The sequence below is a fragment of the Heteronotia binoei genome, chromosome 3 (genome assembly GCF_032191835.1).
Source record: "Heteronotia binoei isolate CCM8104 ecotype False Entrance Well chromosome 3, APGP_CSIRO_Hbin_v1, whole genome shotgun sequence".
NCBI lineage: Eukaryota > Metazoa > Chordata > Lepidosauria > Squamata > Gekkonidae > Heteronotia > Heteronotia binoei.
In genome coordinates, this window is record NC_083225.1 from 177832232 (window position 1) to 177976410 (window position 144179).

The window sequence follows — 144179 nt, forward strand, 5'->3', positions numbered from 1 at the left end:
TGCCGCGGCTTTTGCGTAGCAAACATAAACCGCTAAAACCCAGTTTACGTTTGCTACGCAAAAACCGTGGCACTTCCTGTAACTCTGGTGCAGATGGTGGGAAATCCGACCGGACGCTGCGGAGGGAACAGGATTGTGACTGCGAGTTAAGCTGCATGCGAAAACGGTCAATGTCTGGCTATCTGAGTAATTTGTTCAAGGACTTTTCCCCAGCAGGCCTCTGTATGAGGATGTTGCCACCAACAGTGTACAAAAGAGCTGATATTATCACACCCTTTCCAACAATTGGGGGAATAAAATGATGAGATTAACGCTAGTTTTTTGGGATTGAGGTACCACATCATTAAGATCTTAAAAGCTCTGTAATTTTTTGTGCCTTGAAGCTGAGGTAGCCAAAGTGGAGTTCCAGATCATGGACTAGTTTCATCATTAAAGTCTTTGTTACAGTCTCTGTTCCGAACAATTTGATAATATAAAGGGGCGAGGGCAAGGATGGGAAGAGGAAAACTCAGTTGGGATGTGTAAAAATGTGCATGCATGAAAAGCCAATTGCCCTATATTGTACTGTCAGGCAGCATGACTGGAAAAAGAAGATGTGAGCTCAACTATTGGGTATTTGAGCATCCCTAGACATAATGTGGTTGGGGTACAGGTTAGGGAATGAACAAATTTTGCATTCATTCATTGGAGGCAATAAATGCAATATTGAATTTATTGCATTTCTGAATTTATTGCATTCAATATTCAATTTCAATTTGCACTGCATTTCAGTTTCAGTTTGCAATGCATTTCCCTAATGAGAAATGTGTCTCAAATTAACTCTGGAATTGGTGCAAGCGCAGTTTGCCACAGTGCTCAAGCCCATCAAGACGTTTACACTCAGGGCTTTTTTGTAGCAGGAGCTCCTTTGTATATTAGGCCACACCCTCCTGATGTAGCCAAGCTTCCTGGAGCTTACAGTAGGCCCTGTAATAAGAGCTCTTGGTGCAGAGTGGTAAAGCTGCAGTACTGCAGTCAGAGCCCTTTGCTCACAACCTGAGTTCGATCCTAGCGGAAGCTGGTTTAAGTAGCCAGCTCCAGGTTGACTCAGCCTTCCATCCTTCCGAGGTTGGTAAAATGAGTACCCAGCTTGCTGGGGGGAAAGTGTAGATGACTGGGGAAGGCAATGGAAAACCACCCCATAAAAAGTCTGCCATGAAAACGTGAACGCAGCGTCACCCCAGAGTCGAAAACAACTGGTGCTTGCACAGGGGACTACCTTTACCTTTTTAAAAAGTTCCTGTAGGATTGGCTATATCAGTGGTGTATGGCCTAATATGCAAAGGAGTTCCTGCTACAAAAAAAGCCCCGTTTACACTGCTTCACCAGTGGACATGTGGAGAGGCTGTGGCTCTTTGGAATGCAAAAGGCCCCAAGTTCAACCCCCAGCATCTCCACTCGAAAGGTCCAGGCAGTTGGTAATGTGAAAGACTTCAGCCTGAGACCCCAGAGAGCTGCTGCCAGTTTGAGTAGACAGTACTGACCTCGATGGAGCAACAGTCTGATTCAGTATAAGCAGGGCTCTTTTTTTGAGCAGGAGCACAGTTCCGGCTGGCTTGGGGCCAGGGGGCGTGGCCTAATATGCAAATGAGTTCCTGCTGGGCTTTTTCCTACAAAAACCCCCGTGTGAAACAATGGTGATATTGGGGCGTGGCCTAATACGCAGATGAGTTCCACCTGGGCTTTTCCACAAAAAAAGCCCTGAATGTAAGGCAGGTTCATATGTGTTTATGTGTGCATGGATACAACACTGCAAAAGAAGCAACCTTGTAAACCTATCAGTTTAATACAGCCTACACTTTCTTTTTTAGAGCAAAGGATTGCATTATTCACAATCTGAGGTCCTTGGACTGAAATGAACAGATGCCCCACTTCTACAGTGACAGCCTTTGTAATAGATCATGTTATAGTTTTTGGTGGTTGGATTTATAGGGATGTTAAAGTCCCCACCTTCTTCATGTTACCACTTGTTTGACACTCGAGCTGCTGCTGTCAGAAGAAAGCGGCACCAATTTCTGCTAACAACTGCCTCTTCTCTCTTTTGCCTGCAACGGAAAACAATTAATCTCTCCATTTCTACTAATAAATGCTCATTTTGACATATGTGTGATTCCAGGGCGGAGAGAAAGAAGGAAACTTTCCAGTTTATTGGACCTGAAAAGTTTGATGGCAAGAACTTTCATTCAGTTTCCCCCACATTTTGTTCTCCTGTGGCTATTGAGTTGCAAAGAAATGATAAATTGTAGATTTCAACATCAAAAGAGTACTGCTTCAACGAGATCAATAGTTCAGCTAATTCACCATCCTATTCCCCACAATGGGCAGCCAGTTGCTTTGGCTAGGGCTTTTTTTTGTAGCAGGAATCCTTTGCATATTAGGCCGCACCCCCCCTGATGTAGTCAATCTTCCTGGAGCTTACAGAAGGCCCTGTACTAAGAGCCCTGTCAGCTCTTGGAGGATTGGCTACATCAGGGGTGTGTGGCCTAATATGAAAAGGAGTTCCTGCTACAATCATAATAATAAAAAGCCCTGGAGGAGGCAGAAATCAAAAGCAAAAGGACTTGGCTTTTGGCACCATTTCTGCTAGGTAAGATAAGGAGTTCAGGGACAAAATTTAACCACAAAAGAGGAGGAAAGACTGGATGGCTTGGCAGAGGGCACAGATTGTAAGTGCTGGTGTTGTGAGGTGTTGGAATAAACAATTATTAAATGGAATGGAGTAACAGAAAAAATCTGTGGCAGAGCTGATGAATTAGAAAATGAGATAAGGGAGAAAAAACACAACCTCAAGAGGTGTCCCTGAGGATAGATAGCTGGCAAGCTTCTTGGGGGAAAAAAGCATAGTGAATCCGGAAAAAGAACAAGCAGAAATTGAGAGTGCTTTCAGATTGCTATCTATGTATGTAAGCAAAGATAAAAGACATAGAACTATTTTAATTGAGTTATATGATAACGGGTTCAAGAGGTTTTAGTGAGCCTTATGACACAAACCTGAAATTTGTTTCAAGTGAGCCAAGGTTGAAGTGCTTTTGGATGTCATTAGAAGCATTAATGCTTTTGAGATGTGGTGCTGGAGAAGAATCTTGAGAGTCCCTTGGACTGCAAGAAGATCAAATCAGTCAGTCCTAAGGGAAATCAACCATGGCTGTTCCCTGGAAGGTCAGATGCTGAAGCTGAAGCTGAAATACTTTGCCCACCAAATGAGAAGGGAGCATTCACTGGAGAAGACCCTGATGCTGGGAAAGACAAGCCAAAAGAAGAAGGGGACGGCAAAAGATGAGATGGCTGGACAGCATTACTGACGTAACAAACACAAATTTGAGCAGACTTCGGAGGATGATGGAAGACAGGAGGGCCTGGCATGACTTTGTCCATGGGGTCGCAAAGAGTTGGACTCGGCTGTGCGACTGAACAACAACGAAGGAGCATTAATTATCAGAGAACTTTATTAAAGTATGTGAATATAGTTTTGTCATGCAATTAATTTATTATGGGGGGGCTTCCTCCAATATGATTAGCATAATCCATAGCTATCACAAACCAGGGATCTGCAAACCGATTTTGCTTCCCATGGAAATAAGTTGGAAGATTCTTTGCTCCAGTTTTCCTTATACATGGGAGAGGCAAAAGGCCACACTGCAACTCAGAATTAGGTTATAAAAATCTGCACTGCACTTTGATCCAAATTTGTTGCTTCACAGCTAGACTTCCCCACTACCCAAACAATCCTGCTTTGCTATCTCTGTCATTTGTAGCCATCCCAGAAAGAAAGTCAAGTATCAGAAAGTTGAAGCAAGTTGAACTCGGAACAAATTGCAACTATCTACTATCTCTTGCTAGTTCGATACAAGCATTTGGATTCCGCAGATGGAGAACAACAGAAAAAAAAAGTTGTTTATTTCTAAGTATAATTTAATTGGCTCTATAACAGGAGACGATAGAAGATCGACGTCATAGATGTACAAATAAAATTTAATTTAGCATACGTGTAATAACCAATATGCGAGAATATCTAAAATCACATCAAAACATTAATGGAGCATAAAAAGATAATTACGACTGGAGCAGAAATAGCACCACAGGACAATAAACCAATATGTTAGTCACTCTCAAACTTGTTATTCAAGATAAACAAGAAGACAGAGCATATGGATTAAATAATAAACAGCATTGCGATAAAAACCCAAAACAAAGCAGGGACTCATACGGCTTTCTCATAGCACTTTTCCAGCCCGAATAACATGAGCACTGGAAATTATCTTAGAATCACAGAGTTGGAATGGGCCATACAGGCCATCTAGTCCAACCTCCTGCTCAGTGCAGGATCAGCCTACAGCACCTCTGACAAGTGTTTGTCCAGCTGATGCATAAAGACTGCCAGTGAAGGAGAGCCAACCAGTCGGTCTTCTAGGTCAATATTGCCCATACCAGGGGTCCCCAACCTTTTTAAGCCTTCAGGCTCCTTTGGAATTCTGACACAGCCGCATAATGGCTGCCAAAAATGGCTGCTGCAGGAGGTGGAGCCAGCTACAAAGTGGGTGCTCCAGCTTTCCTTCAGTCACACAATGAAGATCCTTGTGCCATGGTGGCAGCTGCTGCCAAACTAATTAAAGAAATAACTCTGCACAGCTAATCAAATCCCCAGTGGCCAATCAGAAGCCTTTCTGGGAAACAGACACACTGGGCCCCACCCACTTTCTAAAACACTTGGTCAGTTTCAGAAAAGATACTGGCAGACACCATGGCTTCCATGGATACCACGCTGGGGAATCCTGGCCTACACAAACATGATGTCTTCATGCTGGGCACTCAGTGCTTCTTCTTCCCAGCGTTCTCCAAGTTTGGAGGGCACTGAGGACGGTAAGTGCTGTTTTTTCTGGGTGCTGAGGGGCTGGGGAGCTCCTCTGACCCCTCAGAGCCCAGTTGGAGGCTCAGGGACAGTGCAAGCAGGGAGGAGGACATGAACATGCAGCGCTTCCCCTCCCAGGCGCTTTCCGAGTTTGGAGGTCACCGAGGATGGGAAGTGCTGTTCTTTCTGGGCGCGTAGGGGTCTGGGTGTCAGGTGATGGAGACTCAAGGTTGTATTCATTTGAGACAATGTAATACTTTATTGGAAACTCATAGCTTGAAACAGAAATTGAGGCTAATACCTTGGCAAGCGTGTTTCTGGGTCTAAGAACATAAGAACATAAGAGAAGCCATGTTGGATCAGGCCAATGGCCCATCCAGTCCAACACCCTGTGTGACACAGTGGCAAAAATTTTTATACATGCACTCTCTCTCTCTCTCTCGGCTTGGCTTCGCGAACGAAGATTTAAGAAGGGTGCAATAGTCCACGTTTGCTGCAGGCTCGCTGGTGGCTGACAAGACCAATGTGGGACAGGCAGGTCCGGCCACAGCGGCTGCAGGGAAAAGTCTGATTTAGGGTTGGTCCTGTAGCAGTGCGATTCTTCCTCAATCTCCTTTTGTCCTCAAGACCAGCTATGCGTGTGTTCTCAAAGGAAGAGACAGCCTGGTGGATGGTGTGCCTCCATGCCTTGCGATCTGAGGCTAGGTCAGACCACTGGTGATGGTTGATGTGACAGGTGCTCTCCGGGTTAGCATCAGGCGACCAATATCCTGAACCGCCTACATGCAGGATCGGGACTGCGGCTTCCAGTGGCACCTTCCACCTGCCGTTTCGCCCCTTGCCTATCGCTGCAGGACTTGATGCGTTGTGGGTTGTGTGTGTGGATATGCCCTTCAGGCCTGCGCAGAGGAATTTTTTAGGTGAAGCGCAGTGTGCGCGGTACTGGCTCCACCCTTTCACCTGGGGTTCATCTGCCATGGCCCAGTAAGCCGGGACGCCGGCAGTGAGTCCTCCAGGTGGTAGGTGTTACATTAACGAGCTCACTGTGGCTAATAGCCACTGATGGGTCTTATGGAATCTGCATCAAAGCAATATCTGAACAAAGACATTATTCTCAAAGCAGCAGGGAGTGAAGGTGCAAACTTTCACACGAGAGCCTCTGCTTATCTCCTAGCCTCTGGGAAGATGCTGGCCAGCGGCGGTATCTATTAACGGTCACATTCCTTTGCTCTCTTTACAACCTAAACAAAGTTAACACTTCAAACGTCCCCTTTGATATGCATGGTGACTACAATATCACAAAGGCTAGGGGTTAGTACAGAAAAGTCCATTTGGTTAGTATTTTATAATTTCAGTAAGATAGAGTTACAGAGCCTGACACTGGGGAGCTACTCCGACCCCTCAGTGCCCAGAAAGAACACTTGGTGCTTCCCCTCCCCGGTGGTCTGGAGGGCACCGAGGATGGAAAGCACCGTGCTTTCTGGGTGCTGAGGGGCCAGGGGAGCTCCTCCGACCCCTCAGAGTCCAGTCAGAGGCTCAGGGACAGTACAAGCAGGGAGGGGGTGTCCACCCCCTGCCTCTGCTAGGAGCTGGTGCCCTAGGCAATCACTTAGGTCACTGACTCCCACGCGCCGGCCCTGGTCTTCGTCTTGCTTTATCTTGCAGACTGTTATACTTGTGTGTTAGGAATGCAGGGGATCTTTGGCACCATCTGGCTTTCATTTCTTAGGCTGAGAGCTCTGTGACCTGGGTTGTAAATAGCTGTAAATAGGTTGGGGGTGGGGGAGGAAGGGAAAAAGCCCACACTTTTTTGGAATTACAAGCCTCCTAAGGGAGAAGTATGATCTTGTCACAAATCAATAAAGCTTTCCTAGGCAATGTACCCTGTAAAAGTCTGCCGTGAAAACGTTGTGAAAGCAACGTCACCCCAGAGTCAGAAACGACTGGTGCTTGCACAGGGGACTACCTTTTTTATGCATTCGTAGTTGAAGTCTATCTACTTATGAAGAAACATAACCTACAAACAGTGTTCAGACCCACCAGAAAAATACATCAGATGCTACTATCTGCAAAGACAGAAGAGACCCCCTCATATCTGCAGGAGTATATCACATACCCTGCAGTTGTGGACAAGTTTACGTCGGGACCACACAATGTAGCATCCAGGCAAGAATAAAAGAACATGAAAGACACTGCAGATTTAGCCAACCTGAAAAATCAGCAGTTGCTGAACATAGCCTAATTCAAACAGGACACAGTATCTTATTCCAAGACACTGTAATGCTGGACAACACATCCAATTACCGTGTTAGATTACACAGAGAAGCCATTGAAATCCATAAACATAAACACAATTTCAACAGGAAGGAAGAACGTTTAAAAATGAATAGGGCATGGCTTCCACTCCTGAAAAACACAAAATGCCCTAGCTTACAACAGCACTACAGATAAGATTAGAATTTCAACAGCCAATCCATATACAAAAGAATCCCCTCAGGTAAGTTCCTCCATTAGCATGTCACAGCCCAGGAAGCTCCCACAAGATAATGACTCAGCCCTACCCCACCTGCCTGAGTAGATATAAATTACTTGCCTACCAACTTCTCAATTTGACCCAGAGAGAACTTCAGTTTTCTGGGTTACACCTCTGAGGATGCCAGTCACAGTTGCTGGTGAAACGTCAGGTCTCACAATGCCAAGACTGCGGCCATGCAACCTGGAAAATCCACAACAACTAATCTATCTGAGTGTTACTTGGCAAAACCTTACAAGTAGCCCCATTAGTATCTTACAGGAAACATGTATATCTTACCTGTATGTGTATACATCTCTTTGTAAGAGCCAAAGTGAGCTCAATTGACAAATGAAACTGGGGACCAGTTCCTAGATAAATGTGGAGTTTGAATGACATGCTCAGCTATTCATGCCTTGACTGTAAAAGAGAATTAATGGGTGCGTTTATAAAAAAAAATCAAGTATACACTGTGCATAGATTGAACACACATTTACTGTAACTTTGCGAACAGAGCTGGTAGCTCTTCAGAGTCTCGGGCAGATATACTATAAGTCTTTCCCAACATCTGCTTGAGTGTATGGATGTCATGAAGTTGGAGCTGAATGTGTGCAACAGTTGAACTTGCCATGTTCAGCTGTGAGGATCAGACATGAGCCAGTCATCAGGATAGTTCAGTTTGGCATCAAATTAATTAAATGCTTGCTGAGCCAATTTGCCTTCCTCTCCTAAACCTGTGCATTAATGTAGCTAAGGACTTCTTGGATGAATACTGAATGATAGTTTTTTGGTTTTTTTAAGCATTTATTTAGGACTGATTTGTGCAGGGCTTTTTTTGTAGAAAAATTTGCATATCAAGCCACATCCCCAAGGTCACCATTGTTTCACAAAGGGATTTATTGTAGAAAAAAGCCCAGCAGGAACTTATTTGCGTATCAAGCCACAGCCCTGATGCCAAACCAATCAGAACTAAGTTCCTGTGCGTTCCTGCTAAAAAACAAAACAAAAAACCCTGGATATATATGATCTGATTTAACTCTTTAAATCATTGCCTCCCAAAGGGATCTGTTGAGGCTGGGTGAGTGGGCATCAACGTGGCAGATGCGGTTCAATGTGTCCAAGTGCAAAGTAATGCACATTGGGGCCAAGAATCCCAGCTACAAATACAAGTTGATGGGGTGTGAACTGGCAGAGACTGACCAAGAGAGATATCTTGGGGTCGTGGTAGATAACTCAAGTACTTCTTCACCCAAAGGGTGATTAACATGTGGAATTCACTGCCACAAGAGGTGGTGGCGGCTACAAGCATAGCCACCTTCAAGAGGGGGTTAGATAAAGATATGGAGCAGAGGTCCATCAGTGGCTAATAGCCACAGTGTGTATATGTGTGTGTGTGTATATATATATATATAATTTTTTTTGGCCACTGTGTGACACAGAGTGTTGGACTGGATGGGCCATTGGCCTGATCTAACATGGCTTCTCTTATGTTCTTATGTTCCCAAGAGGAACAGCGGTGCAATAAAAAGGGGTGGGAAGTCATATTCCATTGGACTGCATGACAGAGTACAGGCATGAAAAGCTATTTGTGTAGCACTGTACTGTTAGGAAGGAATATGCAGTAACAACCTGCTCAATAGTCACGAACCAGTCAATGGACAGACAAAAAGTATGTCAAAAAATTGGCTCCCGCTAGCGAACAGGTTGTAAGCTGAATGAGTGGGTATTCAAGTCTCCTGACCTGAAGTTGTGATCCCCCACCAAATGTCTCTCTGACCTGGATGGCCCGGGCTAAATCTCAGAACCTAAGCTGGATTGGCCCTGATTAATACTGGGATGGAAGACCACCCGGCCCGTAGCCAGAAGAGGGGCCAACGGGCTCACCCCCTTTTGATTTTACAGCAGCCCCACCCCAGCAGTGATCTGCCTGTTCTTAAGGCTCAATTAATTAATTAATGCCCCCTGTCTACAACCCTTGAGACCACCAAAGAAGTCCAGGGGTCACTACGCTCAGGTAGGCAATGGCAAACCACCTCTGAATGTCTCTTGCTTTGAAAACCCTTTGTGGTCTCCATACGTTGGCAGCAACTAGATAGCACTTTCTAGGACTACCATCGCCATATGTCTACAAGCTCTAATTTATCAATAAAGTATCTCAACCAGCATTTACAATCAGGGCTTTTTTTTGTAGAAAAAAGCCCAGCAGGAACTCATTTGCATATTAGGCCACACATCCTGACACCAAGCAAGCCAGAACTGCGTTCCTGCTAAAAAAAAATAAATCCCTGTTTACAATACAGAATTGTCTTTTCACAGTTGTGGCTGATAGTTGACAAAGAGGAGGGGAGAGAAAATTAGTCATGGATTTCCCCCCTTCCTTTTTCTGTAGCAAAGCCATTGTGGGCTTATGTTTGAAAACCTTGCCTGTGCTCACAGAAACTGGTTCCTGAATTAAACACAAGTAAGAGACTGATGTTAAGTCATCTGTGAAAAGGATATTTCCATGACTTTCAGGATGCAAAACAAACTCCAGGGGAAAGTCCTAATGAGGTCTTGGCACAAATTAAGGAATTAATTTCAAAGACGAATTCCAGAGGAGTTGCCATGTTGGACTGTTGCAGCAAAGTGAAAAAGGAACATTGTGTCATCTTGAAGGCTGATCAATGCACTGTTGCGTTAGCTTCAAGGCTAGAACCAATTTTATCCAAAGGAATGAAGTGAATCTTCTGTCAACAAATCTAGCTGTGTAAAGGGGGGGGGGGGGGAAACCTTAGAACAGGGGTGTCAAACATTCAATTCAGGGGCCAAATCAGGCCCCCGAGCAACTGGCTGTCATCTGCTTCCTTCTCCCTCTCTCTTGCTCCCTTCAGCATCACAGCTTGCTTTGCAAGGCTTGCTCAATTGCACAGAAGTTACAGAGCAAAACCTCTATTTTCTCCATTGGCTGAGGTTCCTCCCTTGGGGAGGAATAGCTTGCTTTGCCAGGCTTTCTCTATTGCGCAGCAGAGCTACTGAGCCAAGCCTCTCTTCCTTCTGTTGGCTGAAGCTCCTCCCCCTCCTGGTCCCCTGGGGAAGGAAGGAAAGAGCCAGAGCTTCCTTTGCCCAGTTCCCTGGATCCCATTGGAGAAATACAAAGAAAGCACCTTTAAGAACAGCAAATGCTAATGTTTTAAGCATGTTTTAAGTTTTTTAAAATATATATTTGTGTTTGCCTGTGTCCTTTATAAAATTTATATCTCTGCTACCTAATATTAAATAGGTACACACGTGGCCCGGCCCGACATGGCAGGCCCAACTCGACATGGCTCGGCCCAACAAGGTCTCATTAATGTCTGATTCGGCCCTCATAACAAATGAGTCCAACACTCCTGCCTTAGAAGGTTTTGGAAACAGGCAGTGTAGGCTTGGATCCTGCCTAAACTTTCTGCAGACAGAAGGATTTCCATTCACAGAAGCACAACTTGATTGGTTTTTTGTCCCACTGTAACCCCAGATATCCCCTCAAATGCTGCTGCTGATGGGCTAGAGACCGCAGGAGTAGCTATGGGTGGGGGTAGTAGAATGACAAAGATCGCCCTCTGTTTGTGCGGGGGATATCTGTGGTGGGAACTAATCCCCAGACTGTAATATATCTGAGTAAAATTCCACCGTTTAAGATAAGCATACTGATTATTCAGTGCAGCTGTAACAGTGCCTATCTAAGCCCTAGTTAATAATTAAATCTATTGGTCTCTCGAATACATCTCTTAGGGTGCGGTCACACCTCACATTAAAAACGTGTGTGTAGCGCTCAAATTTGAACAGCTGAATATTGATTCGATGCAGGGCCATTTAGACGAGCATCCAAGAATGCGACTCATTTTGTTGTTGAGCGTTCAGACATCCAATACTATCACACTCTTTTCTTGGAGCATGCGTGATCAGGTGGTGATTTCTGGGAGGCGGGGGGGGGGGGGGTCCACTGAACATGCGCCCAACTGTTTGGAGGTGGGAAATCAAATGTTACTTCAGAGGGGGGGGGGAAGTTTCCAGAAATCCTCCACATTGAAAAAAAAGAGACTTTTTCCTGTTCTAAATAGTGGGATAACGTTTCTCCCCCCCTCCGATCCTGTGTTGATTGGAGAAGCAGAAGCGTCACCTCAGATTCCCGGATGATCTGGCAATGCGCATGTCTGCTGGGGCTTTTTTTTTTAAAAAAAGGTGAGAGGCAGTATCGTGCGTGAGCTGTCCAAACAGGAAAAAGCCGATCTTGTGCAGCTTTTTTGAAAAAGGACCGGACTTTATGTGCTGTCAAATTAATACGCCATAGATGCGTAGCAAGCCGGGATGACACTGGAATACACTCGATTGCCAGATGTGGATTGTAGTGTATCGAGATAACGATACAACGCAATAACACAATAACATAAAACCAGCCAGCGCGACCCTGCGCGGAGCGACCGGGCTGTCCCCGGGCTGCTCAGCGCAGGACCCGAACTCCCAGCCAATCACCAGCTGTGGCGGGAAGTTCAACAGGCCTTCCTTCCTTCCTTCCTTCCTTCCTTCCTTCCTTCCTTCCTTCCTTCCTTCCTTCCTTCCTTCCTTCCTTCCTTCCTTCCTTCCTTCCTTCCTTCCTTCCTTCCCTCCTTCCCTGCTGGGAACTCTGTTATTCCCTATGGAGATTTATTCCCATAGAAAATCATGGAGAATTGATCTGCGGGTATCTGGGGCTCTGGGGGGCCCTGTTTTTTGGGGTAAAGGCACCAAAATTTCAATATAGCATCTAGTGCCTCTCCCCAAAATAGCCCCCATGTTTCGAAAAGATTGGACCAGGGGGTTCGATTCTATGAGCCCCAAAAGAAGGTGCCCCTATCCTTCATTATTTCCTATGGAAGGAAGGAATTGAAAAGGTGTGCCGTTAGGGTTGCCAAGTCCAATTAAAGAAAAACCTGGGGACTTTGGGGGTGGGGCCAGGAGACATTGGGGGTGGAGCCAAGAACAAGGATGTGACAAGCATAATTGAACTCCAAGGGAGTTCTTGCCATCACATTTAAAGAGACAGCACACCTTTTAAAATGCCTTTCTTCCATAGGAAATAATTAAGGATAGGGGCACCATATTCTGGGGCTCATAGAATTGGACCCTCTGGTCCAATCGTTTTGAAACTTGGGGGGTATTTTGGGGAGAGGCACTAGATGCTATACTAAAAATTTGGTGCCTCTACCTCAAAAAATAGCCCCCCAGAGCCCCCAATACCCACGGATCAATTTCCTATTATTCCCTATGGGAATCGTTCTCCATAGGGAATAATAGAGTGCCTAGTAGACATTTCCCTCCCCCCCACGCTTTCTAAAGGGGGGGAGGGCCTCCAAACTAGGGAATCCCCTGCCCCCTCCCTCTCTCTCACACACACACACTTACCAGCTCTTCCTCTGGACAACTCTACTTCCTGTGAAAATGAAAGCAAAAGAAAGGGAGGGGCCGTTCTCAGAAGCCCTTTCTGCTTCCTGCCCAGCCTTAAAGGGGCAGACATTTTGCAAACGGCTCAGGAGCTCTACAACATGAAGCCTAAAGGTATGTTCTCCCCCCCCTCCACCCCCCACCCCCGCTTCCAGAGTTTTGAAGAGCGGAAGATGAGGCTGCGAACCCAGAAATCTCCCACCAGAGCGGGAGGTTTGGGAAGCCTATGTGCCGTCCCTTTAAATGTGATGCCCAGCACTCCCTTTGGAGTTCAATTATGCTTTTCACAGCCTTGATCTTGGCTCCACCCTTAATGTCTCCTGGCTCCACCCCCAAAGTCCCCAGATATTTCTTGAATTGGACCTGGCAACTCTAGTTTGATCCAAGTGGGCAGCAGTGTTGGTCTGAAGCACTAGAACAAAGTAGGAGTCAAGTGGCACCTTTATGACCAACAAAGTTTTATTCAGAATGCAAACTTTTGTATGCATGCGTGTATACTTCTTCAGACGAGGGGATAGGGTACAGTGGGCTGAAATACATGTAGTTGGTGGGTTAAGAGTGTAGACTGATACAAAGGATCAAATGGCAAAATAGTGTAATAAATTGGAAGACCATTTGGTCTGGATAGTATAAAAAGTAATAAAAGTTGCCTGTTAATTGCTGTTGCTGAAAGTCTAGGTAAAACAAAAGGACATGTATTTGGATCGCTGGAAGCCACATACAATTGTTTGGCAGGCCCAATTCATAGAACTGACCATTGCTGGAAGAGGCAATCCTACCTCTATCCTTTGGGGAGTCTTTCAGTTCTATGTTTTTAGAAAGCCCAGCCAGTTGGTAAAGTAGATATCATCTTTCATTCTTGGACTCAGCTGATAAGGCTGTTCAGGTGAGAGTTTTGGCATCTGGGCCTCATTTCCTTTTATTTTCTTGCTGCAGAGAATTGAAATATGACTCTTTCCTAATCCCCTGACGTCAGGAGCAACTTTCTTTCTTCCAGGTGAAAATTGGAGGTGCACTTCACTCATTGCACTTCTGAGTTTTCCACAGAAGTGACACCAACTTGACTGGCACCTCATGTTCTTTTAACCTGCTATATGCTGCACTATGAAGGGACCCCACTCTGAAGGGGCATAAAGGGGTGAAGGCATCCAGCATAGTAACTTAATTCTTCAACCCAGGGCGCTTTTTTGGGTAGAAAAAGCCCAGCAGGCTAATTTGCGTATTAGGCCACACACCCTGATGCCAAGTCAGCTGGAACTGCATTCCTGCTCAAAAAAAGCCCTGATTCAACCACACTTCAGCACTTCAGCCAATTTGGTGTAGTGGTTAAGTGTGTGGAACTCTTATCTGAGAGAACCAGGGTTGATTCCCCACTCCTCCACTTGCAGCTGCTGGAATGGCCTTGGGTCAGCCATAGCTCTTGCAGAGCTGTCCTTGAAAGGGCAGCTTCTTGGAGAGCTCTCTCAGCCCCACCCACCTCACAGATATCCTGACAAACGAGAAGGCTGTGTAACAGACACAGACAAACCAAAAGCCCAAAGGGCACACAACCTATATTGCTGCAAACACTTATTTACACAGACTTATAGTAAAGACTTATATGACTTCATGAATGCATTTAATCCTGCATGCTGACTCGTAAAAATACGTGAAGCAAACGCTCTGTTTCACAACCACCCTTAAGGACCCATACAAATTAGTAAACAATTTATAATGGGTCCATAGAGCTCCCAATATTGTTCCGCAGTCCAAAAGAGTCCAAAGTCCCTTTGTGCAAAGGTCTTGTGCAGCAGGACACCGGTAAGACCCTGTTTCTCAGAATCACTTCCTCAGGCGCATGCGTGCTCCCAGCTACATATTTCAGGGGGCACTGCTGCTTTTACAACACTCTCATTGATCCCAGCGCAGTGCGAAGGTCTTGCGCAGCAGGACACCGGTAAGACCCTGTTTCTCAGAATCACTTCCTCAGGCGCATGCGTGCTCCCAGCTACATATTTCAGGGGGCACTGCTGCTTTTACAACACTCTCATTGATCCCAGCGCAGACCACTGGCATCTCCAGCTCGCACGTTTGCCTTAGCTCAGGAAGGATGACCCCAGAGCACACAAATTTATGCAGTAGCTCACAACTTTAATGCCAGTACCTCACAACGTTTATGGCAGTAGCTCACAAAGTAGAATTTTTGCTCACAAGACTCTGCAGCTTAGAGGGAGCACTGTTCACAGGGTGTCTTTTGTGGGGGAAGGAGATTGTAAGCCGCTCTGAGACTCTGATTCAGAGGGAAGGGCAGGGTATAAATCTGCATTCTTCTTCTTCTTGTGACTCCATGAGGACTTTGTAATCGGACACATGATGTGAGTTTTGTGTCTCCCAAATCTACACAGGCCCAGTTCTGGTTTTGACCATGATACTTGGGTAGAAACAACTTCAGCTGTCACTCAGGTTGTCAGCCAATGGGGTGAGATGGGAGTGAATGGGGACATGGAGGGCCTGGAGGGCCTGGCAGCAAATGCAACATGTCCTCATTTCTGGGGAAAAGCAAAATGTCACAGTACTGAAGGGCTCACTGGAAATGCTATGGTTTTAACCACAAAAATTCTGGAGATTCCTAGAGCCACATTCAGGGCTTTTTTTGAGCAGGAACCCACAGGAATGCAGTTCCAGCTGGCTTGGTGTCAGGAGATGTGGCCTAATATGCAAATAAGTTCCTGCTGGGCTTTTTCTGCAAAAAAAGCCCTGCATGACACAACGGTGATGTCAGGGGGTGTGGCCTAATATACAAATGAGTTTCTGCTGGGTTTTTTTGCTACATGTTATTGCTTCTGGGCTTTTTTGAGCTACATGTTATCACTTCTGGATTTCCCCCCAGAAATGAAATTGCATTGCATATGATTGTGGATTTCATCTCTAGGAATCCTTTTTAATTTGTCACTGAAGAACCGAGTTTGGAGAGCAACATCAGCTGAACAAGCATCTTGGATGCTGAAAGGTGAGTATGAGAGAGGATACCTGACAATCCCAATGCTTGCACAGGTGAACTATTTAGATGTTTTTTAAGAACGTAAGAGAAGCCATGTTGAATCAGGCTAATGGCTCATCCAATCCAACATTCTATGTCACACAGAGGCTAAAAAAACCCAAGTGCCATCAGTGGGGCCAGGACACTAGAAGCCCTTACACTGTTGCCCCTCCTAAGCACCAAGAATACAGAGCATCACTCCCCAGACAGAGAGTGCCAACAATATTCTGTGGTGAGAGCCAGTTTGGTGTAGTGGATAAGTGCGCTGACTCTTATCTGGGAGAACCGGGTTTGATTCTTCACTCCTTCACTTGCACTTGCTGAGATGGCCTTGGGTCAGCCATAGCTTTCATAGAAGCTGTCCTTGAAAGGGCAGCTGCTATAAAAGCACTCTCAGCCCCATCTACCTCACAGGGTGTTTGTTGTGTGTGTGGGGGGGAAGGTAGAGGAGATTGTGACCGCTCTGAGATTCTGAGATTCAGAGTATAGGGCGGGATATAAATCCAAATGTGTTTATCCAATCTCCTTTTGAAGCTTGCTATGCTTGTAGCCACCACCACCTTCTGGGCAGTGAATTCCATGAGTTACTCACCCTTTGCGTGAAGAAGCACTTCCTTTTATCCGTTCTAATCCGACTGCTCAGCAATTTCATTGAGTGCCCACGAGTTCTTGTATTGTGAGAAAGTACTTCTTTCGCTACCTTCTCTATCCCATGCATAATCTTGTAAACCTCTATCATGTCACCCCTTAGTTGACGTTTCTCCAAGCTAAAGAGCCCCACTCTGTAAAATAGAGTGCACGCATGGTTTTTCTCTTGACTGCATTCCAGATTTTTTAGGTGACCCCGAAAATTCAGCGAATCTCCCATGGCCAAGGTGAAAACATGGCCAAGTCATCTTGTGATGCAGTCCACTTGGGGAAAAAGCTACAGGGCCACAAATCTAAATTTGAACTATCACATGGAACCCATGTGTTGAACTATCACTAGGCAAATTCCTCCCTCCCCCCCACTTTGGGGAAAGCTAATGGCTACACACAGACCTTGAATTTAGCAGGAACTCACAGGAGTGCAGCTCCTGAACCTTTCTGATGGTTCCCCCTCCTCCTCCCCACCTACCTATCTTGTCCATTGAATAGTAGGTGCAGCTGCATAACAATCCCTGGATGAGTTCCACTACCTATTTTTCTAAAAAACCACCCCTGGCTGCACAATAAAAAATGTAGGAAAAGGAGTAACATTTCAATTAGGTGAGAGCAGAGTCAGCCTGCCAGATGATTATTGAACTAAGTTGTCAAACCTCTTTTTTCTCCTTTTGGAAATAAAAAACCCCCTGTTTAATTCATTAACTTCAGGCCTCCAATTAGGAACAAATCTCTGAAGAAGAGAGCTTTTTAGTGCCCAGCTTAGCTCTTTTCTGCTCATTTCATACATCCAGTAATAAAACTGTTAAGGCAGCCTTTGAAATGCAAGTGACGACGAAGAGACGAAGAGACGTTTGTTACAGTACATTAGACCACCAAACTCCCAAGAACTAAGACGCAGTCAAGTGAAAACAGAAAAACGATTCTAAAGTTTTATTTCTCTGCGGAGAGCTTTGATAATCAATTGTCATCTTTTAAAAAGAGGGTTACTTATAAAGGGCTAGTAATCAAAATGTCACTTTTTTTTTTTTTACAATTGAACAGGTAGAAGAGCTGGGCTGTATTTGGATTGTCAGTTTTAGGTTTGAAAATTTTTGGAGATTTGTGAGTAGAACCTAGTAAGGGTGGGTTTGGGATAGGGAAGAAACCTCAGCAAGGTATAATGCCATAGAGTCTACCCTCCAAAGTGGCCCATTTTTTTCCCAGGGGACCTGAAACTTGTAGCCTGGAGATCACTTGTAATTTTGGGAGATTTCCAGGCCCCTCCTGGAGGTTCAACTTAGATAAACAACCAAAAACGTGACCAGAAGAATGCCAAAATAAACAACTTATACAAAACCATAAAGAGCCCAAGTGGTTCTTAATAGCTATAACAATATAAATGTCAAATAATAGTCGAGCAGCAAAAGGAGGATCCTTCAAGTACAGTTCGGTACAGTGGCTAAGTGTGCGGACTCTTATCTGGGAGAACTGGGTTTGATTCCCCACTCCTTCACTTGCAGCTGCTGGAATGGCCTTAGGTCAGCCATAGCCTTATAGGAATTGTCCTTGAAAGGGCAGCTGCTGTAAGAGCTCTCTTAGCCCCACCTACCTCACAGGGTTTCTGGTGTGGGGAGGGGAAGGGAAAAGAGATTTGTAAGCCACTCTGAGACATCTTTGGGTAGTGGGGTATAAATCTAATGTTTGCTATGATGTCTGCAGCTTCCCTATTCACAAGAGCTCTGTGAGGTAAGTTAGGGTGAGGGTGAGAGAGAGAGAGAGAGAGAGAGATTGGCCCAGGACCATATTGTGAGCTTCATGGCAGCGTAGGGTTTTGACAAGGTTTTTTTTTTTTAGAAAAAGCCCAGCAGAAACTCATTTGCACATTAGGCCACACCTCCTGACACCAAGCCAGCTGGAACTGCATTCCTGTTTTTTAAAGAAAGCCCTGGGTTTTGGACTTGGGTCTCCTAGATCTTCATCTGATACTCTCAACAATTTGGTGATTGATTGGCAGTTTATAAGGCTACAGAACCCCAGTTACTGATTTGTATCTCACCTGTTCCAGATGTCAAACTTGCCGTGGGAGAGCTGCGCACCAACTCCTAGCTCCACAGCAGCTTGTGCAAAAATGAAGAGAAGCACCTGGAGCAAACGGGCTCTCCACCTGGAACAAGCCCTGGTGCGAAATTGGTCTGGCTCTCAACAAAGTTTAGTTCTGGGTATAAGCTTTCATGTGCATGCACAGTTAAACTAGGTCAGTTAAAAACACATGGGAAGGTGAAAGGTCCCAGGTTCAGTCTCTGCCATTTTACATTTAAATAGATGTCAGTAGTAGGAATGCTGGGAAAAATCTCTGCTTTGGAGTGGATTTTGCCAGAGCAGACCACAGGGAGTCAGATCAGTGTGTGAATCCTTATAGCAAGAACACATTTGCATATTAGGCCACAACTCCTGATGCAGCCAATCCTCCTGGAGATTACAGTAGGCCCTGTACTAAGAGCCCTGTAAGTTCTTGGAGGATTGGCTACATAAGAGGGGTGTGACCTAATATGCAAAGGAGTTCTTGCTACAAAACAAGCCCTGCATGCCAGTGTTCTTTGCCATGAGCCGTTCAAGGCTGCAGAGCAGAGAAAGATGGTATTGTCCTGCCAGATCCAACCAGTAGCTCATTAGTTCCTCTTGACCTAGCCTGGCTATACACACTTTCAAGCCAGGCCTGGATTTTCGCCTGAGCGACTCTCTGCCTGGCCTTGAGTTCTAGTGCCTGCTTTGCATTTGTCCTTCCCAGTTTTTTTTCTCTCTCTCTTTTTTAAAAAAAACAGAGTATCTGGCTCCTGATTCTGGCTCTCCTCGACTACGGCTTTTGTTCTCCCCGACTCTTGTTGCTGCAGACAGCTCGTCTGCTCAGCTGCTCCTGTGCTTGGCTTCCACTCTTCCTAGATCTTATTGCTTTGATTGGACTGATTACCCAGTTCCAGATTTTGGCTTGCAGTGGTCTTTGCCTCTGTCTTGGCTTTCCTGCGGATCTGACCTAGTGATCCTCCTGGCTCTAGTCCCTGCTGGAACTCGTGCTTTGGCTCCCAACGTGTGCTTGGCTGCCTACAGTCGAGTGCTGACGAGTTCCGTTCGCAGGCCGGAATGGTAGCTGCTGAGTTTACATGGTTTCAGGTGCTTGCAGGTCTTAGAGGGCTTGGCTGAAAAGCAAATCATCTTTATTAAGCAGCTTCGACGTAGGTCCTGCAGACACAGCAGTAAGGTCTTGGAGATGGAAGGGAAGCAGTTTTGTGTTTGGGTTAAAACAATTTTTATTGGTAACATATGGTAATAAATCTATTTCTTACATCTTTAATAACTTCTTTTATCTATCCCATATATTACTTTCTACCCACCCCTCCCCCCGTTACTTGACCCCCGCCGGTGTTATTTACTTAAAATTCTAATATTTAAAGGTACTCTTAACTATTAAAACAAAAAATTATATTCTTCTTCTTTCTAAAACTTAATCATTATCAAAAATTGTCCAATGTCCTTTTATTTTCCACTCTTTTTCTACATATCTTCTAAACTTTTCCACTCCGTCTTAAAAACTTCTAAATCATAGTCTCTTAATATTCTTGTTAATTTGTCCATTTCACTCCATGTCATAACTTTTATAATCCAATCCCATTTATCTGGTATTTTTTCTTGCTTCCACAACTGTGCATATAATGTCCTAGCAGCTGAAAGCAAGTATCAAATTACAATTCTATCTTCTTTTGGAAATTTTTCCATTTGTAATCCCAACAGAAAAGTCTCTGCAACTTTCTTTAATTTATATCCCAAGATCATAGAAATTTGTTGCTGAATCATCTGCCAATACTTTTTTTCTCTTTCACAAGTCCACCACATATGGTAGAAAGAACCTTCATGTTTTTTACATTTCCAACATCTCCCTGGCATCTTATTGTTCATCTTTGCCAATTTTTTAGGAGACATATACCATCTATTCATCATTTTAAAACAGTTCTCTTTAATACTATGACACGTCGAAAGCGTCATAGAATTCTTCCACAAGTATTCCCAAGTTTCCATCTGTATTTCTTTATTTACATTAATTGCCCATTTAATCATTTGAGATTTCACTACATCCTCTGTAGACCATTTTAAAAGTAATTTATATATTTTTGAAATTAATTTTTCATTGTCTCCAAGCAGAACTTTTCCCATTTCTGTTTGCTCTTTTCTTATTCCTTCAGTTTTAATATCATTTTCTACCAAGCTCTTTATTTGTTGCATTTGGAACCAATCATATTTATTATTTAGCTTTTCAGCAGTTTTCAATTCTATTTTGCCACTTTGTATTTTTAATAATTGATTATATGACAACCACTTTTCTTCACCTATCTCAGCAGTTATTTTTATTACTTTAGTTGGCACTATCCATAACGGTCTTCTCTCATCTCCATATTTCTTATATTTCATCCATGTATTTAGCAAATTATTTTTTATATAATGGTGAGAGAAAAAAAGTCCATCTTTTTTTTCCATAATACAAATACGCGTGCCAGCCAAATTTATTTCCGTGACCTTCCAGCACTAAGAGTTTTTTGTTTAACAGCGTTATCCATTCTTTTATTCACACTAAACAAACTGCTTCCTGATACAATTTTAAATTCGGTAGTTGAAATCCACTTCTCTCTTTTGCATCTGTCAAAATTTTCACTTTGATCCTTGGTTTCTTCCCAGCCCACACAAATTCTGAAATTTTTCTTCGCCATTTATCAAATTGTTTACTATCTTTCACAATGGGAATAGTTTGAAACAAATACATTATTCTTGGTAGAATATTCATTTTAATTTCAGCTATTCTACCCAGCAATGACAAATTAAGTTTATTCCATTTTAACATATCTTCATCCATTTTACGCCATAGCTTCTCATAATTATTTTTAAACAGATCAATATTCTTCATTGTTATCTCCACACCCAGATACTTTACCTTGGAGGTAATTTCACAGCCCGTTAGTCTCTGCAATTCTTGTTGCTTATTTATTTGCATATTTTTACATAGAATTTTGATTTTTCTTTATTAATACAAAGTCCTACCAACTCCCCATATTCTTGTAACAACAAAGGTGTGACTTGTATGGGGTTTTCATTTATAAACATTATATCATCTGCAAATGCTCTGTATTTGTAAGTAAATCCTTTTATTTTTAATCCTTCTATTTCTTTATCTATTACTTTATCTTCTTGGATCTGCACCAGCAATATTTCAAGAGTCATTATAAACAACAATGAAAGCGGACAACCTTTGCTAATTATCATATCTTCTGTAAGATCTGCATTTATACATAGCCTTACACGTTGTTCAGTGTATATTGCTTTCTCCCAGCTCCATTTTCTCCATTACTGCAAACATAAAGTCCCAATTTAAATTGTCAAATGCTTTCTCTGCATCCGCAAAGAATAATGCTACTTCCTTTTCTGGATGTCTTTCATAATATTCTACAATATTTACAACAGTTCTAATATTGTCTCTTATTTGCCTTTTGGGAAGAAACCTCGCTTGATCTTCCTTTAAAAAATTATCAGATGTTGTTTAAGCCGTTCTGCCAAGATTTTTGTATATATTTTATAATCATTGTTTAATAGCGAAATTGGTCTGTAATTTTTGACATTCATGACATCTCTGTCTTCCTTTGGTATCAACGAAATAACAGCTTCCTTCCATGTGTTTGGTATTTTCCCTTTCATTCTTATCATGTTTATCAACTTCTGCAATTTCGGTATTAACTCATCTTTAAAGGTTTTAAAATATATAGCTATATATCCATCTGGCCCAGGTGCCTTTCCATTTTCCATTGCATTAATTGCTGCTTCAATTTCTATTTTTTCAACTGGATCATTCAAAACTTTTCGCATATTTTCTGTTAAGGGTTCTATTTTAATCTTTTGTAGATACTCATCCATCTTTTCTTTATTTATTTTAACACCTTTAAACAACTTGGCATAATACTTAAAAATTCTCTTTTTATTCCCTCTTGGCTAACCACCTCTCTTCCATCTACCACAATTTTATTCATAATTTTATTTTCTTTCTTTTTCTTCAGTTGCCAAGCCAAATACTTTCCAGGTTTATTTGCTCCCTCAAAAGATTTCTGCTGCAGTCTTTTCAAATTCCATTCCAATCACTCCCCTTTTCTTCTGTTCAGGCAATGAAAAAAATTCTAACCCCAATTGTTTATTCCATAAAAATTTGTAATCCTTTTGTTTAATATGCATTTCTTGTAAACAAACTATATTACAATTTTGCTTTTTAATCCAATGAAACGTTGGCCTTTTTTTGTGGTGAATTTAGTCCATTTACATTCCAAGACAATAATTTGTAATCCATCATGGTGCAAATTCTTTATGTTCTTCATAAAATCTACGCAGTTCCTGTGCATTTGTAATTGTGATTCTTTTCCCCTGAAGTTCAAAGCTCAGACATTCAGGTATTATCCATCTAAACCTCATTTCATTGTCCTGTAATTTTTCTGTCAGTTTTTTATATGTTCTTCTATCATTTATCACTTGCCTTGGCAACTCCTTCATAATTCTTACTCTGCTGCCTCCCACTATCAATGTCTTTTCAAAGTTTTTGTTCATGATCTTTCCCACCATTTCTTTTGTCATATATCTTATGACAACATCTCTTGGTAAATTATTTTTCTTGGCATAGAGTGAGTTCACTCTATACATATAATCATACATATTTTTAGTCTCTTCAGGATCTTCCTCCAAAAAATCTGCAATTATTTTTATTATATATTCTTTCAGGTCACCATCTTCCTTTTCAGGTACTCCTCTCAGACGTATCTGAGTCTCCATCAGTTTGCAGTCATGGATTGTCACTTTTTCTTGTATTTTCAACAAGGTGGAGTCATGTACTTTCATTCTCCCTTCTACCTCCTGCACTTTTTTAGATGTTTCCTCTGTCTCATTTCTGAGATCTTCCATATCTTTTTTAATCTCTTCTATAATTTCTTTTTTTGATGCAGTTATCATCTCTCTCATGCCTTTCATCATTCTGGCCTCTATTGCCTCTAATTGATCCTGCATTTTCTCCAATGAAGTAGCCCTTGTACATGGAAAATTTTGATCTCACCAATTTGAAATTTGACTATCAAATTCAAAAGATTAGAGCTTGCTTTTTACAACAAGCCTAATTTTGCCGTCCTCAGAGCTTCCCAGACCGAGATATTAATTTTTAAAGTTTTTAAATCCTTCAAAATGGCGGTCGCAACTTTTTGCTTCTCTCTAAAAAAAAATTTCTTTTAAAGGCTTCTAAAGTCCGTTATAAACAATATGTCCAATAGTATTCATCCTCTTATCATCATCTCAATTATTTCCAACAATTTTTAATGGCCCGAACACTTTAAAAATATTATTTTAATTTTGACCTCCTTGCAATGGCCGCCGATGTTCCTCAATGGTGTTATAATCCCAGAGTAGGCTTTTTGTCAGCTACTTCCTGCTTTGCTTGCCACCAAATCTCGTTTTCACTGGTAAAGAGATCTCGCGATACTTGACGTACTTCCTGTGTTGATTGTATATGCTGCAGGTCTGTGACGATGGTGCTCTTTTTTCAAAACCGCAAGTAGACCAAACAATAAATTCCTTTCCACTTTTTAGCTCTGTCCTTTAAATTACAAAGTCCAAATTTCACCTCTTCCTCCCTTCTTCTTCCAAGATTTCCATTTCCCACCTTCTGAATTTATTCTGCTTAACTGTAAATAGTCCCGGAATGAGAGATAGTAATCTGTACCTTTTCTGCCAATTACCCAGATCCACACTGGTCTTCTGTAGCTTTAGATGTTTAGCAATGTCCAAGAAGGTTAGGATTCTGTCGAGCTTATGTCAAATAAATGACTCTGAGAACTTCTACAGATGATGAAAATGCAACTCTTCTCCAAAGACCCCTGAAAGCCTCAAAGGAGCACCCCCCAGGACTCCCTTTTAGCCAAGGTAAATCTCCTCAAAGTTTTCTGTGCATATCTTGGACTAATTTCTAACTGAGAAAAGTAGGCAGTAGGCATTAATTTGCCTTCCACTACCCCGAACAGAAGTTCCAGCCTGCTTCCGTTATGAGAAGCAGCTCAGCTCGGTATTTTCCTCCCCTGGAAGTCCGGAAGCAGTTTTGTGTTTAAGTAACCAGAAGGGATCTCCATTGTCTCAGGATGGATAAGCTCCCATGTTTGGAAAGCAAAGGCAGTGTTTCCTCTACAAGAAGAAGAAGAAGATATTGGATTTATATCCAGACCTCCACTCCGAAGAGTCTCAGAGCGGCTCACAATCTCCTTTACCTTCCTCCCCCACAACAGACACCCTGTGAGGTGGGTGGGGCTGGAGAGGGCTCTCACAGCAGCTGCCCTTTCAAGGACAACCTCTGCCAGAGCTATGGCTGACCCAAGGCCATGCTAGCAGGTGCAAGTGGAGGAGTGGGGAATCAAACCTGGTTCTCCCAGAGAAGAGTCCGCACATTTAACCACTACACCAAACTGGCTCTCCATCTCTAGGCATCTTGAGTGTAATGCACAAATGTATGTGCATGAACTACCAAATTTTGCAGCCCCCAGGGTTTTTTTGTAGCAGGGACTCCTTTGCATATTAGGCCACATTCCCCTGATGTAGCCAATCCACCTGGAGCTGTAGGCCCTGTACTAAGAGCCCTGTAAGCTCATGGAGGATTGGCTACATCGGGGTGTGTGGCCTAGTGCGCAAAGGAGTTCCTGCTACAAAAAAAGTCCTGGTTGCCCCACAAAAATTCACATTCTTATTTTGCTTCTCCTCTGTGTGAATCAAACCCATGAACCTTTACTATGGCACTTCCTGTTTCCTTGTGCCATTTCCCCCCATGATTTCGTGGAGAAGCACCTGCATTGCAGGCAGAAGGTTCCAGATTCAACTTCCAATGTCTCCAGTGAAAAGGATAGGTTGTAGCATGAGAACTGGGCAAGAAGGTAGCATAGTAGAGCCCATGAGAGCCAGTTTGGTGTAGTGGTTAAATGCACGGACTCTTATCTGGGAGAACTGGGTTCGATTCCCCACTCCTCCACTTACAGCTGCTGGAATGGCCTTGGGTCAGCCATAGCTCTTGTAAGAGTTGTCCTTGAAAGGGCAGCTGCTGTAAGAGCTCTCTCAGCCCCACCCACCTCAAGGGTGTTTGTCGTGTGTGTGGGGAAGGTAAAAAGGAGACTGTGACAGCTTTGAGACTCTGAGATTCAGAGTATAGGGTGGCCCTGTTTCTGCTAACAAAAAAAAAAAAGGAAAGATCTCAGAAAGAGGTGCTGGAGAACTTCTGCCTATGAGAGTTCTCATCTGGATAGATCTATAGTCTGTCTATAGTATATATGTGTTCAGGCTGTAGTGTGCCTGGTGATTTAGTGTTCATGCACATGTCCTTACAAGCTTGCAGTCTCTCTGATGAAACTTTTAGATACCTTGGGGGAAGGGTTGACATCTGAAGAATGCTAACTATGCATGGATACCAATGGCATTTTCAAAAGGCATAACCCTCCCCCCCTCAATGATACAGGAACAGTGTTTTACAAGGGACAGATATGAGAAACAGTGGCTGTCCCTATTAACGGGACCACTGTAGCGTATGATTTTTTTTTTTTTTAATAACAACAATAGCAAGGAAAAAGTCCCATGCATATGTAAAATAGGTGATTATGTGTTTTTGGCTTTTGTATCTTGGCTGTCTTTGTATTTCTGTTGAATCTTTTTCACTGATGCAAATATGCTGACTCTGTGCTTTCTAGCGCCGTTATGAAGTGTTGCGGGAGCTCGAACGAACTTGTGCGCGAAAGATGCAAGGTTTGTTTTTGTCATCCGTGGAAAGGCAGACAGGTTGAGCAGACAGCCAGTGGGAATAGCTCGTTCCAAACTGCATTTAAAAAAAAACACCCAACAACACCCAGAAATTTAATGAGAGAGCTGTTATAAACTCAACTGTTTACTTAGTCTTTTTCAGGTATATTATGCTAAGCGCCTTATCTCCTATTGAGTCATCCAGTTGCTAATCAAAATTGTCTGGTTACAGAAGCCAACTCTGTTTTTAAGCCCTTGGAACTGACAGCTAAATCTGGCAGTTGGCTTTGTGGAGGAAACACGAGCGGATGGAGTAAAGAGGGGGAAGGAATATGATGTTGCATTATTCATCTAGTTCTGCTACCAGACTCCCTCGAATGTCATTAACTTCCTTGCATGCACAATCTCGGCTGAAGATACGATCACCAGCAATGTGGGCATAATTATGGAGGCGCAGGGGGTAAAACAGCCTCCCCAGTTTTATAAAGCGGATGCGTGATGAAGGGTTCCCCTTGCCCTTTGGGATGAGTGTGAAGTCACCCAAAGACCAGGTGAACACCTCTTTTATCAGGCAAGCGGGGAACAAGTGAGCTCGGTAAAAAAGCCAATGGGAAAATGACAACTTCCCAGTGGGAGCAAGTGATCCATATGTCCTGCTATAAAAACAATCCTAATTAGAATAAGAGGAATGGGTGAGTATATAAGGAAGTCATTCTGCTTCAGCGTAGCAACAACTGGAGGTGGGAAATGGCCCTGATGGTTCAGGGACCATGCAGCACTGGCAGGCGGTGCCCGGCAGCTCGTGGGAGGGTTCCGGGTGGACCATGGAGGAAACTGCAGCATCATATGCAATGTTATGACTTTTCAGTAAAACTGCAAGTGGCAAAGAGGAGCTCTAGGAATTTTCTAGAAATCCTATGGTAGAAATAGCAGCTTCAGGATCTTCCCAGAAGCTCTTGCCAGAAGTGACAAAGGGTAGCTGTAAGATTTACTGGAAATCCTATGGTAAAACAGAAGAAGAAGAAGAAGGCTGCAGATTTATACCCCGTCCTTCTCTCTGATTCAGGGACTCAGAGTGGCTTACAATCTCCTTTATCTTCTTCCCCCACAGCAGACACGCTGTGAGGTGGGTGGGGCTGAGAGGGCTCTCACAGCAGCTACCCTTTCAAGGACAACTCCTGCAATAGCTATGGCTGACCCAAGGCCATTCCAGCAGCAGTAAGTGGAGGAATGGGGAACCCAATCCCACATAAGAGTCCACACACTTAACCACTACACCAAACTGTAAGATTTACTGGAAATAGAATTTCCAGTAAATCTTACAGCTACCCTTTGTCACTTCCAGCAAAAGCTTCTGGGAAGAACCTGAGGCTGCTGCTTGAAGCAGTGGTGGGCAAAAGGACCAGGGGGATCCCCCGCTCCCACTGGCTAAAACTCCCTTGAATATTAGGCTGCACCCCCCTGATGTAGCCAATCCTCCTGGAGCTTACAGTAGGTCCTGTACTAAGAGATCTGTAAGCTCTTGGAGGATTGGCTGCATCAGGGGTGTGTAGCCTAATATGCAAAGGAGTTCCTGCTACAAAACAAAACAAAACAAAAAAACAACAAAACCTGCACATGCCCGACCATCTTTGTTCCAAGTATCCAAGCTTAGTTACAAAGTTACAGAGAGCTGCTCTTCAATTTGAAGACTACCAATAATTTCTCTGTTTAGGGACTACGTTCTATATGGGAAATCTTAGAGACAGAGATTCTAGTTTAACTTACTAAGGATGGATGCAGCTGGTGAGATGGCCATCTTCGTCACTGTGCTAAGATGGAGTCAGCGTTTCCTCCCTATTGGCGTGTGCAAGGAGAAGTGTGTTGTGAGACAGGATGAACGGAAGGGAGGAGAAGCAGTTTCCCTGAGAGTAGCATTCTACATTTCAAAGGGACAGCGGAAGGGGAGTAAATACAGGAAGAAAGCTTAGTCTGACTATCTGGCTAGCTGACTCTCTTGCCACGCGGTTGGGAGGCTGAGACAGGGGACAGCAACCAGTCCTTCATGTCCAACATCTGGCAACTGTAGTCATAGAATCATAGAGTTGGAAGGGACCTCCAGGGTAATCTAGTCCAACCCCCTGAACAATGCACTGACAAATCCCTACTCCTAAATTCACAGGATCTTCATTGCTGTCAGATGGCCATCTAGCCTCTGTTTAAAAACCTCCAAGAAAGGAGAGCCCACCACCTCTTGAGGAACTCCTTTGCATACACCCCTGATGTAGCCAATCCTCCAAGAGCTTACAGTAGGCCCTGTACTAAGAGCCCTGTAAGCTCTTGGAGGATTGGCTAGATCAGGGGTGTGTGGCCTAATATGCAAAGGAGTTCCTGCTACAAGTTCCTGATATCAGTCCCTTAAACTGACTCTGCTAGACCCTGAAGATAGTGTCAGGTGGATAGCTAATGTTGGTCTTCAGGAGAAGAGCAAGATCTGGGTTGCCAGCCTCCAGGTGGGGCCTAATTTTCAGCTGGCAGAGATCAGCTCCCCTCCCCAGGGGTTTTTTTGTAGCAGGAACTGCTTTGCATATTAGGCCACACCCCCTGATGTAGCCAATCCTCCTGGAGCTTACAGTAGGCCCTGTAAGAAGAGCCCTATAACTCTTAGAAGATTGGCTACATCAGGGGTGTGTGGCCTAATATGCAAAGAAGTTCCTGCTACAAAAAAGCCCAAACCCCACACTCTTCCAGATTCACTCCCAAAGTCTCCAGGTATTTTCCAACCCAGACCTGGCAACACTAGTCTATCAGCATCTTAAAAACTAATAAGATCTTCCAGGGGATAAGCTTTGGAGAATCAAAGCATCTGATAAAGGCAGCTGTCGAAAGCTTCTCCCCTAGAAAATGTTGTTGGTCTTGAAGGTGCTCCTGGGTGCGAATCATACTAGGGCCTGGGATGCTTCTGGATCCACAGAAAAGACCACCAGAATAAGGAATTCCTTAAAGCAGGTTTAAATAGGCTCTGTAATAAGAATCCTGTAAGCTCTTGGAGGATTGGCTACTTCGGGGTGGGGGTGTAGCCTAATATGCAAAGGAGTTCCTGCTACAAAAAAACCAAAAACCCCTGAGCATCTTTGTTCCAAGTATCCAAGCTTAGTTAGTTAGGGGAGGGATGGTGGCTCAGTGGTAGACCATCTGCTTGGTCAGCAGAAGGTCCCAGGTTCAATCCCTGGCATCTCCAATTAAAAAGGGTCCAGGCAAACAGGCATGATAAACCTCAGCTTGAGACCCTGGAGAGCCGCTGCCAGTCTGAGTAGACAATACTGACTTTGATGGACTGAGGGTCTGATTCAGTATAAGGCAGCTTCATATGTTCATATGGACAAAAAGTCAAACATCACCAGTCTCTAAATCTTGTTCTAGAACAAACCGGTCATGTGGTGTCAGGGCAAGTCTTCAAACTACCCGTTCACTAACCCTGCTAAATATAAGGAACTGTCTCTAAATTATAAATTCTGTCACTGCAGATCCATCCCTTTTGGTTACAATGTCACCCCTTGTTGATTTTAAATTATCCGTCATTTCTGTTATCTGTGTTTTCACAATATGATTAATAAATTCTAGATTATCAGTCATGTTTACGGGGAAAGTGCTTTAAAACTCTTGCTTCATTTATCATCGCAACACCTCTGTGGGACAGGGCATTAATATTCCTCGGGCAGCTGTCAGGCAGTGATGGAGCAGGAATTTGAAGTCTGCTTGAAACTCTTATCAACCTGACTGTAGTTGTGAAAATAGCCGAGATCTGATATATATATATTCAAATACAGCAGATCAGATTCAAGCGGCAGGCCGGAGCCTCCTGTGAGACTGCATGAAATACCTTGCCTCAGGTAACAGATTTAGGAAAGGTAGCTTTTTGACAGGGAATGTATTTTTTTTTAAAATGGCATTAGATCACAAACTCTCAGGCGCAATGTTATTTTAAAACTGGGAGCCAGTTTGGTGTAGTGGTTAAGTGTGCAGACTCTTATCTGGGAGAACTGGGTTTGATTCCCCACTCCTCCATTTGCAGCTGCTGGAATGGCCTTGGGTCAGCCATAGCTCTTGCAGGAGTTGTCCTTGAAAGGGCAGCTGCTGTGAGAGCCCTCTCAGCCCTACCCACCTCACAGGTGTCTGTTGTGGGGGGAGAAGATATAGGAGATTGTAAGCCGCTCCGAGTCTCTAATTCAGTGAGAATGGCGGGGTATAAATCTGCAGTCTTCTTTTTCTTCTAAAAACATTGCGCGCCTGCCCGTGTGTGTGAAAGACTCAAGCCGGCTTGTTGCTAGACTTATACACAAATTCTGGGGTTGGAAATACCTGGAGATTTGAAGGTGGAGCCTGGGAGAGTGGGGTTTTTTGGGGGGGATTTATACCCCACCCTTCACTTGGAGTCATAGAACAGCTTACAATCACCTTCTCTTCCCTTCCTCACAACAGTCACCCTGTGAGGCAGGTGGGACTGAGAGAGCTCTTTTGAAAACTGCCATTGAGAGAACAGCTCCGAGAGAACTGTGCCTGACCTAAGGTTACCCAGCAGCCACATGTGGAGGAGTGAGGGAGGGACCTCAGTAGGATATAATGCCCTGCAGTCCACGTTCCAAAGCAGCCATTTTCTCCAGGAGCAGTGGACTTAATGTTTTAAATATATAAACAATACATAAGTGATATATGTATTCTGTAGATCAGTTGATATTCTGGGAGAGCTCCACACCCCACCTGGAGGTTGGCAGCCTTGTTACACAATCATAGGTTTACCAGCCTCCAGGCTGGGCTTGCAGTTCTCCCAACTCAACTTTAAAAAAGGTTGAGGAAATGATAGCTTTGCAGGGTGGCCACTATGACACGGCATCCCTCCAATAGCTGCCATTCACTTTTCCAAACTCATTTCCCAAGCCTTCAGTTTAGGCGACTCGACTTCCTCCTTTTGCATAACACACAGAGGCTGCATCGATCAGTTATTGGAGAGCTCTCTCAGCCCCACCTATCTCACAAGGTATCTTTTATGGGGAGGGGACGCCAAAGGAGATTGTAAACTGCTCTGAGATTCCTAGAGAAGGGTGGGGCATAAATCCAATCTCCTCCTCCTCTTCCTCCTCTTCTTCCTCTTCCTCCTCCTCTTCTTCTTCTTCTTCTTGACCAACAGTCTAGTTCAACATGATTGCTGAAGTGCTGAAGTTACCCAAGTTCGTAAGAATGCAACTTCTATTCTGTTAGGTTCACTGATGTCTGAGGAGTCCAGATTCTCCCTGCCTAAACTGGCTTTCCCATACCTTTTTCATATCTTTTAATTTGTTTGCTTCTTCCAACTAACCATCATGTCTCCTCATGCGCAAAAATTAACTGTTGCATAATTTTGCAGAAATGGAATTACTTACATAAAAAAGGTAAAGGTAGTCCCCTGTGCAAGCACTGAGTCTTTACTGACCTATGGGGTGACATCACTTCAGGATGTTTTCACGGCAAACTTTTTACAGGGTGGTTTATACATGACTGGGGAAGGCAATGGCAAACCACCCCTCAAAAAGTCTGCGGTGAAAACGTTGTGAAAGCAATGTCACCCCAGAGTCAGAAACTACTGGTGCTTGCACAGGGGACCTTTCCTTTCCTTTCATTTCCTTTCCTTTCCTTTCCTTTCCTTTCCTTTCCTTTCCTTTCCTTTCCTTTCCTTTCCTTTCCTTTCCTTTCCTTTCCTTTCCTTTCCTTTCCTTTCCTTTCCTTTCCTTTCCTTTCCTTGCCTTGCCTTTCCTTGCCTTTCCTTGCCTTGCCTTGCCATTGCCTTCCCCAGTCAGTTACACTTTACCCCCAGCAAACTGGATACTCATTTTACCCACCTCAGAAGGATGGAAGGCTGAGTCAATCTTGAGCTGAATACCTGACCCCAGCTTCCCCTGAGATCGAACTGAGGTGTGTTCTGTGTTGAAAAAAAGAGATTGAGTTTCTTGATGCTCTCAATGACTGTGCTATGGAGCAGATGGTCTCAGAACCTACCAGAGGTGGGGCGATCCTGGATTTGGTCCTAAGTAATGCCCAAGACTTGGTGAGAGATGTAAAACTGATCGCACAGCTTGGGAGCAGTGACCATAACGTTATTGATTTCACCATTTGTATAAATAGAGAGTTGCCTCAAAAGACCATCACGACCACATTTAACTTTAAAAGGGGTAAATTCTCTGAGATGAGAGTGAGTATAAATGGGCAGTCTTTGCAGTGGAGGACGGTAAGCAGTGGGGTGCCGCAGGGCTCGGTACTGGGTCCCGTGCTCTTTAACTTGTTCATAAATTATTTGGAGTTGGGAGTGCGCAGTGAAGTGGCCAAGTTTGCAGATGACACTAAATTGTTGAGGGTGGTGAGAACCAGAGAGGATTGTGAGGCACTCCAAAGGGATCTGTTGAGGCTGGGTGAGTGGGCGTCAATGTGGCAGATGAGGTTCAATGTGGCCAAGTGGAAAGTAATGCACAGTGGGGCCAAGAATCCCAGCTACAAATATAAGTTGATGGAGTGTGAACTGGCAGAGACTGACCAAGAGAGAGATCTTGGGGTCGTGGTAGATAACTCACTGAAAATGTCAAGACAATGTGCGATTGCAATAAAAAAGGCCAACACCATGCTGGGAATTATTAGGAAGTGAATTGAAAACAAATCAGCCAGTATCATAATGCCCCTGTGTAAATCGATGGTGCGGTCTCATTTGGAATACTGTGTGCAATTCTGGTCACCGCACCTCAAAAAGGATATTATAGCATTGGAGAAAGTCCAGAAAAGGGCAACTAGAATGATTAAAGGGTTGGAACACTTTCCCTATGAAGAAAGGTTAAAACTGTCAAGCATTAGTAAAATTCCATTGTTAATTGATTGTTTCAAGGTCCTGCTGAAGCCTGGTCTGGGAAGTGTCATGGAGGTCTCAACCGTGTTGCCTTATTATTCTTTCCCTTCGCCCCCTGTCTCGCTTTATGGCTAGCAATTAGAAGTAGTGAGAACTGAAACCAAGTAATCAGCACCTTCTCATACATCCCGTGAAGGGAGTATAGGCCATCTGGAGAAAGCAAGGATGAAGTCCTGATAACGCAATGGGAACCTAGACAATTATGATAGTTTATGTGTGAATGCTACCCCGCAACCCCATCCCTTGGAATCCCTTTGAAGTAAGCCTCAAAAGTATTGTATCAATGTATCAGTTTCATTCTTCTCAAGAACTGTCTATGCCAAAGTATCGGTCTATCAATAAACGTAGTCTTGATCCAACATGGCTTCTCTTATGTTCTTATGTTCTTATGAGGTTGTGAGCAGAGCTTGGACCTCATTACTGCAGCTTACCACCCTGTGCCATGGGGCTGTCTATTTACATAGCTACACACCTTATTTTGCAGCATTGCCATTAGCAGCTCCATAGGGCTGTCTGAAGATGCAAAATAATAATAATAATAATAATAATAATAATAATAATAATAATAATAATAATAATAATAATAATAATAATAATAATAATAGGCATGGGGAAACAAGGCTGAAACTGCTTTTGTCTGCACTGTGGTTGCAAGAACAAAAGAGCCAGCATAGGAGGAACAAATTTCCCATTGCAAGCCTGAAACATTCTCCAAAAGACACAAAGATTTTCTGACATGTAGAAAGGCCTTCCCCTGAAAATACCTGGAGCCCTGCTGGAACAGACCAGTGGTCCATCTAGTCCAGCATCCTGTCTCATACAGTGGCCAGCCAGTTCTTTCCCTGATGTTGCCTCCTGTCCCTGGTATTAAGAGATTTACTGCCTCTGAATGTGGCTAGTAGCCACTGATGGGCCTATCTGCCATGAATCTGTCTAATCCCCTTTTAAAGCTGGTTGAGCCTGTGGCCATCACTACATCCTCTGGCAGCAGATTCTGCATTTTGAACATTCGCTGGGTAAAGAATAAATGTCAGCGATTGAACCTTGGACCTTTTGCAATGCAAGTATCTGATTTAACATGCGGCCCCTTGCGGGAGGGGGGCGGGATAAGATCCTCCCTGGAAAGGTAGAAGCAGTGCATCCTCCTTCCTTTCCAGGTGGCCTGCATGAAATGAGACGATCTCTTCTGCACATCACTTTGATGAGCTGGCCAGCTTTAGACCCACCAGTATCAACTACCACCCTTGGGTATATCTTCAGAAGCACTGTAGGTTCTCTGCTCTCCAAGCACTGAGAAATATGTGCTTGTAGGGTCATCATCAGTGTTCCCTGTAAGCTGAGTTAGTGTGAGCTAGCTCACAGGTTTTTTTAGCCTCTGGAGCACACATTTTTGTCTTAGCTCCCGAAAAATGGCCCCAGAGCAAACTAATTGATGCAGTAGCTCACAACTTTAATGCTAGTAGCTCACAGTTTTAATGCTAATAGCTCACAAAGTAGAATTGGTCATCATGGCTGTGGAAGAGCATCAAGGTCTCAGGTGTTGGGTCTGGTCTAGGATGGCTAGACTGGTCAGGCTGCCGTCCTTACCTTCACTTAGCAGAGTGCTCCTTCTGAGCTTCAGTGCTGCAGCGTGGCCTAGTCTGATGGGTACCACACCATCTTTGTTTAAACCAATTTTATTATAATGTAATATATTGTGATAACATATCATTTATCATTAAATGTTAATACACACATATAGCATTTTCTCCACCGCACCTCCCTCTTTTGTGACCCCCAGCAGTGCATGCCCCCTTAGCAAACATCCCCATCTTACCATTTAATCTAATTTGTTATAAGGTAATAGATTCTATCTATTAAAGAATCTTTCTCCAAACCCCCCAAAAGTTACAATTATAATCCTCTTCATGTTGTTTCTTCTTAGTCCTTGGGAGAAAAAGAAAAAGTTATGATTCAATAATCATATTTTTTAAACTGTAATCCATATATTGTTTCTTTAAAAATTAATCATTGTCAAAGATCACCAAATGTCCTTTGATGTTCCATTATTTTTCAATGTATTTTTGAAATTTTCCCCGGTCATTTTAGTACCACACCATCTAAAAGAGAAATGATTGGTTGCTCCATATAGAAGAGTATATTGCAACAATGGGTGAGTCCTATGAGTATATATTCCCTGTAATAGTTAAATAATTTGGGAATAAAGGTTTGAATTCATCCCAGGGTCCTTAAAATGCACCATATTAGTGTAATAACAAATGTTACCAGAGCATTGTTATCTATATTTTTTAGGTAGTTCCTTCATGGAGAGTGTTTTGGCGAGCAATGAGATGGAAGACTTTGCACATTTTTTTTTAAAAAGATACTGGCTTACTTCTTCACTGCATACAGCTCAACAAGAAGATATTAACAATACTGATGAAGTGGCAACACGAAAGGTGCCTATTATTTTAACTTGTTAATTGGCTGCTGTATGACTTGCAGCAATGATCTCTGTTGAAAATTGAAAATTGTTTCTTACTGTCTTTTTTTATGAAATTCATAAGTAAAAGTATGGTAGCCTATACATATCACAGTTATGTTTTGTATTTCTTGTAGTGTATTTCAATTGTGATCCCACACCAATACTGGTGGCTTTATTTAATATAACATATAAGTGGAGAGAAAGAATGACTATCTATTCTAGCTATCTACAGATGGCTTTAAATTGATAGTTGGCCATCTGCTTAGTTCAGGTCATACCGTTCCTCCTGTTGCATGCAGGAAAGAAGAAGGAAGAGGAGGAGAACAAAGAGGAAGGAAGTTCCCTGAGATTACATTCTATTGCTTAGGGCGAGTGAAAGCAGAGCAGGCAGGAAGGTGACTGATATTGTCCTAGCTATCCAGCTTGCTCTATGGTGTTCATAGTCTTGGAGGACTGAGCAAGAGACATTGCCAGTCCATTCTTCTAACATCAGGTTCATGGCAGGCCCATCTGAAAGGGTGTAGGTAATATGAAAGACCTCTGCCTGAGTCCTCAGAGAGCATCTGTCAGTCCAAATGGACAAGACTGACTGTGACAGACTTTGTAGAAGAGATTCCCACATGTGTGCAGGGGTGGAATTCTAGCAGGAACTCCTTTGCATATTAGGCCACACACCCCTGATGTAGCCAATCCCTCAAGATCTTACAAGGCTCTTTTTTTTCTTTTTTGTAAGCTCTTGGAGGATTGGCTACATCAGGGGTGTGTGGCCTGATATGCAAAGGAGCTCCTGCTAGAATTCCACCCGTTATGCACGTGTATATAACTTCACAGCTATTGCTCCACTAAGCTTAACGGAACTTGCAGCCCAGCACATGTTTCGAGGATTGTCATGTTTGCTTGCCAAAGAAAGATCTCTCAGCAGAGGGAATAGATTATACTATACAATTAACACCGCAGAGAGACTTCCGGTTCAAAACCATGCTGTGTGATCCATTACCTTGTTTTAATTATGACATTTATCACAATGCAGACGCTTCATGGAGACGAGCCCAGCGACTAAGACAATGTACTTTGAAGGCAACCCATCCTGGTTTTGTTAAAAGACAATGTTCTCTAACTACCTCGAAGCCAGCGGGGTTCTGGAGATGTCAGTTTCATTAAGAAAGCTCTTCTCAGAGCAGAACAGCAGAAGGATCACGCGGTGGCACACGGCGACATTGGTAGGTAATCATCTCTTCCACAGACTGGCTGACGAGAAGCTAAATAAAGAGATTCACTCGCAACGTCTCAAATGAACAGGTAAGTTTCCAAGCGTAGGTGCGCCCAGTACATCAGCTCCTTGACAATTTGCTTTGTTCATTGTGTATGCGTGTTCCCCGCCCCAGACATTTTTAAAAACAATCTGCCCAGGGTTTTTTTTTTTTTTGCTCTGCGGCATATCCATCTTAGCTTGGATTCTGCGTCAGCCGTGCCATAGGCTGCAAACGGAAACGTTCATGTTTTCTCAGCCACTTGCGGATTGTTGACGGCCTGTTTCTCGTCATCGTTTCTTCCCGTGGTTTTAGCTGAAGATGGTTTTATGGCTTCGACATTGTGGAAATTACTAGGCAATTGTGATTTTTTAAAAAACACTTAGCGACAGCGGGAGGAAGCAGACGATCCACAGTTATGTTTCACCTAACACCCTGCAGGGTTGGAGACAGCTGAACTAGGTATATGCCTGTGTTTTCCCTAGGATCTTCTGCTGGATTAGTAGATAAGCGAGCATTCTGGGTAAAACAAGGAGACAGTGTTTTGGGGAGCAGAAGGTCCTAGGTTCAATCCTTGGCATCTCCAAAAAAGGGTCCAGGCAAATAGGTGTGAAAAACCTCAGCTTGAGGCCCTGGAGAGCCGCTGCCAGTCTGAGAAGACAATACTGACTTTGTTGGATTAAAGGTTTGATTCAGTATAAGGCAGCTTTATATGTTCATATGTAGCATGGCTAACGGGTGGAGCATCCACTTTGCATGTAGAAAGCTGAGTGATCTGAAAGGCAGCTTCACACCTTCAGAGGGCCTCAGTGTACTAAGACCCAATTTGCGACTTTAAGGATGCGATCACACAGTCTGGCTGCAATCACACACACTAAATAATGCACTTTCAATCCACTTTCCAACTGGATTTTACTGTGTGAACTGGCAAAATCCGGTTGAAAAGTGCATTGGAAGTGGAGTGAGAGTGCATTATTCAGTGTGTGCGATCACAGCCACTAAGTTATGCACTGTCAATCCACTTTCAATGCACTTTCCAACTGGATTTTACCGTGTGAACTGGCAAAATCAAGTTGGAAAGTGCACTGAAAGTGGATTGAAAGTGCCTTATTTAGCATGTGTGATCGCAGCCTTAAGTGTCAGGGCATCCCTCAATGAATCCTGGGAACAGTAGTTCAGGGAGGGTGATAGGGACGCCAGCCTCCAGGTAGGACCTGGGGATCTGGAATTGCAGCTCATTTCCAGACTACAGGGATCAGTTCACCTGGAGAAAAGGGATGCTTTGGATGGTGGACTCTAGGGCAGTAGTGTCAGACATGCAACCCAGGGGCTGAATCAGGCCCCCGGAGGGCTCCTATCAGGCCCCCGAGCAATTGGCTCTTGTCTGCTTCCGTCTCCGTCTCCCTCTCTCTTGCTCCCTTCTGCATCTCAGCTTGCTTTGCAAGGCTTGCTCGACCTCACAGGAGCTACAGAGCAAAACCTCTATTTTCTCCATTGGTTGAGGCTCCACCCCCTCCTGGTCCCCTGGGGAGGGAGGGGAAGAGCCAGAGCTTCCTTTGCCCAGTTCCCTGGTTCCTATGGGAGAAACAGAAAGAAAGCACCTTTAAGACCAACAAGTGCTGTTTTAAGCATGTTTTATTTTAAGGTTTTTTAAAGATCTTCAATCTTGTTCGTCTGTGTCCTTTAAAAAGGTTATATCTTTGCTACCTAATCTTATATAGGTGCACACATGGTCCAGCCAAACATGGCCTGGCCCAACAAGGTCTCATTTATGTCAGATCTGGCCCTCATAACAAATGAGTTTGACACCCCGGCTCTATGGCATTGTACCCCACTGAGGTCCCTGTCTTCCCCAGGCTCCATCCCTAGATCTCCAGGAATTTCCCACCCTGTGTCTGGCAACCCTGGAAAGGAAAGGTCCCCTGTGCCAGCACAAGTCATTTCCGACTTTGGGGTGATGTCACATCATGGCAGACTTTTTTATGGGGTGGTTTGCCATTGCCTTCCCCAATCATCTACACTTCCCCCAGCAAGCTGGGTACTCATTTTACCGACCTCGGAAGGATGGAAGGCAGAGTCAACCTGGAGTCGGCTACCTGAACCCAGCTTCCGCTGGGATCAAACTCAGGTCATGAGCAGAGGGCTCCGACTGCAGTACTGCAGCTTTACCACTCTGCCCCATCTTTAATTTAATTAGCGACTAGCCCTTAAGTTTCCTAAATGTTCCCTTGCCAAAAAAATCTTGGCTATGGGGCTGGATGGGGGTGGGGGGGGTGGGCAGCATATTTCAGTGCTGTTAACCCCCCTCCCCCCTGCCTGCACATAGGAAACTAGAAAAACAGGCAAATTTCTACTGTAGCCTTTCCCATGATTTGTTAGTTCTGAAATATTTGGAGTTCTTGTTTTTGTTCATTAAACCCACCAAACCCTGCAGAAGTCTACTGCAGGAAAAGCTGTGCCATGAGATTCTATGAGGTGCGCAGAGATCTCCAGGCCCCACCTGGTGGTTGGCAACCCTGCGTGTAGACCAGCTTTCCGATATCTTTAACAGCAGTTTCAAAGCCTTCTTTGACAGGCGCTCCAGTGGAACATGATATTGACTTCTCTGTCAACTACTAGAGAGTCTCCAGCCCTGCCTTGATTTCTCCCAATAAAGCCATGCTGGATTTCTCATCCCATTGTGTTCTCCTTCCTAGTGTCACGGATATTTCCCCTCCGTTGCTGTATCAGATCCTCGCCAAAGGAGACTGATTCTCTCCCCCGACAAGCTTGCCACAATCTTTCCTTTTTCGTTCCTTTTATTTATAGATCAAAGGCGCAGCTCTATCAAACCTCAAAGGCACATTGTTGAGTCTTATTGACCCTGAATGTAACCTAGCCCAAGTTTATCGCTTCCCTTTCGAGCTGAAAATAGGGCGCTTGCTCTGAGTCGCTATAGATCTTCCAGGTTCAATAGTTTCCCCTTCTGAGTAATTAAAAGAGAAAAACAGAAGCAGAGGATGTGTGGCTAGCCGAAATGAATCGATATGTTGGCTGCCAATTCACAATAATTAGGCAAGTGATTAGTGATTTTGGATGCTCCCCATTAAAGACTTGTCTCTGTTAAAGTGACCAGCCTGATTTAAATCCTCTTAACGCCTCCGAGAAGCTAGCATTCTGGCACAATTTTGCTTTGTGCCATATTTCTATTCTGGCAATGCTTTCATCCCAGCCTCGTTAATACCTGTGAGTTAGCTTCAGGTTATAAAGTTTTCGGCGAGGGAGAAGGTTCTTTGAAAGGACAAAAGTCCTGCTCTTGTATAAATTCAGAGCTGAATTGTCAAAAGCAGAGTTCTAGTTTTTCCCTCACTTTCCCTCCCCTAAACTCAGGGTGAAGTACGTGGTTTTCCCTCCGTCCTTTCATCCAGTTTGGTGCAGTGGTTAGGAGAGGTGCACTTTAATCTGGAGAATGCTTGATTCCCCAGCCCTCCACATGCACCTATTCAGTGACTTTGTGTCAGTCACAGATCTTGAAGGAGCTTTTCTCTCAAGAGCAGTTCTCTCAGAGCTCTCTCAGTCAGCCCCATCTACCTCACAGAATGTCTGTTGTGGGGGGAGGGGAGGATGGGAAAGGAGATTGTAAGCTGCTCTGAGACTCCTTTGGCTAGTGAAGGGTGAGATATAAATCCAATCGTCATCGTCTTCTTCTTCTGGAGAGGAGGTGGCTGAGAGGTGATATGATCACCATCGTCAAGTACTTGAAGGCCTGTCATATAGAGGATGGTGTGGAATTGTTTTCTGTGGCCCCAGAAGATAGGACCAGAACCAATGCGTTGAAATTAATGGAGGTTTTTAAACAGATGCTAGATTTGACAGCAATGAAGATCCTCTGAATTTAGGGGGAGGTGTTTGAGTTTCCTGCATCGTGCAGGGGGTTGGACTAGAGGAACCTAGAGGTCCCTTCCAACTCTATGATTCCTTCTTCCTCTTCTTCTTCCTCCTCCCCCCTCCCTCTTCACTGCAGCAGTTTAGAGAAAGTGACTGGCTAAAGTTCACCCAGTAAGTGTCCTGGCTAGGATTGCCAGCTTTTGGTAGGGAAATTCCTCAGCAGGGTATAATGTCATAGGCCGTTTTCGCACTAGCGTTTACTCCGGCGTAGCACCCCATTTACCTCCGGATCTTTTCCTGGTTTTCCCACCTGTTGCTCCGGCGCTGCGGTTTGCTCCGGCGCTGCAGGGGTTTCACGCCGGAGTATCTAGATCCACCTCCTTCCGGAGTTTTTGAAAACCTCCGGATCCACACCGGATCCACTCCTCGGAGTTTGCTGTGGGAAATCCATCCACGCTGGATCGACTGCTTTGTGGGCGTCACCCTCTCCCTTTCCGTCCTCCCACCCCATCCACCCCCTTGGCCAATCATCAGCCTTTCGCGGCGCTTCCCCAAAGTGCCGGCACGGCCATTTTTTTTTTAAACTTCACAGTTTTGCGTAATAGCGATATTTCGAAATTAACAAATAGAAAAAAAAAAACCCTCCTGGAATAGCCTCAATTGCCACTTCAATTGGTTTCGTTAGAATTTTTTTTATTATTATTGACTTTAGTTGCATTATTTCGCTGTTGCGTTATCTCGATAATGCGAAAACGACCATTGTTGGGGGGGGAATCTAGTGCCGGTGCGGGCCAAAGCGTTCATGTGTGTGTGTTTTAAAAAGGGAATGCCTCCCTCAGCTGTGCCACCAGGATTTCTGGACCTGCACAAAATCGCCATGTATAAAATGGGAAGTTGGAGTCCTGCATTCTTCTCCCTGCCTACATTCCGCTCGGTTAGAAAATAGACGCGAGCTCGCTCTTCACACGCGCCACAGAAGGGGAAGGAGAGAATGGGGCAGGGGGGGGGAGCTCTGGCAGCAGGAATCAGTCAGGTCCCCGTTGCAAGCGCCAGCCGGGGAGGGGAAAGAGAGCGGAGGAAATCCCAGCTTCGCCACCCGGGAGGGAGCGAGGCTGGGAAAGGAAGAAGTTGCCACACACACACACACACAAACCCCTCGATTTCTCTCTCTTCGTTATTGCGATATTTCGCAACTTCAGAATTTGGGGGGGGGGGGAATCTAGTGCTAGGATTCTCCACTGTGAATGCTTCTGTTAATACATAAAGGGCTGTGGAGGATTCTACAGCTGCAGCCAATCCATAAGCAGCAGCAGCACACGTGATGCGGTTTGTCCACGAAAAGAAGGGGAGGGAACAGCTGTGCCTGCTCCGATGTTACGTTAGTACGTTAGTACGTCCTTACGCAACCAGACTTGTGCTTAAAAAAAAATGATTGACAGGGCATCGAACTCAAGTCGATGCAGTGGGAAAACAATTTGAGCCGGGGCTTCAGGGAAGGCGACTCCGCAAAGAGTCACTAGTGCGAAAACGACAAAAATGATCCGGACATAATTGCGCCGCGGAATAAGGGGAGCAAACGCTAAGTGCGAAAACGACCATAGAGTTCACTTTCCAAAGCAGCCATTTTGGGGGGGGAGGGGCTGGGGAGGGCAGGGTTTGGGGAGTGGAGAGACCTCAGCAGGGTATAATGTCACAGAGTTCACCTTCCAAAGCAGCCATTTGTGTGGGGGGGACCTGGGGAGGGCAGGGCTTGGGGAGTGGAGAGACCTCAGCAGGGGATAATGTAATAGAGTTCACTTTCTAAAGCAGCCATTTGGGGGGGGCGGACCTGGGGAGGGCAGAGTTTGGGGAGTGGAGAGACCTCAGCAGGACCTTCCAAAGCAGCCATTTGGGGGGGCGACCTGGGGAGGGCAGAGTTTGGGAAATGGAGAGACCTCAGCAGGGGATAATGTCATAGAGTTCACCTTCCAAAACAACCATTTGTGGGGCAGGGGGGGGGCAGACCTGGAGAGGTCAGAGTTTGGGAATGGGAGAGATCTTAGCAGGGGATAATGTCATAGAGTTCACCTTCCAAAGCAAGCATTTGTGTATGTGTGTGTGTGGGGGGACCTGGGGAGGGCAGGGTTTGGGGAGAGGAGAGACCTCAGCAGGGTATAATGTCACAGAGTTCACCTTCCAAAGCAGCCATTTGTGTGGGGGGGACCTGGGGAGGGCAGAGTTTGGGAAATGGAGAGACCTCAGCAGGGGATAATGTCATAGAGTTCACCTTCCAAAACAACCATTTGTGGGGCGGGGGGGGGGGCAGACCTGGAGAGGTCAGAGTTTGGGGAATGGAGAGATCTTAGCAGGGGATAATGTCATAGAGTTCACCTTCCAAAGCAAGCATTTGTGTGTGTGTGTGTGGGGGGGGGACCTGGGGAGGGCAGGGTTTGGGGAGTGGAGAGACCTCAGCAGGGTATAATGTCACAGAGTTCACCTTCCAAAGCAGCCATTTGTGGGGGGGGGGGGGCTGAGGAGGGCAGGGTTTGGGGAGTGGAGAGACCTCAGCAGGGTATAATGTCACAGAGTTCACCTTCCAAAGCAGCCATTTGTGGGGGGGGGGGGGGCTGGGGAGGGCAGAGTTTGGGAAATGGAGAGACCTCAGCAGGGGATAATGTCATAGAGTTCACCTTCCAAAACAACCATTTGTGGGGCGGGGGGGGGGGCAGACCTGGAGAGGTCAGAGTTTGGGGAATGGAGAGATCTTAGCAGGGGATAATGTCATAGAGTTCACCTTCCAAAGCAAGCATTTGTGTGTGTGTGTGTGGGGGGGGACCTGGGGAGGGCAGGGTTTGGGGAGTGGAGAGACCTCAGCAGGGGATAATGGCATAGAGTTCACCTTCCAAAGCAGCCATTTGTGGGGGGGGGGGGCTGGGGAGGGCAGAGTTTGGGAAATGGAGAGACCTCAGCAGGGGATAATGGCATAGAGTTCACCTTCCAAAGCAGCCATTTGTGGGGCGGGGGGCGGGGACCTGGAGAGGTCAGAGTTTGGGGAATGGAGAGATCTTAGCAGGGGATAATGTCACAGAGTTCACCTTCCAAAGCAAGCATTTGTGTTTGTGTGTGTGTGTGGGGGGGACCTGGGGAGGGCAGGGTTTGGGGAGTGGAGAGACCTCAGCAGGGTATAATGTCATAGAGTTCACCTTCCAAAGCAGCCGTTTTCTCCAGGAGAACTGATCTCTGTAGCCTGGAGAAGACTTGTGATTCTGGGAGATCTCCAGCTACTCCCTGTGGCTGGCAACCTGTCAGGCTGCTTCCAAACAAGAGCCATTCAACTAACAAAGGCATTTTCTTCTAATAGTAAGAATCTGTCTCCTGGTTCCTTGGAAGAACCTTTTGCATCAGGGAAAGGGTCTTTTCCCCTGAGAAATAGGCTTCTGTTAGCAAAACCGCATCTGCGGGATCTTCAGGCACCAGCCCATTGTTAATAGCTACTGCTAACAGCGGTCCCACATCAAAATATACGGTATAAAAATGTCAGTTCATCAGATATATCAAGCAAAACCTGACACCTGAAAAAGAAGAGTTTTAAAATCTTGATGACAAGAATGGAGAGTCATCCCCCCGCCCTTACTTCTTCCAGAAGCTAGTTTTAAAGAACAGGAGCCTGAATGGAGAAAGTTGTGGATCTGGCTACCTTTTATCACACATGGAGGATGAAGTTCTACCACTAATGATGCTCAGGCATGAGGACTGAATAGATGAAGACATATGAAACTGCCTCAAATAGCGTCAGAGCACTGGTTTATCAAGGGCAGAACTGTCTACTCAGACTGGCAGCGGGTCTCCAAGGTCTCTAGCAGAGGTCTCTCTCATTATCTGCTACCTTAGTCTTTTAACTGGAGATGCTGGAGAATAAACATAGCATTGCTGTGTGCAAAACATAGGGTTGCCAAGTCCAATTCAAGAAATATCTGGGGGCTTTGGAGGTGGAGCCAGGAGGCTTTGGAGGTGGAGCCAGGAGCAAGGGTGTGACAAGCATCATTGAACTCCAAAGGGAGTTCTGGCCATCACTTTTAAAGGGACAGCACACCTTATTAAATGCCTTCCTTCCACAGGAAATAAAGGATAGGGGCACCATCTTTTGGAGCTCACAGAAATCGACCCCCCAGTCCAATCATTTTGAAACTTGGGGGGTATTTTGGGGAGAGACACTGGACGCTATGCTGAAAATTTGGTGCCTCTACCTCAAAAAACAGCTCCCCAGAAACTGGCAGATCAATTCTCCATTATTTCCTATGGAAATAAGTCTCCACAGGGAATAATAGAGTCCCTATAGTCATTTCCCTCCCCCGCGCCCCACTTTCTGATGACCCTGAAGCGGGGGGAGGGCCTCCAAACCGGGGAATCCCCTGCTCCCACCTGGGGATTGGCAACCCTAGCAAAACATAATGTTAGAGATGCCTACTTTATCTTACCGCTTTGCTGAGCAAAGATTATTAATTTTAAAATGTTATGCATTAAAATATTTAGACCCCCACCTTTTTTTTTGGCTCAAGTTTGAAGCCTTCCTGCAATCCAGGAAAACTTCCTGCAACTTAACTGTCTTTTCTGTTAGAGGAAGAGCCGCTTGAGGCTGGTTGATGGGTTTAGCAGGAACTGATAAGCAGGGCTTTCCCTCAGCCTGGTAGTAAATTTTGCAGAAAGGCCTAGCTAGCAGAATCTAAGCTACCGTGTTTTGAAGGGTTTACTGTGCTTTGCATTGCCTGCGCCCCTAATGGCTGCAGTGCAGAACTGCATTAGTTGTTGTTTTTTTTTAAGTAAATGCATTTCCTGACTGCAACATGAGGCTGTCTTCAGGGTCCCTCCAGCTGACTTGGGCCCCAAGAATTTTGTCCTCCTCCCAGTCTGCCCCTCTTAGCAGCCTAGCTCTTTAGGCTGGAGGTAGAAGGCTACTTGGAGGAGAGTTGGATCCATCCCAATTAGGGTTGCCAGGTTTGTGTCGAAAAATATCTGGAGTTTTTGGGGGTGGATCTGGGAGAGGGTGAGGTTTGGGGAGGGGAGAGGCCTCAGCATGGTACAATGCCATAGAGTCCTCCCCTTCAAAGCAGCCATTTTCTCCAGGGGAGCTATCTCTGTGAGCTGGAGATCAGTTGTAATAGTGGGAGATCTCCAGGCCCCACCTGGAGGCTGGCAACCCTATTCTCTACCAACTAAGCCACATCTTGTTCATTTCTTCAAAGCTGCTTTATATCCAGTGAGATCGTTAGTCGAGCTTAGGCTTCCCAACCCTCCCGCCCTGGCGGGGGCCCCCAGGATTTCCAGCCTCTTCCCCTGCTCCCCAAAAAAATGGAAGCGGTGGGGAGAGGGGGGGGGGGAACGGCGCCAAGGAGCGCGGCGAGCCGCCCCATCTCGGAGCAGACGACGCCTCTGCGCGGCTGCCGCCTCTTCTCGGCTTCATCTTAGCTGCTCCTCCGAGATGGGCTCAGCCTGAGCCCATCCTGGAGGAGCAGCTACGGTGAGCAGAGAAGAGGTGGCAGCAGCGCAGCGGCCGCCTGCTCCTAGATGGGGCGGCTCGCCACGCTCCTTGGCGCCGTTCCCCCCCTTTCTCCCCCCCGCTTCCATTTTTTTGGGGAGCGGGGGAAGAGTCCAATGGTGCCATTTCCCCCGCTCCCCCCTGGCTCCACCCCAGTGTCTCCTGGCTCCACCCCCATAGTCCCCAGAGGCCATGGAGTTGCCAACCCCAAGCTGCCGCAGCCGGATCAGGGCCGCATGCACTATTGCAGTTGCATCCAAGTTTCCCCTCCTTGGCAAAGCCCATACTTTGCGATCGCCACGTAGTCCTAGCAGCACCCGAGCAAGTTCTCGTGGGAAAGACGACGACGGAGCGAATAAATAGTGAGATTAGAATAAGCGAATAAATAGTGAGAGCGAATAAATAGTGAGATTAGAATAAGGGGGACTCTTATTATGATAGAGACGCGCAGCACGGCGCCTCCTGAGCATGCTCACTGGCAGTCACCGAAGGTTTGGCTTTGCTCTCAATTCTGCCACACTAGCTCCTCCCCCAGTTCCCCCTTTCAAAAAGATTTTGCTGACGCAGACCCACCCCCCTCCGGATGAGGTGTTGTCAACAGGCCAGGTGAAAAATATCCTCCCCCTTTAATAGACACATGGACAGCTGAAGCTTTTCATGGCATGGAAGCCCCCTGGGGTGAGGAGTTGGAGGTCGCCTCCAGGTGGGACCTGGGGATCCCAGTCCAGACTACAGAAATCAGTTCCCCAGGAGAACATGGATGCTTTGGAAGGTGGGCTCTATATAGCATTGCACCCCTATACTGTGGAGATTTTGACAGGGTTGCTAACCTCCAGAGAGTCAGGCTGGAGAAAATGGCATATTTTGAGTCTTGAGATTGGACTCTGTAGAAATATATTCTGTTGAAGTCTCCTGCCCATTACATGGCAATAATTCTAATCTTGCTGCTTTTAAAAAGTTTGCTGCTAAAGTGGGTTGAGCCTTGTCATTTCTTTTTCCTTTTGTTATTTTTGTATGTTGTTATTTAAATGTTCTTGATTTTTCTGCTTATTGCAAACTTACCTAAGTGCTTTTTAAGTAGAAGGGCAGGATACAAATCTTATAAATAATCCTTTAAATAAATCGAGAAATTTGTTGGAGTTTAATAAAAACAATTTATATTAACATCAGAACTGTTTTAGTTTCCTGTTATAGCAGGGGTAGCCAAACTGTGACTTGGGAGCCGAATGTGGCTCTTTCACACATAATGTGTGGCTCTTGAAGCCTCCACCCCACCCCACCAGCTGGCTTGGAGAAGGCATTTCTCTCTTTAAATCACTTCTCCAAGCAAAGCCAGCTGGTTGCTTGGAGAACGCATTTCTTTCCACCTCTCCCCCTCTTAGGGTTGCCAATCTCCAGGTGGGGGCAGGGGATCCCCCGGTTTGGAGACCCTCCCTCCATTTCAGGGTCGTCAGAAAGCGGGGGGAAGGAAGGGGAGGGAAATGTCTGCTGGGAACTCTATTATTCCCTATGGATATTTATTCCCATAGAGAATAATGGAGAATTGATCCACGGGTATCTGGGGCTCTGGGGAGGGCTGGTTTTGGGGTAGAGGCACCAAAGTTTCAGTATAGCATCTAGAGCCTCTCCCCCAAATACCCCCCAAGTTTCAAAAAGATTGGACCAGGGGGTCCAATTCTATGAGCTCCAAAAGAAGGTGCCCCTATCCTTCATTATTTCCTATGGAAGGAAGGCATTGAAAAGGTGCTCCGTCCCTTTAAATGTGATGGCCAGAACTCCCTTTGGAGTTCAGTTATGCTTGTCACAGCCTTGATCTTGGCCCACCCCTAATGTCTCCTGGCTCCACCCCCAAAGTCCCCAGATATTTCTTGACTTGGACTTGGCAACCCTAGTTGAGCTAAGTCAGAAGAAGAGGAGGAAGGGGAGGTGATGGTTTTTACTGTTGGGGAATTTTGTGAGGGAAATTGTTTAAAATTTCCCAGGAAGTTCAATGGACCACTGGATTGCAAAAGCAATTGAGAGATCTTTAATACTGAAAAATATATATTTTATTTCTAAAGGGACAGGGACACTGGGATGAAAATAATAACGCTATAGACTACATCCTTACTCTATTGCAAATAAGCTTGGTACTCTGTCAGCTCCCCTCATATCCGGAGCTGCCAACCACTCTTTTTTAACCACTGTTTCTAACCCTCTCCTTAACATTCCATCAGCTCTCATCTCATTGGCAGTGAGCCAGATATCCCTTCCTGAGTCAGCTAAACAATACAAATTGGTAAACATATTTAACTCTCGACATTTAACCCTAGACATTGCCTAGACATGCGATATAAATCCTCAGAATTCCAACATTTACACCCTGCTTTTCTCTATTTTAAGGAGTCCTAGAGTGGCTTACAATTGCCTTCCCTTCCTCTCCCCACTACAGGCACCTATTGAGAAATAGGTGAGGCTGAGAGAACTCTGAGAGAACTGTGACGGGCCTGACGTTACCCAGCAAGCCTCATGTGGAGGAGTGGGGAATAAAACCTGGCTCTCCAGATTAGAGTCCACTGCTCTTAACTACTATAATCACGTTGGCTCTCATACCAATGGCTATTCAGGGTCTCTTAGACAGAGGACTTTCACATCATGCACTAACTGATTATTTTCAATAGAGACCAAACATGGGACGTTCTGTGTACAAAGCATGTGAACTACCATTGAGTCCCTAACCACCACCCCAAGCCCATACGACTGTTTACTGTGGTATGTGATAACTGAACAGTTGTTAGCTGAGATATGGCTCCCCCTGAAGGAGCTTCCTTGTATTTTCAAACAATATGGGATGACCGTTGGTTTAATTTTTTTATTCCAAGGAGACGACAATATTCATTTTTGGGACATCATTCATGTTTCCTGGCAGTATGCTGAAAAAAAAAATGGACTCTGAGACAGAACTCTTTGGATTTCCCTGCTATTTTAAGGAATTCCTGTTTCCTCCTTTCTTTGCTTGGGGTGTTAGGCCTGGGTTGTATTTTATCTTACCCTAACAGCTGCCCTGGAAGTATTGGATATCAACAGTTGTGGTCACGGCCAGTTGTGCTCTCAAAAGCCCACGGTGGGTGGTATGTATCAATGGAGAGGTGGAATGACTGTTTTCCTTCTCTTCAAATTAAGAAGTAAAGATCCTTGTCTCCTCAGCAAAAAGCAATACCGAAAAAAGGGAGGCAAGTACTGAAGAATATTGTTTGTCTAGAAAAAAAGTGTTGTTCTTGAAAGAAGGCAAGAGGAAACAGGGGCGGGGGGGAATGGCAGGCACCTGTTTCTCTACATCTTTATGACAGCAGAGCCCTGGAGAATAAGGGGTTTTTGCGAAGGCTGGCTTCCTTGTAGCACTTTTGAGGGGCCGAGACCTTTGCTGAAGAAATAAATAAGCCTACAGCCAGCTGTTCAGCAGGGAAGGGAATGTGTTTGCTCTGGAGGATTGGGGTGGAATTTACCTTGAAATTGCCACAAGACAGGCAAGAATTTGCATTTTGGGCTAAATGAAAACTTAAGTCACCCCATAAAACTGAAAAGCAGTAGGCCAGGCTGTGCTTGGAGTGTACTAATGTGATTGAAGTGAATTGAAGTGTACTAATGTGATTTATCTAGCTTTACACCACATTTAAGGCCTGTCCTGAACTATCTGGCACCCTATGCAAAGCTAACTTCTGGCACCCCACCCCCACTGATAACATCACCAAGTCACATGTGGGGTGCTTAATTTGGTACCCCCAGAAGGCTGACACCCTAGGCAATTGCCTAGTTTACCTAGTAGCAGAGCCAGTCCTGACCACATTGTTCTGCCCATCCTCCAGCAAGCATATAAGGCTGCCAAGCCTGCAGGCCGGGCGGGGGCTCTCCCGCCCTGGAGGTTCCCAACCCTCCAGCCCACATTGCGCCGGTGAGGGAAACCTCTCCCGACGTTGCCAGCGTGATGACGTCACCCGGAAGTGACATCATCGTGCCGACGATGTTGCTTGCCAGCAGCTCTAGGCATTTCCGGGGGGGGGGGAATCTATGGTTTTCCCAGACGCTCTAGCAATTTGGGAGGGAAAACTTTATGGTACAATAGGTACCATAGAGTTTTCCCCTCCCAAATTGCTAGAGCGTCTGGGAAAATCATAGAGTTCCCCTGGAAACACCTAGAGTGGCCAGCAAGCAACATCGCAGGCGCGATGACATCACTTCTAGGTGATGTCATTGTGCCACACGTGCATTGTGCACGCAAAAAAAGTCCCCCGCCAGAGGCAGCGGGGGACTTGGGAATACTACAAGCTTGGGAGAACAAACATGGCTCTCACACATTTTAAGTTTATACTGACCTTTGAGGAAGTTGAGGCTGAGGGAGACTGAGTGCCCCAGCAAAGTGATCTCAGACATGAGTCTTTTTAGTCCTTGCCCAGGTGGTATACTTCTCTCACTGATTAACTGGTGTTCATTTCCTGAAAGGTCCTTTGCTGAATGCTCACTGAATGGACGATAGTTATAGTAAGGAAAAGTAATTCATTTAATTATCTAGTACACTGGTATCCCAGCCTCTAAGGAGCTCCTTCCTCTAAGGAGCTCAGAGAAGCATCCTTTGTTCTCTCCTCCATTTTACCTTCACAATAACCAGGGATTTTTTTGTAGCAGGAACTCATTTGCATATTAGTCCACACACCCCTGATGTAGCCAATCCTCCAAGAACTTACAGGGCTCTTAGTACAGGGTCTACTCTAAGCTCCAGGAGGATTGGCTACATCAGGGGTGTGTGGCCTAATATGCGAATGAGTTCCTGCTACAAAAAAAGCCCTGCAATAACTTTTTGAGGGGGGCTAGGCTAAGAGGCCAGTGCCCAAGTTGAACATAGAATACATAAACTTCTTATCTTTTTCTGTTTTGTTAATATTTTGGAAAACAAAGAGATAATAGCGAAACTACAGAATGGAAACAAATGCTTACATTCTTAATTATATTTATCAAGAGGTGACTATATATAATAAAAATAAGAAATAAGAAGTATCTCTCCCCAACATCCCCTTCATTACATTGAATTCCCCTTCATTTTTGACACTGACGCTGTCTTTAAAATACAATAAGGCTTACTTTCATTCATTCATCATTTTATTTATATCCCGCCCTCCCCGCCGAAGCAGGCTCTGTTGTGTGGTACATTTTTATTCCACTTTTTACATTTCAGAATTTGTAACTAATCTTTTCAACTGAATTTTTGGTTGCACCATTGCTGCATGCTCAGTTCTGCATATTTTCACCATTTCTGCATGCTCGCTGTTACTTTTGGCAGAAAGATAATATAATCAAAATACAGAGGGGAAGTCTATTATATATCTTATAATAGAGAATAAAAATATTTCTCCCCAAAATCCACTTCTTTACACATAGGCTGTGATCAAACACATGAAATAATGCACTTTCAATGTGTCAAGCGTGCATATTTCTATGTAGCAGGAAGGCATACCAGCCATATAACAGAACACCACTCTGGCCTGTTCCTCCCCCCCCCACCTTTACAACAAAAGGGGTGCATAATAAATCCATCTTGACTCAGGATGTTTAGGTTAGCCTTGCAGTAACTTTGTAAAGTGCCTCTCCCCCAGATTCACACAGCCGTGTCTTATCTGTTCTCAGAGAAAGTGTGAGAAAGGGAGATGTTTTTATTAGCTTGCATACCTTAGCCATAAAAGAGATACTAGCTAGTAGCCTTTGAACCCGTGACTCAAATTGCATCTGTATGTTATCTTTTTGAAGTTTTCCTGTAAGCAACTATTCGATGCTGTATATGTCATTACTTCCAAGGATTCTGTCCTTGACGAAGCTATGGAGTTTTTACAATAAAGCAACTTTTGATTTAAAGAACAAAAGCTTGATTATTGAGAAATATCGATGCTTGACACAATGCACTTTCTAAATGGATTTTGCCAGTTCACACAGTAAAATCCAGTTGGAAAGTGCATTGAAAGTGCATCATTTAGTGTATGTGATTGTACCCAGAGTGGGGATTTGAGCTTTGAATCATAGAATCACAGAGTTGGAAGGGACCTCCTGGGTCACCTCGTCCAACTCCTTGCACAATGCAGGAAACTCACATATACCTCCCTTTAAATTCACAGGATCTTTATTGCTATCACATGGCTATCTAGCCTCTGTTTAAAAACCTCCAAGGAAGGAGAGCCCACCACCTCCTGAGGAAGCCCATTCCACTGAGGAACCGCTCTAACGGTCAGGAAGTTCTTCCTAACGTTGAGCGGGAAACTCTTTTGATTTAATTTCAACCCATTGGTTCTGGTCCTACCTTCTGGGGCCACAGAACACAATTCCACACCATCCTCCATATGACAGCCCTTCAAGTACTTGAAGATGGTGATCATATCACCTCTCAGCCGCCTCCTCTCCAGGCTAAACATGCCCAGCTTGGGACATGCGTTCACACTACACTAAATAATACATTTTGCAATTGGATTTTTATTGTGTAAGAATAGCAGAAATCCAATTTCAAAAAACATTATGTAGTGTAGTGCGAACACACCCTAAGTCCAACACTCTAACCATTATCTGATGCTCGCTTTTGCTCACTCCCCATTAGTTTCAATGGTGATTGCACAAGGCAACTTCTGTTGGACTGCGACTCATAGTTCTCGTTGGTCTGTCTGTCTGAGTCATGCTCAATAGATCTCAGAATTGGCCAGTTGGTTTGGGATTGTGGCAGACAAAAAAACATGCCCTTGCTCAAACGATGCACAGGGAATTCACCCCCACAAACTGTGGTGATTGCTACCAGCAGGGGTGGAATTCTAGCAGGAGCTCCTTTGCATATTAGGCCACACACCCCTGATGTAGCCAGTCCTCCAAGAGCTTACAAAAAAGAGCCTTGTAAGCTCTTGGAGGATTGGCTACATCAGGGGTGTGTGGCCTAATATGCAAAAGAGCTCCTGCTAGAATTCCACCTCTGACTACCAGTGAACTTTTTTGTAACAGACACAGGCATGGAACATATGCGTATAAATGCCACAGAGGTTACACAGAGAGCAGCCTAAAACAACTGCACCGTATCCTGTCTGTGTCGTTCTATTATTGCTCCAATAGGGCTTATTTTAGTATCTGTTTCCTGGTGATTTGTTTGGTAGTTGGCAGCTTGACCCCAGGATGAGAACATCTAAAATTCTGCTTCCATCCCCTCTTCAAATCTCTCTCTGTGTCCCAAAAACAAATGAGGAACATATGGAAGTCGTCACCCTGGCATTCTCCACAAATGTGAAACTTTTTAATGCAGCTCCCCACGCCATTCTGCCATATGCTTCAGGCTGTCAGGAATCATCATCTTTTAGGTACATCATATTTTAAAGACAATATGATGAATGTTAAAATATGCAGTCTCCCCCCACCTCCTTTGGCAGAGAAAGAGGGTGCCATTTAAGAACCTGAACTGATTGTTTGACTTTGACTGGAGAGATAGTTCTCGGCTTCAACCATATTTGAAATCAATGTCTGGAAAAGTGACCCCCGCCCTCCAATTTGGGAGAATTTCGACCCAGAGACAAATCCATTTGTACATTTGTTTTTACCATTTATGTAAGTCATGGTCAATGCTCCCTCTAAACTACAGAGTCATGTGAGCAAAAACTCTGCTTTGTGAGCAACTGACATTAAAGTCGTGAGCTACTGCATACATTAGTTTGCTCTGGGGCCATTTTTCCTGAGCTAAGACAAAAATGCGTGAGCCAGAGGTTTGAAAACTGTGAGCTAGCTCACACTAATTCAGCTTAGAGGGTACACTAGTCATGGTACATATTATCTTGTTTTTCTTCTGGACCCTCGCCTCACATTTTTGTCTGCCTTCATTTCCAGATGGTGAAATTTCATCATATTATTTTGTCTTGGGAGACCAGCCTCAAATGACACCTAAAGCAACTTTTGTGACACGCATTCCTGTTTGACACTTGAGGTTTCTTCTTCTTTACCATAAAGATTATGCAGTGGTGGAAAGAGCCATCAGGTTGCAAGCAGTGGTGGAAAGAGCCATCAAGTTGCAAGCAGTGGTGGAAAGAGCCATCAAGTTGCAAGAAGTGGTGGAAAGACCCATCAAGTTGCAAGCAAAGAGCCATCTAGTTGCAAGCAGTGGTGGAAAGACCCATCAAGTTGCAAAAAGTGGTGGAAAGAGCCATCAAGTTGCAAGCAGTGGTGGAAAGAGCCATCAAGTTGCAAGAAGTGGTGGAAAGAGCCATCAAGTTGCAATTGACTTATGGCAACCATGTAGGATTTTTAAGGCAAGAGACAAACAGAAATGGTTTTCCATTGGGTGTGATCACATGAGAGATTTGGCCTGACCTAGCCATGCCTCCCCTCCGGATTTAATGTGTGTGATCACACATACATATCTGCCTCCTGAGTTCTGCCCAGACTTACCTCATCTTAGGACAGGCTGGGACTGGATTAAATAGCTACTGGGAACTTCCCAGTAGCAAATCTCTAAAGCACATGCAGGGCACATTTCCTTGCTGTCTTAATGGTTTGAGTGCACAATGCATGTTTCTCAAATGCTCAGGAACAGTCTGAATGCTCCTCTTGTGCATGTGCAGCCATGTGCAGTCAGTCACCTCTCCTGGCAACAGGGCAGAAGCTGTGTGATTGCCTCAGAATGCATCAAAGAGCACCTGCTTTTCCAAAGCTGGGATACTGCTGTGTCAAATTCCCAGTGTGATTGCACCCATTGTCTCCCTCTGTGTAGCATCCCTGGACTTCCTTGATGACCTCCCATCCAAGTACTAACTAGGACTGGCCCAGCTAGATTTTGAGACTGTGGGACTGGAGCTGCTTGAGTCATCCTGGTCAGGTATCCTCAAGTACCCCTGGATCAACATTAACATGGTGGTGGAAAGTGACATCAAGTCACAGCCAGTTTATGGTGACCCTGCAAGGTTTTCATGGCAAGAGATGTTCAGAAGTGCTTTGCCTTTGCGTGCCTCTGTGAAGCAACCCTTGGTGGTCTCCCATCCGAGAACTAACCAGGGCTGACCCTGCTTAGCTTCTGAGATCTGATGAGATCAGGCAAGCCTGGGCCATCTAGGTCAGGTCAGGTGTCAGCCAATAGGACTGCAGGGTTGATTCTTTCCAAGCAGTGGTGGAAAGAGCCATCAAGTTGCAAGAAGTGGTTGCAAGAAGAAACCTCAAGTGTCAAACAGGAACGGGTGTCACAAAAGTTGCTCTGGGTGTCATTTGAGGCTGATCTCCCAAGACAAAATACTATGATGAAATTTCGCCATCTGGAAATGAAGGCAGACAAAAATGTGAGGCGAGGGTCCAGAAGAAAAACAAGATAATATGTACCATGACTAGTGTTCAGGAAGTATATTAAACAAAGAAAAATAACAGGAGACAAAGAAATCACTGACTCTACTGTCTGCGCATAAATCCTGCTGTCTTTGTATCAACCTCATAAAAGTGTTCTGGATTTCTCCCTGAACCAAATTTTTCCATGGCAATTTTCACACAGGGATGGGAAACTCTCAGGGTTTCCAGCCTCCAGATGAGGTCTGGAGGTCTCGTATTTTTACACCTGATCTCCAGCTGTCAGAGATGAGCACCCCTGGAGAAAATGGCTGCTTTGGAGGGTGGACTCTAGGGCACTGAGGTCCCTCCCCTTCCCAAACCCTGCTCTCTCCCAGATACATCCCAAAAGTCTCCAGGTATTTTCCAACACAGAACTGGCAACCATAGAAACCCTCTCCTTCTACTATGTAGCAGTGGGATTGAGACATTCTGGGACAGCATTCACATCATCCCTCCCCAGCCTATCTATCTATCTATCTATCTATCTATCTATCTATCTATCTATCTATCTATCTATCTATCTATCTATCTATCATCCATCTATCCATCCATCCATCCATCCATCCATCCATCCATCCATCCATCTATCTATCTATCTATCTATCTATCTATCTATCTATCTATCTATCTATCTATCTATCTATCTATCTATCTATCATCTATCTATCATCTATCTATCTATCTATCTATCCATCCATCTATCTATCCATCCATCCATCTATCCATCCATCCATCTATCCATCTATCTATCCATCTATCTATCCATCTATCCATCCATCTATCCATCCATCCATCTATCTATCCATCTATCCATCTATCTATCCATCCATCCATCCGCTTTTGGTACAAAAAGAGGCTAGTTTTAAAAGAGTTTCTTTCTGCTATCCTGTGTTTTTTGTTTTGTTTTACCTTGTAATAGGTGGATGTGCTGTTCTGTGATTCCTGAATTTCAGAGTCACAGATGTGCAATCTAAATGTAACTTTAAAGACCTTGATGCCTTTGGTGTTTGTGGTATGTGCAGGAAAAACACTGGCAAAAAAAAAAAACCTTTAAAAAAAATGTCCCCACGAGTGAAACTATGCTTAACAATTAATCCAATCTCACGTTGTTTCTACTTAAAGCAATACTTTTTTTTATCTGCATTTCATTTTAGGCTATTTTGCAATGAATTTTTCCTGAAAGAAGTACACATTTCCCCACAGGATTTTGTTGTGCACATTAATCTAAATTATACATTGTACATATGTTAAGCATATACATTATGTAGATTGTTGACATTTGAAACAGAAACGATACAATATGTGTACGCAATGTGAGCAAAATAACAAAAGCTGACAAACAAAGCTATTGAGAAGCACAAAAGAATATAAAAGAAAAGGAAGTGAGAAACATCCCCTCTTCTCTAGTCACCTCTCCTGCACGTGTAGCCAAAATGTGCCAAAGATCAGTATCACGGTATCAAACCGGTATCACAATTTCACACTAACTCTGCATAATGGTGAGGAGACACTGGGTAAAATAAGGTGCGAGGAGCTTTTCACGATACATTTTCCCCTGTATGTACCTATTGTCACAATGGTGGAGAAGGGGGGAAAAAATTATGTGGGAAATTGTAAAAAGCTGAGAAAAAGGTGAGCCTCAAACAAGTAACACTGAGGAGTGTTTGTCGGTATTAGACCTGCTCGTGCGTGTAGGTGTTGGAATGCTCCCTCTATGTATGATGCCCCCTTCTAGACAGGGAGGCCTAGCTTTTCTTTCACTGGTGACACAAGCAAACTTTCTCCTGTCATGGGCTGCAAACCCTCCAGGGAAATTACTCTGTGCCAGTTGCAGCTGGGAAACTAATAAAAAAGGTAATTTCATGGCAACAAAGCCCTAATTAATACCATCCTCTGCTAAAAAGGTTTACGCAATTGTGATACATGTTCATTTCTCCTTAGTTTTTCTTCCCATTAGCTGGATGAATAGGCCAAAGCGTTTGGACTATGGGTTCATTTTTGGGCCCCTTGGAGCTCAGGAGGTATCCTTCAGTTCTGGCTATTCATGAGAAATAATTAAATGTATGATGGCCATCCAATGATCAATCAGCCTTAGTGATATGAGCAAGTCCCAGAGGCGGAATTCTAGCAGGAGCTCGTTTGCATATTAGGCCACACCCCCTGATATAACCAATTCTCCAAGAGCTTACAAGGCTCTTTTTTTGTAAGCTCTTGGAGGATTGGCTACATTGGGTGTGTGTGGCCTAATATGCAAAAGAGCTCCTGCTAGAATTCTACCCCTGGCAAGTCCTAAACATAAGATGAGTCCGCATGTCTTTTCCTAAACATTGAGGCATGCTGGAGGAGAGGCTGCATTTATTCCTTCATTGTACAGTCTCCTCTGCATTTCCCTCCAAGTATTTGATTGGTGCTAGGAAACTGCATAATGCTTCCTTACCCTTATAATTAGCAACTTGAATGGATGAGCAGTGGCAAAAACTCCAAGAAAATGAAAGCTTAAGCAGGAAGCAGTATTTTGAGGAGAATGTTGCTCTTCCTAATTTTTTTGAGGGGTAGAGTGAGAAGTTTCCCATGAATTCAATAAGATAGTCTAGGAATAGGGGTCCCAAATCCCCTGCTAGGCCTGGAGACCCCCGATTTGGAGCCTCCTTTTCCCGCTGGCCATAAAAGGGAAAGCGGGGGGGAGGGGGAGGGGGAGAACGGCAGCCCTTCCTACCCAGCCCCGATCGCAGCAGCCGGAGCTCTTCCGTTTTCTCAGGCTGCTTCCCGCCCCCAGTCAGCTGGCCGGTGAAGGGAGGGGAGCCCAGCCACGCCCCCAAAGGACCATGTGCCTTTGCACCTCCGGAGGTGAGTGAGTTCTGTCTCCTGCATCAGATTTCCCAGAAAGGGGGGGTGGAGGGGGGTGGAGAGGGAAACGTCTTCTCATAGGGTATAATGGGGAATTGATCTGGAGGTTTCGGGGGCTCTGGGGGAGCTGTTTTTTGAGGTAGAGGCACCAAATTTTCAATATAGTATCTAGTGCCTCTCCCCAAAGTATCCCCCAAATTTCAAAACGATTGGACCAGGGGGTCCAATTCTATGAGCCCCAAAAGAAGGTGCCCTTATCCTTCATTATTTCCTATGGAAGGAAGACATTTAAAAAGGTGTGCTGTCCCTTTAAATGTGATGGCCAGAACTCTCTTGGAGTTCAATTATGCTTGTCACACTCTTGTCCCTGGCTCCGCCCCAATGTCTCCTGGCTCCACCCCCAAAGTCTCCTGGCTCCACCCCCAAAGTCCCCAGATATTTCTTGAATTGGACTTGGCAACCCTATCTAGGAATATGCATCATATTATCTGTCTCTCTGTCACATTTTTGGCCTGCTCTTCCTTTGAGGAATTCAAGCAGCACATATCCTCCCTCCTTCCATTTTATTCTCACAAAAAGCCTGTGAGGTAGGTTAGGCTGAGACAGAATGGCTGACCTAGGGTTGCCAATCCCCAGTTTGGGGGCAGGGGATCCCCCAGTTTGGAGGCCCTCCACTCACTTCAGGGTCTTCAGAAGGTGGGGGGGGGGAGGGAAATGTCTTCTGAGCACTCCATTATACCGTATGGCGACTGATTCCCATAGGGTATAGTCAGGGGTGGAATTCTAGCAGGAACTCCTTTGCATATTAGGCCACACGCCCCTGATGTAGCCAATCCTCCAAGACCATACAAAAAAGAGCCTTATAAGCTCTTGGGGGATTGGCTACATCAGAGGTGTGTGGCCTAATATGCAAAGGAGCTCCTGCTAGACTTCCACCCTTGGGTATAGTGGAGAATTGATCCATGGGTATCTGGGGCTCCAGGGGAGCTGTTTTTTTTCAGCATAGCATCTGTTGCCTCTCCTCAAAACACCCCCCAAGTTTCAAAAAGATTGGACCAGGGGGTCCATTCTATGAGCTCCAAAAAAAAGTACCCCTGTCTTTCATTATTCCAAATGGAGGGAAGGCACTTAAAAGGCATGTGGTGCCTTTGCATGTGATGGCCAGAACTTCCTTTGGAGTTCAACCGTGCTTGTCACACTCTTGCTCCTGGCTCCACCTCCAAAGTCTCCTGGCTCCATCTCCAAAGTCCCCAGATATTTCTTGAGTCAGACCTAGCAACCCCAGACTGACCAAAGGTCACCCAGTAAGCTTCCAAGGCATTGTGTGGATTTGAACCTAAGTCTCCCATGTCCTCCTCCAATGCTCTGACCACTAGATTCCACTACTTCTCTAGTAACGCCTTGGCCTTTGCCAATGTAACACTTATTTCATGTGGTTAAAATAAACAGACTGGCTGATGCTTTCTACGGTTTGGAATCTGCTCTGTGCCAGCCTATTCCTGTCTTCTACAGCTGTTCTAGACTTGAGGAGAAAGCAGGGGAAAGATTTTGGAATCTGGAGAGAGTTCCGGCTCTGGATTTTGTGAGTAATCCTGACCGCAATAGTTGCTTCAACCAAACAGCAAGGGAAATTGGACAATTGGCTATTAACTCAGGATTGCCTGGACATTATAACTGAAGGCTCGCAACAGTCTGTGGTGTTTAATGCGGCTCAGAGAATGCGGCTTAGCCAGTCACAGGTGCCATTGAGGCATTCTGAATGCTGAATACTCAAACTTGTCTCCGTGAAATGCAGCACATGTGGTATTGTAATTGAGATGCACTGGGGAAATCCCCTGCTTTTCATTGAGCTCACCCTTCCATCTCTGTTGCATGCTGGGCGAGTGTTTTGATTTTAATGCTGAGCTCCTTTTGACGTATATGGAATTGCTAACTGACACATCCCCAGCTGACTTTAATAAGTCTTTTCTGACTTGGATCTGTTGTTTGAGCTGACAGTTAAAAAAAACCAAAAAATGCATATTTCCAGAAGTCAAAGGTACTAAGCCTGCCTTATGAATGGCGGAGCAGCATGAATAGCCCCACCTCCCTATTTGGCTTCCTTCTATATAATTGGTGATCTTCCCTCTTTTTTGGGGGAAAGACTGTGTCAATCATCTGTACACACAGCTAAAGATTATTTAAAACGGGTGTCAAACATGCAGCCCGAGGGCAGGATCAGGCTCTCAGAGAAGTCCTATAAGGCCCCTAAGCAACAGGCTGTCACTTGCTTCCTTCTCCCTCTCTCTTGCTTCCTTCTGCATCACAGCTTGCTTTGCCAGGCTTGCTCAATCACACAGGAGCCACAGAGCAAAATTTCATACATGGATGAAATATAAGAAATATGGAGATGAGAGAAAACCGTTATGGATAGTGCCAGCAGAAGTAATAAAAATAACAGCTGAGACGGGTGAAGAAAAGTGGTTGTCATATAATCAACTATTAAAAATACAAAGTGGCAAAATAGAATTGAAAACTGCTGAAGAGCTGAATAATAAATATGATTGGTTCCAAATGCAACAAATAAAGAGCTTGGTGGATAATGATATTAAAACGGAAGGAATAAGAAACGAGCAAACAGAAATGGAAAGAGTTCTGCTTGGAGACAATGCAAAATTAATTTCAAAACTATATAAATTACTTTTAAAATGGTCTACAGAAGATGAAGTAGTGAAATCTCAAATGATTAAGTGGGCAATAAATGTAAATAAAGAAATACAGATGGAAACTTGGTAATATTTGTGGAAGAACTCTATGAAGCTTTCGACGTGTCAGTATTAAAGAGAACTGTTTTAAAATGTTGTATAGATGGTATATGACTCCTAAAAAGTTGGCAAAGATGAACAATAAGATGCCAGACAGATGTTGGAAATGTAAAAAACATGAAGGTTCTTTCTACCATATGTGGTGGACTTGTGAAAGAACAAAAAAGTATTGGCAGATGATTCAACAAGAAATTTCTAGGATCTTGGGATATGAATTTAAGAAAATTGCAGAGACTTTTTTGTTGGGATTACAAATGGAAAAATTTCCAAAAGAAGATAGAACTGTAATTTGGCACTTGCTTTCAGCTGCTAGGACATTATATGCGCAGTTGTGGAAGCAAGAAAAAATACCAGGGAAACGGGATTGGATTGTAAAAGTTATGACATGGAGTGAAATGGGCATATTAACAAGAATTTTAAGAGACTATGATTTAAAAGTTTTTAAGATGGAGTGGAAAAAGTTCAGAAGATATGTAGAAAAAGAGTGGAAAATAAAAGGACATTGGACAATTTTTGATAATGATTAAGTCTTAGAAGGAAGAAGAATGTAAATTTTTGCTTTTATTAGTTAAGGGTACCTTTTAATGTTAGTATTATAAGTAAATAACACCGGCGGGGGTCAAGTAACGGGGGAAAAGGTGGTTAGAAAGTAATATATGGGATAGATAAAAAAGAAGTTATTAATGATGAAGGAATAAGATATTGTTACCATATGTTACTAAATAACAATTGTTTTAACACCCCCCCCCCCCACCAACTTTCCCCTCTCTTCTGGAGATGCAAGTTGCAAACAGAAGAGGCAGTTTTACTGGATTTCCTTGCCTCTGCGTTGTGTCCTTCATCCTGTGGTGCTATTTGCCTGTGTGTTTCTGTTGAGTCTCAATGAGGACTTTGGGGACAAATGACAGGCTTCTCAAGGACAGGAAAGGTAGTGGTGGGGAAATCCCTCCACCAGCTACTTTGGTGATCTCTTGTGCATGGAGACCATTCAAGATGCGCATACAGTGCAAATGAATTCTAAACAGAAACAGGGGACTCGTGGTCACTGACAAAAATATAGACTTTTGGTCAGTCTCTCTTGGTCAGTCTCCGCCAGTTCACACCACATCAACTTGTATTTATAGTTAGGATTTTTGGCCCCAATGTGGATTACTTTGCACTTGGCCACGTTGAACCTCATTTGCCATGTTGACACCCACTCGCCCAGCCTCAACAGATCTCTTTGGAGTACCTCACAATCCTCTTTGGTTCTCACCACCCTGAACAATTTAGTGTCATCTGCAAACTTAGCCACTTCACTGCTTACTCCCAACTCATCAGATCTCAGAAGCTAAGCAGGGTCAGCCTCGGTTCGTACTTGGATGGGAGACCACCAAGGAAGTCTGGGATTGCTGCACAGAGTCAGGCAATGACCAACTACCTCAGTCTCCTTGGCTTGAAAACCATATGGGGTTGCCATAATTTGGCTGCGACTCGGTAGGTCTTTCCACCACCTCCAATCTAAGCGTGTGATGGCGTAATTAATTGCATCTCTATATAATCCATGCAGCATCTACCACCCTGTAGAAACTATTTACTACTGGGTGTTGCTTGTGGCTACTGATCATGCATCAGAAGAACCCCATTGGGCATTTAGTGCTATTTATCATTATTTATTTAGCATCGTTGAGCAATTATTTATCAGTTATTTATCTCTGGCTCTTCTGTCTTTGCCTTTGAAGCTTGGAATAGGCCTAGCTGGTAGGGGGTCACTTCAAAGCTTTGCTATCACTAATGAATTTCATTCCACTAATTGGCTTAACCTATAGAATGATACAGGATGCCTTCTGGCTGGCATGCTGCATTTCTTGGGCAGTGATTTATATCTTCCTTATTGATTCAGGAATTAGCAGTTGAGGATGCAGGTTCAGCATGCATGCAGTTCCCACAATGTTCACCAACCGTTTTGTTGATTTGTTATCTTGCTTGTTGTTTTAACATGCTTCATTCCAGAGAGGATCCATGGGAGAGGCTGTGGCTCAGTGTTAGAGCATCTGTCTGGTATGTGGAAGGTCTCAGGTTCAATCCCCAGTATCTCCAGTTAAATGATCTGTAGGTGATGTGAAGAAAGACCTTTGCCTGAGATCTTGTGTAAAATTCTGTACAACTGTGTACAATTCTGGTCACCTCACATCAAAAAAGATACTATAGCATTGGAAAAAGTGAAAACAAAGGGCAACTAGAATGATTAAAGGGTTAGAACACTTTCTCTATGAAGAAAGGTTAAAATGCTTGGGGCTCTTTAGCTTGGAGAAATGTCGATTGATGGGTGACATTACAGAGGTTTACAAGATTATGCATGGAATAGAGAAGGTAGAGAAAGAAGTACGTTTCTTCCTTTCTCACAATATGAGAACTTGTGGGCACTCAATGAAATTGCTGAGCAGTCAGATTAGAATGGATAAAAGGAAGTACTTCTTCACCCAAAGGGTGATTAACATGTGGAATTCACTGCCACAGGAGGTGGTGGCAGCTACAAGCATACCAAGCTTCAAGAGGGGACTGAATAAGCACATGGAGCAGAGGTCCATCAGTGGCTATCAACCACAGCTTATTGTTGGAACTCTCTGTCTGAGGCAGTGATGCTCTGTATTCTTGGTGCTTGGGAGGGCAACAGGGTGAGGGGTTGTAGTGTCCTGGCTCCACTGATGGACCTCCTGATGGCACCTGGCTCTTCTTCTTCTTTTTTTGGCCATTGTGTGACACAGAGTGTTGGACTGGATGGCCTGATCCAACATGGCTTCTCTTATGTTCTTGGAGAGCTGCTGTCAGTCTAAGCAGACAGTACTGACTTTGGTGGACCAAAGGTCTGGTTCAGTATAGAGCAGCTTCATGTGTGTTCATGTGATGACCATGCCATTACATAAGGAAGAGGGGGGGGGAATGAAAAGAGGAACTGTGGAGATAGGAAATGGAATTGATTTCTATCTTCCATTTTTATTCATGCCCTTGATCACACATGTCTCTTCCAGTGTTCCCTGTAAGCTGAGTTAGCATAAGCTAACTCACAGATTTTTAGCCTCCAGCTCACACATTTTTGTCTTAGCTCAGGAAGGATGACCCCAGAGCACACTAATTTATGCAGTAGCTCACATTTAATACCAATAGTTCACAAAGTAGAAGTTTTGCTCACAAGACTCTGCAGTTTAGAGGGGACATTGGTCTCTTCTGCAGGAGTGACCCTGTAGTGATTGTTAATATGCTTTCTGGTTTTGTTTCCCTGCACTAAATGTCCTTGGTTTACCATGAAAGTCCTGTGAATCTCCTCTAAAAACATGCCTAGTCTTCTTGAAAGTCTTTAAGCTCCCATCAACATTGCTGCAGTGTTTTCTACAAGCAGAGAGTGATTAAAATCTAGAATTTGCAGCCAGAGGATGTAGTGATGGTCACAGAAATAAACAGCTTCAAAAGGAGATAGATTCACAGAGGATTGGTCTACCAGTGGCTACTGGTCATGCTGACTGAGGGGAACCTCCACATTGAGAGGCATTATTCTCTGAATCACCGAGCCAGGAGGCAACATCTGGAGAAGGCGTTGACCTCTGTGCCCTATTATTGGTCATCCAGAGGAACTGGTTGGCCACCGTGTGAGACAGGATGCTGGACTAGATGGACCATTGGTCTAATCCAGCAGGGCTCTTCTTATGTTCAGAAAACTCTACTTTCATCTTTAATTTAAATGAAATTCAAGGGAAACCAAAAGAAGGGAGGTGTAGAGCACAGATAATAGGGTTGCCAACTTGCAAATGGGAGCTGGAGATCTGGTATAATTACAGCTCATCTTCAGATTCCGAAATCAATTTCCCTGCAGAAAGTGGCAGTTTTGGAGAGCAGACATCATACCCTGTTGAGGTCCATCCCCTCCTCAAGCCCCATCCTCATATCTTTAGGAATCCTGAAGCTGGCAAGCAACCATAACAAAGAGCCTGTGTGGTCTAGTGGTTAGAGTGTCAGACCAGGGAGACCTGTGTTCAAATCCTCACTCCCTCATGAAGCTTGTTAGGGTAAGTAATTCCTTCTCTGAGCCTCACATATGAACATATGAAGCTGCCTTATACTGAATCAGACCCTTGGTCCATCAAAGTCAGTATTGTCTACTCAGACTGGCAGCGGCTCTCCAGGGTCTCAAACTGAGTTTTTTTCACACCTTTTTGCCTGGACCCTTTTTTGGAGATGCCAGGGATTGAACCTGGGACCTTCTGCTTCCCAAGCAGATGCTCTACCACTGAGCCACCGTCCCACCCCACCTACCGCACAGGATTGCTGTGAGGATAAGATGTGTTTAGTCTACTGAAGTGAAATCAAACAGAAGTCCAGGCGCTCTGATTCATGAAAACTCCTTGCTGGAATAAATGTTGTTAGTCTTTAAGTGCCACTGGACTTTGCTTTCCCCAGATTGCTACCGTCCTCTGAGCTTTGCTTTTCAAAGAAACAAAGAGAAAAGGCCCAGCAGGAACTCACATGCATATTAGGCCACACCCCGTGACACCAATTCAGCCAAAACTGCATTTCTGTGCATTCCTGCTAAAAAAAAAAAAGTCCTGAAGAGTAGATACAACTTCCAGTTGGTCTTCATTCATGCATTGCATCCTTCAGGGCCAGGTAGAGTTGCCAAACCTCAGCTGGGAGATTCCTGTGGATTTGGGTGTGGATCCTGGCAGAGTGTGGTTTGGGAAGGAGAGGAACTTCAGTGGAATACAGTGCCACACAGTCCTACCTCCAAAGGTGCCATTTTCTCCAGATGAACTGATCTCTGTAGTCTGGAGGTCACTTGGAATTCTGGGAGATCTCCAGGCCCCACCTGGGAGTTGACAGCCCTAAGGCCAGGTGTCTGAATGTCCACAGCATATCTATGCCTTCAGCCTTCAAGATATTCTCTTTGCCTCCTCAAATTTTGATTTAGGAGGCTTAACTTCTAAGGTCTCTGACACTTAGCTTGTGCATCTACTAGAACAGTGGCTCCCAATCTTTTTGGCCCCAGGGACCAGTTTTATGGAAGACAGTTTTTCCACAGACTGGTAAGGGAGTGGTGCTGGGGTTTTTGCTGCCCCAGGCTGACCCCCATTCCTGTACCCTGTCCCTGCTCTCCATGGGGATCTTTAAATGGGTGGGGGGGAGACTGGGGCTGCTTCTGCCTCCCCCTCTTATTTAAAGACCCCTGCTGATCATGCATGGGATAGAGAAGGTAGAGAAAGAAGTACTTTTCTCCCTTTCCCACAATACGAGAACTCGTGGCCATTCAATGAAATTGTTGAGCAGTCGGATAAAAGGAAGTACTTCTACACCCAAAGGGTGATTAACACATGGAATTCACTGCCACAGGAGGTGGTGGCAGCTACAAGCATAGACAGCTTCAAGAGGGGATTGGATAAGGATATGGAGCAGAGGTCCATCAGTGGCTATTAGCCACAGTGTATTGTTGGAACTCTCTGTCTGGGGCAGTGATGCTCCGTATTCTTGGTGCTTGGGGGGGCACTGTGGGAGGGCTTCTAGTGTCCTGGCCCTACTGGTGGACCTCCTGATGGCATTTGGGTTTTTTAGCCACTGTGCGACACAGATTGTTTGATTGGATGAGCCATTGGCCTGATCCAACATGGCTTCTCTTATGTTCTTATGACCCCCGGTAGGTGAAGATTGCAGATCAGTGTTCCCTCTAAGCTGAGTTAGCGTGAGCTAGCTCATAGATTTTTAGCCTCCAGTTCACACATTTTTGCCTTAGCTCAAGAAAAATGGCCCCAGAGCACAATAATTTATGCAGTCGCTCACAATTTTAATGCCAGTGGCTCACAGCTTTAATGCCAATAGCTCACAAAGTAAAATTGTTGCTCACAAGACTGTGCAGCTTAGAGGGAACATTGGGCACTGCACCTTCTGCCCACCTGGGACCCAGGATCCAAGGCTGCCTCCCCTGCAAGGGGAGAGAGCTTCGGAGCGAGGCCGTGCTGCCTCTTTCGTCCCAGACGGGCGAAAGGGGCATTGCCTCTGCCTTGTGACTTGGTTGCTAACAGACCAGGGATTGGGGGTTGGGGACCCCTGTTCTAGAATACTCAGGGAGTGGGGGAATGCAGAAAGATCTGTTCTTGCCTTTCCCCGGTTTGTTTTAAAGTAAATTTCATTTCACAAGAATTTTCCTTTTGTTGCTTGGCTGATAATTTCATTTCTGGTGCTCTTCCTAGTACATGTTCTGTTCCTAGGACAGAAAAATACTTGGTAACATGCTGGCAGAGGGGAAGTGGCTTGGGATGCTTTTCGTTACTTAGAAGTAGCTGTGAGTAAGGAAAAGGTTGGCAACGTCTCATATCAGCATACTTATGGATGTACGACAGTATGGCTTTTGAAAATCAGAATCCTGTGCAGTATTTTTAGAAATGCATTCCTTCTGCTTTTTTCTGACACAAATTGGCTACCGAAATGGCTCCCTGAAATAATAATAATAATAAAAAAAAACTCCAATGCAAATGACAGTGTTTTCTTTGGGAAGGAGATTTTCAGCTGGGCTGAAACCAGGCATGATGGAGGAACAAAGGGGTGTCTGTCTTTTCTGATGGCCCCGTTGATGGCCTTTGGAAGTCAGAGATGGGAGGGGGTTCTCAGCTAGAGTTGGGTCCAGGGACGATTGTGGGGGGGGGGGGGGTGGATCTTGGATGCTTCTTGTCCTCCATGCAGTCCATGGAACAGAAAGATTTACATGCAGTTAATTGTTACATGATGTTGGCAGCTTTCAAAGACTGATGGTGGGCAGGTCCAGGGGTGGAATTCTAGCAGGAGCTCCTTTGCATATTAGGCCACACACCCCTTGATGTAGCCAATCTGCCAAGACCTTACAAGGCTCTTTTTTTGTAGCAGGAACTCCTTTGCATATTAGGCCACCCCCCCCTGATGTAGCCAATCCTCTTGGAGTTTACAGTAGGCCCTGTAAGAAGTGCCCTATAAGCTCTTGGAGGATTGGCAACATCAGGGGTGTGTGGCCTAAATGCAAAGGAGTTCCTACTACAAAAAAAGCCCTACATTTTGGTAGTCCTAGCTGGCACGATAAGAGGTTTATAAAATTATGCCTGGGGTGGAGAGAGTTGACAAAGAGAACTTTTTCTCCCTCTCCCCAAATACAAGAATTCAAAGGCATCCAAGAAATCTGTTTGGTGGTACGTTGAGGACAGGCAAAAGGAAGCACTGCTTTTTATACTTAGTGATTAAAATGTGGAATTCGTTGCCAGAGGATGTAGCAATGGCCACAGGCACTGACAGCTTTCAAAGACTGATGGTGGGCAGGTCCAGGGGTGGAATTCTAGCAGGAGCTCCTTTGCATATTAGGCGACACACCCCTTGATGTAGCCAATCTGCCAAGACCTTACAAGGCTCTTTTTTTGTAAGCTCTTGGATGACTGGCTGCATCAGGTGTGTGTGGTCTAATATGCAAAGGATCTCCTGCTAGAATTCCACCCCTATCAGTAGCTACTAGCCATGGTAGAAAAAGAGAAGGTTTTTATACCCTACTTTTCTCTAAGGAGTGTCAAAGCAGCTTACAGTCTCCTTCCCTTCCTCTCTTCACAACAGACACCCTATGAGGCAGGTGAGGCTGAGAACGTTCTGAGAGAACTGTGTGACTGGCCCAAAGCCATCCAGCAGGTCTCATGTGTCTCAAAGTGGCTGACAATTGTCGATCCCTTCCTCTCCCCATGACAGGCACCTTGTGAGGGAGGCAGGGCTGAGAGAGCTCTGAGAGAAACATGAGGGGCTCAAGGTCACTCAGCAGGCTTCATGTGGAGGAGTGGGGAAACAAACCCGATCCTCCAAATTACGGTCTGTTGCTTTGAGCCGCTTCATCATGTTGGCGCTCTTGATGACTAAACAAAAGCTCCACATTCAGAGGCAGTCAACTTCTGAATCCCAGCACCAGGAGGCAACATCAGGGGAAGGCCTTGTCTTCTAAACCCTGTTGCCAGACCTCCAGAGGAACTGTTGGACTGCTGTGTGAGAGTGAATGCTGGACTAAGCTGGACCTCTAGTCTGATCCAGCAGGGCTCTTCTTACATCTTTATGCTAAAACTAGCTGTGACTGCCTCTTGGTATGAGAGGAGCGGCTGTGGTTTAGTGGCAGGGCATCTGCTTTGCATGCAGAAGGTCCTGGGTTCAATCCTTGGCATCCCCACTTAGTAGGTGATCTAAAAAGACTTCGGCCAGAGGACCCCAGAGGGTGACCACAAGTAGGAGCTGGCAGTGCCAAGCTTGATAGATCAACAATATAAGCAGGGGTGGAATTCTAGCAGGAGCGTCTTTGCATATTAGGCCACACCCCCTGATGTAGCCAATCCTCCAAGAGCTTACAAGGCTCTTTTTTTGTAAGCTCTTGGCTACATCAGGGGGTGTGTGGCCTAATATGCAAAGGAGCTCCTGCTAGAATTCCACCCCTGAATATAAGGCAACTTTATAGGATTCTGTGTGTTCACATGCTTCCACTGTTCCCAGGGCTGGCCCTAGACTGTCTGGCACCTTAAGCAAGGCTAACGTCTGGCGCCTCCCTGCACTGATAACATCACTGAGTCACATGGGGGCACTCAATTTGGTGCCCCCAGAAGGCTGGCGCCCTAGGAATTGCCTAGTCATAAGAGCATAAGAGAAGCCATGTTGGATCAGGCCAACGGCCCATCAAGTCCAACACTCTGTGTCACACAGTGGCAAAAAAATTTATATACACACATACACTGTGGCTAATAGCCACTGATGGACCTGTGCTCCATATATTTATCTAAACCCTTCTTGAAGGTGGCTATACTTGTGGCCGCCACCACCTCCTGTGGCAGTGAATTCCACATGTTAATCACTCTTTGGGTGAAGAAGTACTTCCTTTTATCCGTTTTAACCTGTCTGCTCAGCAATTTCATCGAATGCCCACGAGTTCTTGTATTGTGAGAAAGGGAGAAAAGTACTTCTTTCTCTACTTTCTCCATCCCATGCATTATCTTGTAAACCTCTATCATGTCACCCCGCAGTCGACGTTTCTCCAAGCTAAAGAGTCCCAAGCGTTTCAACCTTTCTTCATAGGGAGAGTGCTCCAGCCCTTTAATCATTCTAATCTAGTCCACCTAGTGGCAAGGCCAGCCCTGAGTCTGTTCCACAGGAATGCAGGAATCAAGCTGAACTCCAGCCCAAGAAGTCACATCGAGCCCTCAAGAATGAAATTGCGCCAGACAATCGGCAACGAACCTGGTGACCTCGTGGAGATTCCTTTGGACCACTGCCCTTCATAAGCGATGCTGTCCTGGTGTGTGTGTGTGTGTGTGTGTGTGTGTGTGTGTTTGTGTTCCATCCGGAAAACAGAGCCAAGCCGTTTCCGATTAAGCCCTCTGTGCGGAGTCTGTTTTGTCTGAAACCCTATTCAGCCTTTCCGGGCAAGTTTTCTTTCTTCTCTTCGTAAATTTAATCCCCAGCCTTGAAATTTTTGTTGCCTTGCTTTTTTTAGCTGCAAAGATGTGAGCGAACAGCTGGCTTGGGCTGTGGACTTTTTGTTTGTTGACAGTGTTCAGTTGTTCCTCTCTTTTCCCGCCTGTCAGACGGTGCCCCGTCTGACATGGCAGTTTACGCCGTTCCAGCCCCCAGCTGTTCTTTCCTTTCATGCTATGGATTTTGCTTTGCATTCGATTTAAACATGTCCTTTGGGCAGGTGGGGGTGGGGGGTGGTGGAGAGAAATAAAAATTAAAATGTCGACAGAGCTTATCTGTTGCCACAGCAACCCGTAAAATGGGAGAAATCTGATCCTAAAGCTGCCAAGAACTTTGGTGGAAGGCATTTTACGTAGGCAAGCGAACGCACACTTATCTGTCCATCTTTTTTTTCCTTTTCCTTAAAAAAGGATGATTGTAACAGCAGCTGAAGCAACTTTGAGTGCCGAAAATGCAAGGGAAAAATCTTAATTTTCTACAAAAAAGCGACTTCAAAACCTTATCCATCGTTTGATGTGTGTTACAAAGGCACTGATAAGAGACTCAGCACAGCGATTTGCTATGGTGGATATTAGAAAAATGAATGATAAAAATAAGAAGATTCTCTTTTCTTTCTCACTGAGTTCATCCGCGCATTATCGCTCAATGCTTCAGAACATTCACTCTGACCACAGTAGTGGCACTTTCTCATCATTCAACCCAACCCATCCATGTTGTTCCAACATCAGATGGGCCCTTTCCCCACAGTGGCATGGTTGCAACTTTCCAATGATGCAGCCCCGTTCTGCTCTGAACATTGCAACCATGCCGCTGGGAGGAAAGGACCCATCTGACATTAGTGTAGCAGAAGAAGAGGAGGAGGAGGAGGAGAAGGAGGAGGAGGAGATTGGATTTATACCCTGCCTTTCACTACCCAAAGGAGTCTCAGAGCAGTTTACAATCTCCCTTCCCTTCCCCACAACAGACACTCTGAGGAGCATATGCACCATGAGGAGCATACTGCAAAAAACCATAAAGACCAACAATAAAAATGTCTTCAAATATATTAGAAGCAGGAAACCAGCCAGGGAGGCAGTGGGGCCCTTGGATGACCAAGGGGTCAAAGGATTACTGAAGGAGGATAGGGCAATAGGGCAATAATACAAGAACTCGTGGGCATTCGATGAAATTGCTGAGCAGACAGGTTAAAACGGATAAAAGGAAGTACTTCTTCACCCAAAGGGTGATTAACATGTGGAATTCACTGCCACAGGAGGTGGTGGCGGCCACAAGCATAGCCACCTTCAAGAGGGGTTTAGATAAAAATATGGAGCAGAGGTCCTTCAGTGGCTATTAGCTACAGTGTGTGTGTATAATTTTTTTGCCACTGTGTGACACAGAGTGTTGGACTGGATGGGCCATTGGCCTGATCTAACATGGCTTCTCTTATGTTCTTATGTTCAATGGCTGAGAAGCTGAATGCATTTTTTGCCTCCGTCTTCACTGTGGAAGATGAGAAGTGTTTGCCCGCTCCAGAACCGCTAATTTTGGCAGGAATGTTGAAAGATCTGAGTCAGATTGAGGTGACAAGAGAGGAGGTCCTACAGCTTGATAATTCACCAGGTCCGGATGGCATAAATCCAAGAGTTCTGAAAGAACTCAAAGGTGAATTTGTGAATCTCCTAACAAAAATATGTAATCTTTCATTGAAATCCGCTTCCGTTCCTGAGGACTGGAAGGTAGCAAATGTCACCCCCATCTTTAAAAAAGGGTTCCAGAGGAGATCCGGAAAATTACAGGCCAGTCAGTCTGACTTCAATACCAAGAAAGTTGGTAGAAACCATTATCAAGGACAGAATGAGTAGGCACATTGATGAACACAAGTTATTGAGAAAGACTCAGAATGAGTTCTTGCCTCACTAACCTGTTACAGTTCTTTGAGGGGGTGAACAAATGTGGACAAAGGGGTCCCAATAGATGTTGTTTTCCTTGACTTCCAGGAAGCTTATGATAAAGTTCCTCATCAAAGGCTCCTTAACAAGCTCAAGAGTCATGGAGTAAAAGGACAAGTCCTCTTGTGGATCAAAAACTGACTAATTAATAGGAAACAGAGAGTGAGTATAAATGGGCAATCTTTGCAGTGGAAGATGATAAGCAGTGGGGTGCTGCAGGGCTCAGTACTGGGTCCCATGCTCTTTAACTCGTTCATTAATGATTTGAAGTTGAGAGTAAGCAGTGAAGTGGCTAAGTTTGCAGATGACACTACATTGTTTAGGGTGGTAAGAACCAGAGAGGATTATGAGGCCCTCCAAAGGGATCTGTTGAGGCTGGGTGAGTGGGCGTCAATGTGGCAGATGTTCAATGTGGCCAAGTGCAAAGTAATGCATGTTGGGGCCAAAAATCCCAGCTACAAATACAAGTTGATGGGTTGTGAACTGGCAGAGACTGACCAAGAGAGAGATCTTGGGGTTGTTGTAGATAACTCACTGAAAATGTCAAGACAGTGTGCGATTGCAATAAAAAAGGCCAACACCATGCTGGGAATTATTAGGAAGGGAATTGATAACAAATCAGCCAGTATCATAATGCCCCTGTATAAATCGATGGTGCAGTCTCATTTGGAAAACTGTGCAATTCTGGTCATCGCACCTCAAAAAGGATATTATAGCATTGGAAAAGTCCAGAAAAGGGCAACTAGAATGATTAAAGAGTTGGGACACTTTCCCTATGAAGAAAGGTTGAAATGCTTGGGGCTCGTTAGCTTGGAGAAACGTCGACTGTGGGGTGACATGATAGAGGTTTACAAGATTATGCATGGGATGGAGAAAGCAGAGAAAGAAGTACTTTTCTCTCTTTCTCACAATACAAGAACTCATGGGCATTCAATGAAATTGCTGAGCAGTAGGGTTAGAATGGATAAAAGGAAGTACTTCTTCACCCAAGGGGTGATTAACATGTGGAATTCACTACCACAGGAGGTGGTGGGGGCTACAAGCATAGCCAGCTTCAAGAGGGGGTTGGATAAAAATATGGAGCAGAGGTCCATCAGTGGCTATTAGCCACAGCTTATCGTTGGAACTCTCTGTCTGGGGCAGTGATGCTCTGTATTCTTGGTGCTTGGGTGGGGGGGGGGCAAAGTCGAAGGGCTTCTAGCCCCACTTGTGAACTTCTTTTTTTTGGGCCACTGTGTGACACAGAGTGTTGGAGTGGATGGGCCATTGGCCTGATCCAACATGGCTTCTCTTATGTTCTTACCCTGTGATGTAGATGGGACTGAGAGAGCTCTGAGAGAACTGCTCTTGAGAGAACAGCTCTGAGAGAACTTGTGACTGAAGCTTGTGACTGGATGAGTGGGAATCAAATCCAGTTATCCCAGATTAGAGTCCATGCTCTTAACCACTACACCAGACTGGCTCTCATTTCAACATGCGTTCAGTTTTGCTGTGTATATGCTCAATGGATGAGTGCTATTTTGAGTCAGGACTAGAGCCTCAGATCTTCTCAGGTTGCTGTCCAACCCAAGCAAACACTTTTGCAGTTGCACAATTGATTCTTTCCCTGGTTGGGTCAGGTCATGAAATGTTGCAGAGTGGAGACTTCAACTCCCATGAGGCGCTAGGAAAACTTGCATGTGTGGAATAATATTGATAACATGGTTGCAGATGGAACAGTGAGATTTGTTAAAGACTTGTTTGAGAGACTGAGCAGTGGCTAATTCAGCATTCCTAGCTAGCCTGGGATGCTATGCTTAGTCCAAGGTTGTCCAATGAACTTTCTAGCTAGCCTGGGGTGATATGATTAGTCCAAGGTTGTCCAATGAGCTTACTTGCTAGCCTGAGGCAGGACGATTGGTTCAAGGTTGCCCAATGAGCTTCCTAGCTAGCCTGTGGCTGGATGATTGGTCCAAGGTTGCCCAATGAGCTTCCTACCTAGCCTAAGGCTGGTCCAAGTTTGCCCAATGAGCTTCATGACTGATAGGGAACTTGCACCTTGGTGCACTCTAGTTGAGTCTGATGCTCCAGCAGTTACTACACTACACCATTGTGGCTTTTTGGCCTTTGGTTTTGTTTTTTTCCTCAGGGCACCAAAGCTGCTGATGTTCATTGGGTGATGAACATGCATGAGTTAATTGACTATATCATAGCTCTGGAAATGAGCTAATTCAGGGGTGTCAAACCCCGTATGTACCCCGGAGAGCACTGAGATCTGGTTCCCAGAACTTACTAACAATCCCTGGGCCAAGAGAAGTTAGGTTGAAGGCCACTAGGGAGCAGGCCTTCTCGGTGATAGCCCCTCGTTGGTGGAACGATCTACCAGAGATGGTGCGAGCCCTGCGGGACCTGAACCAATTCCGCAGGGCTTGCAAAACATTTCTCTTTCAGTTGGCATTTGAGACAACATGTGGTAATTGAATTGATATAGAACCGGATCAACGAATGAACAGATATTTAGCCATCCTAAATACATCTGGATTACATCATTCTAGCACCTACCTTAATATATCTTATTATATTTATTTGTTTTTATGTATTTTAAATAACTATTTGTAATTAATGTCAAATTATTATGTTTTATGAATCATGGGACTCCCATGTCTGTTATACTGTCCAATAAGAATCATGGGATTCCCGTGCCTGTTAGCCGCCCTGAGCCCGCCTGGCGGGGAGGGCGGGATATAAAAATAAAATATTATTATTATTATTATTAAACATGTGACCCAGGGAAAGAATCAGGCTCTTATCAGGCCCACGAGCAATTCACTGTCATCTGCTTCCTTCTCCCTCTCTTGCTTCCTTCTGCATCACAACTTGCTTTGCCAGACTTGCTCAATCGCACAGAAGCTACAGAGCAAAAATCCTTCCTTGGGGAGGAAGTGAGGGAAGGAGAGCTAGGTTTGCCAGGCTCTCTCAATTTCATAGCAGAGCTAATGAGCCAAGCCTCTCTTCCTTCTGTTGGCTGAAGCTCAACAAGCCACTGAGGTGGGTTAGGTTGAGTGCGTGTGTTCGTCTGTGTCCTTTATAAAGTTTATATCTCCCCTACCTGGCATTATGTTTTATAACACACATAACCTGGCCCGACAAGGTGAAGTTCTGGTCCTCATAACAAATGAGCTCGACACCCCTGAATAATTTGTGCTATTTACATAGCAAGCAATCACTAGTTTTGGGGTTTTTTTAAGTTAGATTCGAGTCCAGGGGCAGCTTAGAGACCAACCAGATTTTTTGGGATCTAAGCTTTCAAGAGTCACAGTTCTCTTTGTCAGATATGAATTGGAAGGAATGAAGGCAGCTTCCCCATTGAGAAGGGAGATGCCCAGTGAGCTTCCTAGCTAGCCTGAGGGAGGATGATTGGTCCAAGATTGCTCAATGAGCTTCTTAGCTAACCTGAGGGAGAATGACTGGTCCAAGGTTGCCCAATAAGTTTCCTAGCTAGCCTGAGGGAGGATGACTGGTCCAAGATTGCCCAATGAGCTTCCTAGCTAGCCTGAGGGAGGTTGATTGGTCCAAGGTTGTCCAATGAGCTTCCTAGCTAGCCTGAGGGAGGATGATTAGTTCAAGGTTGCCCAGTGAGCTTCCTAGCTAGCCTAGGGTGGCCAGACCGTCCCGGTCTCCCGGGACTTTCCCGGATCTGGCCCCCAATTCCCGGCTCCCGGGCTGGGTATACCGGGACCATTTTGAGGTCCCGGTTTAGCCAGCCAGAGAGCCGGGGGCCGCGCGCCCGGGCGGGGAAGGCGGCGAGTGAGGGAGGGAGGGAGCGACCCTGCGCGTGCGCAGATCGCCCTGCGCACGCGCAGGGACGCTCCCTCCCTCACTCGCCGCCTTCCCCGCCTGCGCACGGGGGCCCGGCGGCGGAGGCCCGGGAGGGCGTCGGAAAGGCCCGCGGGGGTCGTTGGAGGCCCTCCAGCGACCCCCGCGGGCCTTTCCGACGCTTCCCGGGGCTCGAAACCCCCACCCCCCGTCCTCCTCCGCCCGGGAGGGCGTCGGAAAGGCCCGCGGGGGTCGCTGGAGGGCCTCCAGCGACCCCCGCGGGCCTTTTCCGACGCTTCCCGGGGCTCGCAACACCCACCCCCCGTCCTCCTCCGCCCGGGAGGGCGTCGGAAAGGCCCGCGGGGGTCGCTGGAGGCCCTCCAGCGACCCCCGCGGGCCTTTCCGACGCTTCCCGGGGCTCGCAACCCCCCACCCCCCGTCCTCCTCCGCCCGGGAGGGCGTCGGAAAGGCCCGCGGGGGTCGCTGGAGGGCCTCCAGCGACCCCCGCGGGCCTTTCCGACGCTTCCTGGGGCTCGCAACCCCCACCCCCCGTCCCTCCTCCGCCCGGGAGGGCGTCGGAAAGGCCCGCGGGGGTCGCTGGAGGGCCTCCAGCGACCCCCGCGGGCCTTTCCGACGCTTCCCGGGGCTCGCAACCCCCACCCCCCCGTCCTCCTCCGCCCGGGAGGGCGTCGGAAAGGCCCGCGGGGGTCGCTGGAGGGCCTCCAGCGACCCCCGCGGGCCTTTCCGACGCTTCCCGGGGCTCGCAACCCCCACCCCCCGTACTCCTCCGCCCGGGAGGGCGTCGGAAAGGCCCGCGGGGGTCGCTGGAGGCCCTCCAGCGACCTCCGCGGGCCTTTCCGACGCTTCCCGGGGCTCGCAACACCCACCCCCCGTCCTCCTCCGCCCGGGAGGGCGTCGGAAAGGCCCGCGGGGGTCGCTGGAGGGCCTCCGCGGGCCTTTCCGACGCTTCCCCGGCCTCTACCACCCCCCCCCCCGTGCTGGCGGAGGCCCGGGAGGGCATCGGAAAGGCCTCTCCGCCGCCGCCGGACTCGCCGCCGCTGCCGCCGCCGCTGGACTCGCCGCCGCCGTAGGTAAGGGGGCCGAAAGCGGGGGGGGCTGGCGGTTGGGGGTGGCCTTCCTTCCTTCCCTCCCTCCTTCCTTCCTTCCTTCCTTCCTTTCTTCCTTCCTTCCTTCCCTCCTTCCTTCCTTCCTTCCTCCCTCCCTCCTTCCTTCCTTCCTTCCTTCCTTCCCTCCTTCCTTTCTTTCTTCCCTTCTTCCCTCCCTCCCTTTCTCCCTCCCTCCCTCCCTCCCTCCCTTCCTTCCTTCCTTCCTTCCTTCCTTCCTTCCTTCCTTCCTTCCTTCCTTCCTTCCTTCCTTCCTTCCTTCCTTCCTTCCTTATGTTCTTATGTGACACAGAGTGTTGGACTGGATGGGCCACTGGCCTGATCCAGCAGGGCTTCTCTTATGTTCTTATGTGACGCATAGTGTTGGACTGGATGGGCCACTGGCCTGATCCAACAGGGCTTCTCTTATGTTCTTAAGTGTGACACAGAGTGTTGGACTGGATGGGCCACTGGCCTGATCCAACAGGGCTTCTCCTATGTTCTTATGTGACGCAGAGTGTTGGACTGGATGGGCCACTGGCCTGATCCAACAGGGCTTCTCTTATGTTCTTATGTGACGCAGAGAGTTGGACTGGATGGGCCACTGGCCTGATCCAACAGGGCTTCTCTTATGTTCTTATGTGACGCAGAGTGTTGGACTGGATGGGCCACTGGCCTGATCCAAACAGGGCTTCTCTTATGTTCTTAAGTGTGACGCAGAGTGTTGGACTGGATGGGCCACTGGCCTGATCCAACAGGGCTTCTCTTATGTTCTTATGTGACGCAGAGTGTTGGACTGGATGGGCCACTGGCCTGATCCAACAGGGCTTCTCTTATGTTCTTATGTGACATAGAGTGTTGGACTGGATGGGCCACTGGCCTGATCCAACAGGGCTTCTCTTATGTTCTTATGTGACGCAGAGTGTTGGACTGGATGGGCCACTGGCCTGATCCAACAGGGCTTCTCTTATGTGACAATACTGACTTTGGTGGACCCAAGCACTGATTCAGTGTAAGGGAGCTTTGTGTTTGTGTCTTCTAGTGCAATTTTGTTCTCAGATCCTGTATTTACTTCATCAGTATATGGGATAAGGCACTTTCTCAACTGTGCTGCATAAATCAGCCTATTTATTTTGTCCTGTTGGCTCTGTTGGCTCTATCTGCGCCACCTTCATCACTTTCGGGGTGTGGATCCCCCAGTGGAGTGGTCTCCCGACTCCCTCCGCCAGCTGTTTCTGATAGCCCTGCGCCCCCTCTTTCATTTGATATGTGTCCCGTGCGGGTGCCACCCTCCCGCCGGGAGATGCCGCAAAATGAGCCCCCTTGAGGCTTATGGCGGCAGGGCTCGGGGGAAGCGAGCTAGACTGCTGTTCTTTTGAGGGGTTATAGAGTGTTTCGAGCCCGTCCCTGTGGCATCGGTCCCATCATTGTGGGGCCCAGGGGGCCGGCGCAGCGGCACGCTGAAGCAGCCTGTCGGTCACTTCCAGGTTCCTGTCCTGCATCTCGACCTGTGTTATTAGTGACAGGCTGCTTCGGCGTGCCGCTGCGCCGGCCCCCTGGGTCCCACAACGATGGGACCGATGCCACAGGGACGGGCTCGAAACACTCTATAACCCCTCAAAAGAACAGCAGTCTAGCTCGCTTCCCCCGAGCCCTGCCGCCATAAGCCTCAAGGGGGCTCATTTTGCGGCATCTCCCAGCGGGAGGGTGGCACCCACACGGGACACATATCAAATGAAAGAGGGGGCGCAGGGCTATCAGAAACAGTCAGCGGAGGGAGTCGGGAGACCACCCCACTGGGGGATCCACACCCCGAAAGTGATGAAGGTGGCGCAGATAGAGCCAACAGAGCCAACAGGACAAAATAAATAGGCTGCATTATGCAGCACAGTTGAGAAAGTGCCTTATCCCATATACTGATGAAGTATATACAGGATTTGAGAACAAAATTGTTTCCGGCGGTGATATTTGAGGGATTTTTGGGGACGTCACAGGAAGTGCTGTGAAGTCACTTCCTGTTTCCGGCAGTGGCATTTGGGGAAAATGATGTCATTTGGGGGAAATGATGTCACAGGAAGTGATGTCACTTCCCGTTTCCGGCAGGCGACGCGGGGAAAATGATGTCACAGGAAGTGATGCCACTTCCTGTTTCCGGTGGTGGCATGACGTCACCGGAAGTGACGTCACTTCCTGTTTCCGGCGGCGCGCGCGCTCCGCACGCGCGCACCCCTGCCTCCCCCCCCCGTTGTCCCTGGCTGGCCTTCAGACATTATGGTCACCCTAAGCTAGCCTGATGAAGGATGATTGGTCCAAGATTGCCCAATGAGCTTCCTAGCTAGCCTGAGGGAGGATGATTGGTCCAAGGTTGCCCAATGAGCTTCCTAGCTAGCCTGAGGGAGGATGATTAGTTCAAGTTTGTCCATTGAGCTTCCTAGTTAGCCTGGAAAGCTCGTCTCTCCGAAAATCTGGTTGGTCTCTAAAGTGCTCTTGAGCTCGAATCTAGCTCTTCTGCTGCAACCTAACATGGCTACCCTCAGAAACTAGCTCATTAAATCTTGGGACTTGTTAAACCAAAGCTCCCCGACAGCCACTGGGAACTCAGCAATGCTTCCACTTCAACAAACCTTCCTTTCGCCTTTAAATCTTTTGCCTCTCTTTTGTCTTTAATAGCTCTAGCAAATGTTGTATTTTTTTTAAAAAAAAACCTAACATTTGAGCTATTTTTCATTGGCGTCTTTGCAAATTACCATAACATTTCCCCCCTCCATCTAAGGGACTACGCTTCATTGTTTTTAAATATAGCCGGGTGGTTCGAAAGCATCGGTAATGCCTTTTTTTTTGCCAAAGTTGTTAGTTTGTGCATAAATATTTTAAAGCTAAGACTCCTTTGTCTATGTCAACAGCTTCCTCCAATATTCAAAATTTTGCATTCTTTGGGGCTTGGTGTAATGAAAGAAATCGTGGACAGGCTATCCTTTAAATAGAAATAGGTATCAGAGGAGACATAATTTGCCAAACAAATCTACCCCAAATGCTATTGTTTTGCAAATAAGACTGCCTTTTAAAAACGTATGCAGGAGAGAAAAAGGCCAGTGGGGGCAGGGGTGGACAGAACGATTTTTGTTTTTGTGAAGACTTCAGAAAAGCAGTGTGTCAATGCTCAGAGAGCCAGTTTGGTGCATTGGGTTAGAGCTGTGGACTCTCCTCTGGAGAACTGGGATTGATTCCCCACTCCTCCATATGCAGCCAGTTCGGTGACCTTAGGTCAGTCATGGTTCTCAGAACTCTCTCAGCCCCATCCACCTCACAGGGCATCTGTTGTGGGGAGAGGAAGATAAGTAGGTAAGCTTCTCCGATCCCCTGGAATTGCAGCTCATCTTCAGACATCAGAGATCAATTCCCCTGGAGAAAATGGGTGCCTTGGAAATTGGGCTCTATGGCAATGTACTTCACTGAGGTTCCTATCCTTCCCAAGCTCCATCCCCAAATCTCCAGGAGTTTCTTAGATTAGATACGGCAGCCCTAGCCGCTGTCCCCTGCCAGTGACCATGGGGGACCTAGCAAACCTAGCCCCTCATTTGCCCAGGAGAGATTAGTGGAAGCATCTTGAAGATCACAAGGAGTGAGAAAACAATGGTGTAGAGAGAAAGAGCCCCGTGGCGCAGAGTGGTGAAGCTGAAGTACTGCAGTCAGAGCCCTCTGCTCATGACCGGAGTTTGATCTCAGTGAAAGCTGGTTCAGGTAGCCGGCTCAAGGTTGACTCAGGCTTCCATCCTTCCGAGGTCAGTAAAATGAGTACCCAGCTTGCTGTGGGGGGGGGGGGGGGGAAGTGTAGATGACTGGGGAAGGCAATGGCAAACCACCCGGTAAAAAGTCCACTGTGAAAACGTTGTGAACGAATGTCACCCCAGAGTCGAAAACGACTGGTGCTTGCACAGCGCACCAACTTTACCTTTTTAGAGAGAAGAGGTCAGATAAAAGCTTCCAGCACAGACAAAAGAGAGGCATTGCACACAGGGCTTTTTTTGAGCAGGAACGCACGGGAATGCAGTTCTGGCTGACTTGGCCAGGGCTCCGGCTCAAAAAAGAGTCTCCAAGCAGAGGGAAGGCACAAGGCAGCCATGCACTCCCTGACCATGCGCTTTGTCCTCTCTGCCACCTCCAGCCTCCAACAGGCTTGTGTAGTGAGCGAGAGATTCAGAGCTGCCCATGAGGACTCAGTCCCAGGAGAAACTGGGCCTGCTGCCACCCATTCCACGGCATGTGGCTCTCATGGCTCTATGTGGAAGAACTGTGGATCACCATAGAGACAATCCTGGAGAATTATGGTTGATCTCCAGACTGCAGCAATCAGTTCCCCTTTTTTGTAGCAGGAACTCCTTTGCATATTAGGCCACACACCCTGATGTAGCCATTCCTCCAAGAGCTTACAATAGGCCCTGTAATAAAAGTCCTGTAAATTCTTGGAGGATAGGTTACATCAGAGGTGCGTGGCCTAAGATGCAAAGGAGTTGCTGCTACAAAAAAAGGCCTGGTCCCCTGAAAAAATGGCTGCTTTGGAGTGTGGACTGTATGGCATCATTAGGGTTGCCAATCCCCAGGTGGGGGCAGGGGATCCCCCAGTTTGGAGGCCCTCCCCTTGCTTCAGGGTTGTCAGAAAGCAGGGGGAGGGGAGGGAAATGTCTTCTGGGAACTCTATTATTCCCTATGGAGATTTATTCCCATAGAAAATCATGGAGAATTGATCCGCGGGTACCTGGAGGTCTGGGGGGCCCTGTTTTTTGGGGTAGAGGCACCAAATTTTCAGTATAGCATTTAGTGCCTCCCCCCAAAATACCCCCCAAGTTTTAAAAAGATTGGACCAGGGGGTCCAATTCTATGAGCCCCAAAAGAAGGTGCCCCTATCCGTCATTATTTCCTATGGAAAGAAGGAATTGAAAAGGTGTGCAGTCCCTTTAAATGTGATGGCCAGAACTCCCTTTGGAGTTCAATTATGCTTGTCACAGCCTTGATCTTGGCTCTACCCCAATGTCTCCTGGCTCCACCCCCAAAGTCTCCTGGCTCCACCCCCAAAGTCCCCAGATATTTCTTGAATTGGACTTGGCAACTCTGGGCATTATACCCTGCTGAGATTCCTCCCCACCAGGGCTTTTTTTTGGTAGCAGGAACTCCTTTGCATATTAGGCCACCCCCACCCTCCCCAATGTAGCCAATTCTCCTGGAGCTTGCGGTACAGTGAGCCCTGGACGTTCTTGGAGGATTGGCTACATCAGGGGTATGTGGCCTAATATACAAAGGAGTTCCTGATACAAAAAAAAGGCCTGCTCCCCACACTCCACCCCTCAAATCTCCAGGAATTTCTGGAGCCAGAACTGGCTACCATACTGGAGATGAGCATTTCTTTGTCCTTTTGCACCACTGACAGAAAGACAAAACTGGGACCCTCTTATTTATGGTATGCCTCAAGAAGTGTGACCTGACAGAACAGTGGGGTAATCTCACCATCGTCCCAGGGGAGTGATGTTATGGTTTCCTCTCCTCCAATATCAATTTATGCGTTTAAAGTGACTCTCTCTGAAAAAAGACGCCTGCTGTGGACATAATGAAATTTGCAGAGACAAAACACGCACAGTGGCAAGAAAGAAAAGGGCCCTGCCTGAAGCAGTCATGGTATGGAAATACTTTATCTATACTGTCTCTGTGTGTGAAGGCGCGCGCACACACACACAAACAGATATATACCCAAATAACATACAACACCAATTAGCATTAATGAGAGCTTAAATAACCCCATACTGAGATGTGAACATATATAATGAGAGCTGTAAACTAGGGGAGAGTATTACACTGAGGTAAATACGAACGTGGAGGCTGTAGGCACTGAGGCAGAAACAATGTGATAACCAATCTTGCTAATTAATGGCTGAGAGAGGAGCTGAATCGTTTCAGCAGCAGAAAAGAGACTGCAAATATGAGGCCTACAGTGGAGACGAGCAACATGGCTCCCCTGAGCAGCTTCTCTCAGAATGCTCTGGATGTTTCGCTTGAGGGATGTGGTGTTTTTTGACAACTCTGTCCCTTAATCGGGGCCCGTGTTTTAGCCTGTTGTAGGACATAATGTGGGCAGGAACAGGGAGAGAAGGAAGTTGTCACTATAGCCTCACACAGAGAAAGAACCTGAGTTGTTAAACATGTTCCTGTTTAGAATGATGCTGCCTCCTTATTTTCCACTCTCCAAAGCGGCCATTTTCTGCAGGGGAACTGCTCTTGGTCATTTGGAGATCAACTGTAATAGTGGGAGATGCCATAGTACGGATCCTTGTGCTGTGTGTGTGATACCGCTTAGCTAGCTTATCAGGTGTTAAATTCCTTCTGTAAAACATGTTAAATATGTTTTTTACTGATTTTGTTATTTTCAAATTAGTCCACCATATTTGTCCCACTGATCTAGCTGTATATTGTGTCCCAAATTCTGTGTCCATTTAACCATGCTTTCTTTAACTACCTCCTCCATTTTTTTTTGTTGCAACAGAGTGGCATAGATCTTCCTAAGCTTCTCGTCTGGGCCACAAATAATTTTGTCAAATGGCAGCAGATCTTTCTCAAAGCCTTGAGTTTTGTCCTTTCCATATCTTGATTGTATTTACACTCTCGTCCACCAATCTGTATTTATATTTTGGCTTTTCAATTTTTCATTTGTTTTCAGAGATGCATCCTCTTTCAATAAATCTTTATATCTTAAAATATTCTGCCAATCCAGCAGGTTCAGCTGTGAAAATGCTTCTACAGTTGACATCCACACTGGAATTTTCCTATAAAGTTTGCTTCTTAATTTTCTCCCAAGTCTTCAAAAGAGATCTCCTAAAAATGTGGCTCTTAAAGTATTTATTGTTCTCTGCTTTCTGATACAATAAAAAGGCATGCCATCTCAGCTTCAGTTCATCTCCTTCAATCGTCAATAGTCTCTTGCTCTGTAGCTCTATTCAATCCTTAACCCAAACCATTATAGAAGCTTTGTAATATAAGTTCCAATCTGGTAATGCAAATCCACCTCTTAACTTCGAATCTTGTAAAAATTTTATTTTGATTCTTGTTTTTTTCCCCTGCCAAATAAATTTACTTAGTCTTTTATTGAAGTCTTGAGATATAGTCTGTTTCAGAAAAATTTGAATAGTTTGGAATAAAAATAGCATTCTGGGGAGGACATTCATCTTAATGACTGCAATCCAACCCACCAGAGAGAATTGTAGGTTAGTCCAGTTATTCATGTTTTACATAGTTATCTTCCCATAGGGATATACTTTTATTCGATAATTGTATCCCCAAATATTTGACCTTTTTTGCAGTTTGGAAGCCTGATTTCTGCTCTAATTCTTCTCTTTGGATTTTCATCATATTTTTCACAATCATTTTTGTTTTTTGATAATTTACTTTAATTCCCGCCATATTTCCAAAGTTCTTTAGTCTCTCTTTCAAACAGCAAATTGATTCCAATGGATCTTCTAAGATAAATACTAGGTTGTCCGCAAACTCTTGCAACTTATATTCTTCTCCTCTTACAGTTTCTTTGTCATTTCTGATAGATATATTCAAAGTTTCCAGTGATAAAATAAAGAGTAAGGGGGATAGCGGACAACCTTGACGCTTTCCTTTCTCAATTTTAATATATTCTGTTGCATCACCATTAATGATGACCTTTGCTCTCTGGGTCGTGTAAATAGCTTGTACCATCCTCACAAATTCTTGTTCCCCAATCATTAATTTCAGTTGTCCCAACATAAAATTCCAGTCCACATTATCAAAGGCTTTCTTCGCGTCAACAGATATCAAAGCCATTTATTTTTCAGGATGGGCTTTATAGTATTCCAAAATGTTAATAATCATTCTCACATTATTTCTATGGTGTCGTTTCAGAAGCAACCCCAATTGATCCTGGTGAATTGCCTGTAATAGGCTCTTTTTCAACCTCGTTGCCAAAATGGTTGCGAAGATTTTGTAATCTATGTTTAATAATGATATTGGTCTATAGTTTTTCACCTCTTCAGCATTTGTGCCTTCCTTATATATTATTTGTTCCATGAGTCTGGGACAATAGCCTCTTCTTTTATTGAGTCCAATAATTGTTTATAAGGGAGCAAAAGTGATTCTTCAAAAGTTTTATAAAATTCTGTTGGGAGTCCATCCGGTCCTGGAGATTTCCCCTTATTTTGTTTTCTGATGGATTCTACTATTTCTGCAACTGTTATTGGTTCATTTAAGATTCTTCTATCTGTTACAAATTTATTCAAGTTCTGGCCTCTCAGATATTCCCTTTGTTGATCAATTGGATTATTTACCACTCTATATAATTTCTCATAGTAGTTCTTCACAATTCTCTTTAAGTTTTCTTTCTGATGCCATCTACCCGGTTTGTTTGTGTTCTCGAAATAATTTTGTTTGGCTATTTTTATCTTCTTTGCCATTTCTTCTAACAACAATGCATTAATTTGGTGTTGTAAAAGCTTTGTTTTGGCTTTAAGCTCTGTCAGTGTGGGATTATCTGAGCTTTATCTCATTTTGTTTTAAGGAATTAATTAAATCTTGATATTTCTTATTCCTTTCTCTTCTATATTTTGCTGCAAAGCTAACTGCTAATCCTCTGAAAAAGATCGTACTTGCATTCCATACAGTTCTTATTGAAGTTTCCGGTTGTATATTCCTTTTGAAAAAATCTTCTAATTCTTTTTTAGTTTCTTCCACAAATTCTGTGTTTCTTAAATTTTAAAGATTTAGTCTCCATCTGGATTTTTTACAGCTTTTATTGAATCTAACTAACAATGGGTTGTGATCAGCAAATGATCTCAGCAATATTTTAAGAGCAATAATATCCTTCATCATATGAGCTGAAAACCAGCAAATGTTGATACTTGACCACGACTGGTCTCTGTTTGAGTAATACATAATATCCCTTACTGTTAGATCCCTAACTATAATGGAGAATGGAAAAACATCCATAACTTTCTCCTGTCAACACTATATCTTTCACTATATCATGTAAACTCCACCTTTACTAACCCTAAACATAACCCTAGTTCTCCACACACCCACTAGGTTGAGTTCTTCCACCATTTGAAGAAAGCCCTTTTGTAATTGTAGATTCTTTTCCTCTGTTTAGTTGTCTTCCTGTCTTGCTCTCTTATAGTCTCCAATTAAGCAATAATCTGTATATTCCAAAGTTCTTCATTCTTGATAAAGTCTATTATAAAAGGGGTTTTTTTGTGCATCATTAGGGGCGTACAAATTCACTATTAAAATTTTTTGTTGGTCCTTTTGTATCTCAACCATTAGTAGTCTTCCATCTGGTGAGGCATGAATTAGTTTTGGTTGCAAGTCTTCCTTTACATAAGTAGCCAATCCTCTTTTGTTCTTCTTTATATCAGTCACACTAAATCCTTTTCCTAATTTCTTACATTCTAATAAATCTTGATCCTTTTTCTAAATATATGTTTCCTGTAGGCATATCACTTCTGCTTTTATTTTTCTGAGTTGGAAGAAAATTATGTTTCTCTTTTGGGGGGAGTTCAAACCATTCACATTAATCAAGTGTACAGTAGTCTGTTTACCCTTCATTGTTTTTGATCTTTATTATCTGCTTTATCATTCTTGGTTTTACTTCTTGTTACTCTTTTTGTCTCCTCTCTTTCTTCCTACTCTTCTTCCTCTTCTGGTTTTAATTTGTCTCTGCATTTCTTCAAGTAGTCCTCAGCTTTGAATGATGAGTTAATTTTTAATCTCTGACCACTGAAAGTAAATAAGAGACCCTCCAGAATCAACCATCTGTAATTTATCTTGTTTGCTTTCAAGACAGAAAAATTTGACTTTCTTCTCTCTCTAACTCTCCATGGGACCTCTTTTAGAATGTTTATCTATTGATCCTTGATATAGACATTTTCCTCTCTTGTCTATCTGCATCTCTCACATTACTTCTTGTAAATTTCACACGTACTTCCCTTGGAAGAGCATTCTTTTTTACATAAGCTGAGTTCACCCTGTAAGCATAGTCAATCTCTTTCTCAAGTTCTGCTGGTTCTGTCTCTGTTATCTTAGCTAATGCTTCACTCAACACCTTAGGTAGGTTCTCCATTTTATTTTCTGTAACATTTTGTATTCTGAGCATATATGATGCTTTCTCTATCTCTAATTTAATAATAGAGCCCTCCTCTTCCTAGTGTTTAACTTCTACTTTTTCTAAATTTAGCTCTGATTTTTTGATCTCGCTATCTCAAGTTTTGTAGTTTCTGCAAGTTTACCTTTCTCCTGTTTATTTTCCATTAATTGATTCTCAATTCTATTCATTTTATCATTCAGACCCTTAATTTGTTCTGAAATCTGTGCCAACCCTGTTGCCAACATATTTTGGTAGCTAGCTTGCAGTTCTTGTCAACTCACAGGGTGTCCAGAGTATCTATACTAATATTTCTTGTGGAAGGGTTCTGACATGTTATTGTAATCCACAAGCAAGCAAACTGTAAGTGATCCTGGTAGGCTTAAGAGCCAATTGTAATACATAGGGGCAAGATGAGTAGAGACCAATTGCAACCCAGTACTTCAATCTGTATTATAATCCAGGTAAGTTTGAGAAACAATTGTAATCCACAGGGGTTAGATGAGTAGAGATGATTAAAGGCTAATTATAATCCAGTACCTCAGAATTGTAAAAAAAAATGGGGGGGGGGAATAGAGGGGTAAAAATCCTAGCAGAACTAGAGCTCATATTGTCCAGAGAGAAAAAGACAAAAAAAAAATTCAAATTAAAAATATGGAAAAATAAGACGTTTCTGAAATTAGCCAGCACCACCTTAATAACTGTTCCAACATTAGTCCTGCAGTCCTTTACCGTTAGTTGATAGTCACTGGAAGAAGCCAAAATGTGTGTACAAAAAAAAAGTTGTGATAAGGAGAGCTCGTTCTCATAGAAAAAATTAAATATAAGAACAGTACCGTTTGCTATACCTGCTTGCTTTGCCATAAACAATTCTAGTAGCAACCAGTGCAAAAAGAAAAAAAAAGGGGGGTGTGTGTGTGATAAGAATGGGGTTGGGAGAAAAAAGGCTTTACATTCCCACTTCTTGCAATTATACTCGCTACCAATAATCTATCAATTATCTATACAGTCCTACACTCTAATGCTTCCACTTGTCTCCTGAAATTTATCTTTCAATAACTTCATTTAAAAAAAAAAAATCCCTAAAAGGAATAGTGTTGACAGGAAATAGTTTTGGATGTTTTTTCCATTCTCCATTATAGTCTATAGAAATCATAGGGACCATAGGGATAGGGTGAGGGTTACGGATGGAGTCACAGTTAGGTGAAGGTTAGTGTTAAGGTTCGGTTTCGGGTTAGTAAAGATGGAGTTTACACATCGTAGTAAAAGGTATAGTGTTGACGGGAAAAAGTATTAGATATTTTTCCATTGTCCATTATAGTTTATGAGAATCATTAAAGAGAATGGAACCAGAGGGATAAGGTTAGGGTTAGGGTTATGGAACTAGTCACAGTTAGGTGAAGGTCAGCGTTAAGGATCGGTTTCAGGTTATTAAAAATTGAGTTTACATATCTTAGTGAAAGCTATATTGTTGACAGGAGAAAATGATGGATGTTTTTCCATTCTCCATTATAGAATCATAGAGCTGGAAGGGACCTCCAGGGTCATCTAGTCCAACCCTCTGCACAATGCAGGAAACTCACAAACACTTCCCCGTAAATTCACAGGATCTTCATTGCTGTCAGGTGGCCATCTAGCTTTTGTTTAAAAATCTCGAAGAATGGAGAGGCCACCACCGCCACGTCCACCATTCAATTGTCCATTATATTCTATTGGAATCATTACAGTGAATGGGGCCATAAGGATCGGGTAAGGGTTACAGATTGAGTCACAGTTAGGTTAGGGTTAGCATTTCTGTTTAGGGTTAGGGGTCAGTAAAAAGGGAGCTTACATGTCTTAGTGAAAAGTATAGTGTTCATAGGAGAAAGTTATGGAAGTTTTTCCATTCTCCATTATAATGTATGGGAATCATTACAGTGAATGGAACCATAGAGATAGAGTTAGGGTTATAGAATGAGTCACACCTAGGTGATGGTTAGCGTCAGAGTTGTGTTTAGGGTTAGTAAAGATGGAGTTTACATGACATAGTGAAAAGTATAGTCTATGGGAATCATTAAAGTGAATAGAATTAGGGTTTAGGGTCAGTAAAAAGGGAGCTTACATATCTTAGTGAAAAGTATAGTGTTCATGGGAGAAAGTTATGGATGTTTTTCCATTCTCCATTATAGTCTATGGGAATCATTAAAGTGAATAGGATGTTAGGGATAGGGTTAGAGTTATGGAACAAGTCACAGTTAGGTGATGGTTAGCATCAGAGTTAGGTTTTGAGTTAGTAAATATGGAGTTTACATATCATAGCTAAAGGTATAGTGTTGATGGGAAAAAGTATTAGATATTTTTCAATTTTCCATTATAGTGCATGGGAATCATTAAAGTGAATGAGACCAAAGAGATAAGCCATAGACTATAATGGAGAATGGAAAAACATCCAAAACTTTTTCCCCTCAACACTATACCTTTCACTATGATATGTAAACTCTCTCTTTACTGACCCTAAACCTAATTCTGATGCTCACCATCACGTAACTGTGACTTGTTCCGTAATCCTAACCCTAACTCTATGGTCCTATTCACTTAATGGTTTCCCATAGACTATAATGGAGACTGGAAAAAGATCCATAACTTTCTTGCGTGAATACTATACCTTTCACTAAGATTTGTAAGCTCACTTTTTACTAACCCTAAACCTCAGAGTAACACTAAACGTAACCTAACTGTGACTCGATCCATAACCCTAACCCAGCCCTATCCCTATGGTCCCATTCAATGTAATGATCTGCATAGAGTATAATGCAGAATGGAAAAACATCCATAACTTTCTCCCGTCAACACTATAACTTTCACTAAGATATGTAAATTCCATCATCACTAACCTGAAACCGAACCTTAACACTAACCTTCACCTAACAGTGACTCGTTCCATAACCCTAACCCTAACTTTCTCCCTGTGGTCCCATTCACTTCAGTGGTTCCCATAGAGTACAACTGAGAATGGAAAAATATCCAATACTTTTTCCTGTAAACACTATACCTTTCGCTATGATACGTAAACTCCATCTTTACTAACCCGAAACCAAACCTTAACGCAAACCTTCACCTAACTTTAACTCCATCCATAACTCTAACCCTATCCCTATAGTCCAGTTCACTGTAATGATTCCCATAGACTATATTGGAGAATGAAAAAACATCCATAACTTTCTCCCGTCAACACTATATGTTTCACTATGATAGGTAAACTCCATTTTTACTGACCCTAAACGTAAAAGTAGCACTAACTGTAACCTAAATGTGACTCGCTCTGTAACCCTAACCCTAAGCGTATCCCTATGGTCCCATTCACTTTGATGATCTCATAGACTTTAATGGAAAATGGAAAAACATCCAAAACTTTTCCTCGTCAACACTATAGCTTTCACTATGATATGTAAACTCCATTTTTACTAAACCTAACCCTGATGCTAACCATCACATAACTTTGACTCGTTTCTTAACCCTAACCCTAACCCTTTCTCTATGTTCCCATTTAGTGTAATGATTCCCATGGATTATAATGGAAAATGGAAAAACATCCATAACTTTCTCCTGTCAGTACTATACCTTTCAATATAATATGTAAACTCCATCTTTACTCACCCGAAACCGAACTTTCACGCTAACCAGCACCTAACTGTGGCTCGTTCCATAACTCTAACCCTAATCTTATCCCTATGGTTCCATTCACTGTAATGATTTCCATAGACTATGATGGACAATGGAAAAACATCCAAAACTTTTTCCCGTCAACACTATACCTTTCACTATGACATGTGAACTCCATCTTTACTAACCCTAAACCTAACCCTGAGGCTAACCATCACCTAACTGTGACTCGTTCCATACCTCTAACCCTAACCTTATCCCTATGCTCCCATTCACTTTAATGATTTCCATAGAATATAATGGACAATGGGAAAACCTCCATAACTTTCTCCTGTCAACACTATACCTTTCAGTATATGTAAAGTTCATCTTTATTAACCCGAAATCGAACCTTAACACTTACCATCACCTAACTGTGATTCGTTCTATAACTCTAACCCTAATCCTTAGCTTATCTCTATGCTCCCATTAACTTTAATTATTTCCATAGACTATATTGGACAATGGAAAAACATCCAAAACATTTTCCCATCAACAATATACCTTTCACTTTGACATGTAAACTCCAGGAACCTCAGCCAATAGAAGAGACGGTTTATTTATTTATTTTTATTTATCTGAGATTTATATCCCGCCCTTCCCACTAGGTGGCCCTATCCCTATAGTCCATTTCACTGTAATGATTCCCATAGACTATATTGGAGAATGGAAAAACATCCATAACTTTCTCCCGTCGACACTATATGTTTCACTATGATAGGTAAACTCCATTTTTACTGACCCTAAACGTAAAAGGTTGGCTCTGTAGCTCTGGTGTGGAATTGAGAGACCCTGGCGAAGCAAGCTCAGCCTCCTCCTCCCCTTCCTTCCCAAGGGAGGAGCCTCAGCCAATTGAGAAAACTGAGGTTTTCCTCTATAGCTCCTGTGCAATTGAGCAAGCCTTGTAAAGCAAACTGTGATGCAGAAGGAAGCAAGAGAGAGGGAGAAGGAAGCAGATAACAAGTTGCTCAGGGTCCTGAAAGAAGCCCTCTGGGGGGCTGATTCGGCCCCTGGGTCACATGTTTGACACCCCCGAAGAAGGTCCCATGCCCAATCCCTGACATCTCCAATTAAAAAGGATCAGGCAGTAGGTAATGTGTATGACTTCTGTCTGATATACTGGACATAGGTTGCCAGTCTGAGTATACCCAATACCAACCTTTCTGGGCTAATGATCTGATCCAATATAAAGCAGTTTGAGGAGCTGATGTGGAATAATCTAAAACAGGTAAGGCAAACCCCATCAGAGAAGACCAAATGACTCTGTGTTTCAGATGTGCTGATGGTTTTTAGCTGCTGTTGAATGGAGAGTTTTATCTTTTGCTTGGTGTAGATCCAAGTAGGCAGCCATGTTGGTCTGAAGTAGTAGAACAAAATAGGAGTCAATTGCACCTTTAAGGCCAGCTTAGTTATATTTAGAATGTAAGCTTTCGTGTGCTCTAAGATCCAATGGCAGCATAGTAAAATTATCTGGTAGGCAGTGGTTTTGAATGTAAAATGGTACAAATATAAAATCCAATGACAGAATAGTATTAACAAATTGAGCAAACCTTTGATCATGCTACTCAGATCAAAGGTTTGCTCAATTTGTTAATTTTATGGTTTGATTTAGTTATATTTAGAATGTAAGCTTTCGTGTGCTCTAAGATCCAATGACAGCATAGTAAAATTATCTGGTAGGCAGTGGTTTCGAATGTAAAATGGTACAAATATAAAATCCAATGACAGAATAGTATTAACAAATTGAGCAAACCTTTGATCATGCTACTCAGATCAAAGGTTTGCTCAATTTGTTAATTTTATGGTTTGATTTAGTTATATTTAGAATGTAAGCTTTCGTGTGCTCTAAGATCCAATGACAGCATAGTAAAATTATCTGGTAGGCAGTGGTTTCGAATGTAAAATGGTACAAATATAAAATCCAATGACAGAATAGTATTAACAAATTGAGCAAACCTTTGATCATGCTACTCAGATCAAAGGTTTGCTCAATTTGTTAATTTTATGGTTCTGTCATTGGACCTTATATTTGTACCATTTTACATCCTGAGCTATTGCCTACCAGCTTTGCATGGCTCTGCTCACTGTGCCGGATTCCTCGTCTGATGAAGTGTGCTTAGAGAACACACGAAAGCTTATGTTCTAAATAAAACTAAGTTGGTCTTAAAGGTGAAACTTGACTCCTATTTTGTTTTGCTGGGTGGGTTACTTTGATCCGAGTAGGTTGTTTGAATTTGAATTGTCCTTGTTTTATGCCACAAGTTTTTCTATGCAACTTCCTAGAGAGATGAAACATTCTAAATAAATATATGGGTTGGAGCTATGTCCAACCCAAGGCCATTCCAGCAGCTGCAAGTTGAGTAATGGGGAATATATATATATTAGGAGCAGCTTCTAGAGATCAGATAGCCATATGGGGCAACACAAAACACCCCCATTCCAATAGCAGTTTCTTGCATCATAGAAGATCTGTTTCTTTTCTGCGAAAAACATAAGAGCCCTGCTGACTCAGACCAGTGGTCTACCCATTCCAGCATCCTGCAGTGGCCAACCAGTTTTCCCAGGATCCCCCATAAACACAGTGGCTATGAAGCTACTCCTTAGCATGTTACATTATAGGTTGGATGAAGCCAACTTTTCCACTGATGCAAAAAGGGGGAGAGAGTCCTCTTTGGCCACTAAGAATAATATGATGGGGATTATGGGATGTGCATGAACAAAGGCCATGCTGGCTGGGGCTGATGGGAGCTGTAGGCAAAAAAAAACATCTGGAGAGCTACCGTTGGCCACCCCTGAAAGGGACTGTAATTAAAAGCAGTAAGTATAAAATTGCACATTTGTACAGCAATTCTAGCATTCCTTTGGCCCAGTCACTAGCAGCATGTCTATACCAATGCACAGGACTGTGAAGTTTCCACTGGGGATAGGGGATCACCTGGTTTGGCGGGCCCCAACGTGCCAGCAGAGAGGAGGCTGCTGGGCGGGGGTGGGGTGGGTGGATCGAGGAGCATGTGCAGCACCCAGAAGTAACGTATCATGCTGGGCATGTTGTGCAGGGATGCCCTAGGAATCTGTGGGAAACTCTATGGTTTTGCATAGGGATTCTCTAGAGTCCCCCCCCCAAATCACACAAAACCATAGAGTTTTCTGCAATTCCTAGAGTGTCCCCTGCACAATGTGCCCTGCGCGATATGTCACTTCTGAGTGACGTCAACATGCTGTGCATGCTGCATGTGGAAAAAAGCCCCCCGCTGGCAGCTGTGGGGGACTTGGCAACCCTACCAGTGTACAAGTAACTCATGCACCTGGATGTTTGCAGGCCCCAGGCAAGAGTTGTGGCTAGGTTTGCCAACCTTCAGGTGGAGTCTGGTGTTCTCCCATAATTGCAACAGATGGACAGGCTACAGAGATCAGTTCCCCTGGAGAAAATGGCTGCTACGGTGGGCAAACTCTACGGCGTTATAGCTTGTTGAGACTCCTCCCCTCCTCAAACCCCACCCTCCTCAAGCTCCACCTCCCCCCCCCCCCCCCAAAAAAAATCTTCCTTCATTTTCCAGTCTGCAGTTTGCAACTCTAAACCTGGCTTTTGTGGAGGTCTGCACGTCTTAATTTTCTCTTGTCAAGAAGAAGAATAAGAAGAGATTGGATTTATATCCTGCCCTTCAGTGTTAATCTCCTTTACCTTCCTCCCCCACAATAGACACCCTGTGCGGTAAGTGGGGCTGGGAGAGTTCTTAGAGAAGCTGCTCTTTCAAGGACAGCTCTGCGAGAGCTATGTCCGACCCAAGGCCATTCCAGCAGCTGCAAGTTGAGTGATGGGGAATCAAACCCAGTTCTCCCAGATAAAAGTCAGTGCACTGAACCACTACACCAGCTGGCTTAGCTTTTGGAGAACAGCGACGATGGTGGCTTGAGGATCATGCTGTGACTAGAGCTCAACTCTGCGGGCCCTACAAGCATCCATGTGCCCGGAGCCACTGCCTCATTTTGCTAACTGCTAGAGATAGCCACGGAGTAATGACAGAATGGAAGACCACCCACCTGTACACATACATACCTGTGCAATTTAAGACAGCCCGTTTGTAATGAGATTATGCCCAACACTGTCATGATTTTTCCATGTGCTTACATTGAGGGAATCACGACTTGGGGACAGCTGAGGAAGCAATAGAAACAAACTTTTGCAGAACAGAAAAAGAGAGTGCTGAAAAACCCCCTATCTGGAAAGGCCCATAATGGCTGGGTCCAGAACGGCAGCTTGGGGCACACGTGAGGTGTCTCAAATCGGGCTGGCTCAAAATGGAGCAGTGGAGGCCCGTCCACACACTCCCCCACAAAGTGCCTGTATCCCACCTGGGACGTGCTTCAGCGCGGTCAGATGTCTGTCATGCACAATCCTCGAAGCTTGGTTTGGGTTTCTTTCCCCTCATTCATTTATTGGTCATGCGCATGCGTGCCCATGCACCTCTGCACTTAGAATCAATTTATTTTTGTTTTTAAAAAGCCAAAAGTGGCTTGGGGCGGCCTGGCAGGTTCATGCCGCCAATGCACCTCGCATGCGCACTGTGGCATTCAGATGCCTGCTGAGGCAGATGCTGTGCGGTGGGAAAATTTGCTACCGCTTTGGAAGTGGTAGCTTTTTGAGCCATGACTGGGACACCTTCCGACGGAATGAGTGTGGGAGCGGGATGGCAGGCAGATGTGCATGTTTGGTCAACCTTTTTTTGGTCCGCCCACATCCCGTCCCTGTGCTGGCTTAAAATGTTGGTTTTGACCCAGTCAGTGTTTTCTTTGTTGTTGTTCAGTTGCACAGTCAAGTCCGACTCTTTGTGACCCCATGGACCAAGTCACGCCAGGCCCTTCTGTCTTCCACCATCCTCCGAAGTCCGCTCAAATTTATGTTAGTTACATCAATAACGTTGTCCAGCCATCTCATCTTTTGCCGTCCCCTTCTTCTTTTGCCTTCTGTCTTTTCCAGCATCAGGGTCTTCTCCAGTGAGTGCTCCCTTCTCATTTGGTGGCCAAAGGATTTGAGCTTCAGCTTCAGCATCTGACCTTCCAGGGAACAGTCTGGGTTGATTTCTCTTAGGACGGACTGATTGGATCTTCTTGCAGTCCAAGGGACTCTCAAGATTCTTCTCCTGCGCCGCAGCTCGAAAGCATCTATTCTTCTGTGCTTGGCCTTCCTTATGGTCCAACTCTCACAGCCATACATTACTAAATGTTTTCTTTAGGCCATCCCAAATTCCTCTTCACAAATGCCTGCTGCTTTTTTTTGGGGGGGGGGAGGGGGGAGGAAAAAAGCAATGTTAGCCTTTTCCATTTTTAGCACAAATTCTCTTTCTTGTCTCATTGAGTATGCTTTCTTCCCCTTGACAGAAGGAAAATATTACACTGTCCAAATGGGGAGTTATAAATCCTGCCTTGCAGTGAGAGGAACGTAGGAGCAAGAACTGGCAACCCTGCAGGGCCGTTATTCCACGAGAGCACCCATCAGCAGAAGCTGCCCCCGACTCACTGGCCTGCTCACAGCCAGCTGAAAGTCTGCAAGCAGGGGAGGAGACGGACCCAACTGAAGTCAGTGGCGACCAATGAAAACGTTGCCTTAAAAAAATTAGTTTTGGCCTGTCGGGCGACTTCAAGCATCCAAGTGCAACTCTCATATGCTTCGTCTAAAGCCCGGCAACCAGGAACCCAGGGGAACTGATCCAGCTTCTAAAGGCTTCCCATCTGGCATCGAGTCTCGAATCCTATTACGCAAGCTGATCATTTTCCTCCTAGCTAAGATTCAGAAAAGAGCTCTTTAAGCCCTTGGCCTGCTATGTAAATTGGAAAAAGGGATTTTGGCAAAGCTATCCCTGCGTTGTGCAGCTGACTTTTGCACACAGAATCCAAGACTTAATAGTGAGCATCTGAAGGGCATAAATTCTGCCCCAGTTTATGTTGCCACTCACACAGGGGAACAAGGGCTTGTGCTAGGGATGCCAGCCTCCAGGTGGGACCTGGGGAACACCTGGAATTTACAGCTCATCTCCAGTCTATAAAGATCAGTGCTCTTGGAGAAAATGAATGCTTTGGAGGGTGAGCTCTGGGGCACTGTCCCCACTGAGGTCCCTGTCCTCCCCAGGCTGCACCCCCAAATCTCAAGGATCTAGCTCCCCTACTACCCATCTCCTGCTGGTGGCCAGGGGTGATTTGGCAACATAGCTTGTCTCAGCGGTCTAAAATGTCCACTGAATCCTTCCAGTGCCTACCTCTTCTGAATCAGGTTCTCAGAGTTTACAACCAACAGTTGTCTACTCTGTTGCTGCAGCTTTTAAAAATTCTATCTCATTCTAAAAAGATTCAGGCCTCATTTTGGGCAGGAGCTCACAGGAGCAGAGCTCCGGAACCTCTAAATGTTATTGTTCTCTTTCTTTCTTAACCTGCCCTTCCCTAAACCCGCCCCCCCACAAACCTTGCTTCTCGGCTCCATTGTTCAACCCCCCTCCCCCCTGTGAGAATTTTGCTGAACTCTAAGATTTGACAAACTTTCTAATATTTTTCCCCACCAAAAATGGGAACCCCCAAACCTATAAAGCAGACAAATGGAAATCTTCACCCTGCCACTGTGGCCACATAGGAGAAAGTACTGTAATTTAAAAAGTATGATGGGAGTAAGGTTTTATGATGACAATTCTAATTCAAGAAGAAGAAGCAAAAGAAGAAGATATTGGATTTATATCCCGCCCTCCACTCCGAAGAGTCTCAGAGCGGCTCACAATCTCCTTTACCTTCCTCCCCCACAACAGACACCCTGTGAGGTGGGTGGGGCTGGAGAGGGCTCTCACAGCAGCTGCCCTTTCAAGGACAACCTCTGCCAGAGCTATGGCTGACCCAAGGCCATGCTAGCAGGTGCAAGTGGAGGAGTGAGGAATCAAACCCAGTTCTCCCAGATAAGAGTCCACACACTTAACCACTACACCAAACTGGCTCTCCAAACTGACACTACACCAAACTGGCTAATTCAAGAAGCGTTTTAAGGTAGATGCTGAGATTGTATAATTCAGTACACCTTCCGGTGATGTCAGGGGTGAGAGCTGTGCTAATGAGTTCCAGCACCTCTTTTTACAAAATGACCCCAGGAAACAATGATAGAACAAAGTTTGAGTCCAATGGCACCTTTATGACCAATGAGGTTTGTATAAGCTTTTGTGCGCGTGCATATCAACAAAGTCTTGTTTTCCTCCTCTGGCTATAAGCTCTTGTGCACATGCGCACTTCTTCATGCACATGAAAGCTTAGACCCAGAATTAAACTTTGTTGGGCTTCAAGGTGCTACTGGAAGTCTAACATTTTATTCCATTGCTTCAGACCAAAACAGCTACCTGCCTGAATCTAGAAACAATGATGTCATCATCAAACAGCTAAGCAGTGGAAGATGGAGTGCCTCAGGGCGCCATATGAATGCCTTTCCTGGCACCCACTCATTTTCTTGATTCTTGGAGATAAACGCTAAAGAATCTCGAATGGAATAGAAAAGAAAAAATAGCCTGGAGCCCACTGCCTAGCAAAGCTCTGAGCTCATCCCAGACAGGCACGTAACAGCTGTGCATCCTCAGCTCCGACACAGACACTGATTTTCTTAGGACTGGCTTGGCAGCCTCTCTCTGTGGCCACACAGGAAGCAAATCCTCCCTTCTCTTTGGACACCGAGACCAAACAGCATCTTGCAGAGAGCTAATCTCACCTTTGTCTCCTTGAAGCAGGGGGGTGCTCCAGAAGAAAACCTCCACTGGGAAGCCCCTACCTCTGCTTTAGGAGGGCGCTTGGCTTGGGACCTGCCATTTTGATGTCAGTCTTCAGGTGAGGCAAAGGCACCCCCTGGATTTACAGCATATCGCCAGACTACAGAGATTGGGTTCCCCTGGAGAAAATGGAGACTTTGGAGGGTGGACTCTGTGGCATTGTTCCCCACTGAAGAAGAAGAAGAAGATCATAGATTTATACCCCACCCTTCTCTCTGAATCAGAATCTCAGAGCAGCTTACAGTCTCCTTTATCTCCTTTCCCCACAACAGACACCCTGTGAGGTGGGTGAGGCTGAGAGAGCTCTCCCAGAAACTGCCCTTTCAAGGACAATTGCTACGAGGGCTATGGCTAACCTAAGGCCATTCCAGCAGCTGCAAGTGGAGGAGTGGGGAATCAAACCCGGTTCTTCCAGATAAGAGTCTGCATACTTAACCACTACGCCAAACTGGCTCTCTGTGATCCTTCCCTGGGCTCCACCCCAAATCTCCAGGAGTTTCCCAACCTGAATCTGGCAACCCTACCCCCCCCCCCCCATCTCTAACCTGTGGCCAGGGGGGACTTGTCAACCCTAGTTGGGGAACCTCCAGCATTTGCAGTTGATCATGCCCTCAAGTAGGGCTGCCAAGTCTAACTCAAAAATATCTGGGGGCATTGGGGGTGGAGCCAGGAGCAAGGATGTGACAAGCATGATTGAACTCCAAAGGCAGTTCTGGCCATCACATTTAAAATTATCACAAGCCTTTTAAATGTTTCCCTTTGATTTAGAAATAATGACGAACGGGGGCACCTTCTTTTGGGGATCACAGAAATGGACCCCCTGGTCCAATCTTTTTGAAACAGCCTCCTCAGGGCCCCAGATCCCATGATCAATTCTCCATTATACCCTATGGGAATCAGTCTCCATAGGGTATAATGGAGTGCCCAGCAGACATCCCCCCCACTTTCTGATAACCTTACAGCGGGGGAAGGGCCTCCAAACTGAGGGATCCCCTGCCCCCAACTGGGGATTGAGCAACCAACAAAGAGCTATGCAGATAATGGAGCAGGGAAACAGCTTAAACAACCTCCGCGAAAACCAGCCTCCAACATTATATACAAATAACACTCTTCATTAAATAATCCAAACCATTCAACAATCTTACATATAATGCACATAACTATGAAAATACAAAGGGAACAAATAGCCACACCCAAAGTCACTCACAAGGAAATTAATGTCCAGTATTTTTCAATTGCTTGGTGCAGGCAGAAATTACAATGGTGAAGTCTTACATGGAGAAACAAGCTCCTTCTACGAGCTTTCAGAAAAAAAAAATCTCATTCAAATGCTGATGCTTGAAATAACTCTACCTAGTATGGTCAATTGTAGTGGACTAGGCAATTGACCATAAGTGCGGTCACACTTACCATTAAATCCATCTTTAACGCGTCTCTATTATAATCCATTGCACAAATTCCCTGATCAGACAGCAGTCATGTTCCCATGCTTTCCGGGTCGATCAGAGCACTCTACCGGACTTCTTTTCAAGAGACGGCGATCAGCATTAGCGCAGGCGCAGTGATGCCCGCTATCGCTGTTTGGTTTCGTAGACTCAGCATTTCTGCGCATGCGCATTTGTTAAGAGGACGTATCACTTACAGGTGTGCTACTCCGTTTGCACTACTTTTTTGGAATGAGATGCTTTGCATGCTGAAAAAAGCGCAGGATTTCTAAGCAGCTCACACCCATAGTTAATGTAGTTAAGATTTATTTTCGAAATTGAGTTTTATTTCCGTAAATAAGCTATTTATTGAGCCAACTCTTGTTCGATCATTCAATTGCACAATGATATCCCTTGTGGTGGGAAGTGCTGGTGCGCTTCCGACGAGTTGCCACCGATGGCGTGTTCAAACGCAGAAAATCCGCTCAGGAAACATTGTAAGTGTTCTGCTCCGGATTTAAAGCAGTATCAAAGTAATCCGCAATCAAGGCACATCAGCACGGGACTTCCATGAGCTAACCACCATTGGCAGATGCTGACGTATGGACAACCACTGAAAATCCGACATGCTTCCGGACTCCACTCATGCCGGTAACGGGATATAATGAACGTCTGACCGCACCCCTTACTAGGTAGCAGTTATTTCAAGCATCAGCATTTGAATGAGAATTTTTTTTTCCCTGAAAGCTCGTAGAAGCAAATGCAAAGCGTCAGATAAAGTACTGCAGAGTCGCTTATTACTTCCTGTGCCTTGCTGTACTAAGGAGGAAATTGTTGGAGCACTGTTCTCCATGAAAGACTTTTCTATTGGATTATAAATTTTCAGGAGCTTGTTTCTCCATGTAAGAATGCACCATTGGAATTTCTGCCTGCACCCAGCAATTGAAAAATACTGGACATTAATTTGTTTGTGAGTGACTTTGGGTGTGGGTATTTGTTCTCTTTGTATTTTCATGGTTATATGCATAATATGTAAGATTGTTTGAATGGTTTGGATTATTTAATGAAAAGCGTTATTTGCATATGATTTTGGATGCTGGTTTTCGCGGAGGTTGTTTAAGCTGTTTCCCTGCCCTAATTGGGGACTGGCAAGTGGCAACCCTACAAGACAGATTTGTAATAGTCCTCCTTGGCAGCCATTTTGTGGTGGATCCCCAGCTTACCTTTCTTCAACAAATCCCCCTTTCCTAAAAACACAAAACCCCCAAATCACCATTAACGTGAAAAATAATATTCTTTCTCTGTGTGAGATACAGGAAGCAGTTTGGCCTTTCTACATTTTTGGAAAAGACTCCCGCTACTTAAAAAATAACACACCACAGCTTAATGTTAACATATCCAAGCAGCTACAACCCACCGCCTCCAACGGAGGAGGATGAAAACTATAATAGAAAAAGAGAAACAGAAATCCATCTGAGATGACTGTTGTTTTACAGTCTATTGAACTAATTGCCTCTACAGTTATTGAAGTCATGTATAATACACACACACACTGAGAGTACAGAGTTTAAAAAAAAAAACATTCCCTACTGGGAAAAAAACTCTCACACATTTTCCTGTGTTTGGTTTATTCTGGCTTACATTTCTTTGGGGTGGTAAATCTTGAGTCTGGACTACTCTGCATGAGATGGCTTGGAGAGATGGCCGACTCCATACAAACAAAGACCCATGCATATAGAAAACCATCAGGCCGGATAGGTGAATATGAACATGGCAGCCAGTGTCAGGTCTAAGAGGGAAAGCTGCATTCTGACTGTTAGAAGGTTCTCAGTTGTCTTCAAGGGGGGGCATATTCTAGCAGCCAAGAGAGGAAGTTGCAGAAATATGGCTCAACCCAACAGCATCCATCATGTTAACATATCCATGCGATTTTGGGCTGTATCAACAGAAGTATAGTGTCCAGATCATGCCAAGTGATGGTATCAATTTACTGTGCTCTGGTTAGACCTCACCCAGAGTATTGTGTTCATTTCGGGGCACCACAGTTTAAGAAGGATACAGACAATTTGTCCAGAGGAGGGCAATGATGTGTGGTCCGGAGACCAAGTCTTACAAGGAAAGGTTGAAGGAGGTAGGCATGTTTAGCCCGGAGAGAAGATGTCTGAGAGGTGATATAATCACATAAGAACATAAGAGGAGCCATGTTGGATCAGGCCAACGGCCCATCCAGTCCAACACTCTGTGTCACACAATGGCAAAAATTTTATATATATATATACACACACTGTGGCTAATAGCCACTGATGGACCTGTGCTCCATATTTTTATCTAAACCCCTCTTGAAGGTGGCTATACTTGTGGCCGCCACCACCTCCTGTGGCAGTGAATTCCACATGTTAATCACCCTTTGGGTGAAGAATTACTTCCTTTCCTTACCATCTTCAAGTACTCAAAGGGGTGTCATACAGAGGATGGTGCAGAATTGTTTACTGTTGCCCCAGAAGGGTGAACCAGAACAAAAGGGTTGAAATTAAATTAAAAGAGTTTTTGGCTAAACATTAGGAAGAACTTCCCGACAATTTGAGTAGTTCCTTAGTGGAACAGGCTTCCACAGGAGGCTCTCCTTCATTAGAGGTGGACTCTCCTTCATTGGAGGTTCTTAAGTAGAGGCTAGATGGCCATCTGACAGCAATGCTGATTCTGTGAACTTAGGCAGATCATGGGAAGGAGGGTAGAAAGGGTTGAATCAGTGCTTAACTCATATGGCCCTTTCTCACATGCCCAGGGAAATACTGATTGATACTTTGGGGTCAGGAAGCAATTTTTCTCTAGGCCAGTTTGGCTAGGGATCTTGGAGTTTTTTTGCCATCTTCTGGGTATTGAACAGGGGTCACTGAAGAAGAAGAAGACATTGGATTTATATTCTGCCTTCCACTCAAGAGTCTCAGAGCGGCTCACAATTTCCTTTATCTTCCTCCCCCACAACAAACACCCTGTGAGGTGGGTGGGGCTGAGAGAACTCTCCCAGAAGCTGCCCTTTCAAGGACAAGCTCTGGATAATTATGGCTGGCCCACGACCGTTCCAGCAGGTGCAAGTGGAGGAGTGGGGAATCAAACCCGGTTCTCCCAGATAAGAGTCAGCGCACTTAACCACTACACCAAATTGGAGGGGGGGGGGGAGGGTATTTGTGAATTTCCTGTATTGTATAGGGGGTGGACTAAATGACCCTGGAGATCCCTTCCAACTCTGTAATTCTATGTGTAGAATCATGGATCAAAGGAGCGAGCCTAAAAGCCAGATACACTTTTATATCTGCCTTGGAAGGTGGACTCTATGGCATTATACTCTGCTGAGGTCCCTCCCCTTCCCGAGCCCCGCCCTCCCCAAACTCCATTCTAAGGTTGTCCATCCTCAGGTGAGGTCAGGGGATCCCCCAGTATGGAGGACATCCCACTGCTTCAGGGTCATCAGAAAGTGGAGGGGGAGGGATGCCTGCTGACCAATTCCCATAGGGTATAATGGAGAATTGATCTGCCATCATCTGGGGCTCTGGGGACCTGTTTTTTTGAGGTAGGGGCACAAAATTTTCAGCATAGCATCCGGTGCTTATTCTCAAAACACCCCCTAAGTTTTAAAAAAGATTGGACCAGGGAATCCAATTCTATGAGCCTCCAAAGAAGGTGCCTCTATCCTTCATTATTTCCAACGAAGGCATTTAAAAGGCTTGCGGTCCCTTTAAATGTGATCACCAGAACTCCCTTTTGAGTTAATTTATGCTTGTCACAACCTTGCTCTGCCTCCACCACCAAAGTCCCCAGATATTTCTTGAATTGGACCTGGCAACCCTACTCCATTCCCAAAATCTCCAGGTATTTCCCAACCCAGAGTTGGCAATCCTATACCTAATCATTAGAGACTAGGAGTGTTCGTAGGCCCAGACCTATGCTTTGAAATCAGTTCCAAATTGTTGCTACAAGTGAATTTGGCTTTTAGGCCCACTCCTTTGAGCCCTGATTCTATGCATAGAATCATAGAGTTTGAAGGGACCTCCAGGGTAATCTAGTCCAACCACATGCACAGCGCAGGGAATTCACAAATACCTCCCCCCCACACACCCAGTGACCTCATGCTCCATGCTATGGCATTATACCCCCTTGGGGTCCCTCCCCTCCCTAAACCCCCATTTCCTTCAGCTCCAACCCCCAAATCTCCAGGTATTTCCCAACCTGGATCTGGCAACCCTACCAGTCCCTCATGATTGCCAGCCTCAGACTAGCAGCCCTGGGGCAGGATAAGTACATAAGAACATAAGAGAAGCCATGTTGGATCAGACCAATGGCCCATCCAGTCCAACACTCTGTGTCACATAAGAACATAAGAGAAGCCATGTTGGATCAGGCCAATGGCCCATTCAGTCCAACACTCTGTGTCACATAAGAACATAAGAGAAGCCATGTTGGATCAGGCCAATGGCCCATTCAGTCAAACACTCTGTGTCACGCAGTGGCCAAAACCCCCAAGTGCCATCAGGAGGTCCACCAGTGGGGCTAGAAGCCCTCCCACTGTGCCCCCCCCCCCAAGCACCAAGAATACAGAGCACCAATGCCCCGGACAGAAAGTTCCAACAATATGCTGTGGCTAGTAGCCACTGATGGACCTCTGCTCCATATGCTTACCTAATTCCCTCTTGAAGCTGTCTATGCTTGTAGCTGCCACCACCTCCTGTGGCAGTGAATTCCGCATGTTAATCACCCTTTGGGTAAAGAAGTACTTCCTTTTATCAGTTCTAACCCGATTGCTCAGCAATTTCATTGAATGTCCACGAGTTCTCGTATTATGAGAAAGGGAGAAAAGTACTTTCATGTCTACCTTTTCTATCCCATGCATAATCTTGTAAACCTCTATCATGTCACCTCTCAGTTGACATTTCTCCAAGCTAAAGAGCCCCAAGCGTTTTAACCTTTCTTCATAGGGAAAGTGTTCCAACCCTTGAATCATTCTAGTTGCCCTTTTCTGCACTTTTCCAATTCTATAATATTTTTTTTTGAAGTGTGGTGACTAGAATTGTACACAGTACTCCAAATGATCATTGCTACCCCCTTCATTATAGGTCAACCCAGGAGCAGTCGAAGCAGGTCTACCAGAAATAAGTCTAGGGTTGCCAGGTCTGTTGGATCAGCCAGAGGGTGATGGAGCTTACCTTTCCGGGAGCAAAGAAGGAGAAGCAGAATATAAACACAATGTGCCTATGTTGCGCAGAAGTGATATAGGCATGTTGGTGATGTTGGGGGTAATGCTCTGGTTTTGAGGCAAAAATCTATGGTTCTAGTTCTACCATAAAGTTTTACTCCAAAACTAGAGAACATAAGAGAAGCCATGTTGGATCAGGCCAATGGCCCATCCAGTCCAACACTCTGTGTCACACAGTGGCCAAAAAACCCAGGTGTTATCAGGAGGTCCACCAGTAGGGCCAGGACACTAGAAGCCCTCCCACTGTTGCCCCTCCCAAGCACTGAGAATACAGAGCATCACTTCCCTAGACAGAGTTCCAACAATACACTGTGGCTAATAGCCACTAATGGACGTCTGCTCCTGACTCCTGATGGACTCCTGAAATCACTGCCTGCGTGATGTAGGCAAATCATGTTTATTTTCTGCTTCTTGCCTGTTTTGGGGGGTAGTTTCCCTCTGGCTGCAGTACATGGTGGGGTGGGAGGGCCTGAAACCAGGGCATCCCCTGGCCACTGTGGGGACCTGGTAACCCTAAATAAGTTTCATTTTATTCAATAGGTGATTCTCCCAGGAAAACGCTGTTAGGACAGCACTGTCAATTTCTTTCAGCATAGCAGCACTTCCTGCTGACATCATCTCGATTCTTTTCCTCCACTCATTTTCAGTTTGTTCACTCTCATCCAAGGGGTCACTGCTTCCGGGCCCCCGGTTGAAGGCGACGATAGCAGTGCCTGGATCTCATTGATTTCAATCAGGATGCCACCAGCATATTGATCACATCCAACCTCAGTGCTCTAGACAATCTCAGCTAGCAGCATTATAGAGATATTGAAACAGCACTGGCAACAGTACCAGCTCCCGCGGTATTCTGCACAACAAACTGCAGGGAGACAATTTCACATCTCCAACGAAAATGCTCTGCGTCACACAAGACAAGGTGAAGAAAAGCAAACTGTGGCAGAGACAGCTTGGGCCCTGCAGCCAAGCAAAGCCCTGAAAACAAAACAATCGACCAAATCGAAAGCCAATGAGAAATCCTGCAAAACCAACAAATAAGAATACTTGTCAATTTTCAGATTCAAAGAATCTTCCAGTTCTGTCATTCGGGGATGCTTGAACAACCACTGGTTTGTTCTGTCCTGTTCGCCAGAGGCAAACAGGGAGCTGATTTTTCGGCAGACTGTTTGTCAATGTGTTTGTAAGAGTGCAGGATGGTGCAATGAGCTTTCTGCCCAGGGCTTAAAAAAACAACAACCAGAACACACAGGAATGCTGTTCCAGCTGACTTGGTGTCGGGGTGTGGCCTAACATGCAAATGAGTTCCTGCTGGGCTTTTTTTTGCAAAAAAGCCCTGTGTCTGCCCATGTGTACCCTTGATTCACCACTGCTCCAATGAGCAGGAATTTCCCCCTGGACATATAAAATTTTAATTTGTTTTAATCGTTAAAGTGCCTCCACTGTAGAATTTGACTGCAACAAACTAAGGAAGCTATCCCTACAGAATTATTTTCTCAGGTGCTTTCAATTCTGGCAGTGTGCTGCAGTGGCTAGTATGTCGGACTGTGATTTGGGACCTGTGTTCAAATCCTCATTCTCCCACGAAGCTTGCTAGGTGACTTTGGGCTAGCTGCACGCTCTCAGCCTAATTTACCTCACAGGATTATTGCAAGGATAAAACAGGAAATGGAGAACAACGTCTGACCTCTTTGGAGGAGGGGATCAGTCACGAACAAACACAGTGGTTAAAAGACTGCCTACTGTTCAGTTTTGCTCTATAGACCAGGGGTGGCCAAACTTGCTTAACATAAGAGCCACATAGTATAAATGTCAGATGTTTGAGAGCAGCAAGACATGAACGTCAGATGTTTGATAGCAGCAAGACATGAACATCGGAAGGAAGGAAGGAAGGAAGGAAGGAAGGAAGGAAGGAAGGAAGGAAGGAAGGAAGGAAGGAAGGAAATAGATGGAGAGAGGTAGAAAGCAAGCAACTTTAAATGTATTCCGCAAGCTGCCAGCTGGCTTGGTTTGGAGAAGTGATTTAAAGAGACAGATGCCTTCTCCAAGCCAGGCAGTGGGGGCTTCAAGAGCCATACAATATGGATGAGAGAGCCACATGTGGCCACAGTTTGGCCACCCCTGCTATAGACCATAGCAACATTAATGGCTGCTACTATGTTTGGATCAGCAGTATTTTCATGCACATGTGCAGTTTTGAAAATTTCAAGCAGAAACCTGTTCTGTGGGCATTTTAATCATTCCACTGTGTGCCAGAAGACCAGGCAACCAGTTCATGACTGACAGTTGAATAATGTAAATTCGACCAACAAACCCATTTGGGGTGAGATCTGCAGCAACCCTTCTAGCAATGCATCGTTTCCCCAGACTGTAAAGGGTCAGGGAAAGATGTGTCATTCAGAAGTGCCGCCAAGTTACTCTGCTACAGTCATGTTACAGTCCTGGCTGAAGCACACACTTCCAAGCAAGCTTTTCAAACGCTGCTCATGCCTCCACTTTCTCAACTCCTGTGACATGCATTCCTGAAGCTTTAAGAAAAATCACTGTAATTCCTCCAGGACGGTTTCTCATCTCTGAGTTGAGCCATGAAAGAGGGTCACGTGATGTGTTTTGCCCTCGCAGAGAATCTCTCACGTTTTATATATTAAGCATCATCCCCTCTCCATTGCCGAATCCCACAAAAGTCATCACCAGACCCAATCAGGACTGTTCTGGCGTTGCACAACTGGAGTTAAACGGCGCGAGCAGTAATGAACTATGAGATGTCACCAAAATTCCTCTTGCAATTGCATAGTTTGGCAGCTTTCTGCCTGCATAGCCATGCCAGCAGCTGTCTATGTTAGTAAAGTCTTTTGAAGGTTCCTCTTCTGCATCATTGACAACATATTCTTGTAGATAACTCCGGCGTGTTATAGGTAATTTCACTGCAAAGTTGGTACTGGATTGGGGTTTTTTTTGAAAACATGAATAACGACTTTCTGTCTAATGCCTTGTTAAGGCTGCCTTTTTTTTCATCCTCCCAAGTTCACATGATTGCAGTTTATTCCCTTCCCCCAAAGAGCACAGGGTGGCACACACTGTTCTCCCTTTCCTATTTTATCCACACAACAGTCCTGTGAGGTAGGTGAGGCTGAGAGGATGTGACTTTCGTGTGTTTTAACAATTTATTGATAACATATGGTTACAAAACTTAATTATAAATTTTCGGTACTAACCCACATGGTATTTCAATCCCCCCTCCCTCCAATGTTGACTTCCCCGAAGTTATAGATTTAAGTTCAATACTAAAGGTACTACTAACCGATCAAAGTTCAATATATTTTTTTTCTTATTAATACTAAAAAATTGTCCAATGTCTTTTTACATTCCACTCTTTCTCCATATATCCTTTAAATTTCTTCCACTCCTTTTTGAATATATCTAAATCATAGTCTCTTAGAGTTCTAGTTAGTTTGTCCATCTCACTCCACGATAAAACTTTCATAGTCCAGTCCCATTTCTCTGGTATTTTTTCTTGTTTCCACAGCTGCGCATACAATGTCCTAGCAGCTGAGAGCAAGCACCAAATTAAAGTCCTGTCTTCCTCTGGAAATTTTTCTAATTGTAATCCAAGCAAGAAAGTCTCTGCAGTTTTCTTGAAGTCGTAACCCAAAATTTTGGAGATTTCTTGTATCATCTTCCAGTACTCTTTCGCTTTTTCACAAGTCCACCACATATAAAAGAAAGAACCTTCATGTTTTTTGCATTTCCAACATCTATCCGACATCTTTTTACTCATCTTAGCCAGCTTTTTCGGAGTCATATACCACCTATACATCATCTTAAAACAGTTCTCTTTGATACTCTGACAAGTTGAGATCATCATCGAGTTCTTCCAAAGGTGCTCCCATGTATCCATTTGTGACTTTCAATCCACTTGCAATGCACTTTCCAACTGGATTTTGCCAGTTTACACAGTTCACACGTCTGGGGCTGTGATCACACACACACTAAATAATGCATTCAGTCCACTTTCCAACTGAATTTTGCCAGTTCACACAGTAAAATCCAGTTATAATGTAAACTGAAAGTGGATTGAAAGGGCATTATTTTGTGTGTATGATTGCAGCCCCAGATGTGTGAACTGGCAAAATCTGGTTGGAAAGTGCATTGAAAGTGGATTGAAAGTGCATTATTTTGTGTGTGTGACTGCAGCCTAGCTCTTCTACTGCAGACCGGCATGGCTACCCTCCGAAACAATATTGTCTACTGTGACTGGCAGCATCTCTCCAGAGTTTCGGTTGGGGGAACTTCATATCACCTACAACTTCTTTAAAAGGTAGAGGTGCTGTGGCTTGAACCTGGGACCTTTGGCCTGCAAAGGAGACATTCTACCATTGTGCTACAGCTCCTCCCACATGTTGTATGGATGGATTCCTTAAAGAGCATTTTTGTTCCCCATCGATCTAATCTGCATTCCAATTAGGGGCTAAGCAGTCTCAGTGGGCCATTTATAATTCCTTTGTGCCACCTCATCACTGGAATATATTTTGTTTATAATGGATTATTGATCTGGTAGACCATAACGACTTGTGTGGCCATGTGTTAATCTAGCTCCAGAGTGTGCCGGCTTGTGACTTTCCCTTGCACATGACACTTATTAACAATAATGGGAGGGACGTGCTCACATGAAGAGTGCGGTCATGCCTAGCCTGGGTGCTACAAATCCTTATCCTGCCAGTTTTTATTGTAAAGGGATGATTGTGTGTACATGACCATAGATCGGTATTGATGTCTCGTTCAATCATGGGTTGTTTCTTTGTGAGGAAATGTAAAGATGAATGCATGGGAACCGCCTTGGTCCTCATCAAGAAGTTCAGTCTGATTGTGATAATATTGTGGACTAGTATTGTTTGTTTAACTCATGGAGGTCCATTTCCAATGGAGCAAACTCTAAAAATGGGAGTAATAATGGACAGGGAGTGGATTTGTAGGGTGTGCACTGAACATTGTGGATCAGAGCCAGTAGATCCCTCTGATGTCCATAAAGAGCTTCATTTAAGACCATTGATGGTGTAGTGGTTTGGTGTAATGGTTACGTGTGTGAACTCTTATCTGGGAGAACTGGGTTTGAGTCCCCACTCCTCCACTTGCAGCTGCTGGAATGGCCTTGGGTCAGCCATAGCTCTCTCAAAGGTCCTTCTGTGAAAGTTTCCTCAGCCCCACCCACTTCACAGGGTGTCTGTGGTGGGAGAGGAAGGTAAAGGAGATTGTGAGCTCCTCTGAAACTCTGAGATTTGGAGTGGAGGGTGGGATATAAATCCAACATCTTCTTCTATCTTCTACTTTTATGAAGGTAGGGATAACAAGTAGGGCTACAAGCAGGTTCCTCTGAGCATTGCTACACATTTCTCTTAAGAAGCAATTTGCCAATCTCAGAAATGTATGTTTATTTATATAAAGGTAAAGGTAGTCCCCTGTGCAAGCACTGAGTCATTACCAACCCACGAAGTCATGTCACATCACAACATTTTCTTGGCAGACTTTTTGTTATGGGGTGATTTGCCATTGCCTTCCCCAATCATCTACACTTTACCCCCAGCAAGCTAGGTACTCATTTTACCTACCTTGGAAGGATGGAAGACTGAGTCAACCTTGGACTGGCTAACTGAACCAAGCTTCCACCAGGATCAAACTCAGGTCCTGAGTAGACCTTGGACTGCAGTACTGCAGTTTACTACTCTGCACCAATCTAAGAGTTGGGAGGACCACCAGGGTGATCTGATCCAACTATCTGCCAATGCAGCAATAACATCCTTGCCATTTAGGGATCTAATAGATACTTACGTTGCAGTATCAAATACACCTCCTCTCCATCAGGAAATTCTCCCCCAAATTTAGAGGAAACTTCCTTTGCTGCAGTTTAAATCCATCAGTCTGAATCCTGTCATCCAACTCAGCTGAGAACATACCAGCTCCATTCTTCATATGGCAATTCTTTAGGTATCAGAAGGTAGAGATTGTATTACATCACAAGTGTCGTCTTCTCCAATACAGAGATTCCCAATCTCTTTGCCTCTTGCTATTTCTAATTCAACAGCATCCTTAAAGAAAACTATTGGGGGGTGGGCACAGGGGTGTGGGACATCAAGAATATTCCCTGGTTGCTTTGTTTGGCCTGCACCTTTAGGTTAGCATTGCTTGTTTCAGAGTGCTTTCTCTCTCATAATTCTGTTTCAGCTCTTTTCATTAAACATAAGCCAGCTAGTGAGATGAAGCTGACTTGAAATAAAGGGGGAAATCCTTTCTTTTTCTATATCTGGGTTTCATTTTCTGCACAGGAATCAATATTTGCACTGGTTTTAACAAGGGTCGGACTGAACTCTAAAGCTACAAAGAAAAAAAAACAACAGCTAAAACTGTGACTCATTCTCAAATACAAAAACCTGTGCTCTGGCAATACTCTCGATGCCATGTAGGCCTCCCAGCCCCCAGGTCCCAGGAGGGGATCCCCAGTTTGGGGGGCTTCTCCCCACCATGGACCAGCTGGCTGGTGGGGGAAACCTCTCCTCTAAACAGGGATGTCATTGTGCAACGTTCCTGATGCAATGAGGTTACCTGGAAGGGGTGTCATCACATTGGGGATGTTGTGTGGGGGAAGCTCTTTTTTGGAGGGCAAACTCTATGGCTTCAGCCCATTTTAACCATAGAGCTTTCCCCAAAACCCAAAGCGTCTCCCATGCAACATCCCTGCCCACCCCAGAACACCCCCCAACCCCTACCCCCACTGAACCAGCCAGGGTGAAACCCTATTGCTATGCTTTACACCAGAGGTCTACAAAATGGTGTCTGACACATTTACTGGCACCTGCCAGATGTGGGCGTGACTAGGTAGGGCTTTTGTCCAGCAGGGCTTCTGGTTGGCTGTGCAGATGAAAAGTCATCCTGTCACTCCAAACGTTGCCCTCCGCAGGCTCCATTCCAGAATTGCCAGGAATTTCCCTACCTGGAGTTGGAAACTGTGTTTGACAACTGTAGATCTTTCATGCATGCCCCTGCTGCTGGTAAATGTTTCTGAACCCAGGAATAAACATGGGACCTTCATGAAGTAATAGCTGTGGGAATCCGGAAGAGGCAGTTGGGAAAGGGAAGGGAACTTTTCCCTCTTCTGTCAGCACTGGGGGTGAAGGGCAACAAGGGGAAGATCTATAACCTATGCACATGTGGATTGTTGGCTCCAACCCTAAACTTCATCCAGGATTTGCTGGACAGTTCTACAAAGAGATAGCATCTAGTTATGTATGGAGAAATTTGGATTTTTCTTTGTATTCCATTTTCACAATGCAATAAAGACAATTTGCTTCTAATTTTAGCATGGAGGGAGGCAGCAAACATGCACCACAATTCTTTTGGGGGAGAAAGTTCCAGCACTTGAGAGCCGATTTGATGTAATGGTTAAGTGTGCAGACTCTAAGGGAGAACAGGGTTTGATTCCTAACTCTTCCATTTGCAGCTCTTGGCGTGACCTTGGGTCAGTCACAGTTCTCTCAGAGCTGTTCTCTCAAGAGCAATTGCTCTCAAGAGCAAGAGCCCCGCCTATTTCACAGGGTGTCTATTGTGGGGAGGGGAAGGGAAAGGAGACTGCAATCTGCTCTGAGACTCCAAGTGAGTGGTGGGGTCTAAAGCCAATCTCATCCTCCTCTTATAGTCCGTTGCCCTGGGGGCAATTGCCAGCGATATACCAGCCTCAATGGCCTGTGATTTGAGATAATAATTTGCTACTTATCATTTTTATTATTTCATTTGGTGGTGGAAGAGAGTGCTGTCAAGTTACAGCTGACCTGTGGTGGCCCTGTGGGGTTTTCAAGGCAAGAGATGTTCAGAGGTGGTTTGCCATTGCCAGCCTCTGTGCAGCAGCCCTGGATTTCCTTGGTGGTCTCCCATCCAAACACTAGCCAGGGCGGACCCTGCTTGGCTTCTGAGATCTCCTGAGATTGGACTTAAGCCATAGGTTTGGAGTTGTCTGAGTCTATATCCTATAAATGCTTTGGAATGATGAAGAGGACCCTGAAAATGTCCATGTAGCTGCATCCCAAGCAGAAGTCCAAGGTCAATCATAAATTGTACCGAGTAGATCTTTTTCTCTGGTGCAATCCATGTTGCCATCTCATTTTTAAATCCTCCCCATTTTATGTGCTATTTATTTTCCCCAGAGGATAGATCATTGACCGATATGAATAATGTGATGTTTATCATGACTGGAAATGTGAGCATCATCTTGAGAAGCAAATCAGTAAATCACGCATGGGTGTCATCTCTTTCCACTATTCCTCCTCTGATCACCGGACACCTGTGAACACTCTTTTCTTGTAGATTAGTGGGAAGAAGGTAATAGAGCTGGGTTCAGATTCCTACTCAGCCACTCTTTCTCAGCCTAACCTCCCTCAGAGTTGCTGTGAGAATAAAATGGAGGAAGCAAGAATTACGTGTGGTGCCCTGAGTACCTAGTTGGCTGGTAGGAGAAAAATGTGACTGACAGAGAGACAGAAAGGAACTGACATTGTTCCTGGTTTATGCTTGCCTTGTACTTTATCTGTGGCCAAAACCCTGAATCAAAATTACCTCAGTTGGGGATTTGCTGTTCATTCTTGTTAGCCTCGTTGAAACTCTTCTGGCAAAAAATCTTTTGGCTTCCTTTAAAATCCCTCAGACGTTTTGCCCGACGAAGAACCCTCAAAATTGATTTTGAACATTGCTTTAGATGAAGTTTCAGAGGTGCCTCAGGTTGACGTGAAAGGTGAAATCTGAAAAAGAAATTTGGACTCATTTGGTGTGAAACTTGTGATATCAATGCGAAAATCCTATGAGCACAAACACATCTCGCCTTGTTCCCGATTATGCAAACGTCACTGCCGGAAGCTGCTATGGTGGGTCCCACTAGACCCTAATGCTTCTTTTGTCAACACCTTCTACTTAGCAACCAACCTTCAGTTCTTGTGGGAATAATTAACATCACTGATGAAAGATATTAATGTATTCAGAATCCTATGACTAATAGGGTGATGTGAGTTCCTGTCTAAACGGAGCGGGCGACACTTGCTCATGCACGCAGGAAGAATAGCCAAAGAAATGGTTACGTGTAATTTTATACAAATTAGATTTTCTTCCTCACAAATCTCCTGGCACGTATGGCCAGCTTCCTGTAGATGTTACTCGAACTTATCTGGTGAGTCGTTAGGTTTCTAGGTCAGTGGAAGGTTGCTCGTCAACAAAAAGTTGACTGACGGGTACAAATGTGGTTGAATGTTTGGAATTGTCCTCTCGCCACACAGGAAACCAACACTGGGCCGCTCAAGTAATTACTGACATGGAAGTTCCAACATGGATTCCAGGCAACAGATCAATCATCAGTGACAACTCTTTTGTCTGCTCCAAGGCTGTGGGTGGCTGTAGCGGCAAGCGCCACTTTCAGAAATGCAGCAAAAACAAGATGATTATATCTATTAAGGACACACTTAGACAAACTATTTCCGTGTAATTTGCAGGCATTAAAACAGGTATCTAATCTGCCACCTCACTTGCGTATTTACAGGGGCATTACCGATACAAAGACAGCGTATTCACTTTTGGCCGAAGGCTTATGCATGATGCTTGAGATTCTCTAGAAAACGCCTGCATTTTCAATTAAATTCTTATGTTTCCATTTGGATTATGGATGGGGTGCATCTGGTAATTATACAGATTGGTATGCGAGAGGAGCAGGCCTCTCTTTCGAGCTCTGTGTACGGAGCTCTCTGCTGAAGAGGGAAAATTGTATCATGTATGTATTTATGTATTGAAATTCTAATCTACATTCTTGCTAAGGCAGAACACTTGATTCCCATCCCCCCCTTAAGATTTATTAGCTTTACAAAATGCTAACAAATGGGTGGGGGTAGGGAAATCCAATGTCTCATAATTAAAACAGGTTCTTTAAAGAAAATGGAACGGAGGACCATTTTGAAAGAACTCTTGCTCTTTTACAGATATATACCCTACCACCATCAAACAATGTGGCTTTGTTTATGGCCCCTTTAAAATATTGACAAGGTTTTGCTTAGGCATCGTCCTCCCTGTTAGCTTTGAATTTTGATTTAGGCAAAGTGGTGAAGGCTACTCAGACAATAATGTTAGAAGCAGGGTGAATTTTAAAAACACAAAGCGAACAATGAGTGAAATTACAAAAATTTGCAATTCCCTGGTTTATAATACAAATTTCCACAGACTGAAATATTCAGCTACAGCAGAGGTCTCCCAGGGGGTCATGGTACACAGTGACACCTTTTCTAATGCCTGCCAAGCAGAAAACTGCACATTTCTCTTTGAATCAGAGACTCAGAGTGGCTTACAGTCTCCTATATCTTCTCCCCCCACAACAGACACCCTGTGAGGTGGGTGGGGCTGAGAGAGTTCTTACAGCAGCTGTCCCTCCAAGGACAACTCCTACGAAAGCTATGGCTGACCCAAGGCCATTCCAGCAGCTGCAAGTGGAGGAATGGGGAATCAAACTCGGTTCTCCCAGATCAGAGACTATTTTTACTAAGTGGGTGGGGGTGAGGTACAGCTTTTGCCCAGCAGGGCTTCTGATTGATTATTGGATTGCCTGTGTAGGGTTTTTTTTAAAACAACATTTCTTTGGCAGCAGCTGCCACCAAAGCACAAGGACCTGCATCATGCTACCAAAGTTAAGTGGTGGCAATCATTTTGTGGCTGACTCCGCCTCCTGTGGCAGCCATTTTCTGGTAGCCATTTTCTTGCTGTGCCCACCATGCTGTATCAGAATTCCAAATATGCCTGCAGGCTCAAAAAGGTTGGGGTGGAGCCTGAACTACATTAGGAACTGAACACCAAATGCTTGAGAAGTTCTTCTTTGACTTGGAATGTAAATCAAACTCTTGACCATGCAGAGGTCCACAAGGAATCCTGGGATATGTAGTTTTCGTGGAGATCTCAGTGTTTAGTAGAGATGCTGTGCTCCAGAGAAATGGGCAGACGCTGTCATTTCAATGTCCCAGATGCTGGAGTAGGTCACTATAATTGCTGCTGCCATGTCAAAGTAAGTGAATGGAAAGAAGCAGTTGGATAGAGTTAAAAAACTTTTGAATGGGTGATGTAGGGGTCTTCCATGCAAGCTTGTGGGAGTTTATAGGAGGCAGAGGAAATATTCTGAATCCACTGGGCGAGTGTCATCAGGCATTAGGCTTCCCAACCCCCCTGCCCTGCCGGGGGACCCCTGGATTAGCAGCCTAATCCCCCGCTCCCTAAAAATCTGATAGCGGGGGTGGGGGGTGGGGGGTGGAACGACATTGTGTCTCTTTCCTTGCCTGGCTTCAGGCTTCTCTCTTCCTCTGAGTTACAAAGACCCGCCCACTGCTGGCCTGCTATTCGCTCCAGTCTGGCCTCCCTTCGCGAGGTGCATGCTGGGACTTGTAGTCCTTGCATCCTCTCACGTCTGCTGAGCATTATTCTCTATGTGGAGATTGATTCTCATAGGGTATAATGGGGAATTGATCTGGAGGTTTCGGGGGCTCTGGGGGAGCTGTTTTTTGAGGTAGAGGCACCAAATTTTCAGTATAGTATCTAGGGACTCTTCCCAAAGTATCTCCCAAGTTTCAAAACGATTGGACCAGGGGGTCCCATTCTATGAGCCCCAAAAGAAGGTGCCCCTATCCTTCATTATTTCCTATGGAAGGAAGACATTTAAAAAGGTGTGCGGTTCCTTTAAATGTGATGGCCAGAACTCCCTTTGGAGTTCAGTTATGCTTGTCACACCCTTGTTCCTGGCTCCGCCCCGATGTCTCCTGGCTCCACCCCCAAAGTCCCCAGATATTTCTTGAATTGGACTTGGCAACCCTATCAGGCATACAACAAAAATTTCAGAATTGGGCTGCTGCTGCTGATGGCAACATTACGGCAATGGGGTGTTTGAGGCAATAGAGAAACAGAGGGATTTGCCATCGCCTTCTTCAGTGCAGCAGCCCCAGACTTCCTTGGTGGCCCCCCATCCAAGTACTAACTATGGCCCACCCTGCTTAGCCTCCAAGCTCTGACAAGATCAGGAAAACCTGGGCTATTAGGTTACTACAACAAGCACACAGCCGTCCAACAAGCAGCCAGTGTGGTGCAGCGGTTAAAAGCAGGAAACACTAAAATGGAGAACTGGGTTTGATTCCTCACTCCACATGAAGTCTGCTGGGTGATCTTGGGCCAGTCACAGTTCTTTCAGAACTCTCTCAGCCCCACACCTTCACAAAATAACTGTTGTGGGCAATGTTCCCTCTAAGCAGAGTCTTGTGAGCAAAAATTCTACGTTGTGAGCTACTGGCATTAAAGTTGTGAGCTACTGCATAAATTAGCTTGCTCTGGGGCCATTTTTCCTGAGCTGAGACAAAAAAAGGGTGAGCTGGAGGCTAAAAATCTGTGAGCTAGCACGTGCTAACTCATCTTCGAGGGAACACTGGTTGTAAGGAGAGGAAGGGAAGGTGATTGTAAGCCATTTCAAGACTCTTTAGGGTAGGGGAAGAAGAAGAAGACTGCAGATTTATACCCCGCCCTTCTCTCTGCATTAGAAACTCAGAGCGGTCACAATCTCCTATATCTTCTCCCCCCACAACAGACACCCTGTGAGGTGGGTGGGGCTGGAGAGGGCTCTCACAGCAGCTGCCCTTTCAAGGACAACCTCTGCCAGAGCTATGGCTGACCCAAGGCCATTCCAGCAGGTGCAAGTGGAGGAGTGGGGAATCAAACCCGGTTCTCCCAGATAAGAGTCTGCACACTTAACCACTTCACCAAACTGGCGGTCAAGGGAAAGGGATGTGGGCATTAAAACCGACTCTTCATAATGCATGCATCTGGATCTCATGAAACTGTTCCACTAATAACGATGTTCTATTCTTCTGATGCAAGAGACTCTTCTTCCAGTGGAAGTACTTCTTGTGCCAGCAGACGGCTTTTTGTGTGGGAGGAAAGTTACACCATTAACAGGATGCATCAGCAAGATGCGGCTTGTAGTAGGCTGTGTCTGACTTGGTCGGTCACAAAAGCAAGACCGCTTCAGAACAATAGGCAGAATGACCTCAACAAAAGGAAAAAAACTAATCCATCTCTCATTGCAAATGTTCAGACTAAGCAATAATGACTCAATGCATGCAAAGCAAATGATTTCCGGGAAACTAAGGGTCCGAATCAGCCTGAGATCTAAAGATCAATATTTAATAACAATATTTGTTCTCTGAACTCAGTGGGAAAGCTAATAGAGTAGAAAGCGTATTGGCACAATATTCTCTACCTAGCCAAGCAGATTTACATATTTCTGCAAATGAACTCAGGAACCAAGCAAAACTGACGAGCTGGTTCCGGTGGGAATGGGTAGAATCACAGAATCATAGAGTTGGAAGGGACCCTTAAGGTCATCTAGTCCAACCCCCTGCACAATGCAGGAAATTCAAAAATATCTCCCCCTAAGTTCACAGGATCAGCATTGCTGTCAGATGGCCGTCTAGCCTTTGCTCCAAGGAAGGAGAGCCCACCACCTCCTGGCAGGCATCCTCCCCTCCTCTGACGCACATACTTGAACTGTGATCTCTCTCTCTCTCTCTCTCTAACTGTGACCTGCCAATTTGCAAGTGGCTCATAATACTTCAATAGAGCCCTGTGGCTCAGAGTGTTAAAGCTGCAATACTGCAGTCCTAAGCTCTGCTCACAACCTGAGTTCGATCCTCAGTGGAAGCTGGGTTTTCAGGTAGCTGGCTTGAGGTTGACTCAGCCTTCCATCCTTCCGAGGTTGGTAAAATGAGTACCCAGCTTGCTGGCGGGAAAGCATAGATGACCCCGCAAAAAGTGTGCCGTGAAAACATTATGAAAGCAACGTCACCCCAGAGTCGGAAACGACTACAGCTTGCACAGGGGACCTTTCCTTCCCATAATGCTTTGCCATATGAATATTCTTCTAGTTCAGTTTAGCATTCTTGCAGTTTAGCATGAATATGTATAGTTGTTATATAGGTAAATCAGACCACTGGTCCAGGAGTGGCCAAACTTGCTTAATGTAAGACCCACATAGAATAAATGGCAGCTGTATAAGAGCTGCAAGACACGAATACCAGATGTTTGAGAGCCACAAGGAAGGAAGGAAAAAAGAAAGGAAAAGAGAAGGAAAGAAGGAAGGAAGGAAAAGAAAAAAAGAAAGGAAAAGAGAAGGAAAGGAGGGAGGGAGGAAGGAAAATAGATGGGAGCGAGAGGTAGAAAGAAAGGCACTTTAACTTTAAATGCATTCTCCAAGCTGCTAGTTAGCTTGGCTTGGAGAAGTTATTTAAAGAGACAAATGCCTTCTCCATGCCTGCTGACAGGATGGGGCTGGCTTTCACGCAATATGTGTGAAAGAGCCACACATGAGCCCCAGTTTGGACACTCCTGTGCTTGTCTCTCAGGGTTATTTTCTACTGTCTCTGGCAGCCGCTCTCCAGTGTTCTTGCATTGCGCAGGGGGTTGGAGTAGATGACCCAGGAGGTCCCTTCCACCTCTCTGATTCCATGATTCTAGGGTTGCAGGCAAAGATCTTTCAAGTCACATACTGCTCAATCCTTTTTTCTAAAGCTGGAGAGTGAATCTGTGACTTTCAGTGTGCAAAACAGATGCTCTCCCACTGTTCTGTAAGTCCTTCCTGTGGACATAAACACAGTAAGTTGCCCTATACTGAGTCAGGTCATTGCTCTGGCAATGTCAAGGCTGTCTACTCTGACTGGCAGCAGCTCTCCAGGGTCCCAAGATGGGGTGAAGGCTGCAGCAGTGTGGCCAGGCCTGGCTTGGCTACCAGGAGACTGGGTTGGGTTGGGGCCATGGCCCAGAAGATATGTCCCACTTCTCTAGAATCACTGGAAACTCTATGATCTTACCATGGAGTTTCCATTTCCCAGAGAGGTGTGAGATCACTTTCACGTTTTCATCAGAAGTGAAGTTACACCATTGGCCTGACAGCCATTTTTAAAACATTTTTCCTACCGTTGCTCATAGCAGCAGTGGGAAAGAAGAGGTGGGGTGGGGGATTCTCTGCCCCCACTGGGAGATTTGCAATGGGGACTGAGAAAACTTGCCTCCACCTCACTATTGCTTTCCATTGGTGTTAAGAGTGTGTGTGTGTGTGTGTGGGGGCGGGGGATGAATCTCATATCAGATTCCCTTTTGCTTGTGCTGATTTCCACCTCCTCATTGAAATCTGTGAATTTTCCTGTTCCTTTTGTGCAAAAAGGGCACCTATTAAGGAATGGCATTAAAATGGTCTAAGGCAATAAAAGAATGGAAGCAAAATGCAGCAGAATGGAAAAGAATGCAAACCTTAACAAAGAACCACAACTCAAAGCGGCCGTATTGCTAGACCCACGGAGTTCTATGGACTGATGGAACTGAAGGCAGCTTCAGCTTTGCATAGACAAGAAAATGGAAAAGAAGGCTTTCTGGACTGGATCATGTGACCAACCCACAGCCAACAATATCGGGGCAAGAGTTGAGAATGGAAATGTATTTCTAGTTGTGATTTTATATATACATTTCTCCTCATATTTGGAGGAAGAAGCATATACACTCCCCGTGTGACGTCCAAGAGCAATAAAACATTTGCAGCCAGACCCTCTTTGTTTACGTTCACAGTCTAATGTTGTGTTCTTTGTATTCTATACTTCTTTTGTTTCTTGCATTGATCAGTCCAGTTGGCTTGGGGGTTGATGGGTCGCAGATTCCTGCAAGTTTTTTTGCAACGGACATATTCCCCCCCCCCTTTTTTTTTACAAACAAAAGTTGTGTTTCAAGACTTCAAGCTCCAGGAGATGTTTATGCATATTACCGAAAGGAAAAGTTTTTAGAAAATGACAGAAAGGCTGATATTTTCCTCTCATACCTCCATTTGCTAAACAAAAAAGGACAGTCATGAATAGGAGCCCCTTTGCATGTTTGCTGAATTGTTTTAGGGTTGAAAACCTCCAGGTTCGGCCTTAGGGTTGTCAGATCTAATTCAAGAAATATCTGGGGAATTTAGGGGTGGAGCTTGGAGACTTTGGGGGTGGAGCCAGGAGGAAGGGTGTGACAAGCATAACTGAACTCTGAAGGGGGTTCTGGCCATCACATTTATACTTTATTTGATTTATATCCCGCCCTCTCTGCCGAGGCAGGCTCAGAGCTGCTCACAGCATAAAACCACAACAATTTAAAGGGACCATATGCCTTTTAAACGCCTTCCTTCCATTTGGAAATCATGGACGGATATGGCACCTTCTTTTGGGGCTCTGGAGGGGCGGTTTTTTGAGGTAGAGGTACCACATTTTCAGCATAGCATCTGATGAGCCTCCTCAAAATGCTCTCCAAGTTTCAAAAAAGATTGGACCAGGGTATCCAATTTTATGAGCCCCAAAAGAAGGCGCCCCTATTCTTCGTTATTTCTAATGTAGGGAAGGCATTAAAAAGGTATGTGATCCCCTTAAATGTGATGGCCAGAACTTCCTTTGGAGTTCAGTTGTGCTTGTCACAACTCTGCTTATGGCTCCACCCCCAATGTCTCCTGGCTCCACCCCCAAAGTCCCCAGATATTTCTTGAATTGGACTTGGCAACCCTACCGCTTTCTGATGACCCTGAAGCGAGGGGAGGGCCTCCAAACCAGGGGATCCCCTGCCCCCAACTGGGGATTGGCAACCCTATTCAGCCTGGAGTTCTGTCAGAATGTACAACTCATCTCCAGACTGCAGAGAGTATTCCCCCCGAAGGAACTGGCAGCTTGGAGAGTGGATGCTATGGCAGGGGTCCCCATTGTTTTTCAGCCTGCAGGCTCCTTCAGAATTTTGACACGGTATGGTGGGCTAATAAGTCACGGAATGGCTGCCACAAAAAGGCTGCTGCAGAAGGCAGAGCCAGCCACAAAATGGCTGCCACAGGTTACAGTCACCTGGTGAAGATTCTTGTGCTGTGGTGGTCCCTGCTGCTATAACAATGTTTTGGGAAATATGCACTCTCAATCAAATCTCCGAAGGCTAATCCGAACCTTGCTGGGCAACAACCCCACATGGAGTTGGGAATGTTCAATCTGGAGAAGAGGAGGTCGAGGGGGGACAGGACTGCTCTCTTGAAGTATTTGAAGGGCTGTCACTTAGAGGAGGGCAGGGAGCTGTTCCTATTGGCAGCAGAGGAGAGGTAGGGTTGCCAATCCCCAGGTGGAGGCAGGGGATCCCCCGGTCTGGAGGCCCTCCCCCTGCTTCAGGGTCATCAGAAAGCAGGGGGAGGGGAGAGAAATGTCTGCTGGGAACTCTGTTATTCCCTATGGAGATTTATTCCCATAGAAAATCATGGAGAATTGATCTGTGGATATCTGGGGCTCTGGGGGGGGCCTGTTTTTTGAGGTAGAGGCGCCAAATTTTCAGTATAGCATCTAGTGCCTCTCCCCAAAATACCTCCCAAGTTTCAAAGGGATTGGACCAGGGGGTCCAATTCTATGAGCCCCAAAAGAAGGTGCCCCTATCCTTCATTATTTTCTATGGAAGGAAGGCATTTTAAAAGGTGTGCTGTCGCTTTAAATATGATGGCCAGAACTCCCTTGGAGTTCAATTATGCTTGTCTCCTGGCCCCACCCCCAAAGTCTCCTTGTTCCACCCCCAAAGTCCCCAGATATTTCTTGAATTGGACTTGGCAACCCTACCTCCCCACCAAAGGCAGGCTCAGGGCGGCTCACAAACCAAGGGTCGACACAAACACATTAGTGTGACCAATACAATAAACAACAATAAAAACATAAAAACGATTTAAAACAATCGCATGTGCTACTATCATAACTTCAGGCAGCGATTTAGATTCTGGTGGTTAGCTCTACTCAGAGGTCTCAGGATCGCCACAGCACAGTGAAGTTGGCCATTGGTGGTGTTCTTATGGGCCAGTCCCAATGTTACCATTCATGTAAATGCCTGGCGGAAGAGTGCCGTTTTGCAGGCCCTGAGGAACTGTAAGAGCTCTCGCAGGGCCCTAACCTCCTCCGGCAACTCATTCCACCAGCTAGGGGCAGCAACGGAAAAGGCCCTGGCTCTCGTTGCTTTGAGCTTCGCTTTTCTGATGCTGGGAACTGCCAACAGGTTTTGAGACCCGGAATGAAGTGCTCGCTGGGGCATGTGCAGGGAAAGGCAGCAGTCCCTAAGGTATGCAGGACCCTGGCCATATAGGGCTTTAAAGGTAATAACCAGCACCTTGAAGCAAATCCTGTACATTATCGGTAGCCAGTGCAGTGCTTTCAGCACAGGCTGAATGTGTTCCCGTAAAGGAACTCCCTGTCATGGGTGATGGGGACCCTGCAGAGGAAGACGAGTCTGCCGAGGAAACTGTACCCCTGCCACCTGCACCAGTACCCCTGCCTCCTGCTGAAGAAGATCCCAGCCCCCCTGCCTCGCCCTCTCGGGTGGCTCGTGTGCGTGACCGCCTCGGTCAGGACCTCAGGGATCGGAGGAGGGCGGCACGCTCACAAGCCAGACGCTCCCTGAGTCCTGAGTTTTGAGAGGATTCTGGCCCTCCTAAGAGCAAGGATGCTTGAGTTGTAGCAGGATCCTGGCTGCCTCCCAGAGCCAGCAATTAGCCCAAATGGGTAACAGCCAGCAGAGGGCTATATAGCTGTGGGCTTTGGGAGGAGGCGTTGTGGAAGCAACTAGTCATCTCCCGGACGTTCTGGCATCCACTCTGGCTTGACTTTGGTTCCTGACTTTGGCTTTTGACTTCTGGACTCCCTGACCTCGGCTTCTGGACCTCAGACCTGCGATACTTGCACAGTGATTTGGATTTGGCACCTTGGACACTCCTGCTTGCTGGCTACAGACCTCGGACTGCCTCTGGACTTTGCCTGACCCGGCCCCAGCCGTGACACTCCCATAAGCAGCCTGGCTGCAGCATTCCACACTAGCTGAAGTTGCCAGATTTGGGACAAGGGCAGCCTAGGGTTGCCAATCCCCAGGTGGGGGCAGGGGATCCACCGGTTGGGAGGCCCTCCCCCCACTTGGGGGTCGTCAGAAAGCAGGGGGAGGGGAGGGAAATGTCTGCTGAGAGCCAGTTTGGTGTAGTGGTTAAGTGTGTGGACTCTTATCTGGGAGAACTGGGTTTGATTCCCCACTCCTCCACTTGCACCTGCTGGCATGGCCTTGGGTCAGCCATAGCTCTGGCAGAGGTTGTCCTTGAAAGGGCAGCTGCTGTGAGAGTCCTCTCAGCCCCACCCACCTCACAGGGTGTTTGTTGTGGGGGAGGAAGGTAAAGGAGATTGTGAGCTGCTCTGAGACTCTTTGGAGTGGAGGGCGGGATATAAATCCAATATCTTCTTCTTCTTCTTCTCTGTTATTCCCTATGGAGATTTATTCCCATAGAAAATAATGGAGAATTGATCCGCGGGTATCTGGGGCTCTGGGGGGGGGCTGTTTTTTGAGGTAGAGGCACCAAATTTTCAGTACAGCATCTAGTGCCTCTCCCCAAAATATCCCCCAAGTTTCAAAACGATTGTACCGGAGGGTCCAATTCTATGAGACCCAAAAGAAAGTGCCCCTATCCTTCATTATTTCCTATGGAAGGAAGGCATTGAAAAGGTGTGCCATCCCTTTAAATGTGATGGCCAGAACTCCCTTTGGAGTTCAATTATGCTTGTCACAGCCTTGATCTTGGCTCCACCCCTAATGTCTCCTGGCTCCATCCCCAAAGTCCCCAAATATTTCTTAAATTGAACGTGGCAACCCTAGGCCAGGCCCATGTAGAGAGCATTACAGTAATCCAGTCTCAAGGTGATTGTAGCATGGATCACTGTTGCCAAGTTGTCGTGTTCGAGAAAGGGGACCAACTGCCTTGCCATCCGCCTGATTTGTGTGAGAAGTGATGCTGAGCTGTTGCATGGCAGCCATTTGCATTTATCTGCCCCTCCCTCAAACCTCTCACCAGTTGCTGCTACTAAGCCAGCAACCCTAGCGCTGGCTTGTGGGCCCAGTGGTAGCTTCCTGGACGAGTGAAGGAGTGAACATGGGTTTTTCCTGTTCTACTCTGGCACTCTAACCACTCTACTCCTCTGAGCTCACTTAGAATTGGAGCAGAACTTTAGATGTTTTCCCATTTACTTTCTTGTTGAAGTTTCTTTGGCAAGTCCCGAAGACTAGGCAGCCCCCTCCATGGTTTCGAAAGGAAGACTGCATTGACGGCAGCTCACGGAAAGCGCCAAAGTCAACATTTGTGACAAAATTGGCACCTTCTTTTTTTACTTCTTTGCTGATGCTAACAGCAGCCAGCGAGCTATGAAACCCTCTCATTGACGTGGGCCTAATAAACCTGGATGGATTTGTCGAAATCCCAAACCACTCAGGAGCCACAACGAGGAACTCCAACGAACGACCACACACAGCTGCCATTATGCTAAGGGGGACCTGCGCCAGATGGAAAAGGAAAAGCATGTTGAACCAGTTTGCTTTCACGGTTTGGTTTTTGTCCCTTCACCTAGAGTCCAGTTGATGTTTGACATTATACACATAAAGCTGCCTTCCATTGTATCAGGCCATTGGTACACCCATGTCAGTATTGCCTACTCAGATGGGCAGCCGCTCTCTATCAGCTATGCCTGCTCCTTTAAACTGGAGATGCTGGGGATTGAACCTGGGACTGTCTGCACACCAAGCAGATGCTCTACCACTGAGCCACAGCCCCTCCCTCAATCTGAGCTGGAGCGCTGAATCAGAGGTAGAAGTCTCATAAGAACATAAGAGAAGCCATGTTGGATCAGGCCAATGGCCCCTCCAGTGCAACAATCCATGTCATGCAGTGGCTAAAGTCTCTGGAATCTAAATCTCAGCTAGGAGATGTCGCTGGTCATTTGTGGTGAGCCTTCCTTAACGGGCCTTGGCAAGGAGGTCATCAATCCAAATGTTCCCATTAAATGATGCAGTGGGACTTCTGTGCCCACAGACCTTGGCCTATCTTTTTCTCTTCAGCCCGAGGGATGACTCTTTATGATTTATTTAATAGTTGTTTGAACTTGTCATATCTTTTCATGTTCCAAGAAGCTCAAGGCGTCATCCAGAGTCCTGTCTTTCTCTATTTAATCCCACAACAACCCTCTAACATAATTTATGAACAAATGTAAGCAGGGATGGAATTCTAGCAGGAGCTCCATTGCATATTAGGCCACACCCCCGATGTAGCCAATCCTTCAAGAGCTTACAAAAAAGAGCCTTGTAAGCTCTTGGAGGATTGGCTGCATCAGGGGGTGTGGCCTAATATGCAAAGGAGCTCCTGCTAGAATTCCACTTTTGAATTGTAAGTGCTATCAAGTTGCAACTGACTCATGGTGACCCCAGGATGGGGCTTTTGGGGCAGGAGAGAAGCAGAGGTGAATTGCCATTGATTTCCTCTGCAAAAACTTTCTTGGTGGTTTCCCACCCAAGTACCGACAATGCTTAGCTTTTGAGATCTGGTGACATTGGGGTATACATGAAAGCCAGTTTTGTGTAGTGCAGAGGTGGCCAATGGTAGCTCTCCAGCATGGCCAATGGCTGGGGCTGATGGGAGTTGTAAGCAAAAAGCATCTGGAGAGCTACCGTTGGCCACCCCTGGTGTAGCGGTTAAGAGTGGTGGACTCTAATCTGGAGAACTGGGTTTGATTCCCGTCTCCTCCACATGCAGCCAGCTGGGTGACCTTGGGTCAGGCCCAGTTCTCAGAGCTGTTCTCTCAAGAGCAGTTTTTGAAAGAGCTCTCTCAGTCTCTCCTACCTCATAGGGTGTCTCTTGTGGGGAGAGGAAGGGAAAGGAGATTGTAAGCTCGAAGGCTCTGAGGCTTGAAGGCTCTGAGTGAAGGGCAGGGTATAAATCCAAGTCTTCTTCCTCTCCCTCACTTTGAGGTAGTTTCAGAGAAAGCGAATGGGTCCATAAGCTTTGCAACAAGTTTGAAACCAAATTTTACTCTTGCCACCGTGCCACACTAACAGTTTATGTTGTCAACTGAAATATTTTGCTTGTCTTACAGAAATAACGTTTCCCTTTGACATTCCTACGTTTTTGTTTTTTTTTAACTGAGCTGGACCATCCAAATTCACCTCAAATGTTTCCTGCACACACAAAAAAAAAGTTTGGTGGCTCTTCTAGAACAGTGATTTTCAGCCTTTCCAGAGCTTTAGCTACCACAAGTTTGAAGGTCTAAGGCTGCATCCATGCACTGTAGCCCAATAGCTATCATTCACCTCCTGGATGGCACAATCAGTGTTACTAAATAACTACTAGCTTATGCATAGTACAGTCCTGAACAAAGCTATATGCATGCATGTACAGCTTCACTCAATGGAAAAAAGAACCGATGGGTTATGTTGTACACACATGGAAAACCCGTGTGTTCTTACTCACATGAAGCAGTGGCTGGGTGCTTTGGAACATTTTTTATTTATTTTTATTTATTTATTTTGTTCGATTTATATCCCGCCCTACCCCACCAAAGCGGGCACAGGGCGGCTTACAACACAGAATGCTAACAGTAGATCAGTTTAAAATACATTAATAATTTATACAGTAAAATACATAAAAACACATCAATATACTATGCTACCTCTTCCTTAAGTCGGTTCGTCAAGTATTCCAGTATTCAAATATTCTGATGTTCATAAGTTTGGATATTCAGGCATCCAGGTATCGGTCAGTTGTATGCCAACCGGAAGAGGGCTGTTTTACAGGCCCTGCGGAACTGTTCAAGATGCCGCAGGGCCCTCACCTCCTTCGGGAGCTGGATCCACCAACAGGGGGCTGCAATCGAAAAGGCCCTGTCTCTGGTCGCTTTCAGACGGGCCTCCTTTGGCCCAGAGATTATGAGGAAGTTCTGAGACCCCGATCTCAGCACTCTCTGGGGAACATGTGGGGAGAGACAGTCCCTAAGGTAGGCAGGTCCCAGGCCATTAAGGGCTTTAAAGGTCATAACCAGCACCTTGTACTGAACTCGGTATGTTATCGGCAGCCAATGCAGTCCCCGAAGCCCCGGCTGAATGTGCTCCCGTCTAGGAAGCCCTAACAACAGCCGGGTGGCGGCATTCTGCGCTAGCTGCAACTTCCGGGTTCAGCACACAATATAAGAACATAAAAGAAGCCATGTTGGATTGGGCCAATGGTCCATCCAATCCAACACTGTGTCACACAGGTGCCATCAGGAGGGCCATCAGTGGGGCCAGGACACTAAAAGCCCTCCCACTGTTGCCCCCCCAGCACCAAATATACAGAGCATCACTGCCCCAGACAGAGAGTTCCATCAATACCCCATGGCTAATAGCCACTGATGGACCTCTGTCCCATATGTTTATCCAATTCCATCTTGAGAAGCTGTCTATGCTTGTAGCCTCCTCCTGTGGCAGTGAATTCCATGTGTTAATCACCCTTTGGGTGAAGAAGTACTTCCTTTTATCCATTTATCCGGAAGCATTACAGGGAGTGCATATTCCCGTTAGTGGGCTCCTGGCACAGCTGTTAACATCTGGAAAGGACTTATGTTGCAGTCCTTCCCCGCCCATTACATTTCCTCTACTGTACATTGTGGGAGATGAACGGTGAGAATACACGCACATCCACTAGGGTTGCCAGCCCCCTGCTGGAGACGGGGATCCCCCACTCCCAGGCCCCACCCCCTGCTGCCAATCATCTGATTGGTGGGGAGACTTACCCGGAGCAGGAGGGAGGCCCAGACTATATCACTGGTGATGTGGCAACTGGCAACGTCAGTTCTGGCATGTACCATAAATGTCTGGCATGTACCATTATGTTGGCAATGTCATGGTGATGCTCAGGTATTTGGGCAAAAACTCTATGCTAGAAGCAATTTTCACCATAGAGTTTTTGCCCAAATACCAGAGCACCAAGCATGATGACATCACTTCCGGTGCATGCACGCCAGCAACCACTGATTGGCTAAATCTAACTGTATTCTTTGAGACATCCCCCAAAGGGCAAATCTAACAAACTCCAACAAAAAAGAATCAAGTCAACCCCAGTAATACGCTGCTCAATATCATTTCCCCCTCGCGCCGCCAAATTACCAAACGGCTCCCCACTCCCCCTTTATATAAGATAAATTCCTAAACTTTGCTGCCAGGAGAGATTTGTAAGCATAATTCGATCTTCTCCCAGTGGTCTGAGGGCACACATTGTTGATCACGATGAATTTTCTGCATCTTTTCTTGTCATAAACGTAACAGAAGGGTTCTAAAGTTTCACAGTGATCAACAGTGTGCGCTGTGATTTAATCATGAGCAGATTAAATTATGCTGACAAATCTCTCCAGGCAGCCAGTTTAAGAATGAGCAGGGGTGTGAAACATTCTGGTTATTTGGTGGGATCGGGAGGGGGAAAAACGATCTCGAGAATGTGTGGCTGAAATTGCTTTTTTTTGTTCTCTCGGTTGGGTTATGTTTAGGTCAGTCCAGGAAGGAAACGGGTTTTCAACCTTATTACTCACTGCATGGACAATTACCGAAAAACATTGGGTGAAGAAAAAGAAGTTGTACTGAGTAATGGGTGAACAAAGCTTGGGACCTTTCCAGTATGATTCATCGCTAGCCTTCAGGGGGGCTGACAGAAATAAAACGCTTTAACAAAGTGTTCAAGCTTACATAAATGACCAAAAATAGCCTTTGGGTTACAGCCTGGAACTGGTAAGAAGATCTTCTGGCAAAGAGAGTGAGATCTCCACCCTGTACCCAAAAGCCTTTTCTTTTCCTGTGTTGGCACTGTATTGTATTTTTGCACTGTAATCTGCTTTGGGCCTCCATTTAGAAAGACAAGTGGCAAATAAATACTAAAACAAATAATTGAAATCCTAGTAGCCTGGGTAGCAGTATTTTAAAAAGTGGGCCAGTTGTTGCTATTTGATCTTGTAGAATATCATTGCCAGCCTCCAGGTGGGGCCTGGAAATCTCCTGCTTTTCCAGATGATCTCCAGCTGGCAGAGATCAGCTCCCCAGGAGAAAATGGCTGCTTTGAAGGACAGACTCTATGGCCTTGTACCATGCTCAGGTAGGCTTCCCAACCCTCCCACCCTGGCGGGGGACCCCAGGATTTCCAACCTCTTTCCCCGCTCCCCCAAAAAATGGAAGCAGGGGGAGGGGGGAAACGGCACCAAGGAGCGTGACCTGGTGAGTGGTAGGGGCGGCGGGACCGTGGCGATTGTCCCAGGCTGGCCGCCCTCTGGTCGCTTTTGGCCTTGTTCCCCCCCCTTCGGCAGCTCCCGTGGGGAGGAGGGGGAGTCTGGGCCGGGCTGGGCTCCGAGCCCCCTTCGGCCGCGGCTGACCGGGCCGCCCCCTTTCTAATGTTGGCCCCATTCCCGCTGGGCCGGCAAGAGCTGCTATGCTGGCTGGCTGGCTGGGCTGGCCCCCCGAGGGGCTGGGCAGGCGGGCGGCCAATGACAGGCAGCAGCAGCCGGCCCAGGGCTGGGGTGGGGGGAACGCGGGCAGTGTGCATCGTGGCGCCGCCAGAGAGAACATGGCCCGGTGAGTGGCAGGGGCGGCGGGGCGCTGTGGTACGGCAGGCTGGCTGGTGGGGCTGGCCGCTTTTGGCCTTGCTCCCCCCCTCCGGTGGCTCCCGCGGGGAGGAAGGGGCGTCTGGGCCGGGCTGGGCTCCGAGCCCCCTTCGGCCAGAACTCCCTTCGGAGTTCAGTTATGCTTGTCACACCCTTGCTCCTGGCTCCACCCCCAAAGCCCCCAGATATTTCTTGAATTGGACTTGGCAACCCTATGCTGAGGCCCCTCCCATCCCTAAACGCTGCACTCTCCCAGATCCAACCTCAGAGTCTTCAGGTATTTTCCAACACACCTGGCAACCCTACTGTAGATTCCTGGATCTCTGCAAGAGTTCTGCTCCATCCGTTCTTACTAATGGCCTGCTTTATTGTGTTGGGCTCCAAAGATCTGATGCATTTATTTATTTGAGTGACTGATTTGTAGCCCTCCTTCCCTTGCATAGCAAACTTAGGGCAGGTTACAACAGTATTACAACAGCGTTAAAACATAATTGAAATATGTCCTTGATCCAAAAGTCCTGAACCCAATACCACCATCTAAAATAGATCTGGAAGACTGTGATTACAGATGCTATACATCAGGTCTTTTTTTGTAGCAGGAGCTCATTTGCATATTAGGCCACACACCCCTGATGTAGCCAATCCTCCTGGAGCTTACAGGGCTCTTAGTACAAGGCCTGCTGTAAGCTCCGGGAGGATTGGCTACATCAGGGAATGTGACCTAATATGCAAAGGTGTTCCTGATACAAAAAAAAAGCCCTATATTTAATGGGGAACTGGTTCCACAGTTGAACCTATCTTGCATGACAGCCGTGGTCACCTGTGCGCTGAAAGACTGATCTGTTCACCTGTCCATCAACCACCATGAATAGTTACTGAACATCTTTGCTGCTGGCCAGAGCTATCATGGTGGAGGTTTGTTTCCTTATTGTGGTGGAGTTTCATTTCCTTGACTTGAGTGGGTTTTTTTTTTAATTTTAATTTTTTGCATTTGCAAAAATGTCAGACAGTCAACACAACCGGCGATCAGCATGTGAGCCACGTCAATGTATTTTGAGCATTCCTAATTACGACCCACTCTTAATCTTTGACATCCCCGTTGTTCTTCCACAGAGAATGTGTGGCTGACTCAAGCTCACAAGAGCAGGTGCACGCGGAGGAGTGGAGAATGAGTGTGTGTGCTAAATTTCTTCTCAAAAAATGGTGCAAAGTCAGGAGTCATACATAGGACACCCCAAGATCACCTCCTACATCACTTGCTAGCTGCTCAGCACCAGGACTTTTTTTGGAACATGAACTCCTTTGCATATTAGGCCTGTAACGTACTCAATCAGGAGACGCGAGTCGGGCAACATTCTTTATTAGGAGCACGTTGTAAGAGAGCGAACACGCGGGCCGGGTCCCGCTTATGTACAACCCCCGGTACAGCCTACTGGGCTGGTCAGGCCAATCCTGACCTGTTAAACTTCCCGCCACAGCTGGTGATTGGCGGGGGACTACGCGCTCCGCGCTGGAGGCGCCTGGGACCGCCCAGTCGCCTCTGCACATGGCGCGTGTTGCTGGCGATACACTACACCCCTCCCCCCTGGTTAATGAACATAGTCCTTGAGATATGCGGGAGGTTGGCGCTCCCTGGTGGACCGCCTGGGGAGGTCCGGTGGGGGCGGCGCAGCTTCCGCTGCTGGTGCATCGGTGGGCCGTGGCGCTGCCGGCGGCTGCGGGTCTGGTTCCGCGGGTCTCTCGGGCTCTGTTGGTCCCGGCGCTTCCTGCGTCGGTGTAACCGGTGTTGTGGCCACGTCCTCTGGTTGGCCCCTCATGGGCTCCTCCCCGGAACTTGCTTCTTCTGTGTCCGCAGGCTCCTCCGGTAGCGTGCGGTGGCGTAACTGGTTTATGTGCCGCCGTAATACTTGGCCCCCCCTTGACCCCGTTACTCGTAACACTCGGCCCGGCACCCACTCGGGCCCCCTCGTGTAGTTCCGGGCGTATACGGGGTCTCCCGCAAAGAAACCCCTGGCCGCGTCTCGGACCTCTGGGTTCCCGCGGATGTCTGACGCCCTGTCGGGGTGTAGTCTGTCCAGTCGGGTTATGAGCTTGCGCCCCATGAGGAGCTCTGCCGGACTAACCCCTGAGGCCGGGTTGGGGGTGACCCGGTTATCGAAAAGGAACGCTGCTAACCGGTGGTCCCAGTCGCCTTGCACGATTCGGCTTAATGCCTCTTTGGTTGTGCGGACCATCCGCTCCGCCTGCCCATTTGTGGCCAGGTGGAAGGGGGCAGACCTTATGTGCCTAATCAGATATCGGTGGAGGAAGTCCGCTGAGGTGAATGCGGTCCCGTTATCTGAAACTATAGTGTCCGGGATACCGTGTGTGCATAAGACCCTGCGCAGCGCACGGATCATGGCGGCGGACGAGGTGGACCCTACGGGGATGACCTCTAGCCATTTGGTGTAGGCGTCCATGATGATCATGAAAATCTGCCCCTGGAATGGCCCCGCGAAGTCGATGTGGAGTCTCGACCAGGGTTTCCTGGTGGACTCCCACCATGTGGCGGGGGCGCTGGGAGGCTCGGGCCGCGTTTCCTGGCACGTCTGGTACCTACGGACCCAGTTCTTGATCTCCCCGTCCATCCCCGGCCACCAGACGTAGCTCCTGGCTAACGCCTTCATTCGGACTATGCCGGGATGGGTCTTGTGTAGGGATTCCAGAACACGCCTTTGCAGCGGGGGCGGGACCACCACCCTACTTCCCCATAATAGGCACCCTTTGTGGGCTGCTAGTTCCTCCCTCCTGGTCTTATACGGCTTGAATTCGTCCCCCATGTTCTTTTCCGGCCAGCCCCTCACCACCCAGTCGAGTACCCGTGCCAGTGTTTTGTGTTTCTGGGTGGCCTTGGCGACCTCCGCAGCGTGGAGGGGCTGCTCCGGGAGGCTCTCCATTAGCATGACCTGGTGTGCGGGGGCGGGGTCCGGGCCCGTTTCTGGAAGCGGCAGATGGCTGAGCACGTCCGCATGGCCCATGGCCTTGCCGGCCCGGTGAACCAGTGTGTACGTGTAAGAGTTGAGGAATTGGTTCCACCTCAACACGCGCTGTGAGAGAATTTGGGGGGTTTGTCGGTCTGGGGCCAGTAGACCTAGGAGGGGCTTGTGGTCCGTGGCAATCGTGAACCTCCGCCCGTACAGATATTCGTGGAACTTGCAGACCCCCGCCACGATTGCCAGAGCCTCCTTGTCTATCTGCGCGTAATTGCGCTCGGTGGGGGTCAGTGTGCGGGAGTAGTATGCTACCGGAACCTCTCTCCCGTCCGGGAGCTGGTGCCCCAGGACTGCCCCCACCCCGTAGGGCGACGCATCGCACGCCAAGATGACGGGGAGGCCCTCGTCAAAATGGTGGAGCACCGCATTGGACACCAGGACGTCCTTGACCGCCTGAAATGCGGCGGCTTGTCTTTCCCCCCAAACCCACGGGGCTTTTTTGTCTAGCAGCCGGTGAAGGGGCTCTGCTAGGGCTGCTTTGTGGGGGAGGAATGAATGATAAAAGTTCAACACCCCCAAGAAGCTTTGTAGCTCCGCTTTGCAGGTGGGAGCCGGGGCCTGCACGATAGCTCGAGTCTTTTCTTCCGTTGGGTGGATTCCCGCAGCGTCTACGGCGAAGCCCAGGAACTCCACTCGTGGGACCCCCAGCAAGCATTTCTCCCTTTTGACCTTGAGCCCCGCTGTCTGGAACCAGCGGAGCACCTCTCTTAAGCGGTTGCCGAATTCTTCGGGGCCCGGGGCGGCGATTAAAACGTCGTCGAAAAACGGCTGCACTCCGGGGATCCCTTTAAGGAGAGCGTCCATTATACTCTGGAAAATCCCCGGAGCGACGCTAACCCCGAACTGTAGCCTCCTCACCCGGAAGGCCCCCCTGTGTGTCACAATGGTTTGGGCCTCCGCCGTCTTGGCGGCCACTGGGAACTGCTAGTAGGCCTGTGCCAGGTCCAGCTTCCTGAAGATTTTGGACCCCGCTAGGGCGGCCAGGACGTGGCTCACCACCGGCACTGGGTAGGGATTGTCCTGCAGTGCCTTGTTTATTGTGCACTTGTAGTCGGCACAGATCCGCACCTCCCCGTTTGGCTTGATTGGGGTTACAATGGGGGTTTCCCAGGTGGCGTAGTCTACTGGCTCCAGGACCCCTTGGGCTGTGAGGCGGTCTAGTTCTGCTTCTATTTTTGGCTTCAAGGTGAACGGGACCCTCCTCGCCTTGAGCCGAATTGGCCTTACCATGGGGTCTAGGGGTAGAGAAATGGCCGGCCCTTTGTAGCTCCCCAGAGAACCATCGAACACGTCAGGGAACTCTTGGCATATCTCCCCGAACCCCCGGGGCGTTAGGGTTTGCCCCACCCCCTCCACGCGGATCCCCAAGGGTTTGAACCATGCCAGTCCTAGTAGGGTGGTAAGCTGGCGCTTTACCACCAGAATGTCCAGCAGCCCATAGAAGGACCCCCGCTCGACTTGCACCTGGGCCCACCCCGCGATTTGTACCGGGTTCTTCTGGAAGTCCCAGAGTGTTAAGTCCGCCGGCCTTAGCTGAAGCCGCTGGTGGGGGCACAGTTTCCTCAGGGTTTCCTTGGCTATGATGGAAAGGGAGGACCCTGAGTCCACCTCCATTTGGCAGGGGTTCCCTTCTATGAGGACCGCCAGCTTGATTTTGCCGGGGGTGGTGAGGGGCAAGTTCAGTACCTGCGGGGTTGTTGAGTCTGCGGTGTAGAACTCCGCCGACTCGTGGTGTGCAGTCGGCCTCCGGCGGCTAGGCTTGGCTCGGCAAGCCCGTGCGATGTGGCCGGTCTTCCCGCAGCTCCGGCAGTCCCAGGTCCGGTACTGGCAGTCTCTCCTGTCGTGGGGGTCGCCGCAGCTGGCGCACTTGGTGGTGGGGGCTCTCTCCGTCGCTGGAGGGCGTTCGGCCGCTTGGGGCCGTTGGGCTGCTCTGCTGGGTGGCCCGGCCGGGCGACGCAGCTGGTAGGCTTCTCCTTCCTCCGGGCGGTTCTGGTCCGGCTCTTCGTGGTGGACGGCGTCTGTCCGGGCCTTGGGAAAGGTCCTGGATGTCCTCTCGAACGACACGGCCTTGTTGAAGGCGTTCTGGAGGGTGAGCTCTTCCTTGGCAAAGAGCTTCTGCTGGAGCCTCTCGTCGCGGAGGCCCCACGTGAAGCGATCGGCCAAGGTTTCTTCCAGCTGGGGGAAGTTGCAGTTCCTGGCGATTCTGCGGAGGGCCGCCAAGTAGTCGGCGGCCAACTCTCCCGCAGCCTGGTCCCTCTTGTGGAACAGGAACCGACGGGCCACGCGGGATGGCTGAGGCAAGAAATGGCCGGTGAGGAGTCTGGTGACCTCCGCGAAGGACTTCTCCGTGAGGCGGGCGGGGCCCAAGAGACCCTTGGCGATCTCGAATGTGGCCGCCCCGCAGACGCTCAGGAGAACGTCCCTCTTCATGCTGTCCTCTGTGACTTTATTGGCCCTCAGGTAGCATTCGACCCGTTCCAGGTAGGACTCCCAGGCCTCTGGATTCGCGGGGTCAAACGGCTCAACGTGACCGGTGGTTCCGCCCTGGGTGGCCATGGTGGCTGCGGTGGCGGTCGTGGCCTGGTGGTGCCCTTGGTCTCCTCCGTAGCCGATGAGGCTAGAATCCCATCCTCGTCGCCAGTGTAACGTACTCAATCAGGAGACGCGAGTCGGGCAACATTCTTTATTAGGAGCACGTTGCAAGAGAGCGAACACGCGGGCCGGGTCCCGCTTATGTACAACCCCCGGTACAGCCTACTGGGCTGGTCAGGCCAATCCTGACCTGTTAAACTTCCTGCCACAGCTGGTGATTGGCGGGGGACTATGCGCTCCACGCTGGAGGCGCCTGGGACCGCCCAGTCGCCTCTGCGCATGGCGCGTGTTGCTGGCGATACACTACAAGGCCACACACCCCTGATGTAGCCAACCCACCAAGAGCTTCCAGGGCTCCTAGTACAGGGACTACTGTAAGCTCTGGGAGGATTGGCTTCATCAAGGAAGTGTGGCCTAATATGCAAAGGAGTTCCTGCTACAAAAAAAAATAGCCCTGGTCAGCATGTTTCAGTTAGACCTTCCTCATGGAGGGGTTACAAAGCTGTCCAAATACTTTATAAGTTCCAAACCACTTCAACACATTTACAACTCACAACAAGCACAGACATTTCTTCAATGGAGAACAACTCTCGAGAAAGGTCTAACTGAAACGCGCTGACATTATTTGAGAAGAAATTAGGCACAGGCACTTTATTGGACTGGATAAGTTGATCATACCAACAAACGGGATTTATATTGTTGTCTTTAATTTTGCATGGATTGTAGACTTTGAATATTTATTAAGTATATTGGAAAGTATTTTGGTCAATAATCAGACCACAGTATACTTTTATGTAATTCATAGAATCATAGAGTTGGAAGGGACCTCCAGGGTCATCTAGTCCAACCCCCTGCACAATGCAGGAAACTCACAAACACCTCCCCCTAAATTCACAGGGTCTTCATTGCTGTCAGATGGCCATCTAGCCTCTGTTTAAAAACCTCCAAGAAAGGAGAGTCCACCACCTCCTGAGGAAGCCTGTTCCACTGAGGAATTGCTCTAACGGTCAGGAAGTTCTTCCTAATGTTGAGCCGGAAACTCTTTTGATTTAATTTCAACCCATTGGTTCTGGTCCTACTTTCCGGGGCCACAGAAAACAATTCCACACCATCCTCTATATGACAGCCCTTCAAGTACTTGAAGATGGTGATCATATCACCTCTCAGCTGCCTCCTCTCCAGGCTAAACATCCCCAGCTCCTTTAATCTTTCCAGACCCCTCACCATCCAGGCTAAACATCCCCAGCTCCTTTAACCTTTCCAGACCCCTCACTTGGTCTCCAGACCCCTCACCATCTTCGCCGCCCTCTAGGTGTGGTCTTACCAGAGCAGAGTAAAGCGATACCATCACATCACATGATCTGGACGCTATACTTCTGTTGATACAGCCTGAAATTGCATTTGCCTTTTTAGCCACCGCATCACACTGTTGACTCATGTTCAGCGTATAATCCACTAAGACCCCTAGATCCTTTTCGCACATACTACTGCTAAGACAAGTCTCCCCCATTCTATAACCATGCATTGGATTTTTCCTACCTAAATGCAGAACTTTACATTTATTCCTGTTAAAATTCATTTTATTGATTTTAGCCCAGTTTTCAAGCCTGTCAAGGTCATCTTGTATCCTGTTTCTGTCTTCTACTGTATTTGCAACCCCTCACAATTTCACCTGGAAGCTGGCATTCTGAGCGCATCCATTAAACTCTGGAAATAAAAACAAGTTAATTCAGAACTTCAAAATCCAGAGGGAGTGTTGGAGAGCCAGTTTGGTGTAGTGGTTAAGTGTGCAGACTCTTATCTGGGAGAACCGGGTTTGATTCCCCACTCCTCCACTTGCACCTGCTGGAATGGCCTTGGGTCAGCCATAGCTCTGGCAGAGGTTGTCTTTGAAAGGGCAGCTGCTGTGAGAGCCCTCTCCAGCCCCACCCACCTCACAGGGTGTCTGTTGTGGGGGAGGAAGGTAAAGGAGATTGTGAGCCGCTCTGAGACTCTTCGGAGTGGAGGGCAGGATATAAATCCAATATCTTCATCTACCTCACAGGGTGTCTGTTGTGGGGGAGGAAGGTAAAGGAGATTGTGAGCCGCTCTGAGACTCTTCGAAGTGGAGGGCGGGATATAAATCCAATATCTTCTTCCAATATCTTCTTCTTCTACAAGAAAAATTTCAGAAACGTTCCTAATGCTGTAGTAATATTTCAAAGCCCATTGCCTCAGTGCGTCACCCAGGCAAAAAAAGTAGTTTAATTTTCTTATAGCACTAATGGCGACTGAACTGAACTCAAGAGAAACCTGCCACTCTCTATTTCCTTCATCGGTAAAGCCACTTAAGCAGCGATACCATCTTTGGCAGCCCTATTACAAATAGGGCACAATTCCCCCCCACATCTTCTCCATCTCCTGACCCTGAAATGCATCCGATGGAAAGCTGGTGAGCTTTTGAAAAACCTCACAAACGTGACTGGCATTTTCTTCAAGTTTAAGTCTCTAAGGATCCCAGATAGCGCTACTCAAATTGCTTCTCAGGCATTCTCCACAGGCCTGTTAAACACTTCATGCTCTCTCTAAAGTCAGCGGAGTCATCAAACTTGCTGCAGTGTTTAAAGAGTTCCTCGAGCATCTCTCTTTTGAGCTATTAGTCGTGATTTAATAGATATGGCAGAATTTGCCTATGTGAGGTCTTGACAACATTACCTCTTACCATAACTTATACCCCGCCTTAAAGTAGGGTTGCCAAGTTCCCTGTGTCCTCTGCGAGTGACATCATGACACTGGCGACGTTGCACGCCAACCATTCTAGGCGTTTCTGGGAAAAATCTATGGTTTTCCTGGATGCTCTAGCATTTTGGGATGTAAAAACTCTATGGCACCTATTGTACCATAGAGTTTTTCCTCCCAAAATGCTTGAACATCCGGGAAAACCATAGTTTCCCCAGAAACATCTAGAGTGGTTGGCGCGTGCATTGCCGGCACAATGACATCACTCACGGGTGACGTCATTGTGAGAGAGAGGGCTTCTTGTTTATCTCTAGTCTGAAGAAAGGAATGTGCTAAAGCTGTAGAAGCTGCAGAAAACTGTGCAAAAGAGTCTTGTACCAGGTCACTACCTAGGTTGGTATGCAGAGAGATAAGATAAAGGGAAATTTTGGGAGGGGAGGGGGAAATGTACTCGTGGCTTGGGGCATGCGCGGTGCTGTTTAGTTTAGAATGGGAGGGGATCTTCTTATTGGAGGATCTCACAGGTTTTAGGGTTTTTTGCATAGACTATATATTAAGCTGTGCTGCGTCACAGAGTCAGAGTTGCTGAGTGGTTCTTTCTGCTCTCAACTCTCCATGCAATTGCAATTCCATGTAATCAATAAACGATCCTTGCTGGACCCAAACGTGTGAGTATTTTCTGTCAGAGGGGCAGTTCTTTCTGGGTTTAAGTCCCAGGTCTGGGTTAGAGTCCCAGGTTACTACTCTACACGTGACAATTGCACTGGCGATGTTGGGGGAGGTTGGGAACCTCCTGGGTGGGAGAACCCCCGCCCTATCTTTAAGTATTCTTATGTATTCTAGATATGTTCTCATAAGATATCTCAAAGGTCTGTAGCTCTGTAGTAGAGCACATGCTTTGCAAGTGGATGGTCCCAAGTGGTCCATAGATCCAATGTGATGTGATGGATGCAGTTATGAACTTGTATCTGGGACCCAGGTTCAGATCCTGGGCGACCTTGGGTCAAGCACACAGTTTTGGCCTAATTTACCTCACAGAGCTAAAACGGAGAGGATAAAGCGGAGAGGAGAATGCTGTCAGTTCATTGGGGAGTTCATTGGGGAGTTCAAAGGGGAGAAAGGAGGAGTTAATTAATCAGATCCCAGGAATCTCCATTAGATAATCTCAGATCATTTTCTGCCCAAGTGTCTGACAGGCATGCCAGGTTGGCCACTGGCATTGGCCACCTCCCACTGTTACACTACAGTTCCTGCCCACACTGCATGGACCAATGGGAGGAAAAAATAAGCATGGAAATGTTGACCTAACCATTGTGATTCTGCTTGAGGAAGGAGGAGAAGGAGAAGAAGAAGAGTTGGTTTTATACTCCACTCTTCACTACCCAAAGGAGTGGCTTACAATCACCTTCCCTTCCTCTCTTCACAAGTAAATGAGGCTGAGAGAGCTCCGAAAGAACTGTGACTGGCCCAAGGTCACCCAGCAGGCTCCATGTGGAGGAGGAATGGGGAATCAAACCTGGTTCTGCTGATTAGAGTCTGCTGCTCTTAACCACTACACCACAGCTGGCTCTCAAATTCCTTCTCAGGCATTCTCCACAGGCCCGTTACACATTTCATGCTGTCTCTAAAGTCACCGGAGTAATCAGAAATGATGTCATAGCATCTGTGAGGTCTACAAATTTCCCCAAACCCATAATGGTATTTACTGTGTAGATGTGGATGATTCCTACAGTGTTGTGCAAGGTGTGATGTCAACTGGAAGTGATGTCATGATGTTTGTGCCATACCCCATAAACACTCCCAAAAATTGTCAGCAGCACCTGTGGTCCCTTGCTCGATGCTGCCATTCAAGTCAGACACTACCGAGTTAGTGGCCTGATCCATCATACATATGATCAGGGGTGGAATTCTAGCAGGAGCTCCTTTGCATATTAGGTCACACCCCCTGATGTAGCCAATCCTCCAAGAGCTTACAAGGCTCTTTTTTGTAAGCTCTTAGAGGATTGGCTACATCAGGAGTGTGTGGCCTAATATGCAAAAGAGCTCCTGCTAGAATTCCACCCCTGCATATGAATATGTTATCTTATACAGGAAGGCCTGAAACTTTACTTGCAGGCCATGGTCTGTTAAGGATTAATTTTGAACTGGGCCGGTGTCCAGATGTTTTGGGCTCTGAAATTGATCTCTGTCCGGATATCTAACCTCTGGAATTCAACTCTATCCCCACAGTTGCTTATTGCAACTGTAATTTTAATGTAAAATCCATTGAGGATACATTCTTAGACACACCAACACAGAAGTCATAGAGGAAGTTCTTTTGGACTTCTGTCTAGCAAAACACATTTACGACAGGGCTGGCACCCTGCACCGCTAAATGTAACAAGAAGCCAGCAGTCAAAAACTTTCCTGGTTAGTTCATAGAAGTATGTGAAGTGTAGTGGCGTGTGAGGAATCAAGTCGGGAACCAAGTAAGAAAACTGAATTTTTGCTGGTGAAAATCTTGCACCCTTTTTGAGCTGAGCACCGATCCTATCACTTGGGATTGATTCTGATTTTATGAACATTGAATTTGCCTGCAGAAAAGTACTCTTGTAAAGTACTCTTTCTCCAGGGTTAAATCTCTTTTGGCGCAGAAAAGTACTCTTGTAAAGTGAGAAGCAACTCCAGGGTTAAATCTCTTTCAGTGCAGAAAAGTACTCTTGAAAAGTGAGAAGCAACTCCAGGGTTAAATCTCTTTCGGTGCAGAAAAGTACTCTTGTAAAGTGAGGAGCAACTCCAGGGTTAAATCTCTTTCGGTGCCAATGCAAGAAAATGAGTGTAGACAACAAGATAATGCAAAGCAAGACAGAAGCGATGGCGGTATGCAATGTAGGTGAACATTTTAAGTGTGCACTAAGAGAGGATCTTCTGTCAAGTATAGAAAAAGCCACAGAGAGCAATCCTGTGCCCCCTCAACCTCCTCTTCCCCAGACTGAACATTCCCAAGTCCCTCAGCCTGTCCTCACAGGGCTTGTCTCCAGGCCCCTGATCATCTTCATCACTCTCCTCTGCACCCGCTCCATTCCGTCCACATCCCTTTTTGAAGTACGGTCTCCAGAACTGCACACAATACTCTTCTCTGTCCCTTTCCTCATATCCCTTTCCCTTCCACCTGTTTTTCTCTCTAATCTCTCTCATTTCTCCCTCTCATTTATCTTCATCATAAGCACATCATCTGCTAACTGCTTTCAACGCTGCACCTTGGTTTCCAAAATCATTTCGAACTTTGTCCCAGTTCTCAGACTTTCCCAGACTGCTTATTCTGGTCTTAAGGATTGTGTGGCATTTTGTTTTTATTCTAGCCAATTCCTCACAGAAGTTGGACTACAAATGTTCTGACAACTTTGTTTAAGAACATAAGGACATAAGGGAAGCCATGTTGGATCAGGCCAATGGCCCATCTAGTCCAACACTCTGTGTCACACAGTGGCCAAAAAAATCCAAGTGCCATCAGGAGGTCCACCAGTGGAGCCAGGACACTAGAAGCCCTCCCACTGTGGGGCCCCCCAAGCACCAAGAATACAGAGCATCACCGCCTCAGACAGAGTTCCAATGATAAGCTGTGGCTAATAGCCACTGATGGACCTCTGCTCCATATGCTTATCCAATCCCCTCTTGAAGCTGTCTATGCTTGTAGCCACCACCACCTCCTGTGGCAGTGAATTTCATGTGATAATCATCCTTTGGGTGAAGAAGTACGGTACTTCCTTTTATCCGTTCTAACCCGACTGCTCAGCAATTTCATTGAATGTCCACGAGTTCTTGTATTATAAGAAAGGGAGAAAAGTACTTCTTTCTCTACCTTCTCTGTCCCATGCATAATCTTGTAAATCTCTATCATGTCACCCCTCAGTCGATGTTTCTCCAAGCTAAAGAACCCCAAGCGTTTTAACCTTTATCAAAGAATTCAGGTTTTCACGGCTGGTAACATCATTAGGGTTTGTAGAATCTTTCGGGATCAAGTGCCGTGTACTACTGGAGAAAGTTTTCCTTCCAGACGTTTCGTTCTCAGCTGCGGAGAACATCCTCAGTGGCGTTGCAGCCGGAGCAGGCGCTCAGACCTTCTTGGCTGCTGTGCATTGTTTTAACCTTTCTTCATAGGGAAAGTGTTCCAATCCTTTAATCATTCTAGTTTCCTGAGTAGTTGGAATGTTCATGAGCATTCTCTGCCCCCGCAGTAGCTCAGAGGTTCCGCTGCCTCCCCTGCAGTGCAACAGAGACAGACGTTTACCATTCACTTCACTGGACTGAGAACACTGCCCTTGGAGTTCAGTGGGCATATGCATACTGATATCCATCTGGTCCATCTGAACTCATTTTCAGATTAATCT